This window comes from Erpetoichthys calabaricus, chromosome 4, assembly GCF_900747795.2.
Source record: "Erpetoichthys calabaricus chromosome 4, fErpCal1.3, whole genome shotgun sequence".
In the NCBI taxonomy this organism is placed as follows: Eukaryota; Metazoa; Chordata; class Cladistia; order Polypteriformes; family Polypteridae; genus Erpetoichthys; species Erpetoichthys calabaricus.
Window position 1 is genome coordinate 251996674 of NC_041397.2, and position 144179 is coordinate 252140852.

The following is a 144179-nucleotide window of genomic DNA, read 5'->3' on the forward strand; positions in this document are numbered from 1 at the left end:
TAAATGAAAAGTGCTGATTTGGTTTTAAAATGTTATTGCAGTAGCAGAGAGCTAACGATTTTGGATTACTTTTGGAAATAAAATCAGACAGAAATAGTTTGAATAGTATATATCATCCCTCCACTGGTAGGATGCAACTTGAGAAGAACCTTTTTAAGAGACACCCCGCTTCATATTAAATATAAAATAAATACAGATGCTGACATCTGGTGATAGCTGTACAGGTATATATGGTTCGCAGTATTGCAGATTTGATATGGTACTTTTTATTTTACAGCTTTACATAGACTAATGTCAACCACCCTAATTCATCAGCAGTGGTTCAATGTAAATCAGGCCAGCATGTGCCACACATCCATCCAGCTAAACTGTATTTGCTTCAATTAGATTATACAGGTTGGTAAGATTTTCTTTATTAGTAGAGATTATGCTGGAGCTCTGATGAGGATAAGCTGTTCTTAAGCCATTTCTTTGCAGTGTGCCTGGCAACACTAGATAGAAAGTCATTGTGAACTGCCCTGCATGTGCAGAAATACAGTGAATGACAGTCGTGTACCTTGGGATAAAGTTCAATTAGCACAAGCCTCATAGTCCACTAGACCTGCTCTCACGTGTGCCTGGATATCCACTTCTTTTGCCTTTTATCACTCCCTGCTATAGCAAGCTAGCAATACACAGCAGGAGACTGTTGCTGTACTATTGAAAAATCAAACAGGCCATTAAAAGGACTAATTTCATGTGCAAAAAATAAGTTAACATGTAGTATAAATATAAATATAAATACATTTTGCATTATTAGTGGAGTTTGAAATACAATGTATATATTTCCAGTACAATATTGTTTATTTTATCTTTTCAGGGAATCTGAAAAAAAAACTTCATGCTACACATCACACTTTCACAGAGGCTCTTCACAATAGAGAGCTTACCCTTTGACAGTTCTCGCCCAAGTTTTCCATAGCTCTCCCTCAGAGTATTGCCTAAAGGATACAGGAAAATGTCATTGAGCATCTTTCCAAGATTACAGCTGTCTTGAGATTTTAGATGTCCAGAAAATTCTTGTGATCTACCAGTTTGTATTGGCTTACTAGACATTTTTACACAAAATTAAGACATCGTTTGTGAAGATAAGTAAGTATGCATTACTTTTATTCTGCTCACCAGAAGTCTATGGCAAAGATATCAAGAGCGCCACACACCCCTTTCTAGTGTCCTCATGACCCCATATGCTCTCCCAATCCGTCTACTGACTTCACAGGAAGTGTCACCAGAGACATGAATGTCACTGCCGAGGTAAGTAAACCTCTCGACGAGGTTGACATTCTCTCCGCAGACACACTGCTAATGGCTGTGCCCAAGAGGTCATTAAAGGCTTGGACACTCACAAGCCCAGACACTCACACTCCTCACTCAATATCTTGAGAGCCTTGATAAAAAACCACAATATCACAGCATCGTCCGCAAACTCAAGATCAGTTAATCTTTCTTCACCAACAGATGCCACACAGCCTCTAGACCCCACAAGCCTGCCTAACACCCAGTCCATGCAAGCACTGAACAGAGTAAGACTAAGAACTTGCCCCTGACAAACCCCGGAATCAACTGGGAAAAACACAGATGTTCTACTTCCACTCTGCACAGCACTCACAGTACCAGTGTACAGGCCAGACATGACTACCAGCAACTTCGAGGTGACTCACAGGGCTGTTCGGTCAACTTAGCCGAACGCTCTACCTAAAATCGACAAAGGCTGCAAAAAAACACTGCCGAAATTTGCGTTTGTGCTTGATGAGAACACTCAATGTCAAGATGCTGTCGACAGTAGACTTCTTAGGCATAAAACCAGACTGCTCAGGTCACTGGTAGGTGATCAAGTGATCATGGATCATATTAAGGATGATCCTCGCAAGAACCTTACCTAGCACCGAAAGCGGTTTTATCCCCTGTAATGGCCACAATCCAGGTGAACACCATTCCCTTTCCAGATAGGGACGACAAGTCTGGTTTTCCAGTCAGTTGGAATGACGCCCATCTCCCAAATAGAAGCAAAGATTGTTTGCAATGACAGGAGGACAACCTTACCACCCACCTGGAGAAGTTCACCCCAGATACCACATATCTCTGTGGCCTTCCCTACCCTCAGCTGATTCACCACCTGTGCAATCTCAATGAGACTGGGTGGTTCACAGCTAATTGGAGGATCAGCCTCAAGAACCATCAACCCAGAGATGTCCGACATTCTAGCCAGTGGATCAGCTTTAAACAGCTGCTCAAAGTAGCCAGCGCAGCATGTCATAATTGCAGAGTAGTCTGTAAGGATCGTTCCATCACCCATCCTGATTGCGACACTCTGAGGAACAGATTCATATGTGTGTAATGCTTCAATTCCTCTATAAGCAGGATGTTTGTCATTAGATCAAAGATGGTGTGTCACTTGCTCACAGATTCCTCTAACAAATGCTTCCTTATCTGCCCTCAGAGCCATTGCAGCCATCCTTCTCAGTTCCCGGTACAGACCAGAGTTGTCATCAAGCCGTGTACTGCGACACCTCTCAATGATATCCAGGGTGCCCTGCAAGATGAAACTCCTCCTTCTGGGAACACCTGGAACACCAACACAACCCTTAGCAACCTTTAGGGTCTTGTCATGAAAGGTCTCCAACATCACATTAGAATTGGCAGCCACTCCCAAGTCTGTAAATTCCTCACACAAACTGCATGCAAACTCATTAGAATCAGACAGATTTTGAAGTCTGGCCAGGAAAAGTATTGTAAATACAGTATGTGTTATTATGCACCATTTACTAACATAGTGTGGTCTCATTATCACGCCTGCCACACTAGAATGAGAAAGAATTTGTGATTCTCCTCACTCTCCACTAATAATAATGTAGAGGGTCAATTTTCAGGAATTACTGGGGTGTGGGGCTGCCCAGGATTATAAAAGCAAGGTTCCCAACTTCAGATTCAGCTGAAGCGTCTGCCATTTTCTTCCTAAGATGCAGATTACATTTTAAAGATAGAGTGACAGAATTAGGATATTATCCAAAAAAAGAAGCAAAACTAAAGTAATAATTCAATTGTGGTTACACATTAGTAAGACGGGCAGCTTTGTGGCTCAGTAGATATTGTGGCTGCTTCACACCTCAAAGATGTGTAGGTTAAACTAACTGATAATATTAAGAATTGATAATAATTCTCACTTTCCACTTTACAAGGCACTTGAGTTAGGCCCATAGCTCAAGTGGATTCTTAAAATAACAGAATCTAGGAAGGAAATAACATCATACAGATGTGAGTAAATCTGTTTATGACTGTTTTTTCTTTTGAAACAATACAGTCTGAGTTGATCTATTGATAACGTTTTCAAAAAATAATAAATAGATTAGGATGTCCTCTTTTTGAAACCTAAAACAGAGGCCTGTCTGGTATTTATAAAATTCCTGCCTTGATTGTTACAATACAAACAGCAGACCTACACATTTTCTCTAATCCATCTGTACCATGCTTAGGTTTTGAAAGCGCACACAGCATAACTCGCGTGTGACTTAGAGTTTGTGAGGTAACAGCTAGGAAGACTGGGCAGAGGCACGTTCCTATTCAACAACTGACAGATACAAAAGGTGCCAAAAAATGAAACTTCACATCTACAGACAAGTAAATAATAATAATAAATAAACACCCATGTTTTTCGACCAGTATGTGGGGCGTCAATGGAGTTGGTGTGTCCATCTTAAAGTTCAAGTTTACTCTGAGGAACACAGAACTGCTTTTAAGAAGACCTCATAAGCAGAAGCAACAGATTATTTGTTCAGTCTAGTTTCATTATGTTTCAAAATGTTCTCATAAAACCAATCATTTTTAAAACCAATGAGGACTTCTCCTATACAATGCCTGTAGCGGTCTTCATTTCTTCTTCAGATAAGAAAAAGATTAATTATAAAATAGTATGTTATTGTGTTTTCCTTTTTAGTTATTATGGAAGAGAAATGTCAGCTCTGCAAGTCCCTAAAAGCAGTTGAATATTGTAAATGCCATCATGGATGGACTGGCACCCCAACAGGGAAGGAGGGTGACAACTTGATTGGCCAGGAGGCCAGAATGTGGAAGGACAGGCATCCCAACCATGTTGGTTTCTGGTACCATTTCCAGTCAGGAGGCCATAATGGAAGAACATAGAGAGATTCCTTTCCATGGCCATGTATTCCCTCTATACACAGGGTGGCAGCATCCCTCTGGTGGAACTCCATTTGTACAGGGCATAATGGGAGCTGTAGTCCTGATGGACAGCCCTTTTGGAGTACTTGGGTGCTACCAGGTGGAGCTGCGGGGGAATGCTGGCCCTACTTTGTGGAGCTAATGGGGGTTATTGTTATGTTTCAAGGTCCACTTTTGGTTGAGCTTCACTCTTCTGACAGAAGGTCTTACAATATCTCCCAAGTACCCACTTGTACAATAAAAAAGTCACAGGTGGTTCTATGGCCATATTTCCACCACCATTATTTATACCTGGTATTTGGTTCTTCTGGTCAAATTCTGTCTTGGGCTTGCCAAATTTCTGCAGAGCCCATTGGTCCAAACATCCTGGTCTTTGCCTAGGTGTTCATGGTCAAAACAAGATCAAAAAGCCAGGTCAGGAGGATGCCACCAGTACATAGTACAGGTAGATAAACACATCACGTTCACCAAGGGAAAAGATGATGATCGTGACAATAGCTGTGTAACTGATAAATCTGATAATTAGGATTTCTTGCAGAATTTCTAATATTTTCAAACATAGTGTTCAAGCAGAGATTCAATAATAGTGAGATATCCCTGGGCCAAATACAGATGAGGGGAAGAGGTTTTGAGAAGGACATGTGTAACAAAGAATAGTGAACTAAAACAGACTTTCTGAAAAGTGGCCTACGAGCATTAAACAACAGGATGGCCATGTAGGGGCAACATGAGTGAAGCACCATAAGGCAAGATTTTGGAATGATTTGAGGCCAGAACTACCAAACAGATCATGCAATGTGCTGATGCTTACCCAAATCCAAGCAGATAAAGATTGTGAAGTATCGTCTTCTTGAAATAAAAAGAAGCATCACAAAAACAAAGTTTTGGGGACCGTCCCCATATATTGTCTGTAGGACAAGGAAAAAAACACAAAAAAAAGACGTTTGGTTGATCAAAAGCAATTGTATATAGCAGTTGATAAATGGTACATGACAAGATGGCGTTTATACATAGAAAACAAAATGGGGGAAGGAAATGGTTGGCGGGATATGACGTCGATGCTGTGGGACAGAAACGACATAGGACCGGAAGTGATGTCATCAGGGAGTGTCAGAGGTTTCGTCGTGACGTGCGCCGGGAGTGACGTCTCGACAGCCATTTTGGAACCCAGAAGTACGTTCTTTATTTTTCTTCGGATTTCCTGCTGAGAAAAACGAGAGAATCGGGTTAGTACTGTATGATAACCCCTTGTCTCACGTTGTTTCACTCACCTTTAGGCTTTTTGACTGCCTCCTAAGCGCACGTGTGTGACAAGATATTGGGGTGATAACCTATCAATAGGGCAGGATTACTAAATATGGATGGATGCATGGTGTGAAATACTGAGGAGCCAGGGTGCTAAGCTCCCTTGAATGTGACACAAGGTGAAGTGTAAAGGGAGGTGTGAGAGGCACCTTGCCACAGAGGGTGAGATTCTGCCCCGTGAGGATGTGCTGTGAAGGAAGCGCTATTCAAAAGGAATTGCATGTGTTTATGTAAAGGCTACTATACAATGTATGAATATGCTCAAGTAAGGACATAAAGGTACACTTGAATGCATTTATTAGACATTAAAGGTTCTGCTGAATGCGAAAGAGAGAGAAAGAGAGAATAATGTTAACAGTTAATAATACATGGACATACTGTCCCACTTTAAGCCAGGAAAAATAGCCATAATAGGTTAATTAGGCCTATGTGACACTTTTATTTTATTCTTAATATGGCTTTCAAAATTATCCTTTTAAAAGTCTCAGTATCAAATTAAATGAGACATATTCTAAATAAACTGGATAATTAACATTCAAAGGTTCAGCTGCTTTATTTCTGTTAGAGTAACAAAGCAGCCAAAAATACACACAGATTTCAATTAAACACCACTATAAGGCCACAGACTATATATAACCTTTAAACTCTCCTATCCTATATATCACTATTTAACTACCTTTTGTATTTAAAGGTCAGAAATATTATACACATGCAGACATGAATTGCTATTTCTTCTTTCAATATGCTATTGTAATAGCCTTGCTCTTCAAGCACATGGTGAACTCAGGAGGCCCAAAGTAATGATTTGCTACTTAAACGTGCAAGACTCACACATGTCTTGGGATAAGTTCCATTTTTTCTATTTCTTATATTTTTTTATGACACTTGTCCTCTTAACTGAAAAGTAAGATTTTTTTTTTGTAGAGCCACTGTTTATAGTTTCTGATATGAGAACCATTGCGTTACCCTTTTCTGTACCATTCACGATGATTAATATTCATTTGAGAATCTGGACATGCACGAATTGTCAGTGACATCTCCATGCAGACATCTTTATACACACTTATTGCCAGCTAGGGCTTTTAGTAGGTTGGTACAACTGCATTTCGGATAGATAAGAGCAGTGAAGCTTCCTATAGTGGTGCCTAAAAAGACTCTGCTGTTTGAATGCTGTCATTTTAAGACAGAGAATGGACTGAAATGAGGTTTCTTTATACATATATATGTCTATTTCTGGTCACACGGCATGGAGGTTACGTGCATGTTATGTCATTAGACCCTACCTAATTAGAACATTAGAACAATCCAGACAAGAACAGGTCATTCAGCCCAACAAAGCTCACCAGTCCTATCCACTTAATTCTTCTAAGAAAATACCTAGCCTAGTTTTGAAGGTCCATAAAGTCGTCTTACTGTCTACCACACTACTTGGTAGCTTATTCCAAGTGTCTATCGTTCTTTGTGTAAAGAAAAACTTCTTAATGTTTGTGTGAAATTTACCCTTAACAAATTTCCAACTGTGTCCCCATGTTCTTGATGAACTCATTTTAAAATAACAGTCTCAATCCACTGGACTAATTCCCTTCATAATTTTAAACACTTCAATCATGTCACCTCTTAATCTTCTTTTGCTTAAACTAAAAAGGCTCAGCTCTTTTAATTTTTCTTCATAATTCATCCCCTGTAGCCCTGGAATCAGCCTAGTAGCTCTTCTCTGGACCTTTATTAGTGCTGCTATGTCCTTTTTGTAGCCTTGAGACCAAAACTGTACACAGTACTCCAGATGAGGCCTCACCAGTGTGTTATAAAGCTTGAGAATAACCTCCTTGTACTCCACACATCATATTTCCTAACATTCTGTTTGCCTTCTTAATGGCTTCTGAACACTGTATGGAAATTGATAGCATAGAGTCCACTGTGACTTAAATCATCCTCATAAGGTGTGTTCAAACCTAACATTTTTACTTTCCATGTGTAATACTTTACATTTACTTATATTGAATTTCATCTGCCACAAATCTGCCCAAGCCTGTAAGCTGTCCAATTCCTTCTGTAATGATTTAACAGATTCCAAATTATCTGGCAATCCACCTATCTTGGTGTCATCTGCAAACATAACCAGCTTGTTACAGTAAAACCTTGGATTGTGAGTAACTTGGTCTGTAAGAATTTGCAAGATAAGCAAAAATTTTTAGTAAATTTTAACTTGATTAAAGAGAGTGGTCGTGCAATACGAGTAGTACGTATACACCTTGTCTGCCGAGTGTCACGTGATCACAACTGAGCTGATGGTTCTTCTCTCTCTCTCTCTCGTTGCGGGATTTTGCTCGGTCTCAGTTGGCATGCCTCACTCATATAGTCAACATCCATATGAGCGTATACTGTTTACTATAGCATTGTGACCACATGTGTGTGTGTGCGTAAAGCATTTTTTTATATTGTGTCCAAGTGTAGTGACTGTTCTTTAGTAACTGTACTGCAACAAAAAAATTTGTAGAAAGGCACCACCTGAATAAGGCTGTAGCTGTGTGAGTGATTAATCTGTTTAATGACAATGCAATGTCACATTTCCGCGAAATCCTCAAAAGGAGGCAAAAGCAACTGTCATAGGATAGGTTCCTTGTTAAAGTCACAAAAAAAGAAAAAGATTTCAGTGAGCCAACAGATAGCAGTGATTCCGCTAGTTATAGTGAAAGTTGTCCTACACAATAATTCTTTTCCTCCTCTCCTCTCTCTCGTCTCCCTCACACCAGCCAAGATTCTTTTCAAAGGTAAAGTGCAGGTTAATTTGTTTTATGTATTTTTACTTTATATTTTGTATTAATCATTTTTATATGAATATTTCTGGGTTGTGGAATGAATCATCTGAGTTTCCATTATTTCTTATGGGGAAATTCACTTTGACATATGAGTGCTTTGAATTACAAGCACGTTTCCGGAACGAATTATGCTTGCAGACCAAGGCACCACTATACTTACTGTATATTCCCAACTAAATTATTTATATATACTAAAAATAGCAGCAACCCTAGCACTGACCCCTGTGGAAGACCACTCTTAACATCAGCCATTTCTGACAAAGTTTCACACACCTTTACCCTGTGTTTCCTGTGTCTGACCCAGTTCTGCCCCATCTAAAAATATCACCCTGAACTCCCACTTCTTTAACTTTGATGCCCAAGCTCTCATGTGGCACCTTATTAAATGCTTTCTGAAAGTAAAGATAAATAATATCATATGCTCCACTATGATCATATCCTTTTGTTGCTTCCACATAGAATTTAAGCATATTAGTAAAACATGACCTCCCTCTTCTAAACCCATGCTGACTGTTCAGAATAACTCCTGTACTTGCCATGTGCTGCTCAATCTTATCCTCAATAATTCCTTCTATTAATTTTCTTGTGATGCATGTTAAGCTTACTGGCCTGTAATTGCTTGGATCTCCCCGGTTACCCATTTTATATAACGGGATAACATTTGCCATTTTCCAGTCCATCGGAATCTTTCCATTTGCCAGTGACTTCCTAAAAATATGCATCAAGGGTTTATATATGTACTTGCTAGCCTCCTTTAGGTAAATATTATCTGGTCCTGGGGCCTCATGTATAAACGGTGCATACGTACAAAAATGTTGCGTAAGAACGTTTCCATGTTCAAATCACGATGTATAAAACCTAAACTTGGTGTAAAGCCATGCACATTTCCACAGTAGCTCATACCCTGGCGTACGCAAGTGCTGCGCTCAGTTTTGCAGACTGGTGGCACCCAGCGTCAAAGCAGTGCTACTGTTCCTGTGTGGTTACCCTTTATTTTTTAGATCCACATCCCTTATAAATACACTGAAATTAACCACATATTGTTTATTAGTTTAATGCATCTGATTGTAATTAACCCGTAACAATATAATGATCCACAGAATGGTCAAACTATTCTAAATACAATAGCTGCTTTAGCGTTGTTACTCTCACTGCACCTTCTTCTTCTTCTTTCAGCGGATCATCTTTTTCCATATTACTCTCACTGCACCACTCGGAGGATTTATATCACTGTATCTGAGTGGGGAATCACAGATCTACAGCAGCTGACTGGAAAGAGAATTATCAGTATACAGCATCAAGCACACGTTGCCTCAGCAATGCTGTCTACTGAACTGCTCTCACACGGCAAATGCTTCAGAGCCTTACCTGTACGGACCTCGCGGTTCAGAAACAGTTTAATCCCAGGAGCTATAAACGCACTCAATCAGTCCATCAAGTGCTCCTTATAGAACTGTTTGTACTAAGTACAATTACCTCACTGTAAACTTGCGATAGTTATAATATTGCACAACCTGAGCCACTTTATAAAGCACATACAGTAATCCCTCCTCCATCGCGGGGGTTGCGTTCCAGAGCCACCCGCGAAATAAGAAAATCCGCGAAGTAGAAACCATATGTTTATATGGTTATTTTTATATTGTCATGCTTGGGTCACAGATTTGCGCAGAAACACAGGAGGTTGTAGAGAGACAGGAATGTTATTCAAACACTGCAAACAAACATTTGTCTCTTTTTCAAAAGTTTAAACTGTGCTCCATGACAAGACAGAGATGACAGTTCTGTCTCACAATTAAAAGAATGCAAACATATCTTCCTCTTCAAAGGAGTGCACGTCAGGAGCACAGACTGTCAGAAAGACAGAGGAAAGCAAACAAATCAATAGGGCTGTTTGGCTTTTAAGTATGCGAAGCACCGCCAGTACAAAGCTGTTGAAGGCGGCAGCTCACACCCCCTCCGTCAGGAGCAGGGAGAGAGAGAGAGAGAGAGAGAGAGAGACAGAGAAAAACAAACAGTCAAAAATCAATACGTGCCCTTCGAGCTTTTAAGTATGCGAAGCACCGTGCAGCATGTCGCTTCAGGAAGCAGCTGCACAGAAGATAGCAACGTGAAGATAATCTTTCAGCATTTTTAGACGAGCATCCGTATCGTCTAGGTGTGCGAACAGCCCCCCTGCTCAACCCCCTACGTCAGGATCAGAGAAAGTCAGCGCAAGAGAGAGAGAGAGAAAAGTAGGTTGGGTAGCTTCTCAGCCATCTGCCAATAGCGTCCCTTGTATGAAATCAACTGGGCAAACCAACTGAGGAAGCATGTACCAGAAATTAAAAGACCCATTGTCCTCAGAAATCCGCGAACCAGCAAAAAATCTGCGATATATATTTAAATATGCTTACATATAAAATCCGCGATAGAGTGAAGCCGCGAAAGGCGAAGCACGATATAGCGAGGGATCACTGTATTTACATATGATAACGATATCATTTTTAAGATGAAATGCAGCAAAATATGTTTATTATATTATACAGATAAAACTTTAACTACACGGTACCACAGTGCTAGCTAGGAGCTGGAGATCAGTTCACGGATTGTTCCTGCCTCGCGCTGTATTCTTGCTGGGGCTGGCGTGAAACTGGAAGGAGAGATGGATAGAATAATTAAACATGTACTACGAAGATATTTCAATGTTCCTTAAAAGTTTTGAAGAATCTGTGTTCTAAGCTTACAGATGGCTTAACGTCTATTACAGAGCTGAATGTGTGGCGATTGGGTATTTGGAGAAAGAAAAGTAAGGACAGGAATTAAGGGTTAGTATGTTTGAAAGAGACAGTACTGCTACAATAAAGTATTTCATCGAAGGTCACACATGGCGCAGCAAGCATCTTGCGTGAGACATGAACACTCACTGCGCCACCGTGTTCCCATGTTTAATAACATGCTTTAACTCCTATCATCATGAAAATGATATCACGCATACATCTCAGTATTTTAATTATTCAGAAAGCTGTAATATCACGAATGTAATGGATTCTGTGTCCTGTCAGAGGAACAGAAAGCCCGGAAGCACGTAGTGATTCACACACATAGAGCACATAGAAGATCAAATACAAAACAAAGCATTTAACGTGCTACTTTAGTTACAATGGGATTTGAGAAACTAGTAAATTAAACGATTTTAAGATGAAGTTTATGATGTTCTACTTTAATGACAAAATAAACCACGTGATAAATGTGTAAATTTAGAGATTAAAGTTGACTTTTCGTGCTTTTTTCCTACTGTGTGCCTATTTTTTTTTTCTCTGTACCCTAATAAGCTTTCATATGACACTCAGACGGTGGGCTACGACTCGCCTTTTCACAGCGACTTTGATATCTGACAACTTCTTTTTTATTTCGGGCACTGTGCGACTTTGTGAACTTGAGCTTTCGAGTTTCTCCGACACGCTATGTCACTTGATCAACTTCCTTTTGTTGTTTATACCACTGTTTAAACCAACAAACAGTACGTTTTTCCTTGCCTCCACTTGGTACTCGCTGAAATCCTTCTAATTTCCCTCGTGCTTATGCCATTGTCTTTTCACAGAACACTGAGCTTAAGGGCTATTTATATTGATTGGCATATTCAAAGAGGCGTAATTCTGGGAGGAATTGGGGCGGCACAGCAGGCGTGTGCACATGCATTACTTTTCACGCTGACCGGGATTTATGTAGCGGAAGAACGTGGAAGTTGGCGTTCGCACAGATTTATGCATCTGGATTTTTTTGTGTGCAAGCACATTTCCATGTTTGTGCTTACCTCATGTTATAGTGTGAGTTCTACACACGGCATTATGCATGAGGTCCCTGGTGATTTGTTTGATTTCAGCCTATTTAATCTGAGCAGTACATCTCCCTCTACAATTTCCAAATCCTTTAGTACCTCCTTAGTATTCCCTTTTACCGCAAGGAAGTAATCCACTTCATCACTTGTAAAGACCTCAGAAAAATGCAAGTTTAGAGCATCCACTATTTCACTGTATCTTTTAAATCTCCTTTACTATTTCTCATGCACTTCACCTCCTCCTTGACTGTTATTTTACTACTAAAATACTGAAAGAATTTCTTAGGGTCATTTCGCCTGATATGCTATATTCCTCTCCAACAGTCTTTTAGCCTCACTGATATCCTTCTTAATGGTTGCCCTCATGTTCTCATATGCCCTACGATTCACTTTGGAGTTATTAGTCTTAAATGCCTTACAACGCATTTTTTTCCCTTTGCAGCTTCTTTTTTAACTCTTTATTAACACACTGTGGAGTTTTTTTTATTTCCTATTAATTCCACATTTAGGTATGTACCTGTCTTGCATTATTATTAAATTTGTTCTACTGATCCTCGATTGTCTCCTCACTTAAAAGCTTATCCCAGTCTATCCTCCTTAGACTTTGCCACATTTGCTCAAAATTTGCCCTACTAAAGTTAAACTTAACAATTTTAGTCTTTGCAACTGCACTCTTATAAATCACTGAGAACTGTATTATATTATAGTCACTTGACCCTAGTGGCTCAATCGTCTCTGCACCCTCAATTTTATTTTGATTATTTCAAAATATAAAATCCAGACAGGTTTCACCCTGTGTTGGTGCTTTAACATACTGTGTTAAAAAACACTCACTTTTTAGTTGTTTTCCTCCGCTTGCAATGTTATCCTAGTTAATTAAGATGGTGGTATGTTGTTGTCAACACCCTATTGTTGGACCTCTTCTAAAAATAACCAAAATCCTTGTGAATTTATTGTAGTTTGAGAAATGAATTTCTAGCTAGTGTAAGGACTTTTTATGGCTTTTGAACTTTTTCATTCTGACTACATTTTCAGCCATTTGGTTGTTTTTGCTTTACTGGTTAATGATTTCTTTACCTGTGATATAATTAGTTGTTGGGAACATGGTGAAAACGATGTGTGAAAACAGCAATACTTACAAACTCCTTCACAACCTCAATAATCCACTACTGAGATTCTCTTATTGGTTGAATATATAATAGTCAGAGGAAAATCCCAGCAGAAGTGATGTTATGGTGGCCTTGCCTCCTAGGGCTTCACCCTCAAAGTATATGTAATGTCATAACATTTAAAGCGGCATTATATAAATGTTAAATCAAAATAAACATAATAGACATTACTTGTCAATATGAATATTAAAAATTCAAAACCAATAAAAATGATAATGAAACAGAAAAAAGAGACCCTGACTGAAATATAAAAACTTGTTCCCTAACTACACTCTTGTCAATTGCCATTCTCTGGGTATCCATTAAAATCACTATTTTGTTTCAGTTATATTTTTGTGTATAAAAGATTTACTTATGAACACTTTGAAATCATTTCAGTTTTTTATTCTTTCTTGACTCACTGGTACTAGAAGTCCCTTACATATAATATACTGTTTTAAGTGTCTTGAGATCTTGTTGTCAAGACATCAAGCCCACCCCATTTTTGTCCCTCTGCACCCAAAAAATCCTAATTTCTAGGCCATTATTGTACAAGATTTTGTTTAGGAAATTACACCCTTATAATAAAAAGTAAAGCAATAGGTTTCTTCAGCAAAAAGAATATGTATTGCATGCCACATCAACAGACCCCAGAGATTTACCACTTAAAGGGATGTGAGGGGTCAAAGTTACTCCTTTTCAAAAAAATTAGGATCAGTAATACATTATAAGCATGTGGAGTGTCATTTTATGCTGTTTTGAAGTTATTGATCATTAATATGTTTTTTTTTAATATTTTTTATTTGATTAAAATAAAAAAAAATCCATATATGCAAGTCAAGTTTAACAAAACTGGTTTGAAACAAATCGACTCCAACCCATGATAAAGAGAGTTAGGTCAGCTGAGTAGCACTTTAATAATAGTAAAAATATGTAAACAAACAAATAAAGATAGATATATAGAATAGAAAAAGAGGGGAGAGAATACACTTCCTCAATTTAAATGTTTATTCTAAAATGTTATTTATCAGATCCTGCCAGGTTTTGAAAAAGTTTTGTACATATCCTCTAAGTGAGAATTAGATTTTTTCCAATTTTAGATAATATATGACATCAGTTATCCACTGACTAAAAAGAGGTGAGTTAAGATTCTTCCAGTTGAACAAGATATGTCTATGTGCCAATAGTGTAGTAAAGACAATTACAATTTGTTTGTCCTTCTCCACTTTAAGCCCATCTGGAAGTACACCAAACACAGTTGTTAGAGGATTAGGAGTGAGTGTGATGCCCAGACTGTCTGAGAGACATTTAAAAATTGTTGTCCAAAATGATGTTAATTTGGTGTAGGCCCAAAACATATGGCCCAGTGAGACTGGAACTTGATTGCAACGTTCGCAGGTTGGATCTTGCCCAGGAAACATTTTGGACAATTTTAAACAAGACAGATGCACTCGATATATAATTTTAAGTTGAATAATTCTATGCTTTGCACATATGGAGCTCGAGTGAATTGTCTGCATTGCTACCTTCCATTCCTTTTCTGAGATGTTGAGTGAGAGATCCTTTTCCCACTGTACTCTGGGATCTTTGAAATGGAGGGAATTTCAAAATGTTTTTATATATTAAAGAAATGCTGTTTGAGTCCTCAAGACTGATCAAAATTTCTTCTGGTATAGAGGTAGGTTGGAGGTGAGGGACATTTGGTAGGTTTTGTTTAGCAAAGTTTCTAATTTTTAGGTAGTGAAAGAAATGTGTTGCTGGAAATTTAAATTTGAAGTGTAATTGTTCATAGGATGCGAAGATATTGTCTATGTACAGATCTCTAAGTGATTTAATCCCAGATATTTTCCAGACATTAAAAACTGCATACGTTTGAGAGGGTGGAAACAAGGTGGTTATCATGCAGAGATGCCACAGATGAAAGCTTCTCTGTCTTAAAATACTTCCTACATTGGTTCCATATTCTGAATGAATGAAGCACTATTGGGTTGTTAGTATATTGGCGTTGACTTGTACTTATTGGGGTACACAGCAAGGAATATAAAGAATTACTACAGGATTTTATTTCTACTGCGGTGGGTTGGCACCCTGCCCAGGATTGGTTCCCTGCCTTGTGCCCTGTGTTGGCTGGGATTGGCTCCAGCAGACCCCCGTGACCCTGTGTTCGGATTCAGCGGGTTGGATAATGGATGGATGGATGGATTTTATTTCTATTGCGGACCAAGCCTGTGTCTGCTCACCTATTTGTGTAAATGTCCAGGTTTTTATAGCTTATATATTCGCTTCCCAGTGATATAATTGAAAGTTAGGTAAAGCCATGCCACCTTCTGCCTTAGGTCTTTGTAGGGTCGCCTTTTGGATACGTGGATGTTTTGAATTCCAAATAAATAAGGTTATGGTTGATTCTAATTTCTTATTAATATAATATTTTTGATATTTGATTCTTTATCTGTTATCCAATCCCTAAAAAAATCACTCACAGAAGTTTAAAAATGACAAATACCAAACATAAGCATGTGGGTATTGCTTTAGATTATTTCAAAATCAGTGATTATGAATATGATGTTATTTTTGATTGTTTACCAGGGTATTCATTTATCAGAGGGTGAAACATGCAACATTTCCATTATAATTTAGAATATTTAGACTTTAAACATTTAAAGTGAAGCACACATATTAATATATCAAATACATGATGAAACTATTCTTGCTCATTATGTATTTCTACCTGATAAAGTAAATCATTACATTTCTTCAAAACACTCCAAATTAGGATGGCTTACACTAATTCAGCCTTTTTTTTTTCTTTGGGCATCTGACATTTCCCAATAGTACAATATAGGGAGAATGAAATTCCATGCAGGAAATTGGATCAGATTTGTGCTGATTAATGTAATTCACAAAGCCAGACAAATAACCTATTAGTTGTATTCATTAACATTTCTGGTGTGATTATTGCTTTAAATAAATTACATAAAATAATATCTGCTAAACTGGATAACAGAAAGTGCAGTAGGGAGATGTCATAATTACTGTGTAACAGTAACAGGAGATTTGTTTTAGAACAGTTATGCAGCATGGACTGAGCTTCTCCATAAAGAAAATGTATGTTTTCACTGTGACAAATCTGGATTTGGCCAAAACTTTTGGGGAAAAAAGTTACTGCTACTCAAACCAATATCAGTGGAGTCTGTTTTTGACTGTCTTGTTAATAATACTGTGAATAGTCTTGCTTTGGTAGATTTGGGATCTGATCAGTTTGGGGCTATTAAAAAAAATTAAACTTCAGTAACATTCCACTGTAAATCCACCACAGAGGATGGAGGACTCATTGGTGATGGTATTGTGTAATTTATTACCCCTCATTTGCATCTTCATAAGACTGATTATATGCTGAAAGTGCTTTATTTATCTTGGAAACTCCTAAACCCAAGTTGCTTTTAGGTTTTCCTTTGCTCCAACAGCACATTCCAGAAATGAATTACAAAGCTAGAGGAGTTGAATTTTGGAATAAAGATTGTTCCCGGAATGAGCTTATCACCTCTGTTTTTTATATTGTCTTTCACCAGTAGAACATAAAGAATTTTCAGATATGTTTTCTAAACAAAAGTACCAGGAATTTTCCCAAACCATGAATATAACTGTGCCATTGATCACTTTCCTGGAGCTCCTCTACCAAACATAAAAATGTATGCTTTATCCAAACATGAATGTAAGGCAATGGACAATTATATAAAAGAAAGTTTAACAAATGGTCTTATTCATCATTCTTACAGTTTTATAGAAGCTGGTTTCTTCTTTGTCAAGAAGAAGAATGGCTCTTTACATACAATGCATTGATAACAGGGAATTAAATAAACATACCATAAAGAACAATTACCCATCTTACTCTCATTTAATCATTAATCAATCAGGTGACTGAGTCAAGCATTTTACCAAATTACATCTATACAGTGAATACAACATGATAAGAATTTAAATGTGGTGAATGGAACTCTGCATTTAAAACAACATCTAGGCATTATGGGTATTTGATAATCATATTTGGACTAGATACTGCTTCTAAGGTATTTCAATCCATTGTCAATAGTATCTTTTGTGACATTCTGAAACTCTACGTGTTAGTGTTATGAAGTGTAGTTTTATCCAAGGTAAAATAGAGTGTAAGGCCTCCAAATACTTCACAAAAGACTTCACTGGCTAGGCCAGGCCTACTTTGGAAAAGGTCTTACCTCAATGGGCTTAATTCTAGCTCCCATGTTCCACCTCAGGTTTCAAAGGCCCAACATTAAGTTCAGCCTAAAAAATAACCGTATGTCTCAAAGTATAAAACCAAAAGCTCCACAAGAGGAAGGATGATTGTAAACCCTTGGCATATATGAACGGGGAAAAAAATAATCTTATATAAAGCAAGGATTTATTTTCAAAATTAGCAAAAATGCAAAAAAGTATCAAAATTACAAAAAGATACACACTGAAGTTGGTTTAAAGGACCTCCTCAGGTTATCTGTATAGCCAGAGGGAGAGCCTAGGGTGATGACATCACAGTGGACCTGCCTCTTAGGGCTACACCCACAAAAAGCATGGAGCATTACTACGTTTAAAGTGACAGTACATTATAGTACATTATTACAAAATAACATAAATTATGAAATCAAAAGAAATTACATAAATACACAAGAAATGTTCATTCAAAATTATAAAAAACATATTTTCCCAAAACAACAGACTGTTCTCTCTCACCTTTGACAAATTCTGTTTAAAGTGTGGTAGATTAGAAAAATGTGAATTTCACAGAATTTAGGTCATCGTTTTGGTGGGTAACAAATTTCTCTTACTAGCCTACAAATTTCCCTTACTAGGTTAAAGACATCCTTGACTAGAAACCACCACCTTCATTTAAACAGACCCAATGTTTTGTAGGGTTCTTTAATTATTATTGAAGACTTAATAAATATTTCAGTACGGTAATAGCTCCTATAACAGCTTTAACTACGAGAAAGAGGCAAATATTTGTCTGGATACCAAAGGTTCAAAGCCTTTAGTAGTTTAAAGGAACTGTTTACATCTACCCCTATTTTGCAACATCCAGATTACACTTTATTTTTCAAATTGGATATGGATGCTTCCAGTATTGGTGTAGGTGGTATTCTGTACCAAAAAATTACAGATATTGATAAAATACACCCATGTGCTTTTTATTCAAGAAAACTGACTCCCACAAAACAAAATTGTAATATCAGAACTATGGAACTATTAGCTGTTCAAATGGCTGGAACCATTGGCTAGAAAGTACAGAACATCTTTAGTTTTTTTTAAGACTGCAAAATGTTAAATGCACAACAACCTGGATCACATAATCTCTTATCCAGATAGTTTGGATTTTAGCAATGTGGAAGATAATCTGGAGCCAGAAAATGTCATATTTATCATGCACTTTGTAGCAGTCTCCACTTTAGAAAAAGACCCAGATTTAGTTAAAAAAACAGATGGCTTGCCAAAACTTGAGTTATTCCAGATAAGTTACCACAAAGAGGAGAGACGATGTTAAAATTGTTATGTGGTGTGAAATTTGTAATCAGCAAAACAACCTTCAGAGGCACCCTGCTGAGAACTGTTACATCCAATACTTCCTCCAAAAAGGGTAGAGATCTGAAGTGAACACATCTCTAGAGTCTTAATGGTGATGAGCTTCACACCACTCCAGTCACTACTTTGCGTGTGTGCAGCTATCTAATCAAGGAAACCCATTTCATTGAAGCATCCAATGCACAGTTCTTGTGCTAATGTTGCTTGTTTGAAACTCTGTTGTGAATGATGCAACAGATGGTAAGCAATTTTTTTAAAAATTTTATTTATTAATTTTATTGTAATCATTCCATACAAATAGATCAATTTATAACAAAAAAAAAAAAAATTGAAGACAAATCAAACCCCACTCCTGAGAAGGAGAGCTTAGCCAAAGGAGAATTGCTTAGGGCTTTTTAATAAGGCAACCACAAACAAAAGAAAGGAAGAAATATATATAGGTAAATAAAAAATGGAGAAGGAAAATAAATGCGGTAAAAGTTATTTCTCTTATTCTAAAATAATATTGATTAGATCCTGCCAGGTTTTGAAAAAATTCTGTACAGATCCTCTAACTGAGAATTAGATTTTTTCCAATTTCAAATAATATAAAACATCGGTTTCCCACTGACTTATAAGAGGAGAATTAGGGTTCTTCCAATTTAACAAAATAAGTCTGCGTGGCAAAAGTGTAGTGAATGCAATCACCGTTTGCTTGTCCTTCTCCACTTCAAGTCCGTCTGGAAGAACACCGAACACAGCTGTTAATAGGTTAGGAGGGATTGTGACCCCAAGGCTGTCTGAAAGGCACTTAAAAATTTTGGTCCAAAATGATGTTAGTTTGGTGCAAAACATGTGACCCAGTGAGGCAGGAGCTTGGTTGCAGCGTTCACAGGTTGGATCTTACCCTGGAAACATTTTGGACAGTTTTAAGCGAGACAGATGTGCTCGATATATAATTTTTAGTTGAATAATTCTATGCTTTGCGCATATGGAGCTCGAGTGAATTCTCTGCTTTGCTACCTTTCACTCCTTTTCTGATATATAGTTTAAGAGATCTTCTTCCCAATGTCCTCTTGGGTCTTTGAAAGGTAGGGACTCTAATAAGATTTTATATAATGCAGAAATGGTGTTTAATTCCTCGAAATTGAGCAATATTTTTTCCAGCATGGTGGAGGGTACGAGGTGAGGAAAATCGGGCAGTTTCTGTTTAACAAAATTTCTAATTTGAAGATAGTGAAAGAAATGTGTAGCTGGGAGGTTGAATTTGGAACATAATTGTTCAAAAGATGCAAATATGTTATCTATATATAGATCTCTGAGCATTTTAATCCCAAAACTTTTCCAGGTATTAAAAACTGGATATGTTTGCGAGGGTTGAAAAAGGTGGTTCTCTTGCAGAGGTGCCGTGAATAAAAGATTTTCCATCTTAAAATGCTTTCTAAGTTGGTTCCATATTCTGAGTGAGTAAAGTACAATTGGGTTATTAGTATATTTGCGATAACTTGCATTTATTGGATCGCAGAGCAGGGAGTATAAAGAAGTACTACAGGATTTTACTTCTATTGCGAGCCAAGCCTGTGTATGTTCATTTTTTTGTGTCCAGGTTTTTATGGCTTGTATGTTTGCTGCCCAGTGATAAAACTGAAAATTAGGTAAAGCCATGCCACCTTCTGCCTGAGGTCTTTGTAGGGTCGCTCTTCGGATATGTGGGTATTTTGAGTTCCAAATGAATGAGGTTATTGTTGAATCTGATTTCTTAAAAAATGATTTATTGATATATATTGGAATGTTTTGAAATAAAAAAATAAGTTTAGGAAGGATATTCATCTTAACAACATTAATTCTTCCGGCTAGAGTGAGATGAAGGGTTGACCATCTATGCAAGTGTTGCTTAATTTTTTCCATACAGACGGCAAAATTTTGTTGATAAAGAGCTTTATGTTTACTTGTGATATTTACCCCTAGGTATTTAAACTGATCTGCTATGGTAAAAGGTAGGGTGTCCAATCTAATATTATATGCTTGTGAATTCACTGGAAAGAGTATACTTTTATTCAGATTAATTCGGATATCTTTTGAAATTCTGTGAGTGCTGTTATAACTGCAGGCACAGTGTTTTCTGGGTCTGATATATATAAAACCATATCATCTGCATATAGAGAAATTTTCTGTTCCAGTCCTTCTCTGATAATCCCCTTTATCTGATAAGAATTTCGACAGTGAACCACCAGTGGTTCAATGGTGATTGCAAACAGCAGTGGTAACAAGGGACATCCTTGCCTGGTGCCACGTTCTAGCTTAAAGTAGTCTGAGCAAATGTTGTTAATACAAACTGAAGCTTCTGGATTGGTATACTGTAGTTTGATCCACGCACAAATATTTGGGCCAAACCCAAATTTCTCCAATGCAGTGAAAAGGTAGTTCCATTCAATCATATCAAATGCTTTTTCTGTGTCTAATGATAGTAATATCTCTGAGGTGTTTGTTTTGCTGGTGAATATATAACATTAAACAAGCGTCGGAGATTGGAAGATAGGTGTCGGCCTTTAATAAATCCAGTTTGATCCTGTGATATTACCGATGGCAGCACTTTCTCCATCCTTCTAGTTAGAATTTTTGAGAGTATCTTAACATCATTATTCAGGAGTGAAATTGGTCTGTATGATGCACATTGTAGCAAGTCCTTATTTTGTTTAGGAAAGACAGTGATTAATGCTTGATGAAATGTTTGAGGTAGTATTTGGTTGTCTCTAGCTTCTGTAAATGTTTCCAATAAGAGGGGAGCTAGCTGAGTGGAGAATTTCTTATAAAATTCTACGGGGTAACCATCAGGGCCTGCTGATTTCCCACTTTGAAGTGACTTTATAGCATCTAGTAATTCTGTTAGCGTCAGAGGTTTAACCAGTTCCTCAGAATTAAAGCATCTATTTGTGGTGTCTGTAATGTATCCAGAAATGCATTAGATTGTGTGTTGTCTTCTTTGAACTCAGTAGAATATAAGGATTTATAATAATCTCTAAATGCGTGCATTATATTTTTATGGTCAATGGTTTCTTCTCCATTCGTGTTGGTGATTACTGGTATTGCATTGCGAACTTCTTGTTTGTGAATTTGTTGAGCTAAAAGCTTATTAGCTTTTTCTCTGTGTTCATAGTAATGATGTCTTGACTTATAAATATAGTTGTTCAGTTTCTTTAGTTGTTAAGATGTTAAGTTCTGTATGCAGGGCCTGCCTTTTCCTGTGAAGAGCTTCACTTGGACGCCTGGCTTGTTCTTCATCTATTCTAGTAATTTTGTTTCTTAGCTCTGACACTTTCTTGGTTTCTAATTTATTTCTGTGGGAAAGATATGAAATAATCTGTCCTCTTAAGAAGGCCTTTAGAGTTTCCCAGAGTGTTCCTGCAGAAACCTCTGTGGGTGTGTTTGTCTCTAGGAAGAAGCTGATTTGTTTGGATATAAATTCTGTGCAGTTCTCGTCTGCCAATAGAAGTGGGTTAAGACGCCATCTGCGAGGTGAGTGTGAGGGGCTTAATGATTTTAGCTCCAAGACTAGAGGGGCATGGTCGGAGATAACAATTGTGTCGTATTTGCATGATTTAATCGTAGGCAGGAAATTATTATCTATAAAAAAATAATCAATTCTTGAGTAGCTATAATGCACTGGTGAGTAGAACGAATATGTTCTTGAGTTTGGATTAAGAAACCTCCAGGGGTCTGATAAATTGTGGTCATTTAAAAACTGTGTAATTGTCTTTGCAGTGTTAGATGTCGTCCCCCCTGTCACAGGAGTCCTATCTAAGAGTGGATTTAAAACACAATTAAAGTCCCCAGCCATTATAATTTTATGAGTGTTCACATTGGGAATGGATGCAAATAGATTTTGCATTAATTCCTTATCATCGACATTGGGTGCATAAACATTTATCAAAATCATTTTACTGTTATATAAGTTGCCCATGACCATCACATATCTCCCTTCAGGGTCCAATACTACATCTGATGCTACAAATGGAACTGCGCTGTGTATGAGAATTCCCACCCCTCTAGTTTTCTTTATAAAGCTAGAATGGAACATTTGGCCAGTCCAGTCTTTTTGTAGTCTGAACTGATCCTTGCTTAGTAAGTGGGTCTCCTGTAAAAATACTATTTTAGCGTTTAAGCCTGTTAGGTGAGAGCATACTTTCTTTCTCTTAAATTCGTGATTCAGGCCTTTAACATTCCAGCTCACAAAGTTAACTGTCCCATCATGGAGACATTGATTCTGAGTTTTCGATGTCGTTTTATAGTCTTAACTGGTAGTGAGGCAATTTTAATCTTAATTTCAAAATTCCCCATGAGTTATTGCATTTTAGCCTATTGTTGCATTGATATTTATAGTTATAAGGATTAGAAGAATAGATTAGACATAGCCTGCTCTCCTTCTCTCCCCCCTTTATCCCCACCCCCATTTTGCCTCCCGACTTGAGACTTGATCCCACTTTGTGATGTCCCGGTCCTCTGACATACAAAGAGACAGAGCACGTCTAAAACAAAACAAACCCCACCCCGCAGCAGCGTTACAGAATTAAAACAAAGAGATATCTATTGCAGCTGAATTCTAAATACTATCTGCCGAAAATATAATCATTAACAGTCTTTAAGCTTAAAATAATCTTCAGCAATTTTAAGATATTAAGATAATAAAAGAAAGAACCCTGGGAATGATTTTAAAAAGTAGTCTAGGATAAACATAGTAAATCCTAATGTAATAGTATAATGTAATAGTAGATAGATAGATAGATAGATAGATAGATAGATAGATAGATAGATAGATAGATAGATAGATAGATAGATAGATAGATAGATAGATAGATAGATAGATAGATAGATACTTTATTAATCCCAAGGGGAAATTCACAGAATATAAATAGTAGAAATAGTAGAAATAGCAATAAACCAAGAGTATGATGTTAAACAGTCTACTTTAAGTTAGTAGAAAAAAAAAACAACCCTACTTTAATTACTTCCACACTTTCACACTCACGTCTATAAATGTAATTAAAACATAAACATACTAGGGGGCTTCGCCCCCTGCTCGCTTTGCTCGCCAACCCCTGGTGTTGGGTAACCCGAAATACATTGATGTATGTATGAGATATATTGGAGTGTAAAGGTGTAGATGACGAACAAAGGAAGTAAAGAACCCATAGCATGGCACATTAGAAAGATTTATTGGAATATTTCTTTATACACAACATTTGTAGTAAAGATGGTGTGTTGTCCTTGAATGAGTTTTCCTTGGTATGGAGTATCTACAACTTTAACTTTAATGTCAGATGAACGCCGAACTCTTGAGAAGGCTACATAAAATTGTCCATGTCCAAGTACAGGCTCAGAGAGGTATATGCCAACTCTGTCCATGGTTTGTCCTTGGGATTTGTTGATCGTCATGGCAAATGCAGGTTTAATGGGAAATTGGCGTCGTTTAAGTGTAAAAGGTAATTCCAGGTAAGAACTTGGAAGGTCAACTGTAGGAATCAAAACAGTATTGTTAGAATGTGATCCTGTAAGTACTTTTGTAGACTTAGCTAATGGGTCATTGCTTATGACTTCAGCGACGTCTTTCATTAGCTCTGTGTATTGCTTGTTTTCAGGAAGGGTCTGCCATTGCCAGCTGGTGGCCTGATATTTACCCCGGTAGATGCAAAAGGAAATGAACTATTGTAGGATCCAATGCAGTCCATAAAGTTTTTACTTTCGGGTACATTGTTAGTTAGAAGCTTCCGTAGATATTCAGAAAAGTCATCTAAAGGAGGCAGTCTAACCTGACCCTTTTGACAACAACGTGTAAACTCATTAGTTGTAGTGCCAGTTGTTTCTTCATGGAAGTTAAGTGAATGACAATGACAGCAAATGATATTCATTAATCCTAATGAATGTTCATTAATAGTGGACTCATTACAGAATGCGTTGTCAGCTAATTGGCGGAATTGTTTAGCGGCTGTTTGTCATTCCTTTCTTTGCCGTTTATGTATTGCCTCTGCTGTTTGAGAGTCGCATTGTAGGCGCCTGCGTTCATTAATTGTATTCAGGCGGGCTCGTTTCTGTATGTCTGTCAGTTGAGATGTTTCGTTTTGGAGCCGTGACTCCTCTGGTTGCGTTGTTTGAGAAGCGCATTGTAGGCGCCTGCGTTCATTGTTTTTATACAGGCGGGCTCGAGTTTGTAGCCCCGTTAGTCGAGCTGTTTCTTTTTGGAGCCGTGCCTGCTTTGCTTGCGGTATTTCAGACGCGCGTTGTAGGCGCCTGCGTTCATTGATTTTATCCAAGCGGGCTGGTTTGTGTATCTCCGTCAGTTGTGGGGTTTCGTTTTGAACCCGTGCCTGCTTTGCTTCCACAGTTTCAGATGCGTGTTGTAGGCATCTATGTTCATTGTATTTGTCCATGCGGGCTCGTGTTTGTAGCTCCGTTAGTCGAGCTGTTTGGTTTTGGAGCTGAGACAGTTTTGCTTCCAAGGTTTCAGACGCGCGTTGTAGGCGCCCACGTTTAATGATTTTATCCATGCGGGCTCGTTTTTGTAGCTCCGTTAGTTGAGCTGGATCGTTTTGGAGCCGTGACCGTGACTCCATTAGTTATCCGTTGTCTACCATTAGTAATATGGATAATTGCACTTACTGTTAATATGGAGCGTTTTCTGTGGTTGTACTGTTAATAATGCATCACTGTAATTTGATTCACATATGCTATATGGTTTGGACGTGTGAGGATGCCGAACGTTTAATACAGAGAGTTCGTTTATTCTTATTACCCGGACCATGCTGTGTAGTGTGGATGTTTAGTTCAGAAGCGCGTTGTAGGCGCCTGCGCCTTTTGTACTTTCTCGCGCCTTCCGTACTATCTTTGTGGACCTTTGCGGACTCCGTAGTGTCTTCCGTTTGACTCTGGGGTGCAGTGCAGAATCCTCTTTTCTGTCTGGCGTTAGTTGAGCTATTTCGTTTTGGAGCCGTGACTCCTTCGTTAGTTGAGCTCTTTCGTTTTTGAGCCATGACTCCTTCGTTCGCGGTGGATCAGACTTCGCTTGCGGTTTATGAGACGCACACTGTAGGCGCCTGCGCACTGTCTCCTGCGTCCATCGCAGTGTACCTGGGTCCGTGCCTTCTGGTTTACCATTCTCGGTTAGTAATATGGATAATGTCCAAGTAAAGAAAAGCATATATAATTATAATACCAGTCAGCAATTTTTACACACTATGCGCTTTAGCACTCGGCGGCTCCACTGTGTGAGTTTGCTCCTAGCTCTCTTCACTTCATGAGAATAGCACTTATAGTTGACTGGGGCAGATCTAGAAGAGCAGAAATTCCATGTATTGGAAAGAGGTAGTATCCTATTAAAGTGCCATTTTTAAAGTCACTGAGCTGCTCAGTAAAACCCATTCTACTGTCAATGTCAATGGAGACTGCATAGCTATGTGCTTGATTTTATGCATTTGTTAACAATTGGTGTAGCAGAAACACCTGAACTCAATAATTTGGAGGATCTTCCACATAATTTTGGCCATATGGTGTAAATTGTTTATTTTACTGAAAAGCAGAGCAGTGACAAAGTAGCATTGTTGCCTCACTTCTTCCAGCCCCAGGCTATAATTGGAGCACTGACACTGGATTTTTCATGTTCTCTTATCTCTGTGTGTTTTCTGGTACACTTGCACTACTACTCTAGCACACTAATCTTGATGCTTCTTACAGCTTATGCTATATATTATTATAATTGTTGTTATAATTATAGTTACAACAACAAATGATTACAATTGTGCTTTCCAACCCTAAATGTGCCCTGTGTTGCTAAACTGGATGTATTTACAAAATTAATGGGCGGATAGCATTGTCCATTATCTCCATTGTGTTGGTTATAATGCTTATTATTATGGTTTTGTTCACTTATTTCAAACAGTTAATTACAATGTGTGACAGGATGGAACATTTCATACATTTTAACATTTTAATGCTCATTGCTTTTTATTATGAAAGGATGTCTGGCTGCTGGAGTTATAGTGCAGGAATTAAAAATAAAGAATTCTATTGAATTAATAAATAACAAAAATGGAAATTATCTTCATATTTTCAAACCTACCTCTCAATTGTCTAGTGAATAAAACAGAATGGGAGAATGGGGAAAAGAATGGTCTTTACACATGAATTACAGTGTTATCCATCCACCAGTTATTTGCAGACGTTCATTTCAGAATTTTCTAACCAAAACTGTGGAAAAGAGCATTCTGATTTTTAGGAGTTTAATTATGTGCATGTGTAGCATTGGAGAAAACATTTTTATAAGACTTTAGCATCTTAGTCGATTAGGTTCACAAGGGTCTTTGAAAAAGTGCCATTAAATTACCAACATAACTACATACTGACTTTTGGTTTAAAATATACAGTCACTTCTCCAGGAAGCAGCCTCTGACTTTGTATCTCAGCACCATGAATATATCCAGTTATTTAGGTATAGATCATCCTACTTTATATTTTAATGTAAATGTGCTCATGTAAGATTTTCATGCTATCAGCTATATGCTAAAAATGCTCTTCTATATTCATAGCTTTAAAAGCTTTGTCCAAACAAAGAGTTGTTATGATATTCATGATTACAGTGCAGGACTAACATGGAGTATGGTATACTTCGAGATATCTTTGCTAAATAAATTTCATACATGTTTGCTGGAACCCTGAGGGCCTTTGTATACTGGTGCCAAAGTGAACCAGGGATCAAGAGGAATCTGGGATCAAGACTTTAAAAATCAACTGGTGAACACTTACTGAAGTGTAAAGCCCAGTCACTCACAACTTGACGTAAAATGGCCAGGGTATCAAATTGATTTTTAAAGTTCCTCATTATGAATATGGCTAGATTGTCTTTCATTGCACTTTCTTTGTCACTTTTTCTCCAAAATATTTTTAAAAGTTTACTTTATAAAAGTTTTGGCTGCCACTTCTGACAATACACTTCTGTGTTGGTTTTATTGGATTGACCTATTTAATTTGAAAATTGTCCATCCTTAAAATGATGTCAGTATCCTCTCATGAATTCCCTCTAAACTCAAAAAATATATTCCAATGAAATACTGTAATATAAGCAGACATGCCGGCCTAGGTCATTGAAAGTCATCAAAAATTTAATTCTCCCTTAGTTTACAGCTGACGAAAGTTAATACTACAAGCTAAACATCTTTCTTTATATAGTTCCTTTCTGTGGTAAATGCCATGTCCAGGCATTTCATATATACAGTACAGAGCTGTATCTAAGCACAAGCAGTTCAGTGACTTGCTCAGGGGCACACTGTTAGTAGTTGTTTTATCATGCTCTTCATTTTAACTGGTCCTTGACCTCTAAAACTGATTTGAGTTTTCTTTCTGGAACCAAGGAGTCCACTGGCTATATGGTGCCCATAAAAAGGATGCACCCTCTTGAACATTTTCACATTTTATTGCATAGAAAATAGAATGACAGTGGATTTAATGTGGGTTTTGAAAAATACTCTGTAATGTCTAAGTGAAAATAGATAAATACATTTCTACAAAGTTTAAATTAGTCACAAAAATAATCGATGATATAAGTTTTCACACCATTTAATAAGATGCACCTAAATCATCCATTCCATCAGATTCTCAAAATTGTTGGGCAATCAGGTTTGAAGACTAATACCTCAGCCACTAGATTACAATTGGATCATGTATAACACTTTAAAGTTATAAAATGATATTTATAGTAATATTGATTCAGACCTTCATGTATAATTTTAATTACAATTATTTATCAGTAACTCTTCCTGGCAATGAGCTCTCACCTCACTTTCTGGGTTTGCATTTGAAAGGGCTACTTAGCTAAGTCAGTGAACATTTTTTACTTAGTAGCCCCGTGCCCGCCAGGCAGCAGATCACAGGGGCAGCGATTATTAGAGTATACTATATGAAACTCAGCTGTAGCCTTCCTGATTTCTGAGAGCCATTTGCCTCTTGTGAGTTTGTTAGAACATAGAGGGACATTTATTATTGTACATTTGGAATGCAAAAGGACAGAAATTTTTTACAATGATTGGAGAAAAATTGAAATGGAGTGTTAAACACAAATTCTTATTTTCCAAGCATTTGTTTAATGTGTAAAGTTCAAAATGGTGTTTTACATCTTAATGTTTGCATGCATTGTGTGGTTTTATAATAAATTATCTTTACATAACAAATTATTATGAAGAGTTATATTATGCATGGTCCTGCGGTGGGTTGGCACCCTGCCCAGGATTGGTTCCTGCCTTGTGCCCTGTGTTGGCTGGGATTGGCTCCAGCAGCCCCCTGTGACCCTGTGTTCGGATTCAGCGGGTTGGAAAATGGATGGATGGATATTATGCATGGCCACCCACAAAGGTTGCTTGAAAGTTTTAGTTTTTTTTTTAAGTTACTTGTTTTATATTTTTTAAAACTTGTCATTTTCATTAAGTTATGCAGCCAGTCAAAAAAGCAAATAAACTTACTTTTATTCCTTTATAAAATCACAACCTTAGTACTGTTTTGCAATATATTTGATGGTAAACAAAGGAGATTTCAGCTGATTTGATGAGATGTAGGCTGAAATCAGCTTATGCAGTTTGAACCACAGTACTGCATTTATTTCAAGCAGAAACAAGCTAGGGAGTTCTATTTTTAATTTTGGAGAAAAATAAACCACACTTGGAGGTGTAATATTGTACTTATTTTCAGTAAGCAAGTTAAAGCTTGTGCCCAACAATAGTTTCTTTCATCTAAACATAACCAGTGAAGAAAGAGCTTGAAGCTTTTATTTTTAAACCCCCAGGACACTCATTGGCAGTGTTTTTTATGCTATAAATTCTCAAAAAATCATAATATTATTATATGCTGTAGATGACAGTCACTAATAAACATTAGTTCATAATATATTACCATCCATCCATACATCTTCTCTTGCTTTCCCACCACTGCCCTGGTTAGGTTATTGGAAAGCTGGAGATTACACTCTGGCAGGTAGAAAGGAGCTCTGGATGAGATACAAAAAAAGCAGGCATTTAAAAAAGGATGGATGGCTGATATAACTAAATTACAGCATAAAGAATGCTCAACCATCCATTCAATTTCTGAACCAGCTCTTCCCTGTGCATTATGGGTAGGAGCTTAAGGCTCCCCTGTCAGCACTGAAATCAGAGGAGGATTAATTTCTGAATGGGTTCCATTGCATTGAAAAGCACATTAACATATATTTTTATAATTTAAATATCCTGGTAATGAATATTGTTAAAAAAACAGGGGACAAAAAACTCCACATTCAGCTGATAACATTTTGTTCTTTCTGATAAAATCTAAATTTGACCTTGTCACAAGAATTTCTTTATTGTTTCATTCTGCTTTTCTTAGTTATCTAGTAAGAAAATAACGTCAAACTTGGATAAAGAAAGAAAAGGCAAACCAGTAAAAAGGTTAGAAACAAGCTACTGTATTAATCAGAAATACATTTACTGAAATAATTCAAAAATATTTTATGATTTAACTATTGCAGAATCACAACTCCAAGTGGCATCATTCTGAAATTAAAGATGTTCTGGTGTAATATGATACCCAGTTGGCATTAATGCTCAAAAGTGCCAGAACAAGTATAGCAAGGTTGGTATCTGCCAAGTTCATAAAGCTCCACATCTACAAAAGAAGGAAAATACAGCAACCACTGTTTAGAAGGAAACCCTGGTGTTCTTGAATGGTTAACTTATTATTTTTGTCTTGGAATTCTTTATTTACTTTCTAACGTCACACCTTATGCTGTGTCACAGTTGCACACGCAGTGACGCTATTGAAATGTACGCTTCTATATCCTGTTCAACCATGTTCTTACTCTGTGATCTGAGGGTACTGAAGCAAAGATGTACAGTATGAAGAAATAAAATTTACTGTATTTCTTATGAATGTTTATAGAAGCACTGCCTTACAGCACTCAGAACATTTTTGACTTCCCAGATTGGGTATCAAATGTTCACTTGTTTACATGAGTTTCTTCAGCATGCTTTCATTGCCCACGTAAATGACTGACTGCTTTTATAAGTTTTGTCTGTATTTTAGTGGGCCCTGTGTAGTGACACTCCCACTTGACGCTTTCAGAATATAACTCCCACACAATAAAAAGGATTCAAACTTACTAAACAAGTGGATAGTGTAAAATATGTTTTTGGTGTTGAGGGTTTATTACTGCCTTAAAATCTGACAAGCTGAGAAAAATATTTTACTATGCCATATACAGTATTGTAAGTGACCCTTTGATGGACTGTGTGTCTCCTGGAATGTGACAGATATTGCCAGGATAGGCTCCAGCACCCCCACAGCTCTAAATTGGATCAAGTGAGTTTGAGAATCTTATATGGTATATTTTGGGAATTCATACATTTTAATTTACATTAATATAAAATTAACATTTTTCGGCTTCAAATATGTTTTCTATCATCTTCAACACAATCACAGGATGTGGGCATTTTGAAATGTTTTTTAATTACAGGTACTTTAAAGTGAATCAGGGAAAGTCATATTTATTTAAAACCAGAAAACACTATTGCTAGTCATTGGGTGAAATTGTAGTAAGTCGCTGGCATTGTGTTATGTAAGAGAAAGTCTGATTGCTAAATTTCACCATAATGATTTCACTCTTTAAGTCGACATAAACACATGGCACATTTCTTTTTAAAGATCTTAAGAATCACCATAATAACATAACACTATGACCTCATGCATAAACGGTGCATACGGACAAAAATTTTGCGTACTCCCGTTTCCACGCTCAAATCGCGATGTATAAAACCTAAATTTGGCATAAAGCCACGCACATTTTCATGGTAGCTCAAACCCTGGCGTATGCAAGTTCTCCGGTCGGTTTTGCAAACTAGTGGCACCCAGCGTCAAAACAGTGCTTTTGTTCCAGTGTGGTTTCCCTTTCTTTTTTACATCCACATCCCTGATGCGGCTTTATCATATACACTGAAACTAATTGCATATTGTGTATTAGTTTAAGGCATCTGATTGTAATTAACCTGTAGCAATATAATGGTCCACAGAACAGCCAAAGTATTCCAAATACCATAGCTGCTTTAGCATTATTACTCTCACTGCACCTTCTTCTTCTTCTTTCAGCTGCTCCCATTAGGGGTTGCCACGGTGGATCATCTTTTTCCATATTACTCTCACTGCACCACTCGGAGTATTTATATCACTGTATCTTTGCTGTACGGACCTCGCGGTTCAGAAACAGTTTAATCCCAAGAACTATAAACACAATCAATCAGTCCATCAACTGCTCCTTGTAGAACTGCTTGTACTTATAAGTACAATTACCTCACTGTAAACTTGCGATACAGTTATAATATTACACAACCTGAGCCACTTTATAAAGCACGTATTTACATATGATGACGATATCATTTTTAACATGAAATGCAGCAAAATACACATTTAAATAATCTATATTGTTAATAATTAAACATGTGAGGACACGGTGTCGCAGCACTAGCAAGGATCTGGCGCTCCGTTCACAGATTGTTCCTGCCTCGTGCTGTATTTTTGCTGGGCCTGGCGCGACACTGGAAGGATAGATGGATGGAATAATTAAACATGTACTACGAAGGTATTTCAATGTTCCTTAAAAGTTTGGGTATTTGGAGAAAGAAAAGGAAAGACAGAATTTGGGGGTTAGTACATTTGAAAGAGACAGTACTGCTGCAATAAAGTATTTCATCGAAGGTCGCACACGACGCAGCAAGCATACAATCTCTTATTATTAAGTGACTCTGAGGATACTGCTGTCTTGTTGCTGTTAGATGTAACTGTAGCACTTGATACAATTGACCATGACATCCTTATCACCCGTTTTGAGCAGTATGTGGGTATACAAGGAGCTGCTTTGAAATTGTTCAGGTCACACCTCACATGCAGAAGCTTTTCAGCTGAAGATTTCAGTCAATTGAGAAAATTATGGAAAATATGTTGTGTGTTAACCTTGATGAACAGCTTGACTTTGCAGGATCTATATAAAGATTTTAAAATAGTACTCAGAGTGTTCAATTACACACAACTGAGAATAGTACCTGATAAGCAATTAGAGATGTATGTTTCACTTATTGAAACTCTAAAACCAGATTCCAATTACCCATACACTTTTGTCAAGGTAAAAGCCTGCTGTGAAATTTCAAACATTGTGAAAGATTTCTTTAATAAGATTGCATAATGGAGCAGTAGTGAGAACTGCTGCCAAATGAATACAACTTCAGTATGTGTGGAATTCACATTTTCTGTATCTATTTTTCTCCAGATTCACTAGTTTTCTTTCAATATCCACATATTTCCATATGTGACTGTGAAGAGGGCCTTGTGAGTATGGGTGTAGGTGTGTGATTCGCAACCAGTCTGAAGCTGGTTCTTGACTTATTTCTGGTCCCATCAAGATAGGTTCCAGTCCTCATGACCCTGAACTAGATTAAGCAAGTAATAGTTACATTATTGATTTAAAACAAAAATTTGTGTTAACCTAGTCTTAAAGCTTACTGATTTAGGTTATGTTTAACTCTATCTGCAAATGGATACTGTTTTCCCTAACAGGCAGACTACAAGTCCTGAAGATAGGCAGCAAAAGCTGATACACACAGATTGTGCACATAGTGGCCACTTAAGGTACTGTAGCTACTTGAGCTACAGAGAATATTTGCTCTTTAATTCTTTACTCTACTGCCAAACATAGTAATAAAATCTACTGATATTCCCACCATAATTAACTTGATCAACAGTAATGTTGAGAATGAACACAAAAATAAGGTGCCAAATCTGAGTGGTGTTGTGGTGGTTACAAGAATGAAAATACTGTATATTTGTTATTCATTTTTTAAAGCAATATTCTTGATGTTACATTGGACATTTGAGTCCTATTTAACTCCCTTAATTTTATCCCTGAGATAACTTGTCTACTGTCCATTCCACATGCATCATCTTTCCCAAGTTTATTCATCTCCTGGCTACAGCAGCAAGGGATGGCAGCAGGACGAGCTGAATTTGGACTGTTGGAGCATAAAGTGCATGAAGAAGAAAAAAGCAATTTATCATGTGATAATAAGGAATATTTTTTAGATTGCCAGTGACAACATACTGTCTTCTACAGTAATTCTAGTGATAGTAAAGCATATGAAAGCGATGGTTTTGCTCAAACAATAAACTAAGATACTACTTCTAAAGGTGCGCGCCATCGCAGAGTGTTGGGCAACTTTCAAAGCTGCTATTCACTGGATCTCCAGGACAAAAGGCAGATGTATCAAATACAAAGAATCTCTTACAGAATTTCAAATTGTTCATAAATTACGGCATGTTAGATATAAGTGTGACTGAGCCCAACAGATGTGCACAGCAACTGATCCAGCAACACACTCTGAAACCCAATTCCAGGGTTGCTCATGTGGTCTCATGTCAGTTGTGACACACTGCTGGCTTTCTTTGCACTCCTCGTATACTCTATCAAGGTGTAATTCAAAAGCCAGAACTTGAAATTGGCTGGTTAACAAAATCTTTACTTAAATCACCTCATGCACAGCAGGTCACTAGTGAAATAAGTTTCAATTTACTTCTCAGGTATTTGCATTTTGTTGACAACAACTCACTCGTCACTGCACATAGTGGTGAGAAATCCTTTTGAAAAACAAGACTGCTCTTTGACGCACTGATAGAGAAGTTTTATAGAGTCTACATGCCCGAATGGAAAGTTGTTTTTGATTAATCATTTATGCTTTGTAAAGGTCATTTGTCATTGAAGTGATGCCAATTCTGTACTGATAGTGACTTGGTAGAATCTCTACAGAACAACTGGTGAAGTTTATTGGTAGCTTGATAGAAGTGCCCAGAGACTGAAAACTGATGAAAAACTCAACACACTGATGTGGCTTTATTTTATGTATATTTTTACATTTATTTTTATTTTTTGTATTTTTCATTTTCTTTTTTTTTTGTTTTTCCTTTACATCTGATAATATCTTATATGGTGAAAATAATGTCTGTGTCAGAATAATGTTTTTATATATTTTCCCTCATTCTGTCTTTCTTTTTCTTTCACTCTCTCTAAGAATGGATTGTTCAATGATGCTGTCTTTGTTTTTAACATTTGACATGGCATACTTCTTCTGCTGAGGGATCATTTGCTGTTTTTGTATTATCCCCTGATCATTATCAAGTATAATTTTAAGCTTTGAAATTGCATATTCTTTCTCTCTCTCCGCCTCATTTACTGACAATCTCACTGAATCTTTTTTTTGCATTTTTTCTGCTATCTGCTTATTGTATACTCTTTCACTACTTCCTGGTCTTGTGTGTTTTCCAGTCTAGGCAGTTCCTAAGCTTTGACATTAAATACTAATTTTTCTGTGGTTCTCTCAGTGGGAGTTCAATCATGTACTCAAACCAAGTGCCCCCCTCCCCTTTAGGTATGTCCCAGCAGACACCAAGCCACACAAAGGCAAGATTACTCATTGTGGGCTTTAGGACTCATGGAGTGAGATATGAGCGAGCCAGCATTAATTGAGAAACAGTAAAGAACATTAAATAATACTGATTGCTTAAACTGATTTTGTCCACAGCTTGGCTTGGTTCTAGTAGACTAAAGCCATGCTGAAAAAGGCATCTTAGCTTTCTGAGGCACCCGAGGAATTGTGGATGAGTAAGAAAATACTACTGAATTTGTTTTGCTACAACACAGAAAGCACCCTGGTTGGTATCATCAAAATGTGGTGTGGTAACACCACCACAAGGTATTCAAAGACCATTCAAATAGCTTGCTCTGTAAATCAGAGTATCTGACTACCTTTTGTTTGAAACAAAATCTGTACCAAATGCTGTCTATTATTTTGCTTTCTAACTTCTCTAAGCCTATGGAATACACAAAGCAGCAAAAAAGGAGTTTACCAGTGGAAACAGGTCACTTAAAAAACTGCTACAGTATTCACAATTCAGACATAGACTGACCAGACAATAAGCTATGTTAGTTTACACTGGAAACCTGGTCAAGGTTTGTTTTTTTGTCTTTGACCTTCAAACATATCTTCTTTCTTCCGGGACATGTTCCCTCCACCGCCATCTTCACAGACCTCTTCATCCAATAATCCTATCTCTTTCTACAACTGAAATTAGACAGAAAAGAACAAAACAAAATTTATCTCTGTGACATTCTAAAAACATTCTTAAAAATGTGTTGGCATTTTGTGTCTTCGTTAATCAGATGTTCTGATGGGGTTAGATATTATTAGAACTGGTACGAGACAAGGGTAAATCAAAAAGTAAAGGAAATTTGAAAATTATGCAGCATCCGTAACACACAGAAGCTGATGCAATACAATGTGTTTGCAATGGCTTATGGGTAGTATGAACATGCACAATGCAGCGCTATGCTGTAGTAGAAGACAAAGTCAAATGAACATGGAAATGTCACTATGGGATATTGTTCAACTATTGTGTAATCCTGCATCAGAGTATTCCATGTTCATTTGACCTTGGCTTCTGCTAGACTAATGGCACAATGCTGCACTGTGTGCTTTTGAACTACCTATAAGCAATTGCAAATGTATTGTATTGTGTCAGCTTCTATCCATTGCAGTTACTGTTTAAATTTCAAATTGCCTTTACTTTTTGATTTACCCTCATAATCCTTTGTATTTTAATATTTCCAATATAGCCTTTCTCTTTACTATTATTTTTTATTAATTGGTTACTGGTTGTTGATGGGTGCCTGTGAGAAGACACTCCTCTGGTCATGGGTGACTTCAGTGCAACCACTGGCACTGACAGGGCTGGCTATGAGGATTGTATCAGTCTCCATGGGTCTGGCGACCATGATGAAAGTGGTTCCGTGTTCCTTGACTTTGCAATCCTGGTACCAGCTGTCCTGAGCCATATCATAGGACTTGGTACTCCAACACTGGTGGTGTGGTGAAGGAGATTGTTCACATCCTTGTAGTCAGATGCTGGAGGCACCTGCAGAACTGCAGGGTCTACAGAAGTGCCCAGTTTGTGAATTCTGACCACATACTTGTTGTTGCTACTCTGAAGATCCAGCTTAAGTTCAGTGCTACCACCTACTAGGAGAATGAGGCTGGACTTTGCCAGACTCCAATATCAGTTTGTTTCTAATGAGTTTGCACACAGTTTGTGGGAGGAACTTGCATATTTTGGTGTGACTGCCGATCCTAATGGGATGTGGGAGAACTTCCATGACAAGACTCTGAAGGTTGCTGAGGGTTGTATTGCCAGTGTTCCCAGAAGGAGGTATTTAACCTCATAGGGCACCTTTGATTTTATTAAGATGAGTCACAGCGCACAGCTTGGTGGCAAGTCTGGTCTGTACTGGGAACTGAGAATGACGGCTGTGAGAACTCTGACGGCTGATAAGGAGGCGTTTGTTATTGGAATCTGTGACCAAGTGACACACATCTATGGTATAGCAACTCATGTCCTCCTTACAGAGGAATCAAAGCATTACACACATCTGAATCTTTTCCTCAGGGAGTCGCTGTCTGGATGGATGATGGAACGGTCCTTACGGATGACGCTACAGTTGTGATCCGCTGGGCTGCTTTGAACAGCTGTTTAAAGTCAATTCTCTGACTAAGATGTTGGGTCCACGGTTGAGGCTCATCCTCCAATTAGCTGTGAACCACCCAATCTCACTGAGATTGCACAGGTGGTGAACCAGCTGAGGGTAGGGAAGGCTGCAGGGATCTGTTGTATTTGGGGTGAAATTCTCCAGGCTAGTGGTAAGGCTGTCCTCTGGCATTACAGGCAGTCTTTGCTTCCATTTGGGAGAGGTGCATTATCCCAACTAACTGGAAAACGGGACTTGTTATCCCTAACTGGAAAAGGAACTGTGATCACCTCTGGATTGCAGCAGCTACAGGGGGATAACACTGCTCTCAGTGCCGGGTGAGGTCTTGGCTAGGGTCATCCTTTATAGGATCCGTGACTGACAATGCTGTGATCTTCACGGAGTCAATAGAGGCTTGAGAGACTGAGTGAGGAGTCTGAGTGTCTGGGCTTGCAAGTGTCCTGGATAAAAAACAAAATCTAGGCCTTTAATGACCTTTTGGGCACAGCCATCAGCAGTGTGTCTGTCTGCAGAGAAAATGTCAACTTCGTCGAGAAGTTACTTACCTTGGCAGCAACATTCATGTCTCAGATGACTCTTCCTATGAAGCCAGTAGATGGACTGGGAGAGCATGGGGAGGTCATGAGGTCACTGGAAAGGGGTGTGTGGCACTCCCAATATCTTTGCAAAAGGATGAAGGTCCAAGTCTTTACAGTCGTGGTTCTTCTTATTTTGCCCTATGGTTGCGAGACATGGATGCTACCCAGTGACCTGAGATGAAGACTGGATTCCTTTGGTACTGTGTCTCTTTGTAAAATCCTTGGGTATGGCTGGTTTGACTTTGTGTTGAAGGAGCAGTTTCTTACAGAGTATTGAATGAGACATTTTACTCTTACATTGTGACGGAGTGTCAGTTACAGCACTACGGCCATGTGGAGTGATTCCCTGAGGGTGATCCGGCTCACTAGATCCTCATTGTTGAGTACCTGAGCAGCTGGACCAGGCCAAGAGGACACCCATTTAACACCTGGCTGTGGCAGATAGATAATCATTTCCAGAGGGTGGGACTGGACTCATGTTTGGCTGGGGAGTTGCCAACTGGGACCCCAAGCTATTTATTCGTGTGTGGGGTGTGGCAACATGCAGTACCAGTGCATGCTGCCCAACCTGACCTGACCTGGTTATTAAAGAATCAATAGTGAATGTGAAATCCATTTGTATTTGTAACAAATGAGGAATATATCATATGGACACTGATGGCCTTACTCACTGTGTAACAGACTATATCAACTTTTGTGTTGACCGCACTGTACCCACTATGAGGTGCTTTAATAATAAAAACCTTGGATCACAAGTGACTTAAAGATTCTACTGAATGTCAAAAACAGCCTTTAGACCAGAAGATAGAGAGGAAGCTAAAGTGTGTCAAGGAACACTTGAAAAGGAGGATCAGAAAGATCAAAAATACTTAAAGGTGGAAGATGGAGGACAAACTGAGAGTTGTTTGACTAGAAACATTGGCAATAAGGTGCCAAATGGATCACCAGGAAACCTGGACAGTGCTAATGAGCAGAACCAGTCTTTAATGGGGTTGAACAGGGTCTTCTTCTTCTTTACACATTTCCAACAGTTCCTCAAATCACCGCTCCAGCCAGCCTAATTATCATTTCAATGCTGCGTGCCCCCAACCTTTCTTCAGTTCTGCCACTCTCACCCAACCAAAATGCACTAACACTCCAGTAATGCCTGCTGTCAGTATCCTCCTCCTCTTAACCTATGGTGCACTATACCCCACTCCCCTCATCAAAAAATTATTGAATACTGTTGCCCAGGTGAAGAGAAAGCTGGAGAGACTACATACTGGCATGTCTGTCGGCCCTAATGTGACAGAAGAATATGGAGTTCTTAAGCACATATTCAATTTGAAACTCATCCTGGAAACAGCACTACTACATCATGCCTGAATACAGTGCTAAAAAAGTAAACTTTATTTAATTGAATAACTATAGACATGTAGCCATAACAGTCACCACAAACTGTGCGTGAAAACAGAATTGGACTTCTGCAGTCTTCCTGTCAAGCACTCATTGGGATGGACAACACCATTCATCTACTTGCTATACAACACGTTTTACAATATGAATAGGTCAGACAGCTATTTGAGTATCTTGTATTTGGCCTTCTCTACTGGATTTCACACCGTACAGCTCTTACATATGTGGAATAAACTAAGATGACCCTTACTGACTACTCAACAAGTATACCACAGTTTGAAGGGCTACAGAAGCATTTGTCAGACCAGGTGGTCAACACCAGAAGGGCCAACAATAAAAGCTGTCCTAGTTCCCCTCCTGTTCAGCCTTTATATGTCAAATTTTTAAGATAATTTAGAGTTGGCCCACCTGCCAAATTTCATAGACTGTTCTGCAATCACGGGGTGTTACAAGTTGTGGACTAGAGGAAAAATATAGGGGACTTTCTTGACTGGGGCAGGCAGGTTGAACCATTTTCAGCTCAGCACTAGCAAAACCAAGAAAATGTTGATGGACTGACGGAAGAGCAAGGCTACCTTGTCTCCAGCCTTCATTCAGGGAATAGTAAATTTAAATTGTCAAAGAAATCCAAATTAAATCCACTGCAATTCAATGTTGTCTAATATTAAAATGAGAAATTTTCCAAGGGAATGAATGTTTTATAGGCACTGTAGATAAGTGGATAGATTTTTGTTTGATACTAAATTCATTGCTATGTTTTCTCAAACACTGTCAACATGACTGCTAACAAAGATACCAGAATCACATTAATATACACTCATTGAACAAATATTAGGAACAATAGTAAACCTGTTTATCCATGGAATTATCTGTCCACCAGTCATGCATAAAGTCATTCAGATACAGATCAGGAGCTGCAGTTAACATTCACATCAAACAACAGAATAGGGAAAAAAATGTATCCCAATGATTTCATTCTTGGCACAATTGTTGGTGCAAAACAGGCTGGTTTGAGTATTTCTGTAACTGCTGATCTGCTGGTATTTTCACACATCACCATCTCTACTTTTGGTGCTAAAAAACAAAAATTATCCAGTATGCACAGAACAGTATTGTTGATGACAGCAGTCAGAGGAGAATGGCCATACTTGGTTTGAACTAACCGAAAGGCCACAGCAACTCAGATAACCACTCTGTACAACTGTGGTGAACAGAAAAGCATCTAAGAGTGCACAACACATCAAACATTGAGGTGGATGGGCTACAACAGCAGAAGACCACATCAGGTTCCACTCCAGTAAGCCAAGAACAGAAAGCTGATTTTGCAGTGGGCACACTAAAACTGGACATTTGAAGACAGGAAAAATGTAATATATGGTCTGCTGAACCTTGATTTCTGCTGAGGCATACAAATGACAGGGAGAATTTGGTGCCAGCAGCATGAATCTATGTACCCAGCCTGCCTTATGTCAACAGTCCCATTTGGTGGTGATGGTGTTATGGTGTGAGGAATGTTTTCTTGGCACACTTTGGGCCATTTAATAGCAATCAATCATCACTTTAATGCCATTGCTATTATTGCTGATCTGAATCCAATAAAACACTTTTGGAATATGATAAAACAAGAGATTCACAGCATGAATGTGCATTTGACGAATCTGACGAAATTTAATGATATGATCATGTCAGCATGGGCTAGAATCCCAAAAAAATGTTAACCACTTGTGGAATCCATGTTACAAAGAATTGAGACTGTTTTGAGAGCAAAAGAGGGCTCCATCAAGTATTAATATAGTGTTCCCTATAATTTGCTTAGTTAGTGTATGTAGTATGGATACTGCAATTGTTTTTCTCTAGCCAGTATTAGGACAGTGTTCCTAATAGTTTGCATAGTTAGTTTAAGTGTGAATGCTGCAATTGTCTGCAGCCATCTCCTGTAGCCCTGGCTCCTGAAAGTTGCACCACACGAGTTATAAGCATAAATGTTCTTCTGATAAAAGAAGAAAACATGACACACTTTCATTCATGTATTAGAAAAGACAAATAAAGGATAATGATGTCAATCAAAGCACTTGATCCTAAAAATTTGCTCAGGTGCTTCCAGAATAAATGTCACGTTTTACTGGTGGTGCTACCAAATGCTTTTGGAAAGAATGGGATGAAGCCAAGAGTCATGATGAAGTAAAAAAGACATGGATGGAAATGTTGACACATGACATCGGGAGAATGGACATTAACCCTAAGGATTACAAGGACTGGAAAAAGTGGAGTCGAGCATTTGTAGGAGATATGAGCAAAACTGGATAAATCAAAATAATTACTATACAAATAAACATAAGACCAGACCTGCTTAATGTAATTTTGAGTTGTGGGGTTTGTAGCGTAGTTGAACAGCACTGGCTTCAAGGCAGGAAACAGCCCTCCAAATGGTGCCAGTCTATCTCTGAGCTCATTCTCAGCAATAACTATATTCTTACACACACAGGGACTGTTTGTAGTGGTTAATAGGCAGATCTTTGAACATGTGGAAAGGAAACTGAAGTGCCCATAACAAAATACACTCAGCCTTGGGCAGAATGTTCAAATTCCTCCTTAATGTAAGTATTTTGAGTTAAAATATTTATAAAAAAATTGATTCACCCTCTTCTAATCAATTTGTGGCTTAGTGATGTATGTTTATTTGAAATGGATGATAATTTCACAGTTAATCACACTTGTGACACTTGTTTTAATATGAATTAACTGTTTTGCCAGGAAAATGGAAAACCTTAAGTATAACTTATTTTATAATTTTAGCTTTCTAAAAAATTTTTCGTATAAAGAATGAAGTTTTGAAATAGTATTTATTGTTACTGATTAATTATTGAAATCTTGTGCAGTTAAAGTAACAGTTGCAATTGTTTTCCCAAGGAGATGTTATATTAGATTGTATAACTGGTTCCAGTGCACGCCTCTTGCTCTTTCAAGGTTACATATATAATAAACTTATATAACATCCCTCGAGTTTGTATAACACCACGGTTATTTGTTGAAACACGTTTTTGTTTGCAATATAACTCATCGTTATATAATAAACTGCATTTGGTACTGGTTCTGTCTTAAATGCAAACGTTATACTATATAGTTATGCTACGACAATACGCTGTAGGCGCAGCATAGCAGAGGAAACGATCAGACAGCTCAACTCACTGTACTATTCTCGTTATACAACCAGCCGCTGTTGTAGTTATATAAGCGTGCTGGATTATCGGCCAATGCCATTATTCGATTCATATCACATGACAACGACCGGCCAATCGTATAGGCGAAGAGGATTTCCAAGAATAGCAAGGCGAATTCAGAAAGAGGAATTTACGGAAGAACAATAACCGTGGAGTCGCAGATAGGGGGAGGAGGGACACTTGTTTAAGAACGGGGAGGTCATGTCGCCTTGCTGCCCATGGAGAAGGAAAAAGAGAAGACGACGGCAGGAGTCCCGTTCGAAAATTTCTTTCTGAGAACAAAATAACTAAATAGAAAACCTAAAGACATGCTCGGTTGGTGAAGATGAGCGGAATGCTAATCGTTATGTAAATAGGAGACCCATTCCGGCGACTCGTTTTCTTGTTAACGTTACACTGCTGGATATCTTGCGTATTTTTCACATTTTACTGTGCTTTACAAGGCCAAAGTTTTAATTGTCTCATCCAGAGGAAGGGAAACGAACATTTTTATTTCACTTTTATGCACTGGCCTTCCTGTCAGGTATCGTCAGTCTTCCCGGCTATGGACTTTTTATTTTCGGATGTGAGCCTGGAATCTACTTTGAACAAAAAGAACTTCTCGCGATGATGTGGAATCAGTTTATTAATCTTTTTCTGAAGGCACGTGGAATTTTTATTCCGCCTGGGAAGGTGGCTACTCCGCCCCTTTGTTTTGTGTTTCTTTTCAGTGTCCCACACACTGAGGGCGTTTGATAACATGGACCGAAATAAGTAGGTCGCTCGAGATTTTAGAAGGAGATCTGTTTATTTCTCTGTGTGACAGACACAGGCTCAAGATGATGTTTACTTAGGCGAGTGCGTTGTAGCTTTTTTTTTTTTCTAATTCCGTTTTTGCACTTTTCTCCTGCTCAGGATGGATACCAGCACAGTGCCGCGCAGTGAGCCATTGCTCCATGAGCTGACAAATCCTAATGCACCGGGGATCTGTAACGAAATGTTGGACGTAGCCCAGGAAGCATTTCAGGTTGGGAACTACGAGCTGGCCGCCGAGATCTATGGTTCCCAACTAGTGGACTTGGCAGAGCCTGATCGGGGACTGTGTCTGCGCAAAGGGGACGCGCTAGCCAGGGCTGGCAGAGTCGCCGAAGCTCTGGACTCCTACCGCTGCGCTGCTGGAGTAAACCGATTGCGGCCAGAAGAGCTTAGATTACTAGTGGAGAGTATCGCGCAGAACCTACGGGACAAGGAGCTTAAGCTACCTCCCCCGGAGCGCTGTAGCAACGACACTGGGGATGGGGAATTAGAACGTTTTACCAGCCTTCCGGACAGCGAGGACTCAATGGACATGTTTTCCTGTCGGTTATGTGGGCTGCTGCTGACAGACCCCACGACACTGCAGTGTGGCCACACATACTGTAAACGGTGCCTAGAGAGCGAGGAGATGTGCGACTGTAGATTGTGTAAGCACAAACTGAGCAAAAAAGTTGCAAAAGTATGCTCCATGGGCTTCCGAGCTAACGTGCTTCTATGTGGTTTAATGGACAAGTGGTTTGAGAAGGAGAGCAGAGCACGCCGGTGCTGTCTCGAGGGAGATGTTCTGTGCCGGAAGCAGCAGGACTTCACTGGTGCTCTCGCAAAGTACAACCATGCAGTTGATCTAGGTGAGAGAAACAAATTGTCTACATTCTATTTTTTTTTAACAACGTTTATTTCTATTGGACATTTTCATACATAGAATGTAACTAAAAGTGGTTTACATGCTGTCACATAAACAGGTACAAGAAAAGAAAAAAGTTAAATCGTGTAGTAATAACTACTAAGTAATAACAATATATCAATATGAGCTGTATATAGTTAGTAGAAAAGTCGAGTCCTTATATATAATATAGTATTCTAAGACTTTAAAGATCAGTACGATGATAAAATGTAATTATTAATTATGATTAAAGCCACGCAGGTTCTGACCTACTTTTTTCCGTATTCTTGTGATAAAATCATAAACCCCGTTGCTCACGTGGAGTACTTGTTGCTTGTTGCATCAGAGAGGATAGTCTCAGCTGTTGGCAAGTTTAATGGAAAGATCTTAAGTGTGGTGGCAAGTTTAATGAGAAGACTTTATAAAGTGTGGGCTAAAGTTAGCCTTTGAACGATTTAATTTTCTCTACAACTTGAGTAATTTGTATCATTCTGGCTATTATAAAATGGACGAAGTCGTATACAGATTAAGCACGGTAGGAACTTTAATCCAAGTTTGCCCTTAAAGGAGCATCACTCAGTCCAAGTCCTCCGTGGTTTCTAATAATCTATCATTTCCTTTTTTAAAATTACCACCGCTAAAAAACAGGACATGATTTTCATTTTCACCAAGCATTTTTCTATAGCGTTATATAAACCTGAGCTGGGAGAAGTCCGAGGTGCCCCGGAAACTAGAAGTGTAATACTGTATGTAGGTCATGTCCGTGTAGTGTAGTGTTTAAACGACACCTTTAAGGAAATTACTGTAATGATAGGTCGTTTGTTTGAGCATGGTTGATCAAAAGTCGTTATATCTGTATTGGTTTAATCAAGTGAAGAATATCCTTAAGCACATGGCCAGGAAAGAAGAATGGTATATTAGATGCTGGACCCGTAACATAAGAAAGTTACAGGTAACTGGCCATGTGTGGGGATGAGGTATGAGGCAGACCTACTGAATGAAGTTGTTTTTTTGTTTGTTTTTTTTTTTTCAGCAATGGACTCTTGACTTGTGGTTTGGCTGGTTTTCTTCCTTGGTGTTCAGTCCCTTTCTTGGGAGTCCACCCTCTTGTGTGCTTTGTCATACTAATCAATTTCTTACGTAGAACTCTGTTCTTCCCAATAATTAAAAACAGTTTTAGAAAGTTTCATGCACCTTGCAAGATGTAGTATCCTTGCGTTTTGATTTTCATGGGAAATTAAGTCAATATGATTATTTTATAACCAAGAGCATGTTAATACTAATTAATGTGATGGCATTAATTATTTTTTTTATCTACACAGTAATTGTCTCTACATTCGTAATGCACATACTTGGGCACTGCCTTTTGGAGCTTGCACATCTCCCAGTGTCTGCATGTGTTTTCTTGATACACATCTCAAGGACATGTGAGCACAAATGGCAACACAGACCCAGTTTAATGGGAGTATGTCTTTGATGAACATAAAGCATTTAGAATCAGATTTGAATTGTCATATTCTAATTATCATGTGTTAATTCTTTTTCCCTTTATTAAACTATTTTAATCTTATTAATCTTAACCTTATAGATATCCACAATGTTTTTATAAAACTGGGTTTTTTGGCTATTGAGAAATAATGTTTGTTATGGCATTGTATTTTTGTGATGATTACACCTAGTTTTACTATGGCAATAAAGTAGTAATCTACAGTGGATTGATGTACCATGCAGGCCTAGGTCCTGCTTTGCACCAAGTGCTTCCTATTTAGGCTCCAGAGACCTCATGTATAACAGCTTGCTTAGAATTCTCAGTAAAGCATGGCATACAGACAAACTTGTGCATATGCAAAAACTACACACTTTTCCTTTATAAATCCCAATCAGCGTGAATTTTCACACACATGAACACGCCTACAGCCCCACCCTGACTCCTCACAGAATTTTACTTTTTGAATATGCAAATCAGTATAAATAACCCCTTCCCTTCATGGTTTAGGTAAAAGATAATGACACAAGCATATGTTTAAAAAAAAAAAAAAAAAAAAAAGTTTCAGCGAATGCAAAATTAAGGTCCTGCTCAGTATAGTGGGAGGCAAGGAAAAACAAAATATTTGGTGGCTTATGCAGTGTTATAAACAAAAGAGGATATTGATAGAGTGGTACAGTGTGACCAAGGCACCCGAAAGTTGCACAGTGGTCAAAATAAAGAAGTGGTCAGATATCAACGTTGATTTGAAAAGGTGAGTTGCAGCCCACCATCTGAGTGTCATACAAAAGCGTATTATGGCCACAGTGGAGAAAAAAAAAATATGGGCACATTGTAAAAACAAATTTGTAATTAAAATAGAACATTGTAAACTCCATCTTAAAATCGATGTTTAATTTACTAGAGTTTCTCAAACTCCATCGTAGCTAAAGTAGCATGTTAAATGCTTTGTATTCATTGTGTTCCCCAACCCAGCTATGTGCTGCTTAAGCAGGCTTTCTCTTACGACAACAGGAGTGTGCAGGCAGTGATCGCCCCCCAGTATACATTACATACTTGATATTACAGCTATCTGACCATTTTAGAATAAATACTAAGATGTATACTTGATATCATTTTCATGATGAAATGCATTAAAACATGTATTTAACACGTGGGGGCATGGTGGTGCAGTGGTAGTGCTGCTGCTTTGCAGTAAGGGGGTCATGTCCCTGGCTGGAGTATGTGTTTTCCTAGTGGGCTTCCTCTGCATGCTTCGGTTTCTTTCCAGATGCATGCAGGTTAGGTGATTTGGTGATGGTAAACTGACGCTGCTAGTTGTATATGTGTGATCATGTTCACATTGCAATGAGCTGGCACCCCTTCCAGGGATTGTTCCTGCTTTGCATCTGATGCTTGCTTGGACAAGCGTGACCCTAGATAGAATAATTAAACATGTATAACAAAGATTGTCAGTGTTCCTTAAAATTTCTGAATGCTTGGTGTTATAAGTTTATAACTGATTTTATTATTACAAATGTTTATTGTGTAGTGATTGATTATGGAGGAGGGGGGGTGAAAAGATAGTAACTGGAGTTTGGTACATTTGATAAAGACAGCACAGATGCAATAAAGAAAGCCCACTCAGAAGAACATCCATTGAATTCTATGTCTGTTTCTCTGACCCAGCTCACTAGCCCAACATTTACACATTATTTTATTTAAAGCAGTTGGATACGCATTCATGTGTCTAGCCTCTTGGAGCCTCGTTGCAACTGCCATAAATGTCTGTGCATTGAACCTACAGCTGGTTTTGCAGTCACTTTTTAAAGATATTGTGGCAAGATGTCCTGAGAATTTAATGGATGTTTTTTTGGATGGTCTTTCTTTATTGCAGTAGTACTGTCTCTTGTCAAACGTACTAACCCCCAATTCCTGTCCTTCCGTATTGTTTCTCCACATAACTAATTGCCACACAATAAGTGTTTGTAATAAATGTAAAACTAACTGTAAATTTAGAATGCGGATTCTTAAAAAATATCTGTCATACATGTTTAATAATTCCATCCATCCAGGGTTGCGCGAGGCAGGAATAATCCCAGCATAGGGTGCCAGCTCAATGCAAGGTGAAGACGAGCACAGACATACACTAGTAGTGTCAATTTAGCATCTCCAAATCCCCAGACCTGCATCTCTTTAGAAGGAAACTGAAGCACATGGAGAAAAACAGCCAGGAAAACATACAAACTCCAGGCAGCGAACACCCAGGAACTTTACCCCCTTACTATGAGACAGTAAAGCTTCTGCCACACCACCGTGCTCTCATATGTTTAATTATTAAGAGTATACATTATTTAAATTAACAATTTATTTGTAAAACGTAATATAAACACTTAAATGCATTTCATCATAAAAATATCTAGTGTGCATCCTAGTATTCTTAACAGCACACAGCTCCATACTGTAGCTGTAGCAAGTCTAAATCGACTTAGATGCCAGTCATCATCATGGCATAAGAAATCAGTAAAATCTGTAAATATTCACTCTCTTCTAATTCTTCCATATGCAATGCCTTCTAACAACGCTAAAGAAGCCGTGGTAGTTGGAATAGTTTGGCCATTCTGTGCACCATTATATTGTTACAGAATGATTACAATCAAGTGCTTTACATTTGTAAATAATATGCAAGTTATTTTGATGTATTTGATAAAGCCCATGTCATGGATGCAAATCTCAAAGAAAGAGAAACCATACACTGATTTACAAAACTGAGCAGAAACGTGCATACGCATCATCTGAGGCTGCTGTGAAAATGTGTGTAGCTTTTTGCCAAGTTTATTTTTTCTGCATCTCGATGTGAGCATGGAAATGGGCATACACAACATTTTTGTGCATTTGCACGGTTAATACATGAAGCCCCTCGTCTCTGCAACCATATTAAAGAAATGGATAAATGTATTTGAGGGATAAGATTTGATAGTTATTTTAAGGCACACATTATTGGTGTCTTCAATCTTTGGACTGTTTGCTTGCTCATTGATAATTGGATAATGCTTTAAAACAAAAAAAGAGAACAATATCACGTTAGTCATTAAATTAAAAGCTTTCAAAGATATTCCAAAAAAAATACAAGCATCCAAAATAGCATAATTTTTGTCATGTTTTTTGGAATAGAATCCAGAAATTTTGATGTAAAGGTTGGTTTTACAAGAGGACAGATACTGGACTTGATGGTTTTAGGAGAACTGTTTGCTGGCTGGAAAATACGTATGACAAACGTGTTTTATACTATGTTTTTAAGTAAGTATCACAAAGATTAAAATATATTTATTACATGAATTTTGTCTGAAAGCTGCAATGATATTTGTTTTGGGAATGTGTTTTCAGATGCCAAGAGCCTTTTGATAACTTCTTGTATATCACATTTGAGTAGTTAATTTTAGTAAGTGCATTTGTTAATAAAATTCATTGGCCTGTTTGAATTTATTTGCCTATTTTATACTGTACATTAGACTGGCATCCCATCAGACTATATCACCAAGAATATTTTGTTTGAATTGTTCACCATGCACTCAAGAAATCAATTAAAAATTATGATGTGGATGGGCATAACACATTATGTCACATATTGCCTCTCATACTTAGTAATAAAATGGCAAGGTGAAATGGCATAGCTCAAGAGATCTAGACATTGTTCCATCTATTTTCTATAGCATCTTCTAATTGGATGGATGGACAGCAGCATTCTTCATTCTGTATTTTTAAGATGAAATAGCCTCACAATATACGTTGTTAGATTTAACTGACTGATGTTTCAAAGATGGAAATCTGCAAACTGTGTTGGCAATTGGGTGTTGAGCGGTCTTTAACGGCAACCAATTTCCAACACAGTTACTTATTAATGAACAGTTAACATCAGTATTTAGAAGATGTGGAAGAAAATATCATTGCTTAAAAAAAACAAAACACTGCACTCATTCAAAATTCACTATAATTTACATAGCATATACAGTGGGGCAAAAAAGTATTTAGTCAGCCACCAATTGTGCAAGTTCTCCCACTTAAAAAGATGAGAGAGGCCAGTAATTTTCATCATAGGTATACCTCAACTATGAGAGACAAAATGAGAAAAAAAAAAATCCAGATAATCACATTGTCTGATTTTTGAAGAATTTATTTGCAAATTATGGTGGAAAAAAAGTATTTGGTCAATAACAAAAGTTCATCTCAATACTATTCTTTCTTATATACCCTTTGTTGGCAATGACAGAGGTCAAACGTTTTCTGTAAGTCTTCACAAGGTTTTCACACACTGTTGCTGGTTTTTTGGCCCATTCCTCCATGCAGATCTCCTCTAGAGCAGTGATGTTTTGGGGCTGTTGCTGGGCAACACGGACTTTCAACTCCCTCCAAAGATTTTCTATGGGGGTTGAGATCTGGAGACTGGCTAGACCACTCCAGGACCTTGAAATGCTTCTTACGAAGCCACTCCTTCGTTACCCGGGCGGTGTGTTTGGGATCATTGTCATGCTGAAAGACCCAGCCACGTTTCATCTTCAATGCCCTTGCTGATGGAAGGAGGTTTTCACTCAAAATCTGACGATACATGGCCCCATTCATTTTTTCCTTTACACAGATCAGTCGTCCTGGTCCCTTTGCAGAAAAACAGCCCCAAAGCATGATGTTTCCACCCCCATGCTTTACAGTAGGTATGGTGTTCTTTGGGTGCAACTCAGCATTCTTTCTCCTCCAAACACGACGAGTAGAGTTTTTACCAAAAAGTTCTATTTTGGTTTCATCTGACCATATGACATTCTCCCAATCCTCTTCTGGATCATCTAAATGCTCTCTAGCAAACTTCAGATGGGCCTGCACATGTACTGGCTTAAGCAGGGGGACGCGTCTGGCACTGCAGGATTTGAGTCCCTGGCGGCGTAGTGTGTTACTGATAGTAGCCTTTGTTACTTTGGTCCCAGCTCTCTGCAGGTCATTCACTAGGTCCCCCCGTGTGGTTCTGGGATTTTTGCTTACCGTTCTTGTGATCATTTTGACCCCACAGGGTGAGATCTTGCGTGGAGCCCCAGATCGAGGGAGATTATCAGTGGTCTTGTATGTCTTCCATTTTCTAATAATTGCTCCCACAGTTGATTTCTTCACACCAAGCTGCTTACCTATTGCAGATTCAGTCTTCCCAGCCTGGTGCAGGTCTACAATTTTGTTTCTGGTGTCCTTTGACACCTCTTTGGTCTTGGACATAGTGGAGTTTGGAGTGTGACTGTTTGAGGTTGTGGACAGGTGTCTTTTATATTGATAACGAGTTCAAACAGGTGCCATTAATACAGGTAACGAGTGGAGGACAGAGGAGCCTCTTACAGAAGAAGTTACAGGTCTGTGAGAGCCAGAAATCTTGCTTGTTTGTTTGTAGGTGACCAAATACTTATTTTCCACCATAGTTTGCAAATAAATTCTTTAAAATCAGACAATGTGATTTTCTGGATTTTTTTTCTCATTTTGTCTCTCATAGTTGAGGTATACCTGTGATGAAAATTATAGGCCTCTTTCATCTTTTTAAGTGGGAGAACTTGCACAATTGGTGGCTGACTAAATACTTTTTGCCCCACTGTATATCGCCACATTATGGGGGATTCCTTGTTTTATAATAATACAATAGTTTCTACTTTATAAAACATCTATACCATCTTACGAATATATTACTATAAGATAATCAAGTATTTCCTCTTAAATAATAAATGTTATTCAATAACCAATTTGTGTGTTATCAGTCTCCATGTAGAAACCCTTCAACTAAACTTTTAGCAAAATTTGTTCTCCTATTGGACATTTAAAATAATCTTGGAATTACTCAAAATTAAATTACAGCGGGAAGACTTCTGACCTTCTATAATACAAGTTGCACATCTTCAGTTGCTCACTTGTAGCAGTCACATTAATCAGTCTCAAATGTGTCCTGACAGTCTTCAGACAAAAAGGAAGCATTTTAATATCTGCTTTCACATTTTCATATCAATAAAGTAATGATTTTGACAAGTTGTAATTTTTTTTGAGTTAAAGAAAAAATCTGTCACTCTAAAGTTTACTCTTCATTATCTGTAAAAGCGTAAATGAAGTCTATCTGATAATTACAAGCAGAAAACAGAACATTACCTAAGCAGCTGATTATTCCATTTGATTTCATATTTAACATCAAAGTCGATCGGCTCATACAGTTAATTGATAATTGACTAATCACTATTGGAATCTTCCTCTTTTTTTTTGTTTCACTTGCATTGCGAATAATTATTTTGACATTCTCAATATCTGTTGTGCTATAAAATCTCAGGGCTGCACTTCTGGTGGAGTGGTTAGTGTTGATGCCTCATAGGTGTCTCATACTGCTTTGATTGTTGCGCCCTGCCATTGTCCATATTGACATTGCATGTTTTCTCCCTGTCTTAGTGGTTTAGGTTAGGTTAAATGGTGTCTCAGGATTGGCCCCAGTGTGTGAACAGCAAATGGTTGGGTGCCCTGTCCAGCACTGATTCATGCCTTGCACCCAATGCTGCTGCCATAATGTCTGAGTGTTACACATGTTGTTACAATGATGGTACCTTAGCGGCATCAGCGCTTTCTTTGTCACTTTTAATTTACAAAGAGTGCAACCACAGTCTTTGTAAACTCAAGGATTTGTGCAAACCTGCATGTAGGCTGTGCTGCCATGCAGTACACACCAAGCGGGGAAACACTACCAATTTAGCCAAACATTTAAAGGACCGGCACCCAACACAGTACAGTTTTGAGAGGTAATTGTTATATTTTTTTTTATTAGGAACATACGTATGTGCCTGTTGCATTTGAAGTAGAGATGTGATGTGCATTGTTTAGTTTGTGTTTCCCAGATTAAAACAATAATCTGCAATTATTTTTACCTTCCAGTTGCATTCAGTTCCACACAATCTTTTGAGGTTGTGTGGAATGGTGTTTTAAATATTTAGAGTTGTGCAATTGTTAGAAATCTTTTGGTTTTACAGTAATCCCTCCTCCATCGTGGGGGTTGCGTTCCAGAGCCACCCGCGAAATAAGAAAATCCGCGAAGTAGAAACCATATGTTTACAGTAATCCCTCCTCCATCGCGGGGGTTGCGTTCCAGAGCCACCCGCGAAATAAGAAAATCCGCGAAGTAGAAACCATATGTTTATATGGTTATTTTTATATTGTCATGCTTGGGTCACAGATTTGCGCAGAAACACAGGAGGTTGTAGAGAGACAGGAACGTTATTCAAACACTGCAAACAAACATTTGTCTCTTTTTCAAAAGTTTAAACTATGCTCCATGACAAGACAGAGATGACAGTTCAGTCTCACAATTAAAAGAATGCAAACATATCTTCCTCTTCAAAGGAGCAAACAATTCAATAGGGCTGTTTGGCTTGTAAGTATGCGAAGCACCGCGGCACAAAGCTGTTGAAGGCGGCAGCTCACACCCCCTCCGTCAGGAGCAGAGAGAGAGAGAGAGCGAGAGAGAGAAAAATCAATACGTGCCCTTTGAGCTTTTAAGTATGCGAAGCACCGTGCAGCATACTTAAAGGCTGCACACAGAAGGTAGCAACGTGAAGATAATCTTTCAGCATTTTCAGACGAGCGTCCGTATCGTCTAGGTGTGCGAACAGCCCCCCTGCTCACACCCCCTACGTCAGGATCACAGATAGTCAGCGCAAGAGAGAGAGAAAGAAAAGTAAGTTGGGTAGCTTCTCAGCCATCTGCCAATAGCGTCCCTTGTATGAAATCAACTGGGCAAACCAACTGAGGAAGCATGTACCAGAAATTAAAAGACCCATTGTCCTCAGAAACCCGCGAAGCAGCGAAAAATCCGCGATATATATTTAAATATTCTTACATATAAAATCCGCGATGGAGTGAAGCCGCGAAAGGCGAAGCGCGATATAGCGAGGGATTACTGTATATGTTATTTTTATATTGTCATGCTTGGGTCACAGATTTGTGCAGAAACACAGGAGGTTGTAGAGAGACAGGAACGTTATTCAAACACTGCAAACAAACATTTGTCTCTTTTTCAAAAGTTTAAACTGTGCTCCATGACAAGACAGAGATGACAGTTCTGTCTCACAATTAAAAGAATGCAAACATATCTTCCTCTTCAAAGGAGTCCATCAGGAGCACTGAATGTCAGAAAGTGAGAGAAAACCAAACAAATCAATAGGGCTGTTTGGTTTTTAAGTATGCGAAGCACCGCTGGTACAAAGCTGTTGAAGGTGGCAGCTCACACCCCCTCCGTCAGGAGCAGAGAGAGAGAGAGACAGAGGAAAACAAACAGTGAAAAATCAATACGTGCCCTTTGAGCTTTTAAGTATGCGAAGCACCGTGCATCATGTCGTTTCAGGAAGCAGCTGCACAAAAGATAGTAACGTGAAGATAATCTTTCAGCATTTTTAGACGAGCGTCCGTATCGTCTATGTGTGCGAACAGCCCCCCTGCTCACACCCCCTACGTCAGGATCAGAGAAAGTCAGCGCGAGAGAGAGAGAGAAACAAAAGTAAGTTGGGTAGCTTCTCAGCCATCTGCCAATAGCGTCCCTTGTATGAAATCAACTGGGTAAACCAACTGAGGAAGCATGTACCAGAAATTAAAAGACCCATTGTCCTCAGAAATCCGCGAACCAGCAAAAAATCCGCGATATATATTTAAATATGCTTACATATAAAATCCGCGATAGAGTGAAGCCGCGAAAGGCGAAGCGCGATATAGCGAGGGATCACTGTAATACAGTATGTAAAAGGCATGTAAAAGTGATGAATATGTGCTCTTTTCCTATGTACTTTATAAGTAGATGAGTAAAAAATAATTATGTTGCACTCTGATCACCTGGCAGCAGACACTATGAAGGCCCGGTACCTGTTCCCGCTGCCAGGGTTGGTGAACCGGCAGTGACAGTGGCCACAGCATGCTGCAGTAGATGTTTTATGTTGATCTATGTGTGAAACCATTGCTCTGTGCTTTTCAGAAAACTGAGTTTTTTGGAAATAACATTCAGCCTTGGGTCAAAACAAAAAAAAAAAAATTAACCCTCAAAGAGTTAAAATACAATGCTATGTAGTAATTTATAATGTCTAATATTTTAAGAGTTTTAATTATTGTTTTGAACGCAATTAAAATTGCTTTCTTATTAAATATTGTTTTTTTTCTACTAACATAATACATTTTTTAAGATAAGTAACATAAATTTTCTTAAACATGTTTCAGATATAACACAACTAAATAGTTTGTCCTATTATCAGAAAGGAGAAAAGTTCCTTACCATTATAATCACAGCCTACCCCACCAGATGTATTTGCACAACACAAAAAGTATGACACAAATCAGCAGACGCCAAGAAATTAAAAACACTACCCTCTCCTCTGTTCTACCATTAACATGGAAGATTTTTTATCATTTGACTGCTGATCTGGGTGATAACATCTTGAGACAGCAACTTAAAGGAAATAGAAAAAATGACCTAAGACAGAGGTATGAGGACCACATCCTCAACACGTCAACATTTCTTGACTTAAGCAAGTCAAGCAAATGCTAAATAACCGTGTTCATTTGCTTGAAGTAGACGCCCAAATTCAGGAAACACCCTTTTCAAGCACCAAACAACCATCAAAGAAAAGCAAAACTGATCTGAAGGACAGTTAATAAACATACAGGGGGAAAAGAAGAGTTGGCAATTTCGGCACACTTCATCTAAACTGTGCATCTCACAAATCAGTTCACAGTTTATGAGAAGATGCCTGAACCTTGGGCAGAGGAAGATCCACTGGCATGGTGGAAAACAAATGAGAAGAACTTAACCTCATCTTGCTCAATTTGCAAAAAAAGTATTTTTGCATTGCTGTTTGCTGCTGTCCTTTGGAGCATCTTTTTAGTACATCTGGGTTCATTTGCAGCCCAAAATGGCTTACTTCACAGATGAGCCCATTGACATGCTAGTCTTCCTTGTAAAAAAATATTTGGAAGCATTAAAAAGATTGTAATTTGCATTTGTAATGCATAGCATTAAAGTGTGCTATTGATTTGTTGTTTTTTTAATTGTTGTATTTCATAAGAATTGCACTACTGTTAATTTAGTTATTTTTTTAAAGTTACTGTTCAATAGACTGTTGTATATTACTGTTCATTTTACATAAATGTCTGTTTAGTGTGGGTTTCTGTGTGTATGGTTTCTACCTCAGCAGTTACAAAAGATTGGAAAGGTTTTATTTTGCAATAAAAATATTTTTCAGTTATGTTATGCTGTGTTAAGTATCAGAAATGGTATTGAATTTCAATACTTTTCTTGGTATCGTGTCAAAGTTTTAAATTTTGGTATTGTGACAACACTACCCAACAGTGTACCCAGAGTTGCATGTTAAATTAAATAAAAACAGTGTATCAGGTTAGTTCTGTCATATGCATTAAGATGGGTTCAAGGGATTGTCCAGATTTTTGTTGGAAAAATATATAAAAAAAAATAAAACTTTTTTGAGTTTAAATCTCTTCATAAACATGCTAATTTTTTAAGGGAACGTTCATGTAACATAGGTGCGTAGGTGAAGAGGCACACAACGTATCGTAACAGGCACAAAACTTGAAAGTGAGTTTTTTTCATCTGCCAATTCTGTTGTGTTTGTCTCCTTATTTACAGTAACTAAAGTGCATATGCATAATTCAAAAAATGATTTTTATATGTTAAAGATGCTTGCAGGTTCTGTCATGATCATGCAGTGTTGCCTATTTGTTCTGAGCTCATGGGTTCTGTTTCCAGCCTAGTCACTTGCACACTGCCATAGTTCATTTGACCTCGCTAGTGATACCAACTACAGAGCAAAATGGATCTGGATGGTCTTTTGATAGTCTCTGTATTGTTGCTGTTGGAAAAGGTTATTTTAGTCATAACGTTAGAGCATATTCAAAAAGTAAATTCTTTTGTAAAGGTAGTTTGTAAAGTGCTACCATTACTAACTGATATTTAGTCAGTACTGTTCTATGTGTACAATATGCTTTCAGAATGATTCTCAACACTGGAAAAAGTTGCTCAGTTATCATTTACAGTTCTGATTCCACCTCAGAAACAAATGTAACATCAGTCACCAACTCTCTGAATTTAAACTTTAATGTGTCACATACATAAAGAGACCATTTAATTGTAAAAATGGAAGTGATAATAAGATGTGGAATGTTGATAAATATTAGTCTGATGCAGTTACATCGGAGGGACAGTAAAACTGATTCATTCTCCCAAGCTGCTTGATTATTCTTTTTAACTGTTAGTTATGTCAGGAATATTTACCTATTATTCATACACCAAGTTTGAGCATTTAAATAATAAATGATGGCACCTTACTGTTCAGTATGCCTTCTTTTACTTTACTTTTAATTGTGTTTTAAAAAAACAAAAAAAAAAAACAAAAACAAAAGTATGGAATTGTTTCCCAGTGCTTTTGAATTGCTCTATTTGTATAATGCGTACTTTCATAATGGTTTACATAGCAGCTTTGCTCATCCCCCTCTAGCTCCACCCACAGATGTCATGCCCTACTTGTTTGTAACAACCTTATATAACTATTAAAAAAACCTCATATTTCACTACTTGGAAAGGAAAAAAACAGCCTAGTACAGCTAGTGTGCTCTCTGACGTTAATAGAGCAAAAGTTTACATTGAACTGAGCCACACCAGTCTTTGGTCTAAGCTTCTACTGAAAATATTCATTTTTGCTTTGCATCAAATCAGTGTTTTTAATTATTAGCCATTATGTTGTTAAGGAAGCATCACTAAAAACCTCAGTTTGTATTTTAAGTTAGACAAACAGCTTGATGCACACATTTGAACTCTCTTAGTTCGTTTAAAATCATATTGCTCTTGAAATATTGGACACTATGTACCAGCTGTTTTAGTAACATAACTAGAACAAAAGAGAAGTTGTCAGTGGCGCAGTGCTTAGACTGCAACCATTCGTACTTGTGAAATGTGAAAAAATAAGTGCTACCTCTGAACAAAATAACACAGTTAATCAAAAGATTTTTAGAAAAAGCAGAATGTGTGTAATTGAAATTAATTTTAATATTCATCCATCCATCCATCCATCCATTTTCCAACCCGCTGAATCCAAACACAGGGTCACGGGGGTCTGCTGGAGCCAATCCCAGCCAACACAGGGCACAAGGCAGGAACCAATCCTGGGCAGAGTGCCAACCCACCGCAGGACTAATTTTAATATTCTCCTATGAATATTAATATTGGGCGGCACGGTGGCGCAGTGGGTAGCGCTGCTGCCTCGCAGTTGGGACACCTGGGGACCTGGGTTCGATTCCCGGGTCCTCTCTGCGTGGAGTTTGCATGTTCTCCCTGTGTCTGCGTGGGTTTCCTCCGGGCACTCTGGTTTCCTCCCACAGTCCAAAGACATGCAGGTTAGGTGGATTGGCGATTCTAAATTGGCCCTAGTGTGTGCTTGGTGTGTGGGTGTGTTTGTGTCTGTCCTGCGGTGGGTTGGCACCCTGCCTGGGATTGGTTCCCTGCCTTGTGCCCTGTGTTGGCTGGGATTGGCTCCAGCAGACCCCCGTGACCCTGTTTGGATTCAGCGGGTTGGAGAATGGATGGATGGATGGATGGATTCTCCTATGATTACATCAGGTGTCTAATGAACATTGCATTTTCAGTGTGTTTAAAAGTACATATTTCAATTGTCCAGTAACCATTTTTGTGTAGTTGTCCTGTTAAAACACATTGTTGACCTGTTTAATTAGTTAACTGATTGGAAAGTTGGAGCATTTTTTGTTACTTATTTACTTCATCAAAGAGACAGATATCACATTTTTGTTTTTTAAATATTTCGTAACAGTGTGATGTCTGTTACAGATTTAACCTGACCTCCAAGCTGCTGTCTCTACAGGCAGGCTTAAACAACAGTAATACACACTATTATTTCAGTTGTTCATGCAGACTGCCAGGGATCTGTTTGCTGACAGGAGTGTCTTTTGCTTGTGTAAAAGAAGGAAATATTGTACACAACATATTAAAGTTAAAATAACCCCTCTATAGCTAAATCTGCAACGGTGAACTAGACAATAATTGTAATTATAGACAATTTCTCTGTTTTAAGGACTGGCGCAACGTGCAAGTGAGAGTTGGGCAGGACAAATTGTAGTATTCTTTAATCCAGCCATCCTCTAAACCCAATTATCCAGGGCAGGGGGCAGGTGCAGGTACAGATACTCTTTGGACAGAGTGCCAGCACATTGCACGGTGAGCACTTAAAACACGCATGCATACATCCATCAGAGGATCTTTTAGTATTGCCAGTTCACCAAACCCACATGTCTTTGGAATGTGGGAGGAAACTGGATCAAATCTATGGGGACCCACGTCCAAACTCCACACAGTGAGCAATCTGGGTGCAATCTCCTGGCTCCTTACAGTGAGACAGCAGTGTTATTGTTATTGTTGACTCACCATGAGCCTAGTTTGTTGATCAACATATTTAAATGAAATGTCGTCCTAAAAATCAATGAAAAAAATATTTTGGGACTTATTTTAGTAACTTAGTGCAACCTTGAAAAGCAGGAACGGGCCACTCCTTAAACTTTGCCGAATGACAGTGATACCTCAAGCTCTCATTCATTAAAGTTTTGTTTTTTTGTGTCCTTCTATGGTAAAGATAAGTAGAGCTGTGACAACTCTGAGCCTTGCCAAATTTATACAGTACATATTTTTTTTTAAGCCAAACATGGTCACTGTTGGGAGGTGGTGGGTATCGGCTCAAAAGCATGTGCACAACCACATATTTTTTAAGTTGATTTTAGATTTATAAAGGAACTTAGTGTGGGACCTGGTGTACATACAGTATGGTTTTATACATTTTTTTAAATTTCAATTTTTTTGTGTGTACTGTGTTTTTGTATTTCTAGTGTAACCAAACTTTTAGTATGGAATTTAAGCAGGCTTTTTTTTATACATGAGGCCCCAGGTCTTAGGATTTGAAACTATGCCTCTAAGAGCTGTGAGGCAGTAACAGTAACTACTTTACCATCATCCACCAGTATTTCTTGTACCTGTTGTTTTTAGAGCATGATTCTAGTCAAATGCATCCACTAAACAGTGTCATCTCCAGACAGAGGAGCAGCTTCAGTGACAGACTGCTGTCAATGTCCTGCTCCACTGACAGACTGAGGAGATCGTTCCTCGCCTATACTATGCGACTCTTCAGTTCCACCCAGGGGGGTAACTTTTATATAAAGTTATTGTCTGTTTTACCTGCTTTTTTATCACTGTAATTTAATATTGTTTCTTTATCAGTATGCTGCTGCTGGAGTATGTGAATTTCCCCTTGGGATTAATAAAGTATCCTGTCTGTCTGTCGATTATTATATTTGTCAGGATGGTTTACAATCTTAGAAGAAAAATTTAAATGATGCAAAATGCATTTTTTAAAAGGAATAACAAAACATAATCCTTATGAGGAAAGTAAACACTAAATCCATTGTTTAGTTGATGGAAATTCTTAAAGGCACAATACCAAAGATTAAACACTGTATAACCAAAGCCGATTACAGTTAAAACTTAAATTGCAACTTACTGTGTAGTGAGGAAACTGCTTTAAGAAAATTGAAAGTCTTTTTATTTTATTTTCGAATTAATTCCACTATTGAGTTGCAGCTATCCTCCCTGAAGCATTGGGTTTAAGGATTTAAAAACTGGATGGGGCACCAGTTCATCATTCAGCATATTCACACACCTCCATGCAATCATACTGGAGCATTTCCAATCAACTTGACCTGCACTGCTTTGTACAACTTGAACATTTTACCATTATCAATAAACCTAATATGTCCTACATTTTGGTATGAGGAAACCATGAGTCTCCAGATTAGATCCATGTAAACATGTTACTCATAATTTTGGGTTGGGATTTAAACTTACGATTCCAAACTTGAGAGGCAGCAGTTTTAAAGCAGTGTACTAAAATGATGCATCTATGTCAGTAGGTATAATTGTCATGTAGGATTCAATATGAATTGTTATGGTCCAGGGAGAATTACCTTATTTATTTAATTTAATTTTTCTTTTTCCAAGTCAAGGTCACAGAAGCCAGAGTTAATCATAGGAGCATTGTGCACAAGGCAGGAATCAGCACTGAACATGGCTGCACCCCTTGGCAGGGCACATTCACTTGTACATCCACAAGCACACTGAGCTAATTCAGAGCCTCTAATCAACCTGATATGTACGTCTTTCAGATGGGAGAGAAAATCACATATAGAAAACTTTATCTGGACCTGTAAGATGTTGCTGTGATAACTACTGCTACACCAAACCTCTTGTATTAACCTTTTAGTTTCTTAATAGTAAGATTAAATTATCATTGTCCCCAATTTATCAACCATTTTCTGAATTTCCCCATATTAGATGATTGCACCAAAATCTGTTTCCTTTAATGCACAAATGCTCCAAGGATGAACACATCAGTTTTGTACATCTGAGAAATATATAATGCCTCATTAGGGATAGAATAGTTAGGGATGTGCTCCATGCTACTGGGCTATTGTATGCACTCTGCTCACACCTCCAACATGACCTAGTCCTATAGTAACACAATGCCAGGACACACACAGTTGCTGTGGACACAGATTTTCTAAATGAAAGAATGTTATTTTGCAAGTGTTGGCTTGAGCCTCCTCTTCTAGCCTTATCCCCATATGGCATGTTTTGGATGCCTTGGATTGCAACATTTGGATACATTACAGTTTGCCTCCCAATGGCATACAAGTTTGCTTTCTCCCAATGGCCTGCAAGCTGGTCTGGTCATTCTTCAGGAATGTCCCACAAATCTGTATATTCACAATCTCGTTGGCTCTACAGTTCTCAAGCAGTGATGGTTGCTAGAGGCAGTCACACAAGACACTTCAGAAGGACTGCAAGATGGCTTGTTGTTGCATGTTTTGTGTGTGTGTATGCACTGTTTTTATTTCCTACTGCTTTCATTTGTTATTTTAGCAATTAAGGTACAGCTTTCAGTCCAGTAATTAGTGTGGCATTTCTTACTTCCAACATTTGTAAGTCCCTCATCCGTCCACTTTTCAGTAATCTTTCTGGCACAGCTTCTAAGCCTGTCCTGGCAGCATCCTCCGCAATCCTGGGCGCAGCACAACATTGCCATTATTTTCATTGCTACTAGTTAATATTTTTCTCTGATTTTAACTATTTGTTTTACATTAGTTCCATTTATTTGTTTTAACCAAGAATTCCACAGATGTGAAAAGCTTGCTCTCGTTTTTTTATTTCCATACTCCAATGTGAAGTGCACACAACCTCCTAAATTAAGACAGTGTAGTAGATGGATCTTTTCTGATTGGAAGACTTGTGACTTTTTGGGCAGTCACTGCTATTTAAACTTTATGAACAACACTGTAACTGTAAGCTGTTGGTATAATACAGGTCTTATGACCAGTGCAGAGATTACCCAGATTATAGGTTATTTTCCATTTAAAACTTTGTGACAAAAGTATTATCATAACTCAAACAGTGGGTGACTTAGATGCCTGTGCAATTGACTGATTTTGCTGTATGTGAGGAGGGTGGTTTGATTTAAGAGTGAAACAAATTGGAGCTATATTTTTAATGGAGTAATTTGAATTTTATTTTAAAGGTAAGGTAGAAATAATAGTTACCCCAATATGTGTTCTCCATTTACTTAGACCTGACAGGATACTTCTCACTAACACCCAGCTATTGAAAGCCGTTTTCTGTTGAAGCTGCTGGATAATTTCTGCTGTGCTTACTGTTTGAAAAAAGGTTTGGCTGAGTGCTCACATTATATGGATCAACAAGAAAAACATCACAAATCAAAGCAAAATATAAATTCGTAAAGGTGCAGAAAGGGCAGATATGAGATCAAAACATACAAAACCAAAATGCTGAAGTGGGGTGTAATTGCACTTTCTTTTGTGTGTTTTTGCCAAGTGTCAAAATTAAACTCGTTGGTAATTGAGATAAGTAAGCACAGTGACTGGGTGAAGCTGTTTACGTAATCGGGTAATGGTTTAATTTATATGAATGTGTATAATCAGTTGTGAACACTAGAATCAGATGATGTTAAAAAATAAGTTTCGATTTGTGCTTTTAGTGGATTTTCAGAAATACCTACAGAATAAATCAAATATCTCAAAAGCAAGGTACCAAAGAAAAAAAAAATCAAAAATTCTTTCCTTGTAAGACATACTTGAAAGTGGCACAGTAGTTAGTGCTGCAGCTTCACAAATTCATCATCTTTGGTTGAAATCCTACACCCTGTTGTCTGTGTGGAGTTTTCATGTTCTTCCCATGTTTTGTATAGGTTCTATGCCAACATACTTAAAGATGTATGTGTTATGTTCATTGGCAACTGTAAATTAGCCCTGTTTTAGTATGAGCATCTGTGTGTGCTTCAGTGGGCCTTTTTATTTGGCATCATTGACACATTCCTGCCTTACGTTTATGGCCTATTTATGCAGTTATAAATGCATAATAATTGTATTATATAACTACACTTTATAAAATGCAGAAAAAAGTAAATCCTGTATTAAGAATAAAACTGGTGACTTTGTATTTTTTAGTCAACTCCTTAATCACAAGACCACACTCTACTGAGGACACAGAAAGTTGGGAATGATGATTGATGGCCATACTGAAGAACTCTGAAGAAATAACTTTCCATTATTGCGAAAAAAACTCAAATTAAAAATGAGATCAAAAGTTTTAAAAAAATCCATACCTTGTAATTTACATCATTAACCTGCTTAAACCTTCCATTCATAAATTGTATTGTTACCACAATTTTACAGGTACAATATAGATTTATTAGAAATCTTGATTAAAATAAAGAAAAGCATTTTTATGAAACTGACAACGCATATAATGATTTGTACTTTATAGGTAAGCTGCAGGTATTTGTTTTACAACATGTCTGTTAGTACTTTCCTGAACGTGTTTATTCCAATACTGTTCACAAAAACCTGTCCTTGCAGCAGGCATATGTTAGGAATCAACTCTGCTTGGGATACCAATCCATGACTGCAGGCCAATTTACACATGTTTGGGATGTGGAACAAAAGCTGAGTACTCTGGATTGTATGCATTAAAATGTATAGAATCATAAGTTGGTTGTTATGTTGCGCTCATTGTGTTCATACTTGCAATACTGTATGTTGCGGTGAATACAGAATTTTTCCTCAATGTAAATTCTTTGCTCCGCATGTAATGCTGTTAGTATCACCAGGAGGAGGACTTGTCCAGCACAAGTTCATTAAGAAACTCCTTAAAAATCATTACATTTTAAGACACAAATGTACTGATGATTGTTCACTTTTGTTAAGGATGCAGGTGTGATGACCCCTTCATCATTGATTACCAAGTGATTTTTTTTAAGTTAAAAAAAAAAAAGTCAACAAATTAGAGATCCCTAGATAAAATAAAAAGAGCATCCAGCTCAAAATGCTGTCTTCAAAGCCTAGAAACTTCTGAACGTATTCTGGACCCAAGAAATTAATCTGTCAACCTGCCAAAAAATGATTTATTCCATAGATTACCAGGGTCATATGTGGTATAAATTATAAATGTCATGAATCTTTTACTACAATGTACATTTTTATTTATATATTCATGTTTATCTGCAAAATGGATGTTTACTTTTTTAATTTTTTTACATTGGTGAAACAACTGGATTTGTGATCACTATTTTTGAACATCTGTCCATATTTAACTTCCAGATTTTCTTTACTAGACATTATTTATTTATATATATATAATATATATATGTATATTTTTTTTTTTTTCAGTACCTTCTAACTACATTGCAGTATGTCAGCGTGGTGAACTACACTTAACAATGAAAAATTACATCCAAGCTGTACAAGATGGTGAAAATGCATGCAAGTTAAAACCATTGCGGCCCAAGGTATTGTACTCCTTTATTTTATCACTTAAAGTTTTTACAGTAATGACTTGATAGTAAAATAACCACACCTCACTGTCTTTCAAGTAGGATCAGAGTATATAATCTTTTAAGGTTCCTAACTTTTTTAAATCAAACGACCGTAGTTCCATTTACATATAACTTGTGTACCACCAGCTTTTTATGTAATATTTCAATCCTATAAACCTTTAATTGTTTTTATTCAACAAACGAATGGGAACATATTGAATAACACAAGTTGTTAATTAGTTTTCAGATGACACAGAAATTGTAACATAAAATTAATGAAAAACAAATTATGCATATAATTTAATGATTACATACATACTGACAACGGTATAATGGTTAAATACTATATATTCATATAGTGTAATGGTTAGATTCACAAAATATTCAATGAGGGCCTTGTGCTTGCATTTCGCTCATTTCGCTGTTGGACAGTGTGGCAGCATAAGACCTGAATATGGGCTGTTGGAACAGAAATTTTTACTACTCAATTGTGATACAATTCATTTGGGTCATGACCCATGGTTCAAGAAGCACTGCCTAAAAGTCATAAGGCCCTTTATTGCATATAATAGACCATCACTAAAACTATACAGATGATCAGAGCAAAATCAAAGCACTTAATACCAAATCAATAACACAGCCATAGACAACCTGATAGTGCACAATGACCCCAGGATTTGAACCACAGTCTTAAGCTATATATAAAACTTGCTGTTTTACCTAACTTCACACAGAACAGTGATAAAATGTATTTAACATGCATAAAATAAAATAAAAAGCAGACCTGACACTTATGACGTCCTCATTGTAGCAGAAAGACATGTATATTTTTTTAATATTAATTAGCATCTTGTGCTTCTGAGCTTATTTTAAGCCCTTTCAAACTTTTACTGTGAAATTTCTTGTAATATTTCAAAGAACAGAAGTAATTTTACATAAAAAACAATTTGTAGCACAGTAATAATTATTACCTTAATACTTCATTATTAATATTGAAATGTTATTGAATGTGTAGAATACACAACAGTTAAGACAAAGTTTTTAGATAAAGATTTAAATTAATACTAAATCACCTTTATTTTAGATAGGACTTGGCAGTACATATTTTGGGGGATGGGATGGGGTAAAGAAATTGGTGTAGCTGTTCTAGTTTAGTGTAATTTAGTCTTCATCCCTTATATAGATTTTACATATTGTTGTCTTTAGTCTTCAAATAAAGTTTTTGCATAGTAAATGTTTAAGATAATGATGCTACTACTTTCTCATCATTATTTTTCTTCCTTATCATTTTGCAGGCACACTATTTGAAGGCCACTGCACTGAACAAAATGGGCAGATGTGAAGAGGCCTTGAAAGAGTTTTTATTTTGTGCAGCTCTCAGACCAGACTGGAGTTCTGTTAAACTTGAAGCACAAAAGGCAAGAAATGCAACTTTTTATGCAAAATTGGAGAGTACTTTAATCTTTTTGAATCCTTGTTTTTTCTCATGTTCTACAGTGAAGCAGTTTTTATGTGCTAGCAATTTAACAGTTTATTTAAAATGCAGAAAAGGGAAGGATGAAACTGGAAAAATTCAATTCTTGCTACAAAGCAAGTTCTCCCTGTCTCTTTACTACAGAAAGTGTTCTTTTGCCTTTAAGCAACCAGGGTAAATAGTCTATAGGAGCCTGGCACGATTTGTTTTGTAAGCATAACCAGAACATGCATCCCGATTAGCCTAGGGGCCAAGACATTTATTGCATCTTGTTTCTGGTTATAATTTAAAATAAACTTGATCTTTCTGGAAATTTTAGACCCTTAACTCTTTCTAGATGACAAAAGAAAAACCAAAGTGTAGAAGGTGGACACTGACAAAAGTCATAACAAAGGTTAAATGAGTGTTGACAGAAGTCTCCTGGAATGTAGTTTTTATATTTTTTATTGACTAGATGGCAGCAAACACTATACACAACATTAATGTTCCTTGAACTGGCATTTAATAACAGCAGTCTCTTGTCCAGAAATACTCTGAAGGGTATGTTTTGTGTGCTGTTTATGTCTCAGGTTCTGCAGTGTCAGATGAGGTTATTGAAATGTTAAGAAAGTGACTGTGACAATGGTGCTGGAAAACATTCACCAGTACAGGATTAATAGTAGTAGTATAACTTAGCAGTGCATGTAATGGTTTATTTGAATGGTATCATACATTTCAAACTGATCATGTATAGATGTTTTTATATTTGTTTGTTGCACAGTATGTTTTAAATATTTGAGTAATAAATAATTTTGACATTTTCCACAAGGGTGCTCTCCTGAAATAATTCAGCCTATAGCCACTATGAAAACAAATTCACCTTAATGCCATGATGGAAAAAAAAATTAAGTGTCAAAAGAGTTAAGACAGGAGCTGCAAGAACAGCTAATAGGCACTGCAGAAGTTTTCACAGAGGTTGCTTTATCAAAGGCATCAGCTGCTTTAGTGTATGTTGCCTGATCAGAAGCATTTGGCTGTCTAATGAGGAACCTTTGTTTCATCGCTCAGCCTCTTGGGATGAAAGTGGCAAAGTATTTGGTCTTTCTGTCACATACGTCATTTATTCATCTCTTGCAGTGGACTTTTATACATTTAGTTGAGCCACTATATGGAATATTACTGTATTAATCAGCATTTTACTTGTTATTGATGAACACTGAAAACTATTGTAAAAATGAAAATAAGGTTCTGTAAGTAAAACAAAGTACAACTACCAAAAGAAGTACCAGAAGTAAACAGTAGAAGACCTTGTGCTTAAAATCTTCGTTCTTCTACTCCCCAATGCAGGGAGACAATCTCCTAAGGGCTTGTTTATATTTTCTGCATGAAGGTGGTACACAGACCACAACACAAAGCGCCTGCGGTCACTGACCAGAACACATCCATGCTTGTTGTAGCCTGATAGTTCATCGTGTTGATATTCTTGTAGTCAGTAGGTGACAGTTTTTGGTTAGTGTCACATACTTTACATTGGCACAGCACAGGAAGGGAGAATCTTGATGATGGAAGAAAGAATTATTACAGGTTTAAAGAAGGGAATTAAAAGCAGAAGATGGAATGTCCAACAACAGCGAAGGGAGGGCTCTCTTGAGTTGCTGACCTACATGATGAATGGATGCACTTCAGATATTTTTGCATGTCTATGTTATGTTTTGATGACTGCTGTGTCATATACAATGATGTGTTAATCATTCTGGCAATCACATAACCAGCCTCTCCTTAAAAATCACCACTTTGGATACATGGTGTTGAGTCTGCATCACCATGCAGTTAGAAAACATTCCGTACTTGGTGTCCGGCATATTAAGTATAAATCAGCCTTTAACCACCCTCACCCCTTTGACGCAGTTTACTCTTTACAGTGGACAAAACACCTCAATCCCCCAGCTGTTTGATGCACTGTAGATGTCCGTGGGGGACATCTAGTTATAACACACTGAAGAATTCAAAGTTAAACTATAGTTTTTAGTAAGGCAGGAAGGTGAGCAATCATGTAGTGCAACAAGTGACATGCGTGTTTGTGAGGCACACTTGTTAGGCATGTTATTGTGCAACGAGGTGGGGAGTTATCAATCATTTGTTTCAGTACCGTTTCTATACTGCCTATATCTGTTAACTGCTACTTAATCCTATTTCTTCCCATTGACTGTAAAATAATATCGTATTGCAGTGCTCTTTGCTGTGCATTTAATCTGCATTTAAACTAGTAAGCTATCACATACTGGTAAATAACCATTTGTCACTGGTTGTGTACTGGATGTGATACAGATCCCTCTCCTCTAATTCATTCAACACAGTCCTCTATTACAATCTAGTCGAATTTGGTCACTCATGAGAAATAGACAAAGCTTGGCTGAATACATGTAGTTGAACTCCTCAGTCTTCATTATATTGCCATATAGTCTCCAGTTTTGAATGGTGTCGGAACTACTGTTTACTAGCTTGATTGATTTCATTTACTTGCCTTAATAAGGCACCTTATAAAAGGTGTAGAAATTAAATAAAGAATAACAAGTAAAGAATGGTATACCAATGTGCTTTTAATTGAATTTTTATACTTATTACTAGACATACCACTTTATTAGCAAGTTTTGTTAGGTTGATTATGGCAACAGTTAAAAAGCACAAAAGTGTTATCTTTACTAGAGTGAACCTTAGCAAAACATAAAAAGTATGTCATGTATTTAACAAAAATGGAAGTAGGCAAAAAGGGTCAGGGATATTGGGGGTTGGAATACACTAGCATTGTGGGCAACCTATAGATTACTTTGCATTGCAATTGCATATTTCTATTTGTAAATTGACAATAAATTGATGGTACTTCAATTAGGAAAACAGGTACTCAGAATATTACATCCAGCAGCCTTGGCAATTACCATAATGTAATATTCTTCTTCCACTACTACAGCAGCAAAGCCTAAACATTTTAACAAATAATTTCTACTCCAGAATAGGACTCGGAAGAAGACTCCATATATGACTAAATATTTTAAGTGGTTTGTGGCATTTTTTTTACTTTAGTTCATAATTCCACTTCTTACAGCAATGCTAATCCCTCTTTTTTATATAGTATTCATGTTTAAAGTCTGTCTGCCTTTAAGCAGTGTGATTGTCACATGTTTAACCTTTGTTTTTCTTGTTTATTGGGATCTGGACTTATGTTCAACCATCAACAATGTCTAGCAATAATTTTTCTTTGTGTTACACCTAGGAAAAAGTAAGGCTTTTCGCACCATCTATCTTGCACAAACTAGATACTAGGAAAAAAAGGCTTACTGGAAATCTAGGAAATATGACAGTCTTGTACATGCCATATTACATTTGTCCTACCCTTCAGGCAGTTAATGTACTATGTTTTTTTTTTTCTTCTTGCAGATTCTTTGTGAAATGTTTTCTTCAGTGTTTGAGAATGACAGATTGCCAGTTTCTCGTCCTACCTTATCATCCTATATGCGCCTGAAATCTTCTGTGGTATCCACTGAGGAGGAACTGAATGCTGAATGCTCTGAGGTGTTTTTCTTTCATCATCTTTTTTTTTTTCTTCTAAATCTCTATTTTTAATGAAAACTAACAATTATGGACCAGTGGTGGAGGCTATACTGTACCTATTTAAAAATATCCATATGCAGGAATTCCCATCTTTACTGATCATTTAAATTCTTCAATTTTGGGACCTGGTGTTCTTTTAATCTTCTAAATGGTAAACATTGAAAATGATTATGTTCACTTCAACTTGTTTTTGTAAAATACCCTCCTTCATGATAAGCTGCCCCGTAGCATTGCAGAGATGATCTGTCAGATTGAATTAGCATAAAGATTTTCAGTTAATAGAAAAGAAAGAAAAAAATAAAGATAATGAATAGTAAAACCTTACATTTATTATGTTTAAAGTACTGATGGCTATTGAGTTTGTACTTTTCACACAGATGTTGAACATCTAAAAGCTGTCCACAGTTCCTACCAAAGTGCATATCATTTAATGTAATGTGCCATGAAGGTATTTGAAGAGAAGTTTCAATGCTGGAAGGCAATTAATGTTGATACCATTTTATTAATCACATAATTAATCACAAGGTCTGTTTGTCACCGAGTGTCTTTAAATGCACACGTTTAACTAGGAGAAGGTGAATAACCCAGTTAACCTCCTGGTTGTTATCCTGATGTGTGACTCAGTCTTCGAATTCCATGCAACTACAGTTAAATCAGAGGCAAGCTTGGGGTAACGTGTAATAATATGCATTATGGTGTTGCACCTGAAACAACTCTCTGGACAGTATTTTGATGCCATCTAGTGAATGAAATAACAAAATGCTGCAAAAAAAAAAAAATGTATGCTTTCCACCACTTTATGGTAACTCTAAGAAAACTCATCAATATTCATGAGTGGGACAGAGTTTCCAACGAAAAACAGTGACAAATGAAAAGCTATAAATGTAGTTTTAGAAAAACTTGGAACTGAATCATTGCTTGAATCAAGTGATGGTGATGACGCTGTGAATTGGTCATCAGACACTGACACAGAAAGTGAAACTTAAGCATGATATGTCACTGTATAACCGCACCACCATGAGATGCTTAGTGAATTTGGTGACATGAAGCCTCACATAGCATAAAGGCAAAGTAATTGTGATTAAGTACAAGGATAAGCAAGAAGTTACCCCCCTAAGCACTGTTTACAATGCAGCAGCTGCCAATATTCATGTCAGGGGAAATGTGGACTCTCTGACCCTTGTGGTATGGTAGCCTTCAGTAACTCAAAGGGCATGTTGATCTTCAGGCATTAACATTCTTCACTTCTGTGCAAGCAACATTAAAAAATTAAGAAACATCCATATTACTAACCGAGAATGGTAAACCGGATATGGATGCAGGGACCTGCCCGTGGATGCAGGAGACATAGTGCACAGGCGCCACACAAAGCCCCCCTCCCCAGAGAATGGTAAACCGGATATGGACGCAGGGACCTGCCCGTGGACGCAGGAGACATAGTGCGTAGGCGCCACACAAAGCCCCCCTCCCCAGAGTGAAACGGGAGAGACTACGAACGTGCGCAGGCGCCACACAAAGCCCCCCCGCCCCAGAGCGAAACGGGAGAGACTATGAACCGTCTGACATGCCGCAAGCAGGATAAAGCGAGGTCAGAAATAAAAGACAGTGTAGGAAACAAAGTAAAACGTCATAAAGAGGTTAAAGAACGGGGCCAAACACATGGAGAGCAGGTTACAGGTGATGAAAACTGGAATGCAACAGCTTCAAAAAAAAACCTAGGCACGAAACACATGCACAGCGAGATACAGAATATAAAGGCAGAAAAATCGACAGTTAAACGTCCACACCACACAGCGGAGGCAGACCCTGAAGGTGCAGGCGCCTACATCGCGCGTCGGAAGGCGCAGGAAAGTACGAAAGGCAAAGGCGCGGCGCCTACACAGCATGGTAAAACCCGACATAATATGGAAGGCGCAGGCGTTGCCGCCATATTGTGAGTGGCACTACTGCATAGTGAAGGCGCAGGCGTCACCGCCATATTGTGCGTGGCACTACTGCGAAGTGAAGTTAGGAATAATGTGCTGCTTGGGATCGTACAAAATGCCGAACGCGATCCACCGTCTGAAACTGCGGAGGCAAAGCGGGCACGGGTTCAAACAGAATGAGCTCGACTGACGGATATACGCCTACAACGCGCGTCTCAAACCGCAGAAGCAGGTCAAGCATGGGTTCAAAACAACGCAAGCTCCTACAATGCGCGTCTGAAACTACGGCTGCCCAGCGGGCACGGGTTCAAAACGCCGGGGGTAGGCGAGCGAAGCGAGCAGGGGACGAAGCCCCCTTGTGCTCAAAGAAACAGGCTTCTACTGTCATTGCAGCATCAGACGGTGTGTTAGTCACTGTTTCAGAACATGTCACACAAAGGACATGTACTAAATCTGCACAAGTTCTGTGGTTTACACTAGACATACCTCTCATATATTTATTTTGATGTTTTGGTATTTACTTGTTTCTATTACATGTAGTAGCATTTTGTTTTCTGATTTAAAAAAGTTCAATGTTTTTGGCTTGTTTTTTTTTTTTTGTTTTTTTTTTTTTGGAGTAAACATAACATTAAGGACAGTATGGAAGAAACCTGGTTTCTTAAAAACCCACATTTTCATAGACAAGTAATCTTCTAGAGTTCTGTTTTTACCAAAATGCTCCAACATCATTAAACTGTGCAAGAAAGAGTTAAACGTCCTCAACTGGTATTGTGAATCTGAAAACAAGCATGAAGCCTGTGATAATTTTCTCTTTTGATTAAAATACATTTATTCCTTTAATGTTCTGTAAAGTAACATCCAACCCCTTTTTACATCCTTGATCTAAGCCCCCGATGATTCACGGTATGAATATTGGCCACTTGGTCACCCGATCATGCTGTTTCGACATATCTATAGCAAATAGCAGGATTAAAAGTAAATTGACAGTTTTTAACATTTTTCGGTTACTGGATTGAACGCAGCACACACCGTTATCTACTTGGCTGTGCAATTGAGCTCTGCCAAGGAGCAGTAAGTGTGCTTCTTGCCTTACAGTCATTTCTTCTACGGTAATTATAATGCATGTATTTTTACTTCAGTAAAATAAGTATTGCATTATGTTACTTATTATATTAAAGAACAATCGGAGTACTTAAACCACTTTTTACATGTTACCATACTGCTTAGAAGATTGTGCTGCTGCGGTTAGCACTGAACATTCAACTCATCAATGTAAATGTAAGGATTTTTGAAATATTAAGACAGATTATATCTACCAGGAGGAGGAATATTGTAACTGCCTGAGCATTTGCCTCATCTTGTGTATGCTTCTACTGTGACTGCTGAAATATGTTCAAAGCTAAGCAGGAAAACAGAGTGCAACAGACATGCATGGACTACAAAATCCTTAACTGAAACTCAGTTATGGGTTTATATTGCCACATAATTGGGTTACTCCCAAAGAAATATAAGTCAGTTTGCCAGGTTTCTCAGAGACCAATAAGAAGGTTTCTCTCTCCAGAATAAGGTTAACATGGCATTTTAGAAGCCTGGTTTCTGTGAATAATCATGTCATTAAAGCACACGTAATTGGACAATATGACTAAGATTAGTGACTTACCTGGAAGTTAAGGTAGCACTGGGATGGCAAAGATACCTAGAAGAGAGAATAATGCTTTAATAAAACACTCTAGTACTAACAACAGCTGTTACAGTGATCTACACAAACATTATACGACTGACAGTGCACCATATCAAAGGGCTTTTTATTTATTATTTATTTTATAAAGCTTCTTTGTAAAATACGGAGTCATCCTTATATATGCTACAGATCATTGTAAAGTTCATGACCTTGTCTCCAAAAGCTATGCTCCTTTTGCTAATTTTGTTTGTTATCAGAAAATAGTTTATATCTTGTTATCACAGACTAGGTCTTGGGATAACAAGAATCAATAAATTCAAAACCAAATAGCAGCTAGGTATTTAAAAGTAATTTAAATGATTTTTGAAGCACATTTTAACATATGACTGGAAGCCAATGAAGATATTTATTTGTACTGTGTGTACTTTCAGTCCTGACAGTTCCTGTCAAAAGTATTTTTAAATAAATTCCCATACAGATGAGAGAGTATCATAAATGAGGAAATGTAGAATTTAAAAAAGAATTATAAAATATGTTATGGTGTGTTAACAATCTAATTTATTAACACTGAAACTGTTTTTTATGTTTTTTATTAACAAATTAGAAAGTGTAACAATGGTTTATATGTGGTCTAAATTGTTCTGGTGTTTTTAAATATACTGTAGCATTGCTAGAACATTACAGTAATTTAGAAAGAATGCTGTTTTTGATGTTGGATTCCAGTTTTCACATGCTATTTGACAGTAAATGCAGTTTGTTTTATGTTGTTAAAAATTGAAATCAGCTTTATTTTCCTTGTTTTTAAGGTATCTACATTTGCAGTGTTCAAGAGTGGTTCCTGTGAGAACAGCAGATACAGCAGTATTGATTCATTAAAGCCTAAACAAACTGTCAATAAACTGCAACTTTGTTTTGATGATACAAAGGCACTGGGCTCTATCCTTCCTTGTCTTCCTGAACCAAGTCGCAAAAGGAAATGTTTTAATGACTGTGAAGTACCCTGTAAAATGCTCAAGCAAGGTTTGTACCTTTCAGTACTGTACATTTTGTCAGGCTTTGGCTAAAAGGACATGATTTGTTTGTAGTCAAATTTAATGTTAGCTCCAGCATAAGAAACTTACTTTCTTTCTTTTGGAGTAGAGCATTTTTGCAACACATTTCCTAAGTAATTAAAATTAACCATTCAGTTAAAATGAGGCAAAAAAATCATTAAATAACATAACACTTTGCATTAATGTATATAAACTAATTCCCCCTCTTAATTTTTTGTATGCATATCTTTTTAAGCATTATAAGAGCACAAAACGATACAAAAAAATGGCAATTCCCTTTTTTTTTTCTCTAACTAAACATAGGCGCAATAGCAACCCTTTAATTTGGTTTTGAAAAACAATGTTTTTACCCTACAGGCAATCATTAGATAGATAGATAGATAGATAGATAGATAGATAGATAGATAGATAGATAGATAGATAGATAGATAGATAGATAGATAGATAGATAGATACTTTATTAATCCCAATGGGAAATTCACAAAAATTAGAAAAAAAATTTAAGTACTACTAAGTATTTACTTAAATCTGTTGACATTTCTGAAGGATTTCATACAGAGGCACTGATATTCTCAAACATGGGATAGGATGCGCATAAGATGGATGATGTTCAAGTCATCATGTGGAAAATGTAATGAAAAAAACAGAAAGAAGCCATTGTACCCTTCAGGACCACTGTAAAGATATGATACAGACATGTGTCACGTTCAGTGTAGTGGCTGGTAATTTTGTAGGTAGATTGGGTCGTGAAAGTGCTGGTAGATTGCTGGTAGTCTGCTAGTCTGGAGTTTGTAGGTTTCCTGTCAGATTGGTTATTTTTTCACTATTAATTGCCCAAGATGACTTTAGATGAAAGATCTGTAAAAAATCTCAGTGGCTACATTAGTCAACACACTTTCTCGTATTCTCGGTTGAGGGGTAGATCATTTGGGTATGTGGCACCACAGTGGACGGATTACTACACTTGTGGTTTGCTTGTGCAAGCTTGCAGAGCTAACTGCACGGTTGTAGCTTTGTTAATTTTACTATTACCACAGGACTCCAAATAATCTTATTCAACAGCTGCTTTTAACACCTCAGATTTTGCAGCTAGCTGTTCTCTCTTTTCTTATTAAGCCTGCAGGTTCACTTATAAGCCTTTGCCTCTTCCCTATTATAAAAAAATGCACTTATGAAGCTATGTGGTGGAGGCAGCCTTGCAGTCTAGTTCTAGGTGTTTAAACAGTCCTTAATTTTAATGATTTTCCTATGGATGCTAACATTGTAACTCTTTCCTTTAAATACAAGAATCTCTTAAATTGTATGCAAGTCATGTTAAATTTTAATCTCATTTTAAGTCTAGTTGGAAATTACTTTCAAATCTAACAAAGTCATATATACAGTAACATACTCGCACACACACAGACTACTAAAAAAAAATTAAGGGGAACACCCAACACCAAGTCAATTAAACTTCAGGGATATCAGTTTGTCCAGTTAGGAAGCATAAGCGAATATGACTCCATGAGGGTGGCATGAGGACCCAACGTCCTCTATTGGGACATGTGCTCAAGCCTATTACTGTGCGGTTCAATTGGGATTCACCAGAAAATGCCGCAATAGGCAGCTCGGCCAATGGTTCCCTTCACAGTTGAGAGCAGGTTCATACTGAGCACATGTGACATACGTGAAAGAGTCTGGAGACGCTGTGGTGAACCTTACACAGCCTGCAACATCATCCAGCATGTCTGGTTTAGTGATGGGTCAGTGATTGTCTGGGGAGGCGTATCCATGGAAGGTCGCACAGACCTCCATGTGCTAGGACACAGTACCCTGACTGCTTTTGGGTAACGGGATGAAATCCTCAAGAACTATTGTCAGACCTTACCCTGATGCAATGGGCCCTGGGTTGCTCCTGGTGCAGGACAGTGCCCGGCGTCATGTGGCCAGAGTGTGTAGGCTTTTTCTGGATGGCGAATCATTTGATGTCATTGACTGCCCCACACGTTTCCCATACCTGAATCCAACTGAGAACCTCTGAGACAGTATTTATCGGTGTATCCAATGCTGCCAAGTAGTGTCACAGACCTTCCAGAGCTCACTGATGCCCTGATCCAGGTCTGGGAGATCACCCCAGGATACTATCCACTGTCTCAAGAGTATCCCCAGCCATTGTCGGGAGTCCAGACCGACACGTGGGGGCCATACACACTACTGAGTCACATTATGAGTTGCCATAATTTTTTTAACTTTGACTGTTTGTGTGACATTAAGTCCAGCCCTCAGTGGGTTGGTGATTTTGGTTTCCATTGACTGTTGTTGCATCATTTTGTTCTCAATGAATTACACAGTATTACTCAGTAAAGATTTTCAATTGAATATTTTTCTAATTGAGATCTGATGTATGATTTTAGTGTTCCCTTATTTTTTTGAGCGGTTTAGATATCTAATTAAAATATAGTTTTGACCTTACAGATACATACAACTGAGTAACATTTCCTTTTGATTTGAAATATCTGTAGTTGTTTATACAGATGTATTCAATTTGATTTTGACTAGTAAGTAGCATTTTATGTATCAAGAATTAATTACACATGCACACATTTTAATTCAAGGACATTAAAGATAATTGTAATTCTAATGTTGACTTACCAGAATCTAATTACAGATCTGTCTAGTTGAAAGTTATATTGAAGTCAGGTACAATAATCATTCAACTTTCACTAATGAAAATTAGATTACAGATACATACAACTCCAGTTTTGATAGCCACAGCAATTATTCCTGTAGCATGTTTTCATGCCCAAAGTGTTGTACAAGGTGCTAAAGAAAAAATGCAGGGTAAAAGAAAGGTAATACGTACTTTAAGAATAAATCATTGTGCACTTCCATAATACAGGTAAACAAGTAACATATAAAGTAATTAATTAGGAATGAAATTGCTAAGCTCGTTTTTTAAGTCTCTAATTATTATATTGATACTGTATCAATAACTCTGATGCTATGGTCACATGGCCAGGGAGTACAGAAAGATAACTCCAGTTGGCAAGATGCTGGGGAAAATTAACATGCAGTGATTCCAAGGCCAAATGACCACCCAGGCCCCACCAGACAGTTTATCAAACTTAAATATATGTCTCAGTAGTTCCTTATTGTTTTGTTCTTTGTTGTAGAAGATTAGATGTAGTGGGTGTTTAAGAGCAATGCATTGCCTCACAACGTTTCTTCTGCTAGCTTTTGTAATAATAAGCAAACCACGATTGGAAGATCTTGGGTTCAGACTGGGATTATAAGAGGCATGCACTCCTAAGATATAAGAAGGAGCAAGATTATTCAGATATTTACAGTATATAACATTAATAGTATTTTGAAATCGATTCTAAAGGACACAGGTAACCAATTTAGACCAGTGAGAGTTACCAATTAGAGTTTTTTTGGTTAAGTCCAAGTTAAGACATTACAGTAATCTATTTGGCAAAAAAACAAAGCAAGAATTAATTTTTTTGGCATCTTACAATATTTTAAGAGGTCTGACTTTTGCAGCGTTCCTTCAATGAAAAAGTACAGTCCTTGTACACAATATGGTTAACTTGTCAAAATGTAATTGTAGATGTCAGAAATAGGAATTGATGAGACATTAAATGGTAAATTGCTGCCCATGTGCATGTCTGCGCGGCATCTTCTACCTTTGAAAACATTGATTTGGTTCAAGAAATGTATTCAGTTTTTCTTGAAGGGCTACTTTGTTAATTCTAAACTCTGCATCAAAGTAACATCTTGATATTTCTCTAATATGTTTTATGGAAGTGACTAGTACAAGTTTGTAAGGACTAGGATATAAATTTTTTTTAATGATCCTGCTACATCATGAAGCTACAAAAATATAACTTCTAGCTCTGGTAGATGCAATTGTATTAAATTTCTTTAGGAAAATAAAAATGCAGAAAGAAGAGCTGGTATTGAATGATTTACTGTTTTACTCTGTTATTTAATAACCTCAATGTTTTTGTCCTTCAGTAAGCTTTCCTTAACACAACTATACCTTGTTTTCTCCACTCTCAATGGAATTAAACTTCTAGTGGCTTATAGTTCTGCATTGTCTGATCCTGTAGGATTCACATTGGAATGCAGCTTCAAGGCAGAGATATTTCTGTGCATCTCTGCATTTTTTTGTGCAACCTGTAGTTCATGTATGTTCAAGGTGTGTATTAACCTATATGCCATGTAATCTGAGCTTTAGTTCCATTGCAGCGGACTTTTTAATAGTACATGTTGCAGTTATTATATCTTTTATCTTCATAGTGTGATATAGCGGGTCCATGGCTCAGAAGGAAAGGCCAGTTTTAAATAAGTAATCGCCGCACTCGCGGCTTAAAGAGGGGGCGTGATAGTGTGGCCGGAGTAGTTCCCGGGAGCGATACGGGCTTGGGCGTTTCTGCACTGAAGTGCACAGGTGTGGGATTGTTCATATCCGTAATTGTTGTTGGGAGCTGCTAATCACCGCACCTGTGCCACGTCGCCATTATAAATTGTAAGAGTGCGAGTGAAGATGGAAGATAGAAAAAGAGAAGGACAGAGGTTAAGGGAGAAGTAGGCTGGAGAAAGAGAGCCAGTGCGAGCGAACGAGAGCAGGCACACTTCAAGTTGCAAGCAGCTGGAAGTAGAGCCCCTTACCCAGACTGTTTGGCCTACACTCGGAGGGCATAGTGGAGCAGGAGTGACCTGAAGGTGGGTGGCTCGCCACGGGAGTCGGAGGCTTGGGAGGTTGAAGCCCCAGAGTGAGCGCCCTGGTCACTGGGGAACCCGAAACTTGGTCTGTAGGGCCATACGAAGCCAGGATTGGAAAGCTGCCAGACCAGCAGGATAAGGTCAGCTGCAGGTAGGGCGACTCCCTTGGTGCAGGGCCTGGATGGGAGAAACGGGGGAGCCACCAGCTAAAGAAGGCACTGGGTTTTTTAAAGGACTTTTTCCAGCCATTGTTTTTTTAACCTCATTTTTAAATGGAATATTTATTGGATTATTTTAACCTCCACATTTCACTCTGTTTTTAATGGATTATTTATTTATTGACGTTTTACAGCACTGCACTTTCTTTTGAACACTGTTTGGATTTTTTGTTCGTTTTTGATAAAAGCACTTCTGCACTTTGCACCTTCCCCTTGCTTTGGTGTCCTCATTGCCTAGCTTATCCAGTTACATTACCGATGGTGTCAGGTTCAAGAGGCTCCCAAAAGTAAGAAGGGAGCATGAAGCAAGAACCCACATCGTCACACATACTCTTTTAAAAAGTAAGCACAATGAAGGCAGTAGTGTGTTTGAAGTTGACGTACCATTTCCTCCATGAGCTTGTCAAATGTTTGCCATCACACTAAAACAATAAAGTTCTTTATGGCAGTGTGATACATCATCTTCTTTTCATTTTTTCTTGTTGGGTCATTACAAGCAGTCTGTTCCCATTTTAACTACAGGTTAGTAGCTGCAATGCACTTGCAGATAAACGTGAGCAACCACTAAATCCCAAATTGCTGTGCTTTGGACATGATGCTGCCACATTTTAATGCCAGGTATAAATGTAATCCAGTTGATCTATATACGGATACAATATATACACTGAGATTCACTCAAAAGAGGCGCCAAATATTCTGTAATATCTCTCGTTAGGACGAAGCAGTCTGAACGAAACAACGTGCAAACTGCTCCTCAATATATTGCGCTTTGAACAAGCCAGGATGCCACTGCATTGGGGCATTGAGGTAGGTGCCAGACAGCCTTTGTAAAGTTTAACCTCCATCTGCAACTTCTGGGTGCATACCACCCATACTCCTTCACTCAGTCACTCGACATCTCATCAGGATGGTGGTGTACAGTATTGAGCAGTGCATCTTCATGGTACAAACCTATTGGGTCACCAATTCGTTTAAGCGATGTCTGAATCAACTAGATGATCGTGAGTTAACGGAAGATTACTTCCAGCAAATCAAAAAAATTACAGGACCACATGTGGTACATTGTCTTTAACTTTAACACCCCTGCTATAGCTTGATTTTTAGTGATTCAATTATTTTACTGCTATTTTATATCATTTTTAAGTTATCTTGTGCCCACCCCCCACCAGAAGTTTACTGCAGTTGAGAACTTATGCTCTAAAGTACTGTACTTTAACAAAGCAACCAGGGGTTCTGTTCGAATTTTTGACCACCTCACATTCATCACCCTCCTACATTTGTACTCTATTCCCTCTGATTTCAACACAGGAAAGTTATTGCAGAGTTAAAGGAGCCTTTAACATTCTTATGTAAACAACTGGCTCCCACAGCATTGTACGCGGGCTAGTCATTGCACTGTTTTTTTAACTTGCTTTTCCCATGGAACAGAACTGCAAGGTGTTTGTGCAGTACACGTGTGTGCAGTTTACATTTAAATCATAAAATCAACTACCAATTGGTAAGTTCTGTGCAGAAATTCAAATTACACATAATGAGCAAATATTGGCAAACTTTAATCCAATGTTAAAAAACCACAGCATTACTAAAGTGGCAAACAAAGCCCAAGAAATGGTTGCAGATTACCTCAGCCTGGTTGTCAGAGGTAACCTGACAACCATTAATGTCACGGTATAGGGGTTTGTTACTCAGTTGTTCCAACTGCTTCAGCCTTGGGGACCATAGTAAAGATTAAGTGAATATAAGAGTTTTATGTGGTCTTGAGATTTAACACTGGTCGATTTTATAGCTTTTTTTTTTTGTTTGTTTTTGTTTTTCCTCAAGCAGATGAAAATTGCTCAACTTTGAAAACCACAGACCAAAAAATATCACGAGATGTTTCCTTGGAACTTGTTGACTCATCTGATCTGGAGTGCTCTCTCTGTATGAGGTATGCCCTTATGTCTGTTTTGATATAATCCAAAGTGAGAACTCTAAATCAGACATGTTGCTGTTTTCTATGCACCTGAAATGTCAAACAATCATTCACCTTTATTGTTTAGGCTGTAATCCATGTCCTTCTTTTCTAGTATTAGTGACTATATGGTTTTGCACAAAAGGTTTCACTTGATTAATGATTTTGAGCTTGAAAGCCATCTTTTGGTTCAAAAAGGTATTTATTCTACTGAAGAGCATTTCTGCGTTTCATTTTATGTTATACAAAATGAGATAATGTTCCAAGACTAAAGCCAAGAAAATGCCTTTAGGCCCAATACAGATGTACCCAGCATTTGTTTGAATCGAATCTGTTAAGGCTTAGTTAAGAGCAATTCTTTGTCACAGGGAAATTGCTCTGGGTGCTTAAGGCCCATAGGGCACCTTTACTTTGAGAACAAACTCTAGGTGTTTGCACATTTATTTAAAATTATACATCTATCTATCTATCTATCTATCTATCTATCTATCTATCTATCTATCTATCTATCTATCTATCTATCTATCTATCTATCTATCTATCTATCTATCTATCTATCTATCTATCTATCTATCTATCTATCTATCTATCTATCAGTCATTGTTTACTACTGTATGTTCACTATATCAAAGGTGACATTACTGCAATCACATGTTGAAGTGAGTGGACAAGACAAGCCTGCAAAATTCACCATGTGGAAATTCTCTTCTTGCTTTAATAAGCAATTTGGCACCTAAATATATTTTTAAAAATTGTATTTTTAGTGTTTTTCTATATATGGTATGTTGTCATACTGTAGACTCTGTGAAGGGGTTTGGTATAGTTTTTATGTAAAATTAGTTTCAGGAGTTTTTTATTCACTGTATGGATTAAATGGTAAGTACATGATGGTAGAAGTCATCTATTGACATGTGCTATTTTCATGAGATCATGGAGTATAACATATGTGTTGTTTTCTCCTGAGAGGCTTATGTTGCTTATTTTCTAAGATTTTTTACACAGTGCAGCCCAAGTTGGATAAAGTCAGTACCAATAATAGTACATGACTTGGCGAATAGTTTATCATTTGTGTTGCCTCTTTATCTTGTTATTGTTCTAGATTAAATTTTTAATGTTGAACTGAGTTAATTTCAGGCTATTAGACAGACAGACAGACAGACAGACAGACAGACAGACAGACAGACAGACAGACAGACAGACAGATAGATAGATAGATAGATAGATAGATAGATAGATAGATAGATAGATAGATAGATAGATAGATAGATAGATACTTTATTAATCCCAAGGGGAAATACTGGCAGGAAATACTACCGTGGTCACTGTCTCACTCGCTATGTCGGTCTGGTTTTTCTCATGACAAAACATACACATGTGTGGTATGTTAAGCGGAGAATCTAAATTAGCCCAATGTACTGGAACCCTGTCCAGGATTGGTTCTTACCTTGCTTTTTTATTACTAGAATTGATGCTATCTCCCCCTGACCCTAAAATTAGTTTAAGGTTGTTCAGAGGTTGGATGGATTGGTGTATGCTGTCACTGGAAACATGACACATGACATTTTGTGAGTTGAGCAGATCATGTAACATAGTAATCCAGAGGTCCTAAGTGGCAAACTGATAATGTGATTTTCAGTGACCCCTCAAAAGGTAAAAGTTTTATGTGAAATTTTTTAAAACATTCACATACTGGTGATATCTCTAATAAAGATACAGTTGTGATGGTGTAGGTTGTTCAACACATTTCACCTAATAGTAAAAATAACAAGTAATAAGATTTCATTTATGTGACATACTTAAAAAATTGAAGTCATCTCAGGGTGCTTCACAAAAATAAATTAACCACACTGAAGTCATATTAAACTTTACTGGGTGAGTCTTAACTTGTGTCCCCGAATTTTTTTTTATTATTATTATTATAATTTTTTTTTTTTTTTTTTAAAGAAGACTTACCCTAAGTGGTTTTATTTAAAAACATTAATCTTAAACTTATGAATCTCCATTCCACTCAACAGGTTATTTTATGAGCCAGTTGCAACTCCCTGTGGCCACACGTTTTGTTTGAAATGTCTTGAACGTTGCCTTGACCACAATCCTTACTGTCCACTGTGCAAGGAGAATCTTTCAGAGGTAGGCTGATCTTTATTTGGTTTGTTGCAGTAATATATCCTAGTTAAGTATACCATGCATTGAGAAACCACCTAAATATGTTACTTAAAAGGAACATTTGCCTTGATAAATATCAAGTCCTATTCTTCTAAACAAAGAAAAAAAATAAATCATTTTAGTTTGACCTGGAAAGTAGTTGTAATATTTATAAAAATACATGTTGCCCATCCTTTTTTAGCAAATTTGGACCGAAACATATTTATAAATCGCTATAGTTCAGTATGTCCAAATACTAAAGGTGACCCCTCTGTAGTGGCCGCCTTTAGTATCACCTGTGTCTATTGTCTGCCTGAAGCTTCTTACTATTCTAAATTTTATCTATATATTCCTACTTCCTAACAAATGACGTCAATAAATTAACTCTTTTAAAATTGACACAGTGCCTAGTGTCAGTTCCCAAAAGGATTTAGTCCAAACAGCTCTCATATGTCTATTTGCTTTTTGGGAAATCCTCTATTAAATGAATGTACTGTCATTTGTGGAACTATTTTGTGGGGTATCACTGTACTCTGATTTCAGGCATTTTAACTTTCCTGTATAAATAAATTTTGGAAAAAAAATAGTAATTGCTGAATACTCATTATTAAATCATGAAAGATCTTTTCTGTGTGGCCTCATATTATTCAATACAGATGTGATCAGTAAAAATAATTTTGTATACACAATCTTTAAGAAAACAGTTTTGAGACTTTTTTGAAGGTGCATTTTCATCATTAGAAGAGTTAATTATGCTGCCATTTGTTTATTACTGATAAATTATGCATTTGATTTGTCTGGTGCAGTATTTGGCTACCAGAGCTTACAACAAGACCTTTCTGACTGAAGAGATAATCAATCGTTACCTATCAGAAGAGCTGACTGAACGAAAAAAAATTTATGATGAAGAAATGAAAGAGCTATCAAAGTAAGGAGTCTTAAGATAAAGCTTATATCTGCACTTTGGCTCATTTTTGGTTAATTTTCTTTTGCATCCTGCTCCTAGCTTAGGTTACAACAGCAAGTGACGTTATGGTGATCAGACATTTTGGCCTCTCAAATTTTGCTTTTGCTCTAGATCATGTGCAAAAAATGCTGTTCTACCGCATTGCATGTAGCAATGGGTTCAGCTTATTTGTTCTTTTGGGAATGAAACAGAAGTCTGCATTCATACCATCTCTACTTAATGTTTAAGCCTCAGCTGCTTAGAAAGTTGTACTAAGTCTTCAGCAGGCCTTGAGGAGTCCATAAAAGTGCAGTTGCATTCTTACTAAACTTTTCATAACTTTTGACTAGATGTTAAATTAAATTTAGGCTATGGCTCTTAACTGGGTGTATCTGTTAATGGACTGGTCTCTGAATATGGAAATATGGAAGTGACCCAGTTTAAAACTGTTTTTAAAGATACTGTGGTGCCATCTACCAAGCCACGGAACATGAAGGTAACTATGTTTATAGAGCCAAGCATTTTGAGAATATATTTAGGGGTGATTGAATGTAGGCAGAAAAGGTTTAACTATAGCTAAAATCATGTTGAACAGTTTATCTCACACATTCACTTGAAAATGAAAATGCAGTTGGCTACTTTCCATCCATATAGTTAATCTACATTTGTGGTTATAGGGCCATGGCAAGCTAGAATGTTTAGTCTGGCAGCTCTGCCAATCAGGTTTCCGGTTTAAACCATCTACCAACCCTTGCTTGCTTTTTCTGATCAGGGCAAACTAAATTCCTCTGAAAGCAGTCTTGTATATGTACACTACATACATATTGTTTTCATGCCAGACCAATTTGTCTTTGTTACTGCCTGGCTGAAGTGCTAGTCATAGACATCTTGGGATAAATCCTTGCAAAGTTTTTTGTCTGTGTGTTAATAAAAGCATGTATCACAAAGTGGGGTATAACTGGAATTGTCCATTGTAAAGAATATTGAATGCAATTTGCATAAGATAGTGTGTATTTTTTATAGACTTGAGTAAAGATTTTTGTTGTAAAATCTCTTTAGATATTACACTAACTGAAGTGGTAAATCTATGCCCTTTTTGACAGCTTAAATAAAGAAGTTCCCATATTTGTTTGTACAATGGCTTTTCCTACAATCCCTTGTCCTCTGCATGTCTTCGAACCACGATACCGCTTGATGATCCGAAGATGCATGGAAACTGGCACCAGACAATTTGGAATGTGCATTGCAGATGAGTTGAAAGGGTGAGACATTTTATGCAATTAAATATTCTAGTTTTCAAACCATTTGTGTTTATACACATTTTTTGACAAAATGAAATGCCTTGGCAATTTTGCAGTGGAAACTTGACTCTCTGACCTAATACTGTGTTGTACTAATTCTGGAACTGAGCCATCCAACACCTTTATTGCACATTATAGAAGACAATGAAGTTATTAAGATCAGACAGACCCTAGAATGATATGAAGAGGATAATTGTACAGCTGGAGTCATGGTAGGCAGGGTATCAGCAATCTCTTCCTGTACCAGTTAAAGTAAATCATAAACTTATCTACTGCTTGTGCTCTCCCTTCCATATTTTGAAAGAATTACCAGCCTTTAATGCATTTAGAATAGTTGCAGAATATTGTTCCTTCTGCCAATTTTAAGAGTTTTATGCCTTTAGGGTCAAATAACAAAAATGGGGAGCTCCATGCTGCAAAATGAAAGGGGTCAGTATTTATAAGTGTTAGAGATTGTATAATAGGTCTCTTTTTAGAGTTTACAAAAAACTATGTGCAGAGATGCTTTCTCAGCCTATGCTGTTGGTTTAGTTACTATAGAAAAAGGGAGATCTATATTATTCAGTTGCATGCATTTCTTATTTCTTACCATTGATATCCAGAATTTGCAACACTTTTAATTGTGCTGCTATTCCTGAAACACCTGTATGAAGTTTAAAAAAAAAAAAAAAAAGACTTGCACTGTTTTGGAATGTAGCCTCTCATTTGATATTATGTGGTAAGTATTAGAAGAAGCAAGGCAGGCATATTACTGGCAGAGTTTCAGCAGTTTTGGAGGCTGTTTTTAATACATTTCCCAGCTGACTGATTCCCCGCCGGTTTCTTTTCTCCCACCCACCCTAAGACTGTTCAGGTTCCCAATAAACAGTGTCTATCCCATCTGCACTGGCATCAAAGCAATCATCCGCTCTGAATAGGGTGCCATTCCAAAGCAAGTCTCATTCTCACACTGAGCCAGTTCTTTTGTATGTAGAAGGAAATCCAGAGTACCTGGAGAAACTGCCACATAGACATGGGAAGAAAGCACAAACTGTACCCTGGTGGTGTCCAGGTTGAGTTTCAGAGTCAAAACTACGGAGCCGTGACTACCCTAATTATTGAGCTACCACCCAATTTAAAAAAAAAAAAAAATCTATGAAGGTAATTGCTAAACATAATGGTAATGTTCAGTTTTCTTATATGAAAATCAGTAACTACAAGTCTTACTGATAGTATTGTGCATGTTTTCCATAATCTATTTTATTATGTATTTTTGTTGTTTTAATGTGTTTTGTAGATTTGCTGATTATGGCTGCATGTTAGAAGTTCGAGATGTGAAATTCTTTCCAGATGGGCGATCTGTTGTTGACACGATTGGCGTTTCCCGATTTAAAGTTTTAAGCCACAGTCAACGGGATGGATACAATACTGCCAAAATTGAATATTTGGAAGACAGGAAGGTAATGCTTGCTTTTGTTTACATGGCTATGCAGAATTCTAATCTGAAATTTGTCATTGTATTTGTAAAGTACTATGTTTCAAGAAAGTCTATAGTTGAACATGGACAATTCACAATAAGTATTAATTTAATTTTCTAAAACTTGCAAATTAAATGCATTGAAGGAAAAAAATGAACATTATAGCAGAATCTACAGGGTTATGGATCACCTGTCATTTTTGTAGTCGTCGTCTTTGAGGGTTGTATTACAAAGCTTTATTTCAATAATCCTTGAATAATATTGACAGTGAATTACTGCAATTCAAAAGGACAAAGTATTTCACATTTCAAAAATATTTCTAATTTTCTCTTGTATTTTCACTTCAATTGTAGTTGTCCCGGTGGCTGCAAGTGTTTTGTTTCTTCTGTCACATTAGTTAAGCATTCTTCTATTTCCAAGTTTCTGCATTTAATGTGTGAATGCACACATTAATAACAGGGTATGATATATTGTTACAGGAATTTGATGAGCATTTGTTAGTTTTAGTTGATTTAGTTTAAAATGTTGCCCCCATGTCTGCCTCTCTCTCGCACTTTACACTTGAAAACCTCCATATGACTAGTTTGCACTTTATAAGTTTCTATCTATTTAGTACTGGAGTATTTAAGAGCAGCCTGAATTCTTCAAGGCAGGGATCCAACAGTGTTCTGGAAACATCTCTCATTGTTGGTCCATGCTAACTGAATGGCATCACACAGTTTCTATAGTTTTCCCAGAAACACATTAATTTGTAGAGATTGTACTGGGGTAAAGTCTGTGAGTGTAGTCCTTGTCATGTTTGTGGAATCAGTATGAAATGGCAAGTGCTTTTTGCATTATACTGCTAAAAAAATACTTATAAAATAGAAATCTATGCCCCTGAAGGCATTCACGTGGTCAGTGACAGTGTTTTGGAAAGCTGTGGCATTCAGATGACACTCAATTTGGTATTAACAAGTCTAAGTTGTACCAAGAAAGCATTCCCCATCAACCACTTCTACAAGACAGGAAGGATTCTTCGACTCATGCAGTTACTACAGATTTTGTTGCTGCCATCAAGAAATTGTAGATGAAATTGAGATTTGATTGACCATTGAGATTTTCCGCTTTTTGTTTGTCCATGTTTGGTGGTTTTATGCCCACCGTATCCTGTTACAAGCAGACGGAAGGATACTCAACTTTTATTTGAATATTTGTTGCATTTCTGTTAGCTGACTTTCTGGCATATTTTATTACCAAAGTGTTTTTGCTTGCAGACCTGCCATGCACTGAAAGTTTGTTAATGACAGTGAAGTAGATTCTCTGCTTCTGTTCTGCTCTTTGTGAATTGCCAATGTTTGGATACAATAGCACACTCCACACATAAATGTGAAATTAATAATATTAAAATTAATAATAATAAAGCTATGGTAAAAAAACTGAAATCTGTATCCATTCCTAATGTAAAAAGTGTCTTTCTTGATAAGGGGTAGCAGAAAAAAGACCAACTAATTAAACAAGATCAATTGAATGAAAACTCACAGAACTGATCCTGAGAATAACTGCTGTAAATCTGTGGCTCTTAGACTTTATCATGACCTATTTTTTTTTTGTGTCATTGTGACCCACAATTGCCACAGAGCATCATCCAGGGGATCCATCCCCCTTGTAGAATCATCGCTGATCGTCATCCCTGCAGTAGGGGTTTCCCTTCTCCCTCAGCGACCCCATCGTACCATTGTGATTCATGACTCAGCATGACCCAAGTTCAGACATGTCACAACCTTAAGAAACACTGTTCTAATTATATGACATGCACAAGAATTTTGTTCTGATACATAGGTAACTTTTTTTAATATGGCTTTGTTAAAAGTATGTAAAATAGTTTGGGAAAATGTGAAAGAAAACATTTATATGTTTAGCTTTATAGATTTCAGATTTGGTCCAAATTGCTCCATCAAACTCGGTCTGTGGTTCCTTTGTGGAAGTTTGTTTGGAAACATAGATTTCACCACAACCATTGTTAATTGTTTGCAGGAAATGTGAATTATAGCCTCATATTTTGAATTCTCTTTTTTAGACTGAAGGTGAAGAATATGCTGAGCTGGTTCGCCTGCATGACTCTGTGTATGATCAAGCCGTCTCATGGTTTACCTCTTTAAAGGATGCAATGAAGAATCAAATACTCAGCCACTTTGGGCCCATGCCAGTAAAAGAGTCAGACCCACAAGTGAGTGGTCATACATATGTGATCATACAAATAGCTACAATAAACTACATTTTAATTTACTAAGCAGCGTGGACTTTAAACCTGGCTGCTGGCTCAGTTTACACTTGTGTCTTAAGTCAGTTAATTTGCTTGTGCTCTAATTGTTAAAAAAAAAAAAATAACACCATAAGTCACCTAGAATAAATGTTACAGCCTAATTTACAACAATAGTAAAGATGCTATTATGTCTAGATAAATTATCAGTTTTTATTCTAGAAAATAACTTTGACCAGGTGGACATATTGGGAATGCAGTTATTTTTTTTTTTTTAATCAAAAATGCAATCACGTACAAATTAATCTAATCTAATCTTAAAAACGTTTTAGCATTTTTTTAATAAATGGTAGTTTGTTTTAATTCTTAATACTTGTAGGTACTTGTACAGGGGTGTATTTAAATGTATAGAAGCATGTGTCTACAATAGAGTTGGGCATTCCCTTATTTGATTGTCCTACATTACACATTATTTTTTCTTGACTCATTTTTGGTCAGATCACTTGCTTGATCAGGTATCCATTGGCATACATTGATCAGAACTATTCTGGTTTATAAGAATGTTCCAGAAAGAGCTTTACTCAGACTTAGCCTAAAAGCAGTGTTCTCAAGAAAAGGAAATTGTTAACGTTTATGCCAGAATTCCCCATGGTCAGTTATGCTCGCCTTTTGTCTATAGCATTAAACAAGCAGTGCTGTGTTAGTGGTAATCGTGTTGTTAGATACAGTGCATCCGGAAAGTATTCACAGTGCATCACTTTTTCCACATTTTGTTATGTTACAGCCTTATTCCAAAATGGATTAAATTCATTTTTTCCTCAGAATTCTACACACAACACCCCATAATGACAAAGTGAAAAAACTTTACTTGAGATTTTTGCAAATCTGTTAAAAATAAAAACATTGAGAAAACACATGTACATAAGTATTCACAGCCTTTGCCATGAAGCACAAAATTGAGCTCAGGTGCATCCTGTTTCCCCTGATCATCCATGAGATGTTTCTGCAGCTTAATTGGAGTCCACCTGTGGTAAATTCAGTTGATTGGACATGATTTGGAAAGGCACACACCTGACTATATAAGGTCCCACAGTTGACAGTTCATGTCAGAGCACAAACCAAGCATGAAGTCAAAGGAATTGTCTGTAGACCTCCGAGATAGGATTGTCTCGAGGCACAAATCTGGGGAAGGTTACAGAAAAATTTCTGCTGCTTTGAAGGTCCCAATGAGCACAGTGGCCTTCATCATCCGTAAGTGGAAGAAGTTCGAAACCACCAGGACTCTTCCTAGAGCTGGCCGGCCATCTAAACTGAGCGATCAGGGGAGAAGGGCCTTAGTCAGGGAGGTGACCAAGAACCCAATGGTCACTCTGTCAGAGCTCCAGAGGTCCTCTGTGGAGAGAGGAGAACCTTCCAGTAGGACAACCATCTCTGCAGCAATCCACCAATCAGGCCTGTATGGTAGAGTGGCCAGACGGAAGCCACTCCTTAGTAAAAGGCACATGGCAGCCCGCCTGGAGTTTGCCAAAAGGCACCTGAAGGACTCTCAGACCATGAGAAAGAAAATTCTCTGGTCTGATGAGACAAAGATTGAACCTTTTGGTGTGAATGCCAGGCGTCATGTTTGGAGGAAACCAGGCACCGTTCATCACCAGGCCAATACCATCCCTACAGTGAAGCATGGTGGTGGCAGAATCATGCTGTGGGGATGTTTTTCAGCGGCAGGAACTGGGAGACTATTCAGGATAAAGGGAAAGATGACTGCAGCAATGTACAGAGACATCCTGAATGAAAACCTGCTCCAGAGCGCTCTTGACCTCAGACTGGGGCGACGGTTCATCTTTCAGCAGGACAACGACCCTAAGCACACAGCCAAGATATCAAAGGAGTGGCTTCAGGACAACTCTGTGAATGTCCATGAGTGGCCCAGCCAGAGCCCAGACTTGAATCCGATTGAACATCTCTGGAGAGATCTTAAAATGGCTGTGCACTGACGCTTCCCATCCAACCTGATGGAGCTTGAGAGGTGCTGCAAAGAGGAATGGGCAAAACTGGCCAAGGATAGGTGTGCCAAGCTTGTGGCATCATATTCAAAAAGACTTGAGGCTGTAATTGCTGCCAAAGGTGCATCGACAAAGTATTGAGCAAAGGCTGTGAATACTTATGTACATGTGATTTCTCAGTTTTTTTTATTTTTAATAAATTTGCAAAAACCTCAAGTAAACTTTTTTCACGTTGTCATTATGGGGTGTTTTGTAGAATTCTAAAGAACAAAATCAATTTAATCCATTTTGGAATAAGGCTGTAACATAAAATGTGGAAAAAGTGATGCGCTGTAAATACTTTCCGGATGCACTGTAACTGCATTCTTTTTGTAATATTTTTGTTTTAAGTATAGAAATGCATTGTATAATTTTTGGTGGTAAAAATGATCTTGAATCTGTTTCCAAGTGCCATTTGAATAGTTAACTTTGATTAAACAAAACTTTTTTTTTTTTTTTTTTAGGCTAGTCCCAGTGGACCTGCCTGGTGCTGGTGGTTATTGGCAGTACTCCCATTAGAAAACCGTGCACAGCTAACTATTTTGGCAATGACTTCTTTAAAGGATCGGCTGATTGCTGTAAGGCGCGTCTTAATTTTTGTCACAAGAAAAAGACCTCGGTGACAACAGGATACCTTTAGGTCAGAATGATGCAAGATTCTTTGATTGAAGGGATAAAGGATATATAGAAATCGAAAAATAAAAGGATTTTCATAGCTTTATTTCTTAGTTTTCATATTTAGCCTTGTGCCTGATCACTGTTACAGACCTGATCTCATTTTACTAAATTGACTTAAGGACCAGAGCACCCTAAGTGGCCTATTTTGACATACAGAAATGCATGTCATCTGGTAATGATTGTTACTGATGCAAGACCTGGGCAATGGATGTATGCAACAGTTATTCATCTTATTTTCAGATGCTGCACTATTTTTGGTTCTTGGTAGCTTTTCTTCATTACATTACCCTGTGAAGCCTGTCATACCCTGAAAGGCATATTAGTGCTTCCAGAATCAATACCAAACACTGTTTGCATAAATGAGAAATGTTAGGTAAGTATTGTACTGTCTTAAGCAAAGGCAGAGTTATTGAAATCTATAGACTGATTTTCAATAGGGAAGCACGTGTTTAAACGTTGGGACTTTTTTGTATATTATGTAACTCCAGCCAGCATGCAGAAATTTCTACTTGTACTTTTTCCATAATGTTTGTTTTTGTGACTTTCATGAACTGTCTTACTGTATGTGATTAACATTAGCTGCATTATAAAAATAGTTCCTATTGAAAATTAATTCATTGTAATGTGATTGTTTAGTCTTTATACCCTTCCTCCCTCTCACTGTCTCAGGTGTCCTCCTTACTGTGACTAAGTAGCAATACTACATTGTGCTGTGTTTTTCCTTCTTATTTGGTTATGTTTTGCAACGAAAGGCCTGTTTATTAAAGAGAGTCAACATTTTTCTTATAGAATTCATTAATGCGGACTTAAAGTGTTTTGCAGTAAATTTGCATTTTCAGTGGTGAATTATGTTTAAAAGTACTGCCAGTATTAAATTGCAGACTGAGAGAGTGCTGATAGGCTTGTTATCTTTTGGTTTAATAAATCACAAACTCCAAATCGGAAAGAGAATTATAAAGGAAGATGTTACATTCTAGTTTTGTTTCAATTCAAGTTTTCAGTATTGTTTTTATCTCTGTTTTCGAAGTATATTATTTTATTGATGAAAATCTTACAAAGCATGAGTGTTGTCTTTCTCCCTAGAAAATATATTGTCTAATGGTATTTGCCAAAACGAGGTGTGTATTGAATTCACTTTAAAATCTAGAAGGTATTTTAGGGGAAAATTCATCTAACATCTCGTGTCATTTCAGCAAACTTTATTCAACTGTATATAAACTGCATATAAACCGTGCCATTTGGATGCAGTATTGAGCAGAGTTAATCCTAAAATGTTGTGATCAAATGCAATTTAAAATTTAGATTTGAATTAACAAATAATTGAGGATCAGAGTTATTAATTGATATGGTAATATTTTTGGATTAATCGCAGCTCTGTTTTTCTTATTTCTGTGATCCGAATAACCACTTTTGATTACATCATCATAATGAAAAATAATGAATTAATACTGAATGAATGAATGAATTAATTAATACAACTTTATTGTTTTATATTTATTTGGCTGATGATCATCCAGTTTTCACTGTTAATGGACAATTGATCAATCTAATAATAACTGGACAATTTTAGGTGAAATATATGAAAAGAAAACATTCCTGCACATTTTCCTAATTTTGACATATTAATAAATAAAATCAAATTTAGCAACAGCTTTATTAAGGCAAGTGATGAAAGAAACACAACTAGTTTTTAAGCTGAACTAGTCTTAACTGTTTTCTTTCTCTCTCTCATCCATTCACTCCCTCTGTCTCCTTACATAATGTAACACTGAGTAGCACGATCGCAGCCATCAATTCTTCCAGTGTTTGAACAAAACCTTACATAGCACTATAACAACAAAGAGCAAAAGAATTGCAAATGTGACACAGTCAACCCTGTTTAACATGGGGATCACTTAACTTGAAATGACACTATGGGTCTCACATGTAAATAACAGGCATGCTTTTACTAATAATACCTGAACATTGTACCAACATATGCAACAGACTGCCAAGGTGAACCACATCTAGCATGGTAAACCGTAGGCAAAAGAAAGTTGGATCCACATCTTCAGGTCAAGGGCTGAGCCCCATATAGGTTAGAGAGGGAGACTAGGTTGGGGATTCACCTTGAAAACAAATCTGTAGATTTTGGTGTTCTTCAGTTAATCAAACACTTGTCTGAACCACTGCCACTTTATAAAAACTGAAAACGTAAGCTGATCTGAGGCCTTTTACGAACTGGAATCAAGTTATAAGCATGATTTAATGATGAACAAACAGATTAAAACAAGGGATGAAAAGGTAAAATGTTTGAAAAATGCTTTGTTATCCTCTTTCAAATTCTATGTTTACTATCACTACACTGTGACATCTTGTTTTTTTTATTTCCAATTCTGTATTCTTAAAAATCCAAATCCAATTGACATGATGTGTGTGAAGAACATGTGTGATTTGTTTTAATCTCGTGAAACCAGATAAGTATTTTTGTTTTTCTGTAAATACATTGTTTCTAAATTTCTCTCTGTATATCTCATCCTGTCTTCCTTCTATTAACAATTTAATTGAAAGTAATTTACTACACTGTTCTAGTGATGTGGAAACTCTTTGTTTTTGCAATTAGAAGTCTTCAGTGTTCAACTTATTAATGTAATGTATAGTTTCATGTTACCCAGTTCAAAGAAACCATTTTCTAAAAGGAATTTACATAAGATTATCTGTTTTTATTTTTATGGGTTTGAAACTATTATGTTTGTTGTTCCTACTGGTCATGCTGTGAATTACCTTGTAGTTGAGGAAACCAAAGTATGGCAGGCATCATATGGTTCAAATTAAGAGCAATTTGTTACCTTTCTCTTTAAATACTTCTTTAGTTTATGTATATATGAACTTGTTGGTCAGTGACCATTTTGTTTCTACCTCATTAGGAACTACACTCATTATTTTTTTCACCATCTTTTGGATGGCATCTTTATCTAAAGTGACAATTTTTTTTTTTTTTATTAAGTCCATTTAAGAAATACTCAGTGGACAGTTATCTTCATATCAATGGTAACAAATCCATGCTAACTAACCACTGTCTGATTTAATGTTAGTACTTTATAAATGGTTAGTAATTTTTTACCCTCACCTGGAGATACACCATGAACATGTAGTTGATGTTCTAGTAAAGAGAGGATATTTTTCCCTGTATTCACATTGTAGATCAGCCTTTCCAATAAAGGTTCATAATCTTAACACATATAAAATGTGTGTGATCCTTTGCAATACGTTAAAGCAAGAGAAAAAGAAGTTGTTCGTAAGTTTGTTGAAGAAATCACCCCACAAATTAGGCAGCTTTCCAATCATAGTAGTAAGGTCACTGCAGTGCCATGTCTTCTTTCATCTTTCACTGATACATTGTCTAGCAGGTGTTTAATGCATCCATCAATTTTGGGAGCCAAGACTAGACTAGACAGCTAAACCACTCATTTTACCACTCTGTGACTTGGCAGGGAAGTACAAGGATGTTGGTTCAAGTCCAGGAGAAGCCAGTTTGTAGCAGGTGCAATTTGAACATGTTGCCTAAATTTCATTCTGTAAATGTTTAAGAAAATGTAATAAAAAAGGAACTTCCTGGCAAATGAAAAGAGTAAGAAATTCTAATCTGCTAAAAGTGTGTATATTGTCATGATGCAGGAGAATGTAGGTTTAATTCCCAAAATAAGTGACTTGTTTTTGGATTTAGGGGGAACTAAAATATTGTGTTATTTGTCTTAGTTACCCAGTATGAACATAAAGCTTACACTGTTGCATAGGTCTGCATACATTTCATTTGTTAATACATATATCATTTCATTTTGATTTACAGCATACAAAACATCTTAGTAGCAATTCCTTAAGCCTTAAATTTTACAATGGGAGTTTCACACAGAAACTATTAAAAGAAATACTCAGAACATTAAATTTGAATATTGTTTTTTCGATTATGAGCAACAAATATGTGTGAATGTGTTTTTTTAGAAAAGTGTATTAGTGCTTCTAAATGACATAAACCTGCATTTCCTTTGCTTATTTTGCTTTGTTTTCTACTTATAAATTAATAAATGACAAAGAAATTTGAAGTTTTCCCTTATTTGCCATTCAGTACCTTTTTCAATTCATATGTGTCTGATGAATGGACCCTCACAGTTTTTGTTAGTTTTCCTTCTGTGGTGCGTGATAACGTGTTGGTATTCACTGTTTTATTTCCTTGCGTGGATCTGCACAATTAAATGTATAATGGAGGCCTTTATGTATGTATTTTCTATGTTAACACTTTCTGCACCTGTAGCCTGACCAACCATGTAAATTACTGGACAGTCTCTTGTGTTTTTGATTGTCTTCACTATTGTTTTATTCTGAAATACTCCATGTATCACAATGCGTATTTATATGAAAATAAACCTACATTAACTTATGATGTATTTCAAAATAAAAAATTATTTGGTGCTTTTAATTATTTTATTTGTTGAATTTGTACTAAAACTTGGTACCTATAATACTCTGTATCATCTTAATTCAGAAGCCATAAAACATGCACCTACATTGAGCAAAGTGCAAGCTGAAACATAAATCAAAGGATGTTGTTGTCATGAGTTTTTTTTGATGCCTAAAAAAATTAGTGGAGCATTTGCAAAAACAGCTTAGAGATATAATTTGTATGTATACAGAAATACATACTAAAAGCTATTTTGATTCCAGTATGCAGTATTATTCAGTAGCTGGCTAGTGTTCTCAGAATGCTAATATAGTTGTGCTTGAAAGTTTGTGAACCCTTTAGAATTTTCTATATTTCTGCATAAATATGACCTAAAACATCATCAGATTTTCACTGAAGTCCTAAAAGTAGATAAAGAGAAACCAGTTAAACAAATAGACAAAAATATTATACTTGGTCATTTATTTATCGAATATTTCATATTTGTGAAGTGCAAAAGTATGTGAACCTCTAGGATTAGCAGTTAGCTTGAAAGTGAAATTAGAGTCAGGTGTTTTCAGTCAATGGGATGACAATCAGGTGTGAGTGGGCACCCTGTGTTATTTAAAGAACAGGGATCTATCAAAATTTGCTCTTCACAACACATGTTTGTGGAAGTGTTTCATGGCACGAACAAAGGAGATTTCTGAGGACCTCAGAAAAAGAGTTGTTGATGCTCATCAGGCTGGAAAAGGTTACAAAACCATCTCTAAAGAGTTTGGACTCCACCAATCCACAGTCAAACAGATTGTGTACAAATGGAGGAAATTCAAGACCATTGTTACCCTCCCCAGGAGTGGTCGACTAACAAAGATCACTCCAACAGCAAGGCGTGTAATAGTCGGCGAGGTCACAAAGGACCCCAGGGTAACTTCTAAGCAACTGAAGCAGTGCTGGGCGGTATACCGGTTCATACCGAAAACCGTTTTTTATTTTTTTTATGATATGGATTTTTCTTATACCGCAACACCGGTTTAAATTGCCTAAACGACGTTCGGAACGTGGCGCAGCTGGTAACTGTTCAAGTGGGGACCTTTTTCACTGCTACACCGCTAAACACAGATTTGTTGCACTAGGGCTCTTTTTCACTGCTACACCACCAAATAGTGGGCGGTAGCATAGGAATGCTGCGTGGTGAAAATGGAAGAGAGCCTGGAGATACTTTAGTTTTAAAAGGTCAGATGTGTAAATACTGTTTCTATACTACTGGATAATACTGCAAGCCAAGCTGTACTTGTTTTATTTGTTTTAAATACAGTGTAATGTACCTGGGTACTGTGTAATAGTGTGACGACATGTTTTCAAACCCCGTCATAAGTTATACAGTATAGCACATTAAATGCTTTGTGTTAAGTGATTCTTAAACTGACTTCTTCTTGCACTAAGAGGAGGTGCTGGTAGCGAACCCCGCACAGAATACATTCACTTCATGATCTTCCTTCTCTCTGAACATTTAGAATGCTAAAATAAATACTTAATATAATTTTCATGGTGAAATGCATTAAAGCATGCATTAATCATATGGGGGCACGGCGGCGTGCCTGCCTTTCATTTGCATGTTTTTCTGGTGGGTTTACTCGGCGCTTCAGTTTCCTTTCAAAGTCATGTAGGATGTGGGGTTTTGTTGTGCTATATTGACCCTGCTAGTGTATGTTTTGCTTATATTCATCCTTTGATGGGCGCAACTCTGAATGGATGGCATAATTAAACATGTATAACAAAGATATTTTTAAAGTTCTGAACACTCCGTGGGCTAAGTTTATAACTAGTTTTAATTTCACAAAGACGTTTATCGTGTGGTGATTGGTTATGTGGAGAAAGAAAAAGGATGGATAGGAACTGGGGTTTTAGTACGTCAGATAGAGACAGCACGCGTGCAATAAAGAAAGCCCGCTCAGAAGAACATGCATTGAATTCTGTGTTCGTGTCTCCGACCACCAGATCACAAACCCAACATTTATACAATATTTAAGTTAAACCTGTGCGATACCCATTCATATATCCAGTTTTTTGGAGCCTCGTCACACCTGCGATAAAGTTCTCTACACTGAACATAATAGTGCAACTATCAGTAATAATACTATTATTTTATTGTTATTATTTATTAGTTTAAATATTATGCAGTTTAATGATGATAAAGTTGTTTAAAAAAGTCACTTTAACATGTCAGTGGACAGAGATTGTTAACATAAACAGAAAGTGTAGTTGGTTTACAAAAAACATTTACTATTTATTCCTTTTCTAAGACATATTCAGTGCAATACAACTTTTGACAAGCACTTCTGGATATTTTATTAAGTCTAAATGCCTCTTTGTATGGTTGAAAATATGTTGTCAAAATTATAGTTTAAGTTTTTGCAAAATTTGTTCAATAAAAAGGTTCTATATTTTGACTGCATCTGTCATGCAATGTGATACCTTCTCCATTAGTGCCACCCCCTTGAAAACTATCACTTTATGGGGCAATGCAAACCTGTATTAATACTTGTGTGCACATTAAAATGTTTTTTTTTTTGTACAATGTACAATACTCTTGACAGTGGAATAGGTTATTCTTAGCCAGTAATTCCAGTGGAAAATGTGGTTAACATCCACTCATGCATGGGGAAAAAAATACCGTCGAATATCGTGAAACCGGGATAATTTAGAAAAATACCGTGATATAGAATTTTGGTCATACCGCCCACCCCTAAACTAAAGGCCTCTCTCACATTGGCTAATGCTAATGTTCATGTTCATGCGTCCACCATCAGGAGAACACTGAACAACAATGGTGTGCATGGCAGGGTTGCAAGGAGAAAGCCACTGCTCTCCAAAAAAAGCATTGCTGCTCGTCTGCAGTTTACTAAAGATCACATGGACAAACCAGAAGGCTATTGGAAGAATGTTTTGTGGACAGATGAGACCAAAATAGAACTTTTTGGTTTAAATGAAAAGCGTTAGTTTGGAGAAAGGAAAACACTACATTCCAGCATAAGAACCTTATCCCATCTGTGAAACATGGTGGTGGGTAATATCATGGTTTGGGCCTGTATTGCTGCATCCAGGACAGGACAGCTTGCCTTCATTGATGGAACAATGAATTCTGAATTATATCAGAGAATTCTAAAGGAAAATGTCAGGACATCTGTCCATGAACTGAATCTCAAGAGAAGGTGAGTCTTGCAGCAAGACAACGACCCTAAGCACACAAGTCGTTCTACCAAAGAATGGTTAAAGAAGAATAAAGTTGATGTTTTGGAATGGCCAAGTCAAAGTCCTGACCTTAATCCAATCGAAATGTTGTGGAAGGACCTGAAGCAAGCAGTTAATGTGAGGAAACCCACCAACATCCCAGAGTTGAAGCTGTTCTGTACGGAGGAATGGGCTAAAATTCCTCCAAGCCGGTGTGCAGGACTGATCAACGGTTACCGGAAACATTTAGTTGCAGTTATTGCTGCAAGGGGGGGGGGGGGGCACACCAAATACTGAAAGCAAAGGTTCACATACTTTTGCCACTCACAAATATGTAATATTCGATCATTTTCCTTAATAAATAAATGACCGAGTATAATATTTTTGTCTCATTTGTTTAACTGGTTTCCCTTCATCTACTTTTAGGACTTGAGTGAAAATCTGATGATGTTTTAGGTCATATTTATGCAGAAATATAGAAAATTCTAAAGGGTTCACAAACTTTCAAGCACAACTGTAGATGCACTCAGTGCTTACCTCCAAAAAATGCTGCTGTCAGTGACAGTCAGAGAAAGGACCAGCTGATGAAAGTCAGTGGCAAGGGAGGATTAAGAAAGGAGCAAGTGAGTAGCAGGAGGGTGTCTAGATTTGACTGTGAGGCACTGGTAGACAAAAAAAACAGGACAGTTGCTGTTGAATTGGAAGAAGTGAAGGCCCATGTATAGAAGAATTTTGGTGAAGCTAGGGAATCCCTTCAGTGTTTCAGGAAGGGCAGGAGGAATGACATTCAGAGCGTTCTTGGCAAGGGAGACAAAACTTTGACCTCAGCGAAGGATATAATTGAGAAGTGTAAGGAACACTTAAGGAATTCCTTAAATTTAGGAGATACGTATATTTGAAGGATGCAGTGCTTAAAAATTCTTGTTGCGTGTCAGGTGCATTTCTCAAGCTCAAATCACTGTAGCTTATGACCAGTCATCCCTCCATCATTACAGAGTTAGTAGGAACAAGGAAGGACGAAAGGCTGCCATATTCACACTCACACATACAAAGCATAAAAGCAAAGGATGTGGTACTAAACTGAAGTATCCCGAGAAAGTCCACACCAACATGGGGAGAACATGCAAATACTTCTAATACAGTGGCTGGAGGTAGCTGGTCCATGCAGTTACAGCACAGCAGATTTAACAATTTTAAGAAGTAAACCCTGATTGTGAGGTAAATATAAAGAAAATTATCACCTAAGTTTATTTCACTCTGCAGTTTTGCTACCCTAGTTTGCCTAAATTACACGGCAGTTTGTCATACAGTACACCGCATTCTACATTATTATGCTAATTGTATTTAAGTGTCCTAAAGATTAAATATTTTGTTTTCAATTAAACTCATGGATGGTATTGTGTCTCAGGGCTCTTTTGATCACTGAAATCAATCTCGGACACCTGTGATAATGAGTTTGCCAGGTGAGCCCAATTAAAGGAAAAACTACTAAAGAAGGATGTTCCGCATTATTAAGCAGACCACCATTTTCAAGCAATATGGGTAAGAAAAAGGATCTCTCTGCTGTCGAAAAGCGTGAAATAGTTGAATGCCTTGGACAAGGTATGAAAATCTTAAGATATTTCACGAAAACTTAAGCGTGATCATCATACTGTTAAAAGATTTGTGGCTGACTCAGAGCACACACGGGTTCGTGCAGATAAAGGCAAAATGAGGAAGGTTCCTACCAGACAAATACATCAGATTAAGAGAGCTGCTGCTAAAATGCCATTACAAAGCAGCAAACAGGTATTTGAAGCTGTTGGTGTCTCTGGAGTCCTGCGAACATCAAGGAGCAGGATCCTCCAGAGGATTGCAGTTATGCATAAACCTTCAATTCAGCCACCCCTAACCAATGCTCACAAGCAGAAACGGCTGCAGTGGGCCCAGAACTACATGAAGACTAATTTTCAAACAGTCTTGTTTACAGATGAGTGCCATGCAACCCTGGATGGTCCAGATGGATGGAGTGGTGGATGGTTGGTGGATGGCCACCATGTCCCAACAAGTCTGCGACGTCAGCAAGGAGGTGGCAGAGTCATGTTTTGGGCCAGAATCATGGGGAGAGAGCTGGTTGGCCCCTTCAGGGTCCCTGAAGGTGTGAAAATGACCTCTGAAAAGTATGTGGAGTTTCTGACTGACCACTTTCTTCCATGGTACAAAAAGAAGAACCGTTCTTTCCGTAAACAAAATCATCTTCATGCATGACAATGCACCATCTCATGCTGCAAGGAATACCTCTGCATCATTGGCTGCAATCTGCATAAAAGGAGAGAAACTCATGGTGTGGCCCCCATCGTCCCCTGACTTCAATCCTATTGAGAACCTTTGGAGCATCCTCAAGCAAAAGATCTATGAGGGTGGGAGGCAGTTTACATCCACACAGCAGCTCTGGGAGGCTATTCTGACATCCTGCAAAGAAGTTTAAGCAGAAACTCTCCAAAAACTCACACGTTCAATGGATGCAAGAATTGTGAAGCTGCTATCAAATAAGGGGTCCTATGTTAATATGTAACTTGACCTGTTAAGATGTTTTTGATTGAAATAGCTTTTGATTTCAGTAAATATGAACTCCTAATGCTGCAAATTCAACAAATGACCTTTTTTCAGTTCTTTGCAACCGATAAAATGTTTTGAAACTCTGTTGTGCATAATAATTTGGAACAGTGCGTTTTAAGTTTTTATTTTTGAAAAACATACCGTTATCATTAGGAGATTTGTTCAGTAACATTCGAATTATACTCTAATGGTTAATGACTCAAAAATTATGCTGACTGCCACTTGCATCGACTATTTAGCAAAATCAGAGAAAAATATCATTTGCATAATAATTTGGAACGCGGTGTATATTGTACTGAACAGTACAACACTGAATTGTAACCCCAATACAAGCGCCACACACCCACACCACCCCACACATGGCCAGTTTTAAATTACCAACTAAACTAACAAGTTTCATATGAGGGGCCCTTCATGCCAGCCCACTAGAAACATTCTGAAAAGGCAACTCCTTTCTTGACGAAAGTACTTAAAAGGATGGATATATGCAAAAAGGAGCATAAAGGTTCTACTGAAGAGATTCCTTAGGTCCTTATGTATTGACAGCTGCTTTGTCCTGAATATTCTCCTTGCTTTGATTTGCCCATAAAAGTCTTTTTTCATTCATTTTTTTTTTGGAGAAATGAAATCAGTCACAATCTTGTTAGATTGCAGCGTACAAGTAATGTGGCATACTGCACCATAATTTCTGGTCAGAATAACTTGGCATATAAAAAGGGTGTTGTACCGTGTTAGCCATTATGAATGTGGAGAAAAGTCAAGCAAAATGACACCTTTTATTGGCTAACTAAAAAGATTACAATATGCAAGCTTTCGAGGCCTAATTACAGCTAGGACTGTAGAAGTGGGAGATAGAGCTGAGGGAAGAAAACTTGAAAGTATTGTCAAAAAAACAAGCATGGGTCCAAATGGGCCTGCGAAACAAAACAAAAATGTTAACCTAGCTAAGTTGACTTTCTGTAACTGCAATCGTCCTTGTTCCAGTGAACAGGTCAGAAATAGAAAAAATTGGATGTTGAAATGTTATTTTCAATTAATTTAAATGAGAAAAATAATAATGTGTTTCCAGCATACCTTAACCCCCCCCCCCCCCCCCAACCAATTTCCTCAAATATCACTGAAACACTCGCCACCTATTGAACGATGAGCTCTTGATTTCTACCTAATTAAGAAACTTAATGAGATTATTAGTTTAAATGTTTCTGCACAGGCGGCATGGTGGCGCAGTGGGTAGCGCTGCTGCCTCGCAGTTGGGAGACCTGGGGACCTGGGTTCGCTTCCCGGGTCCTCCCTGCATGGAGTTTGCATGTTCTCCTCGTGTCTGCGTGGGTTTCCTCCGGGCTCTCCGGTTTCCTCCCACAGTCCAAAGACATGCAGGTTAGGTGGATTGGTGATTCTAAATTGGCCCTAGTGTGTGCTTGGTGTGTTTGTGTGTGTCCTGCGGTGGGTTGGCACCCTGCCTGGGATTGGTTCCTGCCTTGTGCCCTGTGTTGGCTGGGATTGGCTCCAGCAGGCCCCTGTGACCCTGTGTTTGGATTCAGCGGGATGGAAAATGGATGGATGTTTCTGCACATTAGTCTACATTTGGAATACGAGAGAGAAACTTGGGCTTCAACGAAGTCTCACCTCCCAGGCAGGCCAAAAGAGTGGGCTCATCTCACAGCATGACATAGTTATGACATATTAAAAGAAATTGCAACATTTACATTTTTCCACCATTTTCAGAGCTCCAAGATGATCCAGCTCTGTAGTTCATAAATGCAGCAACTGCTCAAGCACATCTTAGTAAAGTGAATAAAGGGACTGGCAGGAGGAGGCTCAGGGCACATAGGCGCTGTGGTCAGGTGTGGGTGAAACAGAAGACTGCAGCCACACTTCTTTCCAAGTTTTTCAAAGGCCCTTTAAATGAAATGTACCTAATAGTGAATACATGGCCTGGGTACTGAATTTGTGGTGTAACTGTTGTGGTGAAAAGTTGAATAAAGAAAAGCTGATAAATCAGGAGTAACAATAGTGAAATATTTTGCCTAGATTTATCGTTACTTTTAAGTTTATCCATAAGTTTGAATTAGTGTTGCATGGTATACCATTACTAAAAAAGTACCGATCTACACATTTTTTAAACAGTATCATATCAGTGTTACTCAAAATCAGTAATTTTACCACCAGAACTGAAGTGAGTGCGGCATGGTGGCGCAGTGGGTAGCGCTGCTGCCTCGCAGTTGGGAGACCTGGGGACCTGGGTTCGCTTCCCGGGTCCTCCCTGCGTGGAGTTTGCATGTTCTCCCCGTGTCTGCGTGGGTTTCCTCCGGGCGCACCGGTTTCCTCCCACAGTCCAAACACATGCAGGTTAGGTGGATTGGCGATTTTAAATTGGCCCTAGTGTGTGCTTGGTGTGTGGGTGTGTTTGTGTGTGTCCTGCGGTGGGTTGGCACCCTGCCCGGGATTGGTTCCTGCCTTGTGCCCTGTGTTGGCTGGGATTGGCTCCAGCAGACCCCCGGGACCCTGTGTTCAGATTCAGCGGGTTGGAAAATGGATGGATGGATGGATGGATGGACTGAAGTGAACCATACCTGCATTGTTTTTTTGTATCTGTGCACCTCATGCTCTGCCAGACAGCCCCGTACCTCCAACCTGAAGTATGAATTGTATAATGGCATGCTCAAAACTCCCCCATGCGCTCCAAAGTACTAACTGTATTTTAGTGTTAAACATTCCCAACAACAACAAAATGTATTTATATTGCACATTTTCGTAAATAATGTAGCTCAAAGTGTTTTACAAGATAAAAAGAAGAAAGTTATCAGAAAAGAAAGATAGGAATAGGGCAATAATACTAAAGAATAAGCAACAACAACCAAGATAAAGTCAGATGGCTTAGAGGACAGAAAAAACAAAACAACAGAAAAACATCCAGTTAAGCTGGAGGAAAACAAAAAACGTCTGCAGGGGTTTGCGCCACCGCCACTGGCCATTCTTCCTCACATACAGTAAATGTACTTAAATTAGTCCTCTTGGTTTTCAGGCTTCACATGATGAAGTTGGTCTCATGGACAGCTGAGACACCTGCCTTACTTCCATCATTTCAGGGGGTTCGTGGTGAATTGATCAGGTAGTGGTGGCATACATCACCACCACAGAAGAACTGGAAAAGACAGCAGAGAAAAGTAGAAAATAGTACAGATTGTGGATCCCTGAAGAATATGATAATTCTATGATCATATAGTCTATAAGGAATACAACTGAAATGAAAATAATTGGTCTTTAGCAGTTTTTTTTTTTTTAAATGTTACACAGTATTAGCCTGGAGAATTTCTATCAGTAAAGTATTCCAGATTTTAGGTGCATAGCAGCAAAAGGCTGCCTCATCACTTCTTTTGAGATCGGCTCTTGGAATTATGAGAAGACGTCCATTCGAAGACTAAGGTTACGACTTGGAGTGTAGGGGGATAGGCATTCTAAAATATGGGATGAAACAAGATTATTGAAGACTTTGTTAACCAGTAGTAGTATTTTAAAGTCAATTGTGAATGACATGGGTAACCAGTGTAACAGTGCTAAAACTGGTGAGATGTGCTCAGATTTTCTTTCCCTAGTTAAGATTATGGCTGCTGCATTCTGCACTAATTGTAGCAGATTGATGTCTGTTTTAGGTAGTCCCGTTAGGATTGCATTACAGTAATCTAGTCTACTAAAAACAAAAGTGTGAACTAATTTTTCAGCGTCTTGTAAAGTGATAAGTGGTCTAACTTTTGCTATATTCCTTAAGTGATAAAATGTAGACGTAATCTGGTTAACATGCGATTTAAAGTTTAGGTCAGAGTTAATAAATTACCACTAAATTCTTTACCTCCGTCTTGACTTTTAAACCTACGGGATCAAGTTTTATTTGTAATGCCCTCACTGTATCCATGTTTTCCAATCACTAAGATTTCTGTTTTTCCTTTATTTAATTTGAGAACGCTCCTACCCATTGAATCGGAAATACTGCTAAGACATTGGATCAGAAAGAGAACATTTGAAACTCCGAGGGAGCCGTGTTCTCCATGAAGCTGCAGACTGCACAGCACTTTGTCACTTTTCTCCCTGCTGGAGATGGCTGTTGGCCTGTGAATGTGACTGCTGGGGAGCTTCAGATGGACCCTGGAAGGACTGGGAGGATAATGGGGGTTGCCTCTGACTGTAAGCAAGCAGAATTTGGTTGGGTGGCGCACTTGTGTGTCAGTTTGGGGTGAAGCAGGGAGTTATCTGTAATTTACTATTTGCTTTGCCTATTACATCTTTATCCAAAGTGACTTACAACATTTATGATATAATTGATTACATTTCTTTTAGATTTTCCAATTAGAGCCCAGGCAGGTCAACTGACTTGCACTTGGTCACATGGTGTAAGTAGCAGGATTTGACCCCACAACCTCAGGATTTAAAGTCCAAAGGCTTAACTACTACACCACACTGTCTGCAGTTTCGTGCTGTTTTGATATAAGTACTGAGGTGCAAAAGCTGGTCTCAGTACCAAAGTCTAAAATTTAATATCAATCCAAAGCTAGCTTGGAATCAGAACAGTGCACCCACCATCTTATATAGAAGGGAGACATGATGATATAGCACATCACGTGACTCCAATGTCATGGGGCCACCAATAGATGCAATAACCATAAACAGCTGAGAGAAATGAGGATGAGAGAGAGAGACAAAGGCAAAAAGAAAATAACAACATGAAAACAGCCAAAATAATAATGTTAAACCATTATTATAATTCTGCTGTTAACACCATGATGTTAGATGCTGACCATGCCCTGGATACGTCACAAGGCATTAGCCATCTTTGGTTGCTGGATGAATGTAAGATTGGAATCCCAGCATTTGAAAATAAAAATAGTTTTACCTTATGTCGTATCTTTGCATAGCAAACATCATCCCAAGGATGATTCCATGTATTATTTAGAGCAAGTTTATTGAGTCGTATGGCAGACAGAAACTGAACTGGCCGACTTGTTGGTCAGACTCCAAATGCCTTTTGTTCTAAGCCACGCTGCCTACATAAAGAAAACAATTTGCAAAAGGCACTAAAACATACTATCAACTTACCTGACAAACCAGCTCAAGCCGGATAACCCTGACGGGCCTGAGACTTCTATCTGATTCTGGAAACCTTGTCCTACCTACTGGACAGGGTACCTCTGATGGGATGTTCTCCAAGCCAGACAAACACTCCCCAAATGTAACCTCCCCGTGACTTCCAGAGCGAAAGAGCTGTCATCAGTCTCTCCAGCACATGTTGCTTTTCCATTAATTTTAGCAAAAAATGTTCAATTCGGCCGCATCTGTTCTTTAGAAAGCAGACCATTTATGATGAACACACAGAACGGTGACTGAAAATACTTCAGACCCAGCTATTGTCCACTGCACCTGCAGCTGCGCTTTGTAAATTATCTGCCTTTTCAAAAACAGTAAATCAGAAAACTAATCAGGTGGGCAGAAGAAATTGGATTCCAGCCCTATTTAAAAAAAGAAAAAAAAGAGCCTGTTATTAGAAAATACATCATGCTTGTGAAATCTTTAATCCACTGAGCCTGCAGAAGAAAAATGAGGCACATTAATTAATTAACAAATAGGAAAATATTATATTAACATCGATGGATTCAAAAATTCAGAATAATTTTCCGTTCAATAGTTGTCCTTTCATAGGTTTTAAAATCCACCCTCCTCCATATTTATGTTTTTTTTCTCTACTCATTCCCATTCACATCATACAAGGTTTAAGTGCTGATTAAGTTTGCACTTTTAAAACAATAAAAAAGTTAGGATATGTATGGTTCCATTACAACTTAACATACAGTATTTGTTGATTCATTAGTCCTTATCTGCCATTCACGGTTCCACGCCCAGGACTGACTTTCTTAAAATAAGTGGTGGTTTCAGTCCATGAGATATGGTGAACTACAAACCACCAAACAAATTTGATTATTTACTTTAATGAATTGCTTACCTAATCAAGAGCAATTAAACAAAATCCTATCCAAATGCCTAAAACAATGGGTACAATTAACAAATCACGACCCAACCCAGCGTGAACAGCTTCACATCCCAGAATGAAAAACGGGACAATGCCTAAAGAAATACATTTAAATTATATGTGACATTTCCTCTTGAAAATGCCACTCTGTAAAAATACAGTGTGAAACAAAGGTTGTATAAGAACGAATTTAAAGAAAATAAACCAAAATTCATAAAAGATAAATATTCATATTGATAAGCATCATAAATTCCACATCTCCAAAACTTCTGATTCTTATTGAATCACATTAAACAATATCCAATCTACGTAAAAAGTCAAACAAAGCAGAATGTGATGAGGATATCTAGTTCTTGTGATGTGTTGTCGAACAAATGTAGTTTCGACTGTGACACTTAAAGATCTCTCCTAAAAAAAACACAAATTAAACATAAAAAAGTGCAACACACATAATGGTGATTAACATATACAGAAGTCCATAACCCCAAAAGAAGAATTAATCCAGTCTGCTAATTCTGCTCTGAATCAAGCTCCTTCATCTGAGCCTGCAGTTCCACAAGCAATATTTTTCATATAAGATGCTGTGTCTGTATTATAATGTGAAGCGTCCGGAATATACGTTGTCATGCATGAGGGACGGTAGCTCATCTTCCGGGCTCTTCTGAGGGAGGTATGTACTTCCACCCTGGGTTAAGAGGGGGTCCTGGCGCTAACATTATCCTCTGTTTTTTTTTCTCCACTGTGCCCAGAATTCACCCAGTGAAAGCAACTGACTCCGCCCTTTCCGGTCCACCTGCTACAGTTTCCAGAATGCACTGCAGCGTGGAGCTTCTTCCCACTGTGAGTCTTGCAGGTTTTACCAGCCGAAAAAGATTCCTCTAGCTAGGGCCCTGACTTTTGTTTGTTTAGTACCATTGAGTGCACATTATGTTACAATTGTTACAATTAAATGGGGACAACTGGGTTGGTGTCCCAACAGTTTCAGCTTGTGGATTTGCAGTTCCTTCCAACGACCACAGTCTACAACAATGGGGTGCAACAAGAGTACACATTCTTTCTTGAGAGGATAATGACATGTCCCGTGCCATGTGGTTTTGAAGAGTGACAGTCCTCATGGCCACTCGTTCAGCAGTAAGTTCTTGGAGTGAATAGGCAGTTAAGTTGGCTATTACTTCCGGTGCTTAAGAAAGATTAGCGATAGCATTGTCAAGGGCTAAAATATTCCAAACTTTGGAAGAAACAATGTACCAACAGTTCCTCCTTTTGTTAGGGCTCATGGACCATTAAAGCTGTCAGGGGAATGTTTGATGAACAACTGCATGAGGAACAGCATGAGCAGTATAACATGAGATGCACTATCTGGTGGGCAACCAAGAATATGCTAAATAAAACCAGATCCATTTAGAGCCACTAGTGCTTTAGGAAGAGTCATTTGAAGAACAGGTTTCTGCTGAATGCCACAACCACAATAAAATTTGTTAGTTTTGAATAAGTGCCTGAGAATGGCAAGGAAGTGCCACATTCGTCTTTGACAACTCACCTGTAGGTGGTATGATCATAGGACTGTGACCATCACATAAACTTACTGGCATGTGTTTTTCACCAAATAGTGCAGTATGTGACACTGAACAGTTTGTAAAAGGACAAATTATCCCCATAATCTCAGAGCCAATACTAATATGTGGGATTCCCTCTGAGTAACTGACGTTGCTTAGTATTATTTTGATTAGGATTACTGAGTGGAATATACCAGTGAGAAAAGTCAGAAAATATGTTATAGCATTAAGTGGAATTGCATCAAATGGAGCAAGTTCAGGTGGGTATGGAAAAGGCATCGGGGCACACCAGTCAGCATATTATGTGAAATACCATTGTTCTTGAGGTGACAAAGTGTTAAACAACAGGGGGCCAAGTATCTGTTACAGTTTGAGTCTTAAAGTTTACCCACCTGGCAAATCCAATATAATCATTTAATGTTGTCATACATGCGTGCATGGGAGGCAGTCTAAGGGCTTAACTACAACTGTATAAATCAGGGGTGTCCAACTCCGGTCCTGGTGGACCACAGTGGCTGGAGGTTTTCATTCTAACCATCTTCTTAATTAGTTTTTTCTTAGATTTAATTGATGTGACTCAGACCCCTTAGTTGTTTCTTTTTCCTTAATGAGCAGCCAAACAATAATGACACACAAAACAAGCCGCCACATGACCAGCTAACCTGAAAATAAAGAAAGGTGAAGGTCTCAGTCATGTTGGACTGTTCACGTCACCAAATCATCTTGACGGTGGTCTTAGAAAAAACAGCAAATCAACAGTCTGCTGTGGCAGAATGAGAGCAGCAACAAGTCATGATATTCAATAATGGCTTTAATTAACAGCAAGAATCGGCTTCTCATTAAGAAACTGGTTGGAGTGAAATTGGCTGGACTTTGATGTTTCAATTTAGCTGGTCATCTGTTGGCTCTTTTCACGTCTCGTTTCTATTTGGCTGCCATTTAATGAAGAAAAAAATCCATTCAGAGGACTGAATCCTTAAAAACAGGGCTACGCCTTTATCTTTCTACCCTTTTCTCTATTTCATCGATCACTCTTTAATTTATTGTTTTTTATCAGTATGATGCTGCTGCTGGAGTATGTGAATTTCCCCTTGGGATTAATGAAGTATCTATCTATCTATCTATCTATCTATCTATCTATCTATCTATCTATCTATCTATCTATCTATCTATCTATCTATCTATCTATCTATCTATCTATCTATCTATTAAAATGAAGCAAAAAGGAGTTAATTAGCAGTGCAAACTGCTCGCTGATTAGGAAGAGGGTTAGAATGAAAACCTGCAGCCACTGTGGTCCACCAGGACCGGAGATGGACACCCCTGGTGTAAATCATTGTCTCTGGTGGTATAGACGCTAAAATAGTTGATGGGTCTGAGATTACATGGAACCATGGAGTAACACATGCATTAATTGCTCATAAACCTTCATGCGCCTGTCTGTGTTTTCTGAACAGGGTAGACTTATATGTGGGATTATAACAGCCTGATTTAATAATGCAGTTATCACAGGACGTATGCCCACTTTTACTTCAGGTTTCAGAGGATGTTGGAGAAACAAGGAAGAAGTTTAGAAGAATCCACTGTAATATGGACAGGATCCCCAGATAGAATACAACCTACCTCATTTTATCTTCTGCCCACAAATGTGCAGGGACTTGGGCTAAGAGTGGGTGAGGTAAAGAGAGGGGCAAAAGAGCAACGTCTAATGTCTCCTCTCTCTAATGTCTCTAAAGTGCCAAAAAGTTTGAGCCCAGACACATCTAATTCCTGGTTTAAGATTTCTTGAACCATAATAAGGTAACCATCTAGGGCTTCTAAACAGAAGTCATCAGGGGTACATTTTAAAGTATTTACAAAGCAGGCCCTTTCTTAACAGCTCTGCCCAAGCAAAGACAACCTGGTTGCATGCTCATTGCAGCGTGATTCGGACAATTGATAGCAGGTGCTGACATTAAACGCAGCATCCAACAATTTATCAACACAGACATCAGGCCTGCTCGTGCCATTCAGTAGCTTTAAGATAAAGACGGTCAAATTCTAGTGGTGAGAGTGCTGATGATTCTGTACTGTCTGCCAGAATGAAAGAATGTGAAAAGTGTCATATTTGTGCTAGTCCACATAAAATAGGAAACAACATTAACCTGTGATTATATTGTTTCTTTTAATGAAAATTGCCAACAAAATTTGATAACCCCTGTGCTTAGCCATTTTCAAATTTAAACCAATTGAGCAGAAATGAGCAAGTGAGAGGTGTAATGAGGCAAGCACAGATAAACAAAGACATGACAAGAACACTGCAGGCCTCTCAAAGCAACTCGGAAACAGGCCAGCAGCACAAAGAAAATTTCACATACTCCAAACAGAAATATTTTTATAGATAAGAAATTGCATTGAGCATCTCATAAAAAACTGGAAACATTTGATTGTGATGAGTAAGTTGAGCTTGTTATCACTATACTAACAAAAACTTACTGAGGTGAGCTTACTACTTATTTCATTTGTTGCATAGCAGCACCATATAATGGTAGAAGGTGTGCAGTGCTCCATTCGTCTTTAATGGAGATACACCACTAATAAATATTATCTACCCTTTAGGAAACTGTTTGAACCCAACTGTAGTGGGTGCACAGAGTACCCTCCAGTATTAACACATAATTTGAAATTGCAGGGAATCCAACATATTGGGGCACAGGAGGAAAACCACACTGGTGTGGGGAGATCATTAAACTACCAAACTGAGAGCGACTCTGCCACATCTTGAACCCTGGTCTCTGAAGCTGACTTAGACACTCTGCCAGCATATTTGCTTAATAAAGTACAATATACAATAATATTTAATATAATATAAGAGCAGTCCTCTTCTTCTTGATGATCTCCCACAGGTGGGTCTGAAATGTGGTTTTCTTATGGGCACGACATTCAACAACCTCTGTGTGTCTGCTTATTGTGAAACAGAACAATTTAGATAGATAGATAGATAGATAGATAGATAGATAGATAGATAGATAGATAGATAGATAGATAGATAGATAGATAGATAGATAGATAGATAGATAGATAGATAGATAGATAGATAGATACTTTATTAATCCCAAGGGGAAATTCACATACTCCAGCAACAGCATACTGAATAAAAAAAACAATATTAAATTAAAGAGTGATAAAAATGCAGGTACAACAGACAATAACTTTCTACAATGTTAACGTTTAACCCAATCCGACCTCCCCCGCCTACCCCCCAGGGTAGAATTGAAAAGTCGCATAGTGTGGTCTATTTAAGAGAGAAATGCCATCCCTTAATTAGAATAAAATAAAATAAAACAAAATAAACGCATGGCCATAATTAACAGTTTTTTACTCAACTAGAAGCAGCACCTGTCATTGCACAGGTAAGTAATTTTAAGCTCTGGTCTGCTTGTCTGCTAGTCTGGCTTCAGTTCTGGCCACCAGATGGCACTGTCATTCAAACTGTAGTTAAAATATTTTAAAAAAACTCAGATATCCCCAGGGTCAAAATTTTATGTTGGGATATAGCCGATGATCTTGTCCTGATCAAATGAGAGAGGTGTGTAAATTTTGGCAGGGATTGGTTGAATGGTGTGGACTTGTATAGCAGACCTCCATATCCACCTTAATAAAGGAATAAGTGTCTGTGGTTCTGTGCATCCAATTGGTATGTCATTCCAATAGATGGTGCATTACATTTAGTACATTAATACTGACCTTATGGATATATATCCATCCATCCATCCATTATCCAACCCGCTATGTATATATATATATATATATATCTATATATATATATATCTATATATATATATATATATATATATATATATATATATATATATATATCCATCCATCCATCCATTTTCCAACCCACTGAATCCGAACACAGGGTCACGGGGGTCTGCTGGAGCCAATCCCAGCCAACACAGGGCACAAGGCAGGAAACAATCCCGGGCAGGGTGCCAACCCACCGCAGAATATTAGAAGATGCTATGACAAAAATCTTTTCCTAGACAAATAAAAGTGTAGTGTGACTCTACAAAATGAAAGCAGAAATAAATTATTATAAAAAGAGGGCTGTCAATCAAAGGCTCTATATAGTCATGCACCTTATACATTTATTAACATGATAGATAAGCAGTAGTCATGGTAGTTCCAAAGCTGTCTTGCATAAAAGTGCTATAAATTTTTTAAACCTCTAGGTGGCAATCTATCCTTCAGAATTACGGTGCCATAAAGGAAAGCAGTGCTGCTGATCAGATTAGTGACTGAGCCACTAATGAGGTTTTCCCCAGCCAGCCATCGGTGTAGTCCATGTTATTCCAATCGGCTACTGTAAAACATGCTGTATATTTTTCTTAAATATTTGATTCTTTATTTTCATAACCAGCTCCCTACATAAGAACATTTCAGTAAAGATAGAGGCTATAGAGGCATTTGCATTTATGCTGTACTTTCCTGTTTTATTGAAGGGTATAGAGTATATTTTTTAACTATAGTATCTTGCAAAAAAAAGATGTTATTGTAATTTTTTTTCCTAGTGCTGCTGCTGCTTCATCTTTTCAGTGTTCCAAGCTCAAATCCCATGCCTCAAAGTTGCTCTTTGTCCCAATATGTGTGTATGGATGGTCCTCCAGGTATTCCATTTTTCTTCACCCATCCCTAAAGGCATGGCGACTACAAATTGGCTCCTGTGGGTGTGTGCCCATTTGAGCGCTGTGATGTTTCCTGCCTTCTGCCCAGTGCTGCCAGAACAAATTTCAGCCTCCCCCAGACCTTCAATTGGATTAATTGGGTTTGAGCATTTTATCTTATTTTATTTTACTAAAGTATGTTATGTTTATTTTAACAGTTTGTGTCTGTCTTATTTAACATTTTTGTTTTTAATTTTTAGAATCCAGGTCAGACCTGACTACAGGTGGTCTAAATATATACAGTACATTAGTCTCCTTCTCGGCTATTTATAAAATTTGAGTTAAAACAATTACATGGTTTAACAATTCTGACATTTTACACCCTTTGATAGATGTCTGCCTCTCAATCTGTATCTGTTCACTGCCTGATGCTTTAATGTCTAAAGCTCCGGAGACATCAGCAGGTGCCTCCTTTGAAGCTGTATCAACACTGGGTCACTTCCCTTGGGGGCTTCAAGTGTGGCATACACTCAGCAGCATAATTCTGTAAAACAGAGTTTGTCTTTTTCCATTTCCACAGCAGTATGGCAAAATTTTGTTTCATGTCTTAATTTAGGAGATTTACTGTATATTTTACCCAAAATCAGTCAATCATTATCTAACCTGCCTGGTCCTGCTGAAGAGGGGTCACTGAGGTTGCCCAGGCTTAGCCCAGCTAGCATAGGGTGCAAAGGTATTAACAAATCCTGGACAGGGCACCAGGACACATACACACACACACACCAAACACACACACTAGGCCCAATTTACTACCGTCATTCCACTAATCTTCATGACTTTAGACTTGAGAGAAAATTGGAACACCCGAAGGAAACCCATGCAGACAAGAGGAGAGAAGCAAATTGTATGGAGGACCCTGGATGTGAACCCTGGTCTCCTTTATCAAAGTGACTTACAAATTGCAAGTTTGCACAAACTGAATCCTGCAGAATAGTTATGAAGATGTACATTTCAGAACAACGAAGATAGCAAAAGACATTTTTAAGAAACAATTTATAATCAGTTGATATGAGGTATTTATTTTTAACTAAATAATGTATTAAAGTTAAATAAAAAAATATTTGAAATCTGTAATATATTCATTCATTTTCAGAACCCATCTTTATATATAATACGCTACCATGGCTGTCTGTTTGTCTGTCCAGTATTTTAAATATCCAATATCCAAACTATTGTCTCCAGGGAGCACTTTTGTGTCAGACAGAACCACCCTGGAGCAGATCATTCAACTCCCACAAACTTCCCCTGTTGACCACCCATAGAACCCAACAGGGCAGCCCTATGGGACCACATCTCCCATTCTGCTCTGCATGCACCCATAGAAGTGCTCACAACAAGGGATCCTACCACCCCACATACGGACAGAAGACCTGTGCTTCAGAGTCATTCTCCACATTTATCTGCCACATTTCTTTTGGCCTCCCAACTGTTAAAGGGACTGCTAGTCATCCTGATCAGGATCCATCATGGTTATCTGTCCATTATGCCAGAATACCAGCCACGTAAGGGAGTCCAATCCATTGCTGCATGGACATCAATCTTGGTGCCCCAGCTGCCAGAGTGTCTGTCCATGCCCACCACCTGGCCCAGAAGTGCGAATGTCATGCCTCCTTTCCTGACCAGGAATTTTAAAAGAATGGGATCGATCCCACATGGGACACCAGCCCATCCAATACAATAGATAGATAGATAGATAGATAGATAGATAGATAGATAGATAGATAGATAGATAGATAGATAGATAGATAGATAGATAGATAGATAGATAGATAGATAGATAGATAGATAGATAATGTGAGATACGCCCAAACACCACCAGAGACTACGTCTTTATAAAAGCACACGTTTATTTTCAATACACACAGTCCCGCACAGCAAATAGTGCTCCCAGCACTATACACCACCTAACACGGGCCTCTCTTCAAATGTCCGTGAGCCACCTTTCCTCTCTCCACGGGAGCTTTGTCCTGCTCCCACTCCCGACTCTAGCTCCCAGACTGTAGGAAGGCGGCCCCTTTTAAATTCACCCGGCCGTGCTCCAGGTGCTCGATGATGCTCTTCCAGCAGCACTTCCTGGTGTGCCGGAAGTGCTGTTCTTGCACCTGGAAGCACTCTGGGCGTCCCTGGAAGGATCTTCCTCCATCTTCCTGGGTGTGGCGGAAGTGAATGGTTCCTGGGTGCCCCTGGCGGTGGCTACAGGCCCCAATGGGCTTGAGCCTCCTTGCTTCTCTCCCGTGGTCCCCTCAAGATCCAGGGCGGTTGCCCCATTGTGGCCTGGGGGATGTATACGGCACCTCCCGGTCCTTCCAGGCGTCCCGGCTGGGTCTGTCCCCCAGCATCCTGTGACAATAGATAGATAGATAGATAGATAGATAGATAGATAGATAGATAGATAGATAGATAGATAGATAGATAGATAGATAGATAGATAGATAGATAGATAGATAGATAGATAGATAGATAGATAGATAGATAGATAGATAGATAGATAGATAGATTTGTGCCCTTTTGTCTGCAACTATATACCTGCAATTTCACTTGGAATTAATAAAGTGTCACCAGCAACAACTTTTATTTCTATAGCACATTGTTATAAAAACATGTAGCTCAAAGTACTTTACGAGATGTTAAAGACAAAACAGAATAAATTAAAAATAAATACATGAATGAAAAAATAAATAAGACTAAACTAAAATGCTCTTACAGTACATAATACAGATCAACAAGTATCAAGTAGACTCCCCAGTTATGGATTACTCTGCTAAATCTGTAATGATTATAAAGAGAAGTCCAATGCTATGGCGATATGGCCACTGAAGACAGAAAAATAAAAACTCTACCCAGCAAAGTGACAGAGTAAAACAAAACTACAGCAATTCTAAGGCCAAAAGACCACCCAGCCCCCCACTGGGTATTCTACCTAACATAAATGTGTTTAAATAGCTCCTTATTGTTTCATACTTTGATCATATAGGTTGTTATTGTTTCAAGTAATGAGTATGGTAAAATGTTTATTTGTACATTCTACACAACCATTAAGGTAAATTAGGCATTTGACCAGGGCACAGATAATAAGCGGGGGGAAAAACCCAGGCACATGGGTTAGGTACCAAACAGTCAGTTGGCACACTAATAAGCTTGGCCTGGGGTTCAAAATAACCTGGCACTGACACTGGTTCTACAACATGCAATAAGTTGCTATTCTCTAGTGTGAAAATTTGCAAGTTTTGGCCAATCATTTCTGTTTTTGGGTATTAGTATAAAATGAAAACAACTATAAAGAGAAGTGCATGGGGTAGGACAATCAAGGCAAAATATCCTTCTGTTTTATTCCACAACATTGCATTGAATTGCTGTGGAGACCTGTAGAAGCAAACTGATATTCACTCACTTGTCACTGTTGTGGAAAATTATAACTAAAGGCAAATCGTGAGCCATCATTATATGTGAAATTCCAACATGGCTGTCTTTTATTTACACCTGTAGATGGTGCCCCCCATGTACCGTCTTCAAAGCTTCTTGGCAGACTGTGACTAAAGCATACATAACTCTTTCTTTATCAACTTGCTTCATTTACATGACATATTTCAACATATTTTAATTTTCACCAATCAATATTGGATGAATGGTATACTCCAAATGTCTAAAGTCTAGTTAAACATATTAAAAGTCCTAGGTATAAGAAATAAGACTTCTCATATGTAAACTGTTATCACAGAACAAAGCACACATTTAAATGTTACATATGACCTCATTTTCTAATATAAAATGTGCAGGTAAAAATGAAGTCAGGGTGTTCTAGTTTAACAGGCAGACTGTTTCAAGAACTTCTTTTTGATTTTCCCTTAAAGTCTCTTACTACCAACATGCATTATGGGATATAATTTCCACGGCAAACCAAATAAACAAATGACACCCTTCATGTCTTCACGCCGAAAGAGCACGCTTTGCAAGGAGAAATGTGTCTTTCTGCTGAATGCACATTTCTTGATTGTTAGTCTATTGTTAGTCTTACTTTTGGCATAAATCAGAACTCCGTATTCCTGTCTTACATGCGTTATTTTGACAGGTGACTCTACACAGAGCCTTTGTGAAAGTGTGAACTGGTGCCCTGTCCAGGACTGGTTACTGCCTTACACCTATTGCTGCTGGGATCCAGAGACACCGAAATGAACCAAATGGTTTTGATAGAGGATGTGTAAACACACTTATAGCCTTAATATTATTCTTTTATAAAATTAGTCTTCATTTATGATTTACTCATCTTTACATTAAAACTAATAATCTAATAATCAAAGCCATCATCATTTTCAGGCAACAAAATACATTAAAGGAATACTCCACCCAAAAATGATATTTCAGTTATCTATTACTTACCCTACATTGTTTGTGAAAAACGACAAGTCTAATTTTTTTCACAGAAATGGGTGATCACAAAATTGCTGATACAATGGGCTTGAATAACAGCAAACAACACGAAAGCGTCCATAACAAAAAAATCTCAAATATCTTGCGTTGCATAATTGTGAATTTCCCATTGGGATTAATAAAGTATCTATCTATCTATCTATCTATCTATCTATCTATCTATCTATCTATCTATCTATCTATCTATCTATCTATCTATCTATCTATCTATCTATCTATCTATCTAATCCAAATGTCAGGTATTCAGCCATATGCTCAGATTTTCACAAACACATTTAGTTTGGCTAAATCGTTGTTAAATATTTTAGCCAAATGTTCAGCAATGATCTGATGGGATCAAATATTTGAACTGAAGACCCGCCTTTCCCGTCACTTTTTGGTCATCAAGGCCCAACCACAGTATTTCTGGATGTTTCATCATCAGTTTATGAAACTGCACCAGCGAATTGACCTTCTGCTTGCTGATGCACCTCAAATACTTTTGAGCTGTCTAGTAATGTTTTCATTTGTTTTTAACTTTTAGTCTTTAAGTGTTTTCCTCTTTTAGAAACATTGTCTGCATTGCTGATATCATATAAAGTGTCATGTTAAGCAACAAATGAGCTATTACTGGGTAGAACTGACTCAGTGAATGAGGGGAGAGGTAAGTCTTTAACACAAATGCTCGATTCTGTTGGAAACACGTATGAGAACATTTTCCAGAACTGGTTTATTTTAACAATATTTCAGCCAAAATACATGTTTTTTGGGACGTAGTAAGCATATTCCTGGTGTAACAAAAAAGACAGAGTATAAGGATTTGAGACATCTATAGACAAACCCTGTATAACTGATAAAAGAAAACAACAATATGAATAACGTTCATGAACAGAAACATCTGTCCAGATGCAAATCTAGTAATAGACTGACTGCAAATGGCAGTAGACCAGTTAAGAGGCTGGGGGAGAAGAAGAGATGGGTCCTGGCAAGAAGTGATGTCATGGCCAGTCTCACAGTCGATCATTGGATCTGCAGACGAAAAAAGAAGGGAGATATTAAGCAACAGCACCAACCCTCTGTCAGGAGTGGAATTCCAGTTAAATGAGCCCTAAGTTTGTTTCCCAATCGCACGTGTGTGACACTGGATACTTGACATTTGGATTATGAAATATGAGTAATCAATGATTTTTTAATGGACATTTTGAAATTGTTTGCTGTTATTCAATCTGGTATACAACTGAAGCCTAATGAATCAGAAATGTGTCTCCGTCGTCAGTCATGTGTGTCTGAGGATCTCCTGACAGGCTCGATTGAGATATGTGAGAACCTGCTGGGGACGAGAGGGGGTACTGTCACTAACTCTTCTCCTTCTCTACCCACAGCTCCGAGAAACTGCCTAGTGAGGGAACTTAGCTCCGCCCCCTTCCGGTTTGTATAAGAAGCCCAGCTGCTCGGAAGGAAGTGTCTTTTACAATCAGAGTGACCCGCTGGACAGAGCTCAAGTGAATGACTGTGGTTATGTGGCAAAGAGACAAATATTCTTTTATTTGTCAAGTATTTGTGCCACAGGGTCATCGTCCATGTTGACCTAAAGTAAGTAAAACCACCCAGGGACGAGTGTCAGCTAAAATTTCTAACAGTTTTGTCTCCTTCCTTCACAGCCTTGAGGAACCGCCAGTTGAGGGTAGTCCCCAACATATACAAGGAGACCGCTCCAGGAGGATGCTGTCCCATATTGACAATGGCCCAGCATATGCGCTAATCCGAGCCAGAAACTCCCTTCAAATAAAAAAACGTACGATTGAAGAACTTATTGATAAAGAACGCACTTTGTTCTTTTTTACTTTTTGTTGAAATTAATTTTTTTTTTTTGCCCAGCTGGCACCCCAAGCAGCCTGCTTTTGTCCTGCATCATCATTTCGCCCTGCTACATATTATGTCCTCAAAGGGCTGCTTGTAGAGACACCAAGATGTGTGTTTTTGTTGGACTTCAATCTGTTAACCAGGATAACCCAGCTGGTGTCCCAACTTTTCATTCTTTCCACAACCTGCCATTCCTGTATTTCCATACTCTGTCTAAGCGTGAGGTTATCAATTTTCTTGGACATCACCAGAAAGAAAACAGTGATCATTTCTGGCTAGACTATCCCTTTAAAAAACTGGAAATTGAGTAATCCCTGATACATTCAGATGCCTCAAAACATTCAGCTAAAGGATTAAAGAAATGTCCAGAAGCCACAGTGCCATTTTTATACCGCAAAAAGCTTCAGTGGCTTAGGCAACCCTTATAAGACTCATCAAAGTGTCACATTTCATTTTAGCTATAGTACTATCACTTGGAAAATAAATATAATAGACATACTCAAGAAATTGAATAACGAAATATACTTTTATTGTGTTGTTATGGTGTCTGTGAAGAGAAAGAATTGCAGCTCTGTCAATTAATGTGCAAAAATGCTTAGGAAGCAAGTCCGGTCCCTTGACCCCACACAAACACAATAAAATATCTTCAGGCTCATAAAATGGCTTTTCAGTCCATAATAGACCACAACATTTCACAACAGCTTTTACGACGCTAAGGAATATTACCAGGGATAAAATGTGAAAAGCTTGCCTTGTAAAATTCTTGGCTAACCTGTCAGCATTTGCAAAATGTGAAAAAAGAAAGCTTTCTGTGTTTTTATAACATATGGATAACAGCAATCTGCACTTCTTATGAAAGCCATTCTCAGAAATGAAGGGGCGGTAAGATGTGTTGTGACTGTTGAAAATCTGTCTACCTATAGTAATGTAAGTCATTGTCCTGATTACACTCTTAAGTAAACCGTTACACAAGGAGGTTCAGTCACATTTATATATACACATATGTACATGTACTTTAAAAAATAGCTGGCATATGTTACCCGTGCAATTGTGTTCTTAATACTTTGCTTTTAATTAGCTGGTACTCTACAGCTTTACATGGTGATGCTTCTTTAAATATATGTTCTCATCTTTTTTATTGCTTGGAGGTAATGGTTTGTGTTTTATGGTTCATGAAACAATTCTCACCAGAAAGTGCCACATAAGCAGGTAGAAACAGATAAAATGATCTCTGAAATGAAGCCTGCTCGATCAGTAAGGCAGCTCCTCTTGTTATCCTCACCTTTTCAGGGTTTCTTCAAAGTGCTTTGCTTATATACAGTTGACTTCTCCCATTCGAATCACTTGTCTCATTTCTATTTGTTCCTCCCAACTCAGGCCTTGTGCCTCAGCATCTACATCAAGCAGCCCTCCAATGACTCTCAAATAAAGACACTGTCTTCATTGCTTCTGAAAAGAAGGTATCTGAATCTTCTATAAGATATTTAATTTATGTCAAGACTAGCCATTCCCCGCGGCTCCACCCACATAGTAGTGAAACAGGACAAACTTTAAAAATCAATAAACAAAAGGTATCGCTAGCTAAGCGGTAGACCGACTCCCCATTCCTGACACCATGCTTCCCTCGGCCCACAGCCTCTGTCTCGGATTAGCGCAAATATATCACTCCTGCAAGCAAACTATGATACTTAGCGCGAGGAGAGAAGTCGCAAAATCAACCGAAACGTTCAAGCAAATTCTAGAAAAAAACCCGATCTAAATCCGTTAAGAAGTTCTCTCATTTGCTAGCTAAGCGGATGTAAGGTACGCCCCGAGGCTGGCATGTGAGTGAGGAGGGCCCCGCCCCCCTCGGCCCACTGCATCTCTCTCAGATTTGCACAAATAAATCGGTACCGCAAGCGAACTATGATAGTTAGCGCAAAGGAGAAAAGTCACAAAATCAACCAGAATGTTCAAGCAAATTATAAAAAAAAAAAAAAAGATCTACTGTAAATCCGTTAAGTAGTTCTCTCATGAAAAGCTGACAGAGAGACAGACATTGGATTTTTATATACAGTATATTTTATTTTACTTTATTAATCCCGAAGGAAATTACTTGGTTTTTCGTATACCCCTTGGGGTCAGAGTGCAGGGTCAGCCATTGTACAGCACCCCTGGAGCAATTGAAGGTTAAGGGCCTTGCTCAAGGGCCCAGCAGAGTAGCATCTCTTTTGGCAGTGATGGGGATTCAAACCAGCAACCTTCAGGATGCCAGCGTAGATCCTTAGCCTCAGAGCCACCACTCAGCCCTTTAAATATACATTTTTATTTTTTTTCTTTTCCCCATGGGAAACACCTTCCTTTCTTTGTTTTTCCTTCTTTTCATTCTCTTTCTTCACCTGCACTCCTCCTGGCAAGCTTCGTCTTCTCCCACCTGACACTGGCTCCCAAAGTAGTGGCTACTGGCTCCTTTTATAAGGCATCAGGAAGTGCTCCAGGTGCTTGTTGGTCTACTTCTGGCAGCACTTCCTGGCATGACGGAAGTGCTGCAATCAAGTTCTCAGCAGCAGCTGCAGCACCGCCTGGCGGCACCCACAGAACCCATCAGGGTCGCACCAAACTCCAGCTCCATTGGAGCCCTATGGGAATCCAAGACACCGCTGCAACCCAGGGGGACTGCCACCTAGTGCTCTTGGAGAGGTAATGCCCCGTTCCTTCCATTGTAGAGGCGTCCCGGTCGGGCAAGGACCCTGACCATACGGAACAGCATTTATTTATCAAACATCTCACTTGCTTAAAGGGTCAGAAGCCTATTATTCCAGCACTGAGTGGAATTCCACTATGGGTATCATTTTTAGTAAAGCCATTTTACAGTCACTAATTATCCCAACAACTATATCTTTGGGATGTGGGAGGAAAGCCCAAATACTCAGGGAAGTTTCATTGAGATGCTTTTCTTTACATGCCTTGTCTTTTTCAAAGGACTCAGAGAGGCTGGAAGAAGGTAAAGCAGGATTCCCTTTTGATTGATGCCATTATTGTTGTGTTTAACATACAAAAAAAGTGCTGACTTACCAAAATACTATCATATTACACTTTCTCATTAATCTTTCATTGGCGTCACAGTAGTTAACACTATAGTCCAAGGATATTGGATTAAATCCCTGCCTGGTTGTTAACCTTGTGGAGGTTTAACATTCTTGTTTTGTTAGTATGGATTGTCTCCAAATAGTCCACCTTTTCCCACAGTATAAACACGAAGGAGTAACTGGTAACACTAAACTGGCCCAGTCTGGACGGGTCCTCATTACAATGGACTGGCGTCACCACCTCACCACCAAGTTTACCTTGTCTCAGATGCTGCAGGTGTAAACTGCAGATCTCCAGGACCTTGTAGTGAATAGAACAGGGCTAGAAAATGGATAAATAACTTCCTGCTTTAAAAAAAGAAGCAAAAAGCTCTAATGCCAATTTTCCCCACATATAAAGTGGATCCAGAAAGTACTCAGACCCGTTAACTTCTTGCATGTTTTATTATGTTGTAGAATTTTAAACAGATACATTTGCAATTTTTGCCCATAAATCTACACAGAGAATCTGAACAGAGAATCATTTTCCTTTAAACTGTTGTATGCTTTTACTCAAGAATGGCTTCTGTCTATTCACTCCACCATAAACAGTTGATTGATGGAGTGCAACTGAAATAAGCGTTCTGATAGGTTCCTATCTCAGCAGAGGACTCCTGAAGCTCTGTTGGAGTTACCATTGGGTTCTTGGTCACGTCCCTGAACAACGCCCTTCTTGTCCTGTTACTTAGATTGGCTGGGCAGTCAATTCTACACATGGTCCGGTGGTTCCAAACCTCTTCCATTTCACAATTATTGAGGCCACTGAGCTCCTGGAGACACTCAAAGCTTTAGAAATAGCTTTTATACCTCACCACAATTTCATTGCAGAGGTCTTCATGGCTTGGTTTTTGTGCTGACATGCAGTATGAATTGTGGGACCTTATATACACAAATGAGTGTGCCTTTCTAAATGATGTCCAATCAAGTCAGTTTTCCACTGGGGGACTCCAGTCAAGTTCTAGACACATAATCAAAGCACACAGGATGCATCAGTTTGGAGTGTCGCTGTAAAAGCTCTGTACTTGCATGAATGAGAGATTTCAGTTTTTGATCCATCCATCCATTATCCAACCCTCTGAATCCAAACACAGGGTCACGGGCGTCTGCTGGAGCCAATCCTAGCCAACACAGGACACACACAAACACACCCACACACCAAGCACACACTAGGGCCAATTTAGAATCGCCAATCCACCTAACCTGCATGTCTTTGGACTGTGGGAGGAAACCGGAGCACCCGGAGGAAACCCACGCAGACACGGGGAGAACATGCAAACTCCACGCAGGGAGGACCCGGGAAGTGAACCCTGGTCTCCTAACTGCGAGGCAGCAGCGCTACCACTGCGCCACCGTGCCGCCCTCAGTTTTTGATTTTTAATAAATTTTCAAGCTTTCATGAAAATATGTTTTCTCTTTCTTATTATGGGTGTAGATGAATGGGCAAAAGTTCATCCATTTAAACTTAAATCTACAACTCAATAAAGTGTGCAGTAAGTTAAATGTCTGAATCCTTTCTGAATCCACTGTGCATGTTCTGCTTGTTATTTAAAGTATTATGAGTTTTGAGGTAAAGCTTTTAATAAATGCTTCCAAAAATGAGCCTATGACCCCAATGTGAAATGCCACACTGTTATGTCGTGTCTTGCTTTGCTGTTCATGATCCCAAACTGGAAAAGTAGGTCAGAAAATTGATGAATGGAACGCGATATCCAGATTTCAGAATGTCTTTTCAGTTAGTCACCAGCACTACACAGTACATATTATTAGAGCAGCTCTTCAACTGAAGCTATGCTGTCCATGGGATGAAAAGCTTCTGAGGTTCAACACGATTTATCGCAGGCCGTCTTGCTCTTGGTTTCAAATTAAGTACCTAACTGCTTAACAGAATAAAAGAGAGGATATCTAGTCATACCATGCTGAATTAAGTGTAATTACTGAACATGTTTTAATTTGTGACTTGCTAATCAAGAACACAAAGAGCAAGTGAAGTGAATGTATTTCAGGCCAGGGCTCTTTATGTAAGCACAGTTCAGCCTGGAATCGAAAGATTAGAAGACGGAATTTGATTGACAATGCTTACCTTGAGATAAATACATGGCAAGTGATTTTTAAAGCAGCGGGTGTCCCTTTCAGTTCATTTTGCTGTCGTTCACCATGGTCATGGTTGATATACTTTGATCTGCTTTATCTTCACAATAATATCAGCAAAACAGGTGCATTTTCATTTTACTGTTCCTACAGGATTTCACTTGAACTCTCTCATTTTAAGATTAGATTATACATAACACCACAGGCCTATATTAAAACATATGCAGCTTCGACATTTTTGAATTAAATAAAGGGATATTTTTGCTAAGGTGGCACTTTACTAGTACTGATGCCTTATAAACCCAGCATACTAGATTCAGATCCTGTGCCCAGTCTCTGTCCATGTGCAACTTGTGCATTCTTTCAGGTTTTCCTCTTACAATTTAAACAACAATATTAGGTTAACTGGTAATTCTAAATTGTCTGCATGTGAGTGGGCTCCATTATGAGCTGACAGACCATTCAGGATTGGCTCCTGCTTTGTGACTGGTGAAAGACAAAGAGGGCATTGCCCATTCTAGATTTTTAGAGGCACACAAAGTCTATTAAGACAGCAGATTTAAAAGAGGGATGCAAAAATCCTTCTTCCCCTTCCCCTTACATACAGTGGCGGGAATAAGTATTGAATGTGTCAACATTTGAGGCTATTCACATGAAATTCTCACCAGACATTTTTATTAAATGAAAAAATCCACAAATATAAAGAATTCAAGAGTGGCACAGTGATAGTGCTGCTGCCTCGAAGTAAGGCGACCTGGGTTCACTTCCCGGGTCCTCCCTGCGTGGAGTTTGCATGTTTTCCCCGTGTCTGCGTGGGTTTTCTCCCTCAGTCCAAAGACATGCAGGTTAGGTGCATTGGCGATCCTAAATTGTCCCTAGTATGGGTGTGTGTTTGTGTGTGTGTGCCCTGCGGTGGGCTGGCACCCTGCCTGGGATTAATTCCTGCCTTGCGTCCTATTTTGGCTGGGATTGGCTCCAGCAGACCCCTGTGACCCTGTGTTAGGATATAGCGGGTTGGAAAATGACTGACTGACTGAATAAAGAATTCACAACATTAAATGCCATAAATAAAGGTATGTGTAATAAAGTGGAATGACACAGGGAAAAATTATTGAACATGCTAATTTAATACTTAATGAGAAGCCTTCATTTGTAATGATAGCTTCAAGATGCTTCCTGTATGAAGAAACCAATCGCCTGCAGTTCTCAGGTGTGATTTTGACCCATTCTTCTAAAGTGATTGCTTTTAATTCTTGAATATTCTGGGAGGCCTTCTTGTGAACCCTGAGCTTTATTTCCTTCAACTAATATTCAATTGATTTTAAGTCACAGCTTGATTTTCTGTTCTCTGAAACCAACAGAGAGTTTCTTTTACTGTATGTTTTGGGTCCTTGTCCTGCTGGAAGGTCCACCCACGTCTCATCCTCATCATCCAGGTGGATAGCAGCAGATTCATTTCAAGGATCTCTCAGTACATGGCCCCCCTTCATCATTCCTTCAAGTACATGAAGTCTGCCAGTACAGTGAGATAAGAAACAAAAGCCCATCTCAGACCAGAAGCCACCAAATGGACACTCGAGTCCAAACAAAGAGCAATAATTCAACAAGTGACAATTGTGATGGACAAAACAACATGCCTAATGGGCAGGGACATAATTTGTAACTGGAAGTGACTTTAATCCGATCAAGAGAGGTTATAACTTCCTTTAAAAACTAGCTGCACTCTCTGGAGGAAAAGCTGTGGATACTTTCCGAAATGGCTTCTTGCACTATCTGAAAAGCTTGTCCTCTCTGAAACCTGAATGCTGATGAGCTGCTCTCTCTTTGGGGAGCTGAAAGCTGAGGTCCAGTCTGCCAAACGAGTCTGAGAAGACTAAGAAGCAGCCATTACTTTGACAAGGAAGCTTAAGCATCTAAACTTTTGTGCCAGAAAGAGTAATGCTTTTCCCTATGACAGCAAAGAATCTAACTGAGAAAACTACAGCATACCTTGAACAAAGGACCATGACACAAAGAGAAAGAGTGCACTCCAATGCAAGGAGAATCCTCCACTTGAACCTGAACCAGCAACAAAGAAACAACTCCACAAAACACCATCTTTAAAAACTTGGTATGGTATAACCGTTAATCTGTGCCAAGGTAAAGTAGAACTCCAAATAGCAAATAAACAGACAGCCTTTTCTGTGTTGTATGTGTGTGTCTTATCTTGTCTTATACTGTCAATAGATATACACTCACCAGCCACTTTATCAGGTACTCTTTTCATACCTAGTACCGAGTTGGACCCCATTTGCCTTCAGAACTGCCATAATTGTTTGTGGCATTGATTCAACAAAGTGCTGAAAACATTCCTCAGGGATTTTGATGTATATTGACATGGTAGCATCACACAGTTGCTGCAGATTTGTTGGTTGCACATCCATGATGCAAATCTCCCATTCCACCACATCCCAAAGGTGCTCTATTGCATTGAGATCTGGTGACTGTGGAGGCCATTTGAGTACATTGAACTCATCGTCATATTCAAGAAACCAGTTTGAGGTGATCTGAGCTTTGTGACATGGCATGTTATCCTACTGGAAGTAGCCATCAGAAAATGGGTACACTGCAGTCATAAAGGGATGGACATGGTCAGCAACAATACTCAAGTATTTAAAGAATGCTCAAATGGTACTAAGGGCCCAAAGCGTGCCAAGAAAATATCCCCTACACCATTACACCACCACCACCAGCTTGAATCATTGATTCAAGGCAGGATGGATCCATGCTTTCATAATGTGGATGCCAAATTCTGACCCTACCTTCCAAATGTTGCAGTAGAAATTGAGACCAGACCAGTTCATCAGACCAGGCAATGTTTTTCCAATCTTCTAATGGCGGAGTGGTGGCTCTGAGGCTAGGGATCTGCACTGGCAATCGGAAGGTTGCTGGTTCAAATCCCGTAAATGCCAAAAGGGACTTTGCACTGTTGGGCCCTTAAGCAGGGCCCTTAACCTGCAATTGCTGAGTGCTTTGAGTAGTGAGAAAAAGCACTATATCAATGCAAAGAATTATTATTATTATTATTGTTCAATTTTGGTGAGCCTGTGTGAATTGTAGCCTCAGTTTCCTGTTCTTAGCTGACAGGGGTGGCACCTGGTGTGGTCTCCTGCTACTGTACCCCATCTGCTTCAAGGTTCAATGTTGTTGAACGCACAGAGATGCTCTTCTGCATACGTCAGTTGAAATGAGTGGTTATATGAGTTACTGTTGGCTTTCTAACATGCTGAAATCATTCTGGCCGTTCTCCTCTGACTTCTGGCATCAACAAGGCATTTTTGCCCAGAGAATTGCTGCTCACTGGATATTTTCCCTTTTTTTCGGACCATTTTCTGTAAACTCTAGAGATGGTTGTGTGTGAAAATCACCAGTTTCTGAAATACTCAGATGAGCACCAACAACCATGCCATGTTCAGGGTCACTTAAATCACCATTTCCTGCCAATTCTGATGCTCGGTTAGAACTTCAGCTGGTCATCATGACCATTTCTACATGCCTAAATGCATTGAATTGCTGCTATGTGATTGGCTGATTAGATATTTGCGATAACAAGCAGTTGAGCAGGTGTACCTAATAAAATGGCCAGTGAGTGTATATGCAGTTATCATATCTCTGTAATCCTTGTGTTTATCAATAAATTGTCTTGTTCTGTTTCATAATACAAGTGTGTTTCATTTACCTTGGTGACAGTCTAATAGCCAGAAATTGCCTTCTTCAGAAAAAGGTAAAGTAAATAAAGTGGCAGCCTTACCAAATTATTTAATTATTTACTGGCATTTCCAAAGGCAAAACTGATAATTAATTAGCCAAGTTAAACTCTTAGAGTTTCTACATACAGTATTTTATTAAGTTAAGTTAAATCTCTTTTTTCCCACACTGGTGCTGCCAGGATAGGCTCTATTACTCATTAGTGTTTCTCGTAGTGAATATGCTCGGTTCACCGGTGACCAAATATTTGCCTGTAAATTTACTGGGTACCCTGCTTAAAGGAATTTTTCTTTCCCCTTAATTCCCATGATGCTTTGCAAGGCCACTGTGATATATGGCTGTAGTAGCTAATGTAGGATGGGACAGCCCTCTGTGTATATAATGCTGATCCAAGTACTGTAATGGGCTAAAAATTACCAGAAAATTTGCAAATACATTTAAACACAATACAGGCACACAGGGGGAAACTAGAAATGTGTTAATGTGTCTTAAAGATAATGTCGTTTTGTATGGACTTGTACGTGACCTGTGTGTAATACTGGGTTTACTCCTTTCGTAGTATTCCCCAGAGTGCTGTGCAGTTGATGCAAACAGAATTTAGAGAAAAATGTATGTGTGTGTTGTACATTTGGTAGCACTGGGACAGGGAAAAAAAAGAAACTGTACTTTTCAGTTTAAGAAAGGTGAGTGGCTGTGCGGGGGCAAATCTTAGTGAATTCATGCTTCCTTTCTGACACTGTCTGCTAGAAATTCGACTGTTCTGATATTTAATTCTATTAATTTTAACTCAGAGAGGCGCTATGGTTAGCACTGCTGCCTTACATCTCAAGTCACATTTTTGTCCACAATAATCAGTCAAGTGTAGTTGGCAGGCATTTTAGAAGCAGACAGGGGCACTTTAAAGACCATTGTGCCATTACAATCCACTCAAGTCTAGTTCAGTGTCTTGCGTCTTGCATTTTGCTGAGTTCAGCAGAGTTAACGAACGTTTCTGCATTTTTAAAGAACTCGAGGTGAAGTGAATTCAGCAGGGTTCACTCATCTCTACTACTCCTATTAGGTTAATGTGGCATGAAATTAGCATACAACATAATAAATAAATAACACTAAATCATATCCATAGCTTTTTGAATATCATAAAAGGTAGTGAAATGACATTCTGATTGGCAAATAATAAAAACTCTACATCCAGTGAGTTCAGCATATGCAGGATGAGTGACCGAGCAATCGTGGACAAAACTGCTGGGAAAAAAAAAAACGACAGTGGACACTGGAGTGGTAATCTTAGGCGCTAAGTGAGCAAATCATTCTTCCTGGACTGAGATAAACATTAACTTCTTGTAGCATCTGACTTTTGAAAACATTGCCAGCTATTAAGAAGCCGCCCATCCTTTTAATTGAACATAAACCCAGCTTCACCTATAGAACAGTGCAGCAGGAGCCCCCCTTACATTTCATTCATGACAGCTAATAAATGGTAACCAAAATGACTGGATTTGTTCCTGGTTTGTAATGGAACGAGACAGCTGAGTGCCTCAACGCAAATGTCATATGGCAAACAAGGCCTGACACTCCAGACTACTCAACAGGGCAGGCCATTAGCTAATAAAAGAAATGTAAACAGAGATGCTGTGTGAATTTAGATCACCAAAATGGGCGACCTGTGCATTTCACGTTTTCTTTCTTCCTTCAGTTCAGATGAAGTAGATGTGTGCAATCTCAGTGTCACTGGTTCAGAACACTCAATAAACAGGCACTCTCCTAAGTGCAGGCTTTTTTGTTTTCTAAAAATTCCTAAAATTAAAGTACATTCCATTTGAGTATCTCAGTCCCCATTTTCAGATTCATCCATGCCAGCTTTTAGTTATTAGATTTGCAGTTTGCTCAAATTAAAACTTGTCAGCTATGGTATGGTACAGCCAGGCTTGTTGCCATGGCCCAAGTGTACTTCCTGTTCATTTAGCTTTTGTGCTCTTATTTAAATATTATTTAAATATTATTTAGTATATTTTGTCATAAAATTGCCTTTTCGCTTTATCTTTTCTATATATTTATGGCCTATTGTGTTTATATTGTGTTTATGTGTTATATTGGATGGTTTAGGCCCTGTCCACATTACTTCTCTTTCATTTAAAAGTGCAGATTTTCTTCTGCACTTTTTTCTTCTCTTCTTTTGCCCAAAAACAAAGTGTTTTGAAAATGCTCTCCAGAATCATATACTATGTACATTGTAATGTGGACGGGCAAAAATGTAGACTTTCAAAAACTCAGACTGAAACCACACTCTGATTTGTCCGTGCTTATCATGTAGCCCTTCTCTGATTGGATCCTGCTCATTACAATATCTCATTCTATGACCGGTTTACACTTTCCAAAAATAAAACATATTTCAACATAGCAGACACTGAGGAGCTGCTTTCCATGGTGCTTGTTGTGTTGCTTACCTGTATGCATTTAAGTTGTGTTTTGTACCGTTTGAATGCTGGATATATGCACAAATGGCAAATACTTCACCGGTTGGTATTCAGTTTTGCAAAAAGGTCCTCTGGCTGGCGGTATTACCATCCCTTCAAGAATTTTTACACTGATGGTTGCACGCCCAGTGTAGGCAAACCTCTACGTCATTTGCATTTTCAGTCATTTTAGTGTACACGAAGATACCTTCTTAAATGATGTGGAAATGTTTGTATGGACAGAAGTTATTTTCATTTAAATATACTGACCTATAAAAGATGCTAAATAAATGCCCAAGAGGTGCATGGTAGGCGGCTCTCACCAACTATAGAAAAACCTAGTATGACACATCTTTCAAGTTTTTGGCAAATTGAGAAAATGATGTCGCCCCTATAATTAACGATCTCTAGATTTCATTTTCTTCACTTACACAATATTGTTTTTTTCACAAATCAAAAACACCTGCCATTTAAATCACGCTGTTGCAACATTTAAATAATGTGATCATAACCCGACATTTTTATTGGTGGCTGGTCTTTCCTCATTGGTCAGTGGAGTTGGTAGGTTTTTGTCTTCCAGTATTTAAAATACTGTATAAATACTAGCTTCTTCCATCGTATTATGACTGGAATGAAGACATATTTGGCCATCACCACTACCTTATAACATCAGGAAAGACCTAGTAACTTCAAAAACGAAAAAATAACTCAATTTTGAAAAAAATTGCAGTTACTAGGTTTTTCCATTGCACGTGAGAGTTCACCTAGGTCACCAGAATCGTGACTGTATTTTAACCTTTCTTGTGATGTTGTCTCTTTTAATTGACCGTGGACCCCCCAGAGGTTTATTTTCTCCTGGAATTCTACTGATAAGAGTTTTTGTTTTGTCAACTGATCATATCTCAATTATTGTATTAACATTGTGCCAATTTGTTTATGTTATTGTTTTGTTTTTCACATCATTTGTACTTTTATATATGGACATCATATAATTTGTATTACAGTTGTAAACTTGTTGCAACACAATAAGTGAGCATTATTCAAAGAAATTCATTTGAATTGAATAAATTTAAAACATAAATTTAAAACATCAAACCGTAATACTTTAAGGGCTGTGTACTGTTTTCAAACTCACGTTTGTGCAAAATTGTGTAAATATAATAATTCACATGTTAATCCATCTGCGGTGGGTTGGCACCCTGCCCAGGATTGGTTCCCTGCCTTGTGCCCTGTGTTGGCTGGGATTGGCTCCAGCAGACCCCCGTGACCCTGTGTTCGGATTCAGCGGGTTGGAAAATGGATGGATGTTAATCCATACTGTTCAATGAATATGCAAGTTACTGTTCGCGTTTTCATTTTATTGTTATAAATCATGAGTTATGCATTGCATTGTCACTAATTAAATGGCTTCATACAGGTTAGCCTTAAATAGTCAGGTTTAAAGCATTTTACGTCTTGGTCCAGTTTTTTATTATAATTGGGTTTCATCTTTGCAAACTAATTATACCAAACAGATATTAAATATCGGATAGTAATGTATTGATTTATACAGTATGTCAGCAATTTATCTCATGTCCCTCCTCAGTGTGCTTCTTTCCTAATATGGATCTAAGTGGCATGTTAATCCGCTTTACCGCTGAGCTTGCTGCAGTAATTAAATACAAAGAGCGCAGCCCATTTATAGTTTGCAATTGCTCATGTGTGATGCCTGCAGCCCCATTTATCAAATAAATAATTATCTGTAGTGACACACATTTGAGTAATAGTCCTTGACATCTGTAAAGGCTTTTTAATATTACTTCCATTGTTACTTTAGAACATTACATGTATATGTAACAAGCTTGGAAAATATTTACTGAGCAATAATTGATCTTTCATATGTCTATTACTGAGGATTTCACACACTTTTTACCTTCTTTATTTATATAACTCATTCAATAATGGTGTTTCAAATCACATTCCAAACTGACAGAATTACTCTTTACTGAGAAAATAATAAATGTCTGGATTTAATTAATTTTTCTTTTTAGAGATTTCAGTTCAAGAACATATTATGTAGACAATTTGGAAATTCACCTCCCCTTACCCCAGGAGTGAGACCATTCTGAGGTTTTTTTTTTTTTACTTTTTGGCCCACTAAATAAACATTACTTGTACCGTATGTTATTGATTTTACATTTCTTAAAGTTTAATAGGCTTCATATGTTTTTTGTGCTTTGTTTTTTTAAATAGGTCATATTGTTGCCTACATTTTAGGATAAATGCTGCAGATAATCAAGATTCAAGATTCAATTCTTTATTGTCATGTGTACACGTACAGGTACCATGTACAATGAAATGCTTAATTGCATGTCTCTCTGTAGACTGAAAACAAACACCAGAGACAAAATAAATATAGAATAAATACAAAAAGTGACAGCAAATGCATGTGCAAGATAGCAGTAGTAGTAGCAGTGAAGGTAACAAGATTACTGATTTTCATGAGCCTAATTGCATTTGAATAAAAACTGTTCCTGAACCTGGAGGTGCGTGTTTGGGTGGACTTTAGAAACTTCCCAGATAGGAGGAGGGTGAAAAGTGGCAGTATAGGATGGCTGATACTATTTACCTTCCTGAGAGAGCGTGTGGTGTGGATATCGTGCCTGTGATTGGCTGAGCCGAGTGCCTGTGATTGGCTGTGCTGTTTTCACCACATACTACAGAGCTCTGTGATCTTGAACTGAGCAGCTGCTGTACCAGGATATAATGCATACTGTGAGGATGGATTCTACAGCACACCTGTAGAATCTGCACAGGATTGTGGGTGACATCCAGACGTTTCTTAGTTTCCTGAGGAAGAAGAGGTTTTCTTAACAACTGCTGCAGTGTGACTTGACCATTTAAGGGCATCAGTAAGGATCACCCCAAGGAATCTGAAGCTGCTAACCTGCTCCAAGGCCTCCCCTCTGATGTAAATGGGACGATGCTCTCTCACATGCTTGCCGGAAAACCCTTAGTTTTGCTAACGTTGAGGGTAAGGTTGGTGTTCTGGCACCATTCTGCCGGGGGTTTGACCTCCTCTCTGTAAGCCATCTCGTCATCCTTGCTGATCAGACCGATTATGGTGGTTTCATCAGCAAACTTAAGGCTGGTATTATAGTTGTAAATTCGGAATCTGAACCAATTTAGGTTATCATTTATTTAAAAAAAATGATTATATAAAGTTTGGGTTAAGTTTAACATAGATGCTGGTCGATTTTATGAATAACAATAACAGAGATACTAATATTGAATCTCGGTAATACGCATGAGGGACTACCCTCCACCTTAATTTACTGGTGGAGTCGATGGCTTCCCTCAGGTTGTCTTTGAGTATTGCAGGAGTTCATTCTGGTAAGCATTGTTTTCTTCTGTTTTTCTGGATTTTTTCACTTCAATTTTTGGATTTTTGATGACTTGTTTCTGGACTTTGATCTGTTGGATTTAGGAATACTTTTTGCTCTGTTTTTGATTATTTAAATAAATTCTTTAATTTGCAAGATATCCTGTTTGCGTTTGACAGTTTAAGATGGAGGTTTGTGGTAATCCTCACTCTTGAAGGATGTTTTGTATATCCCTAGGGTATTTGTAATATTTTGATCTTTTAAAGCCAGCTTCCCGTTTTGGGCCATTGTTGGCTGAGTGAGCAGGCAGTAGTTGAGTGCTGTCTACCAGAAGCAGGGCCATATCTGGGCAGGTCTGTAAAGGTCTGGCCTGCTTTTGGGGACTTGTTGGTAGGCCTCACACAATTCATAACATACACAATATGTGAATTCTTCTCATAACTTGCTGTATTCTAACAACTTCCATGTCTGTTATTGAGTGCTGTGTGATTTAGGCCTGCTCAGTATGAACATCTGTTAGCATGGAGAATAAAAGAGTTCCCAAGTCTTAGCAATCTAAACACTGAATCTGATGATGACATTTGAGGTGCAAGGAAGCATAATGTTATTCAATGTGGCCAATGTGGCCAATCAAACACTAGTCAAATTCATTACTTTGACTGTATTAGGTTAATATAATTTGTTTGAGTTAATAAGCACTGTTCATTAATGTTGATTTTGAACTTTTAAAAATTAAACAATGTGGTCATTTCAACCCATTTAGATTGTGTAATTGTAGCATAAATCAATTTAAGAAACAACCTTTTATTTGTAGCACTTACATTACACTGCACAACAATTTTTTTGAAAAGTCTTGCTTCCTGAAAAGTTTTTGCTGATTGTGACAGGTACCTACTGGGTATGCGCAAATATGGTTTTACTGTATCACGTAGGAACTCTGAGAAATAGACATTTTTATGTTTACTGACAATAACGTATTTAGTCACATTTATGTTTCGCATAAGCTATTAAATTCAACAGAATTAAAAGTGTTTTGCTCCTGATTTTCTTTTGTATTCAATGTCTGGTGCATCACGTTGCAGTGTCCAACAGTAGTCAGCAAGCATTAATGGATTCCAGTTGCCCTGGTATCGTTTCTCCATCGTAGCAATGTCCTGGTGAAACCTTTCAACATGTTTGTCACTGTCAGCACCGAGATTTGCAGGGAAGAAGTCCAAGTGTGAGTGGAGGAAATGAATCTTGAGTGACAAGTTGCACTTCTTTGTCTTGTATGCTTTGAGAAGTTTGTCTACCATCTGAATGTAGTTTGGGGCTCTGTAATTGCCCAGAAAATTGTCAACAATGTCTTTGAAGGCTTTCCAGGCAATTTTTTCCAGCCCAACTAACAGATCTTCAAACCGCCTGTCACTCACATCATGTCTGATCTGGGGGCCAACAAAAATGCCCTCTTTGATCTTGGCATCAGTTATTCTTGGGAATATCTGTCTTAAATAACGAAAACCTTCGCCTTCCTTGTTCAGTGCTTTTCACGAAATTCTTCATGAGTCCCAGTTTTATGTGAAGAGGAGGCAAAAATATCTTTGCTGAGTTGACAAGCGATTAATGTGGCACATTTTTCTGTCCTGGAACTAACTTTTTATGGAGTGTCCAGTTCTGTCGAGAATAGTGCAACTGTCCCATTCACAGATGAAACAACAGTACTTTGTATAGCCAAGCTGCAGTCCTAGAAACAGAGCAACGACTTTAAGATCTCTACAGATATTCCAGTTGTACCTGCTATACTGGACGTGCTTCAGCAACAGTTCCATATTCTCATACATTTATTTCACGTGTGCTGCATAGCCAACAGGTACTGAAGGATAAACATTGCCATTGTGTAGCAGAACAGCTTTCAGGCTTAACATTGACAAATCAATGAAGAGACGCCACTCTTCCGGGTTGTGACCACAACCAAAGGCTGAGAACAATCCTTCAATGTCACAACAGAAACAGAGACTGTCGACTTGTGCAAAAAAATTGGTTATATCATGATGTCGGCCTTGAAACACAGAAATCTTCATACCTGGTGACAGCAAACACTATTCCTGCAGTCTCAATCCTAGCAGCTCGGCTTTTGCTTTTGAGAGACCCAAATCTCTGACCAAATCGTTCAATACGGACTGTGTTATCAGATGTGGATCGCCTGATGAGCACGGTTCAAAATTCGGGTCAATGTCACTGTCAGTACCCTGCATTGCAGTTTCTTCATCTGGTTCATCAAAGGTCCAATCCTCTGGTGGTTTTGGAATTGGAAGACTGTCATCATGTGGCACGGGTTTCTTTGCTGAAGGCAGATTAGGATATTCAATTGACTTCTTGTTTTTGGCAGAGAAACCAGACACATTAGTCAAACAGAAGTAACAGTCCATCACATGGTCTTTCTGTTCTCGCCATATCATCAGAACAGCAAACATCATCGTCTTTCGAGTGCCTCTGAGCCAGGCTCTCAGACTGACAGCACATGTCGCACAGCAAATGTGAGGCGCCCATTCCTTGTCTTGATCACCAATTTTGCAGCCAAAATACAGATGATAAGCTTTCTTCACAAGAGCAGTCATCCAGCGTCTCTTAGGCGCAAGTGTATATTCACCACAGATATAGCAGAATGTATCGCAGCTGTTACGACATTGACGAGACATATCACCTGACACCAAAACATCTATAGCATCAAGCTTACTTACTGTTATATTACTACAGATACTATACTTTACTATACTGATACTATACATACACACTGACTATCTATATTAACCAAATGGGCAGGATCGGTGTATGCATGACACCTTTATAGCATGCCGAGACAGCGTCAAGCTCGTTCAGACCTGACCAGGCATGCCCAGGATGTCAACATCCACAGAATAGCTTCCAACCTGGCCTGATTCCATGCCTGGACATGCCCAGGCTGCACAAACCGTTGTTGATAAGTCACTTACGGGAGTGAAAATGTTTGGATACAAATATAAGAAAAAAACATGACAAAACTGAAGATTTCTCTGAAATGGTACTTGATGGGTAAATTTTGATGTGATATTCGTGATCAGCACCCAAAAATCTATAAGAAACAACCAACAGTGTTCAAGAAGCAAAAACTTTGTTGTGCAGTGTTATCAAACAGTATGAAACACTCTTGTATCAACAGTTGATTAAGAACACCACTTTTGAATAATGATTTTAAACAACCAACTACAGTAGATGATGTAGTTAGATAGATAGATAGATAGATAGATAGATAGATAGATAGATAGATAGATAGATAGATACTTTATCTATCTATCTAACTACATCATCTACTGTAGTTGGTTGTTGTTATATGATGTAACCTGTTTTGATTACATGAAGAAGAAAAGAGTGCTTTTATGATGTCAGGTATGAAGCATGTTTACCTGATTATCAATGGCAAACTCTCTCAAAGCTACTTCCATCAATGCAAAAATCATGTGACACTCCGAAAAGTACAAATTCACATTGTCGTCAACTTTCTCTTTAACTACTATATATACAGTATACAGAATTTAAAAGGAGGGAAGCCAAATTCTCTACGACTGCAGAAAATATCCTGAAAAAAATTATACTCCAGCCTAGCCTATCTTTTGCCATTGGACAGTTTATAAAAATAGCTCCGTTTGTGAGAAAAACTGCCCACCTGAGAACATAGGTGGTGGTCCTGTAAAAATATTAAGCAGAAAGTAAAATATCATCCGAAAAAATGATGTCAGTCCTATCAGAAATGCATTGCTAAGTTTTTTACTTTACTTTACAGTGCTATAATATTGTTACCATTATTGTTAAGATATCAGCACAGCACTACGTTGGGGATCATTTTGGGCTGCTGTTTTGATGATTTTTTCAGTGCCATTGCCATATTGTTGTTAGTAAGAACATCTGGTTGTTGTCACATAACATGATTATGGTGTGGTAGAATCTGTGTCCACGTTTCTGGGTAAACTTCAAAAACTATAGAGTGCTTTGCTAATTCAGATCTGATTTGGGAGTTAAGAATTCTTGTGTGTCTTTTTGATAACAAATTTTGTTTAGATTTTTAGGGTTTGTTTTGATTTTTTTGGCTTTAGATGTTGGAACATTTAGATTTTGTTTTCACTCTCATCTCCTGTGGCCTGCCTTTTGAGGTCCTTGACATAACAAAATGGATATGTCAAGTTTTCCAGCACGTTCACTCTAATTTAATAGGTTGACTGTTAAATACGAGTTCACTCATAGTGGGTGCTCTATAGACAGATGCCACCTACATGTTATCTCATAAATCATCTTTGGGGCTGTAGCACCAAATACAAGCATATTTGTGGGTAACACATATAAACAGAGGATTTTGGGCATCAAAAACAAGAATGAAAAGTCAGTATTGTGCCACAGAACAGAATACTTTACTTTCAGCTGTTTTTTTCCTATTGGTAACATTTTGGATAACATTTTCTTTCACACACATAATGTACATATTTAGAACCACAACCATCTCAATATCTCTCAACAATAAGCAGCTCACCACTATGAAGTTGAAATGGAAACTGCGACATTCGATTGCAACAAATTGTGCAAGATCTAACTTGTTGGACACAGCCGAGTTATCACTCACCTGGCATGCACAAAGAATCTCCTTTTCTCTGCACCAAATACAAGGTAACTCAAACAGATTTTTAAAAAATAAAATACATTTTTATTGTGAGTTCTGATCAATAACAAATGCATTTAATTAGGATATTAAAATAACACCCTGATTTTACATTGGTGTCAGGAACAAATATGACCTGTTTTTACTGTGACAGTGAATGTGTTCAATCGACTTATATAGGCGGAGTGGTGGCTCTGAGGCTAGGTATCTGCACTGGCAATCGGAAGGTTGCCGGTTTGACTCCTGTAAATGCCAAAAAGGGACTCTGCTCTGTAAGGCCCTTAACCTGCAATTGCTGAGTGCTTTGAGTAGTGAGAAAAGCACTATATAAATGAAAAGAATTATTATTATTAACTTGTGGCAGCTTTGTAATTGTGACATACATGCTCCAGTCTGCTTCTTCACTACAATTTTAGCTTTACTCTCTGTGACCAAACTCCTGCCTGTTTTGTGTATCGACCCCTGTTTCTTGTACTAATACAGTATGTCTGTCTCCCAGGACTGATTGTCTTTTCATTTTGATCCATGAACAAGGGTGGATGGTATTGAAGGTCCTGGAGAAATCAAAAAAATAACCCTTACAGTGCTTTCAGCTTTGTCCAGGTGAGAATAAGCCTTGTGGTGCAATTAGATATTTGCATCCTACACTCCAATCTTTGACTAATAGGCAAACTGTAGTGAGTCTAGGTGGTCTACCACAAGAGAATTCATATAGTCCAAGACTAGTCTCTCAAAGGTCTTCATGGTGTGAGGTGTAAGTGCCACTGGTCTGTAGTCATTAGGTGAAGAGGCACCTACCTTCTTTGGAACAGGACAGAGGACACCACAAAGTGACTCTTTTCAAATACATTTTTCTATTTTACTTGTGAAACATAATGAATAGAATCATTAAAATAATAATGTCAAGGGCATAATAAAGCTTTCAGTTTAAATCAGATAATAAATAAAACCAGCTTTAAATCCATTATCTTTCATTCTAATATAACAATCACAAAGGATCGCTGAACTGATTTTTTTCATATACAGTTTGTATCTAAACTGAGAAGAAAGGAATCTGCAACCTAAACCAGTTTCATTAAAGCTCAGGTCACAGTGCAGTGGTGAGGCAGGCAATTCCAGTGTTCAGGAAAACAAGAGAGAAACCCTCACAGACATGGGGAGGACTTGCAAACTCCAACACAAACAAGCCAATGTGAGACTCAGTGTCAGACAACTGAAGCAGCAGCACTAACCTCCAGTCTATTGTGCCACCCTGGTGTTAATGTAATTAAGTGTATTATTGTAATAGGTACTATTACCTATTATTGCAATAGGTAATAAGACCTGTTTTATGGCTTCTCAACAGCATACTTCCCTGTGTCTTCCTGTTATCAGGAAAACAGAGCTCATTTGGGAATGCTACCTTTCTAAAAAAGGTAATTGAAGGATTAGAAATGCTTGCTTGCACTGTAAAAAAGAGTGTTTCCCCCAAATGAACACGTTGGAGTTATTTCTGTCAACATTCAGCAAGAGACCGCCATCGCGCTGGCACTACAAGTGGGAAGTGTTGAATGCTTTTGGGAAGGAGAGGAACAGCGTGGATCTCTAGAGATCTTCATTGCAAGCAGCTCCTGAGGGATTCCTGACAAAATCCACAGCAACAGCTACTACGAGAGAGAGAGACAGAGAGACAGAGATGCCACATTCATAATTAAACATGGTTCACATGAAAGAGATTTGAAGAAAACAATCTGGAAGAGTCATATTGAACAGTTTTTAAAAAAATATTTTATCTCAGCATTACTTTCAAATTGTTTTATCACCTTTTGCTAAATTATGGCACATGAGTGAGAGTTAATTTTCTCCTAAAGACTCCCAATTAGTTTGAATTGCAAAGACCTAATCAGGGGAATTAGGGATTCCAGTTATCAGGCATCACTGGGATTTGATTTTGTCTTCTTAAGGGCGTTTCTGTTTCTTCCTCTTATTGACTTTTACAGTAGGAGTTTAATGGTCAAACATTGTTCTGGATATACAAAAAGATTTAGCTAAAATATGATGGACTCTACAGTAAATTCGCCATTGCTGAACATACATAATATATTGATGCAGAGCACAATAAATGACTTAAAAATCTTCAAACTTTCCACATCTAAAAGAGTACGGTGATGCAGTTGTTAACTGTTGCACTACAGCCTCTGACTACACCTCAAATCCCACGTCTGGTCAATGTACTTCAAAAAACGCATGTGCAAAAACTAGAGGAAAAAAAAATTGAAACTGGAGTTGTTTTGCTTTTATTTGGCAACAAAATGCGCCAATGGGGTAAGCAAAATTTAATTGACAAGATGTCTTAAATGAAGTAAAACAATCTTAAACACACATATCTTTGTCAATAAATCATTAAGATTGACAGGCTTAATATAAAAAACTTTTCTCTTGCTTAAATTTCCTTTTTTGTAGCGATGTGTGGAGCTTACACATTCTCCACATATCTGCATTGTGTTTTCTCAGGGTACCCTGGTTCACTTCCCATTTCCTATAGATGTACATTATAGCCAGACCGATGGTTCTAAATTGGCCCCCTACAGTGGACTGACACCCCATCCACTTGCCTTGCACCTAATGATCATGGCTTAAGGTTGCAAGTGAAAAATAAATTGATTGAAATGCATCTTACTAAAAAGTTTATTTTGATTAAAGGTTGATTCCATTTGTCAAAACTTTACATTTAAAAATTATTCAATAACTGTAATAAATTCAGACCTTTCGCTGAAAACATAAAACCTAAAATAAACGCTGTCTGTATGCTGGCATACAGAAATATATTTCACATTCTCAAATTTGATTCTTTCTAATGCTTAGATATATTCTGAACCAGGTTTAATATTCTACTAGCTCAAATGGCCTTTAATATAATGTCTTCAAAACTTATTATGTTTCAATCCATGGCAGCGGTTTAACTCCTTAAGGACGTACACTGAAGGTAAATTGGGATAAAGGTTTTCACTTTGAATTAATAATGCCATCTTCTCTATTGGAGTTTTTGCCTTCTTTGCTTTATTAACTTAAAAAGTCTTCAATTATTATTTACATTCAAACATAGCAAAGTTTTCTTCTTTAAACCATTTTAAAAATATTTTTAGAAAGTTGGCTGGGTGCTTCCCTTTATTTTTGTCATATTTGTAACATATGTAAGAAATTAAACATAACATAACATTTTCAAACATCACTAAACTCAATTTGGGGTTGATGGGGCTGGAGCGAGGCAAATCAGAAACCTACTGTATACAGTATGTGGAGGCAGTACATCATCATTAAATTAAGTATATTTTTTTACTTTAATAAAATTTTAATTTCAACTATAGTGCTGCCCCTCTTCAGGGGCTACAGCTGGTAGCACAATGGATTCCAAAATGAAAGGGTGGAGAATTCTAAGTGCTTCAATTTACTGCTCTGTTCTCCTTTAAGTGATGTCCAAAAGCCAAGGGGGCTGCCTGACACAATCACGTCATGAACATGTTCAGCCGACCCGAATATCTTATTATAGGAGTTCCTTACCAAAGCCTGGCAGAACACTTGCAGTGCTTGAAGGGAGCAGAACTCTACCCTCATACATCTAAAGGTGTACCATAAAGGGGTCCCTAAGGGTTTACCTCTCAGTGGTTCCTTACCCTGAGAAATCAGGACAGACATGAGTGAGTGATGGAAAACCCTTTG

The 144179-nt window shown here is 38.0% G+C and overlaps 1 protein-coding gene across 1 annotated transcript; it reads left to right on the top strand.

The window, feature by feature from the left end:
- Nucleotides 1–42829: 42829 nt before the first annotated feature.
- On the top strand, nt 42830–96713 carry lonrf2 (LON peptidase N-terminal domain and ring finger 2). Its single transcript, XM_051926657.1, has 12 exons — nt 42830–44358; nt 64705–64823; nt 66146–66268; nt 69727–69873; nt 74325–74538; nt 81317–81422; nt 83462–83576; nt 84398–84519; nt 85641–85799; nt 87115–87277; nt 89355–89504; nt 92044–96713. Exons 1-12 carry the CDS (start codon nt 43611–43613, stop codon nt 92200–92202), a joined length of 2325 nt encoding a protein of 774 aa, XP_051782617.1. The 5' UTR covers nt 42830–43610; the 3' UTR covers nt 92203–96713.
- Nucleotides 96714–144179: the final 47466 nt, after the last annotated feature.

Excerpts from the sequence above, each read along its gene's own strand:
- lonrf2 (XM_051926657.1), top strand. The coding sequence starts at position 43,611 with ATGGATACCAGCACAGTGCCGCGCAGTGAGCCATTGCTCCATGAGCTG. Across the intron at positions 64,824-66,145 it reads TAAAACCATTGCGGCCCAAG|GCACACTATTTGAAGGCCAC; the intron begins GTATTGTACTCC and ends ATCATTTTGCAG. Across the intron at positions 69,874-74,324 it reads TGAATGCTGAATGCTCTGAG|GTATCTACATTTGCAGTGTT; the intron begins GTGTTTTTCTTT and ends CTTGTTTTTAAG.